Genomic DNA, 144,179 nt, shown 5'->3' on the forward strand with positions numbered 1-144,179 from the left:
TTCAAAGGCAAAAATGGCCTAATACCTAAGTCACAGGTCAAGTAACAAAGTCCGAAGACAAATAGACATTATGGAGAGGAACAGGAATGTAGTCATTACAATCTACCCCCTTAATAAGAACTTTAGAACCTGAAAATGACTTTTCAGAAAACTGCAGGGTATCTGCCGACAAAGAGACTGAGAAGCCCCAGTATCTCTTAAAATTTTGACAGGGGTAGCGGAAGAGAAATCACTAGAAAGTGATATAAAACCATCATGAATAAATGGTTCGAAAATACCCATAATGCTATCTTGAGAAGAATTGACCTTGACATCATTAATTGGGGATAAGAGGGGTTTAACCTCAGAAAATGTGTTGCACACATTATTAGACTCCAACTGAGTTGATGAAGAAATAAAGCCGGTGGGCTTCGATCCGCTTTGACCACTTTGACCTTCACGTTTTCTTTTCAATTTGAAAAATCTGACATTAAATGGCCGTCTTTCTTACAATAATTACAAGAAAGTGTACCGAACTGTTTGTCAGAAGGAGATTGAGACTTGGGATCTGATGATGTGGGAGTGTTACTTGAATTTTGTGAACTGTTGTCATTTGATTTCCTACTCTCCTTTGAAAAAGTCTTGGATGAAAAGGAGGAGTTAAATTTACCTGCATTGTTACGATATGAAAAGGACTGGGATGGTTTGCTGAGAAATGAAGATTTGTGGGTCAATGAATAGTCATCTGCCAAACGTGCAGCAATCTCTAATGTATCTGCCTTTTGTTCATTTATAAACGTCTTGATGTCACTTCCGATGCACCTTTTCAATTCCTCAATCAAAACAAGTTGTCGTTATTTGTCATAATTCTGACTGACCTTTTCAGAAGAACACCAACGATCAAACAGTTGTTCTTTTGTTCGAGCAAATTCAAAATAAGTTTGATCTTTCACCTTCTCACCATCCCTAAAATTTTGACGGTAAGCTTCGGGCACCAACTCATAGCCCTTGAGAATTAATTCCTTCACAGAATCATAATTTGAAGCCTGCTCTACTGACAACTGAATATAAATTTCTCTGGCTTTACCCACCAAAGCACTCTGCAAAAGCATAGACCAGGACTCCTTAGGCCAATTCAGACTCTTAGCAATTTTCTCAAAATGAAGGAAATATTTATCAATATCCTTTTCTTGGAAAGGGGGAACTAACCTGAAATGCTCGGTGATGTCAAAACGGTCTGAAGGGAAGAATTTTCCTGACTTTCCAAGCTTTTTTTCTTTCTCCCTTTGTCTCTCTTCCGTTTGCAATTCTTTTCCGTTCATTTCCAATTCCCATTCTTTCTGTCTCTCTTCCATTTCTAACTGCATTTGTATTTTTTCTTTTTCTTATGCCTGTCTCTCTTTTTCCATTTGTAATTCTTTTTCTTTCACTTGTAATTCTTTTTCTTTCTCTAATGCCAATTTTTAAGCTCGAAATCTGCCTGTATTTCCAATTCCAATTTTCTAGGTTCAAAGGAAAACTCAGGCTCATAATCATGCAAGACGGATTCCTCAAATTTGCCTACACTGACTAAATATTTGACAATATTGAACTGAATTTCCTTCTTGCGCATAGATCTCTTGACTTCTACTTTAAGGAAATCGGCCAGTGCAATAAGGTTGTCTTTTTTGAGGGAATCAAATGCGTCCTGATCAAGGTCCTCCATAAATTCGTCTGGCTTGAATTCCGCCATGATTGAATTTCGCTGAGTTCACAGAATACAGTAGTTATGAAAAAGGCAGGCAAAATATTGTCAAATGGCTCAAAATATTCGTAATCCCGGACGATCCCCCAATTTTGTTACATGCAGAGAAAACGAAAAAAGGGTGAACTCAGCAGTTTCCATTTAAACAAAATTTATTACAAAAATAAAACTAATTACTAAGTCAGGGATAGAGTACAAGCTTTAAAAGTGTACAGACTACTTATCTCAGCTGGGACGGCAAAGCTCCAGTCTCAGAGTGGTAACAGTCTGTTGGATGAATGAACAGTCCTTTGGCTTGCAGGCTTGAAGTTGCACAAAGTCCACAGTATAAATCCAGCATTGGCAGTGAAGGTCTTGAAAAGTCTTGAGAATGACTACTGCTGGAGTTTCCAAACACTTGAAGTAACACACAAGCAAGAGACACAATCCCAAAAGTCTGACTGCGAGCCTGCTGTCCCAGTATTTATACTTATGTGCTTACATAAGCATATAAGAACAATCTAGAACTTTTATTGACATGCTAATTACTGTTCTAAAATTATCTCTCTTACACAGCTAACTAAATTTCCAGAACATTCCAAACATGACTAATTGAATTCAAGGTTGTGAGGTCATTAAGGGTAGTGACCTTGAGAATGTTCTAGACTAATTGAACTCAGGTCATGATGAGTGTGGGGGAAATGACCTACATAACAATTTGATTATTATGATGTTTGGCATGGGTGTTTGTATAGTTGAAATGCCGTCAGAAATATTCAAAATTTGGTGATACATGCCTTGTATTATTTTTAAACAATATTTTTATTCATTTTTATTTTATATTTACTTGACTTTTACTCACTTTTGCTAAAGCTATCGTCTGCGCATGCGCAAAAATGTAGGACAAAATCTTAGTTGAAGATCGAAACGGACGCCATCTTGTTTCTCGGTCCAGTCACATTTTTTACGTTTTAAACGTTTCACTGTGTATTTCAATATGTTTCATAGTTATGAAGTTGACAGTGATGCACTTTTGCGGCTGTCATGTATTTTTAGTACGAAGGGCGCCTTTGATCGACTGAAGAATGATGGCCTCCGTAGGCGATAATTACCAGTACCGGTAGGCATATACAGTTCTATAAAGGAAGCAATCCACTAGCCCGTATATGTCAGGGGCTCACTTAGGGGAGAACCACTTGATTTCTTGGGGATATGGAGGATTTTGAGAGAAAAAAAATTCCACCAGGTGAAATAGAAGAAAAAAATTAAGCCTATAATGGCTTGAGAAAAAAAAATTCTCATAACAGACAGAAGTAAAAAGTAATTGTCACAATGCTCTGTGGGTTTCAAACATGCTCTTGAAATGAGCAAAATTTTGGAAACTTCATCCTCATGTATTCTTTGCTGGCATGCTGCCATAGGTACCGCAAATATTTTGACCACAAGCAAATCTTATGGTTTTTTTTCAGCACTTATGATATAAGCATTCACTACTTTATACCTCAGTGCACTTGATGTTTTCCTTGAAGTTCCCTTTTCTGACCCAAGAAATAATTTTTCAGGATTTCTGTTGCAATATCTCAATGGCGTAGGCAATATCTAGATGGGACTATTTGACTTCTGTAAATTGTGAAAATTTAAAACACAAGACAGGAGTCAATAAACTAGTTTTAAACCAGTATATTATTCTCTCAATATCAATAAAAGAGAAATATTACAGGTTGACAATGGAAAATTGAGGAACAACAAATATAATGGAATACAATGTGTGAGCCTTGTTTCTCTGACCACAAAAGATAACATCTCCCCTGAGAACTTAAAAGAAATTGACTGTTTTAAAGAAGAGCAAGTATAGTACTAATCACAGTTTATTTGCCAAAAAAGGGTCCTATAATTTAAAATTGTAAATATACTAGAATTTCCATTTTTTTCATTTGTTGGAATTTAAAGTGAATATTATATAAAACCATCCTGTGATATATGAAAGACTGGCTTAAATTTGAAAAATTGCACTGCTACTCCATTTGAAAAAATTGATGCAGGTCTGACAGTAGAAATAAAAAATTGCTGTCACTCTGACTTGAGAAAAAATTGCTCCCATACCCACTTCCTCCATACCCCCTCCCCCGAGAAATCAAATAGTTCTCCCTTAATACGCGCATGCGCATATAACAAGTTAGCATTGTTTTGCAAGCTTCAAGGACTTTGAAGAATCAAACTGACGCCATCTTGTTTCTCAGTCTAGAGCGAATTTTGACGTTTTAAAGTTTTTAGCGTGTATTTGATGATGTTTTGTTAATATGAGGTTCACAGTGATGGTACTTTTGTTGCTGTCGTGTATTTTTTGGCACGAAACCCTTCTCGATAGACTGAAGAATGATGGCCTCCGTACTCAGTACTCACCCGGTACCGCGTACCGGCGAATCCATTGCTTTAGCAAGGCAATCCCACCGGCGCCTGTACTAATAGCTGGGTGAGAGCGAGGGAATGCTCTCTCCTTCTTCTTCCATGTCATAACTAGCGTCGTTTTATGTTGATGTACTGTCCTTTTGACAAAGCGAGAACTTTTAGTTTTCTGTTGCTTATTTTAGGTAATTTCGTCAGTTGTGCGTTGATTTTGACATCATTGTTGACTTCGATCGCTAAAAACAGTGTGTGCTTATGTGCTGACCGATTTACTAAGGAGTACGCGCACTTCAGAATCACGGCAAAATCCGACATGGCAATTTGGCGTGATCATCAGATCATACGTGATCCGAGATTGCACTTTAGCATGGTCATGATAACTAATGTTGTTTGTTTCACTGTTGTTACATATATTTCCACTAAAAGACCATAAGAATTTCCTCTTGGCTACTTGAAATCGTGCACTGTCAACATCACTATGCTTGAATGTAGTAGACTCTTACTATGAATTACATCGACTGTCACTGCATATTGCATATGTGTGCAAGGCACTCCGTATCATATCAAAAAAATGTAGTTATTGCGACGTTTGAGCTGCCAGAAGCCAGAATTTACAGTTTACGAGAAAGTTATCTTACATGTAAAACTCAGTTCTACTGTGAACAAAGTGCAAGCTATGTTGTATGGATATTTTGTATCTATCACTGTGTCAGAAATCAGAAGGAAACAACCAGTCAGAGAAACTGTGGTCAGGATGATGCTGTCCAATTTTAATGTTTGTCTCTTGGCACACACCAGATACTCATGACTGTAAAACAACATTTCAATACATTGTATATTCAGTTTTTATATTTGGTTTGGTTTTCACCATATTGTACGTCCTTCCCTGTACTACGTAATTCAAAATTAAATATTGTTTTTGCCTGTAAATATACTTGAGGGGTAAGCTTATTCAGTCTCATACATTAAAGATGCGCTGTTGACCTACAGTGTCAAAACATTTTTTCATTGTATTGTAGATTGGTGTACATTCCAAATACTAAGTACAAGTGTGGTGAGTGTAACAAGCAAATGTTTTTTAGTCAATGGCCCAAATTTATTTTCTATTTGATGGACAGCAAATACACGTGTAATCAATGCCAGCAATCCAGTTTAAGTTATTTGGTTTAGATTAGCCATGGTCCATTATATTACAAAAGTTTTTGGCTAAATTTTCTCCCCTTCTGTATTACATAAGTTCACTGTTTCCTGTTATAGATATTGTTGAGTATTGCGTCCCTTCTCTTATTCTTAATTCATTTTCACACATATACTAAGGCTGTTGATACTTAGATTCCACACTTGAACTTATTCTGGAGCAGTAACTAACCTGAACAAATAACTTTCATAATTATGTCCAAACAATTTGACTTTTTGCAAAATTTCACATTTATGGCTAATAATAAACAGTAAGGAGGTACAAAGGACGTCGGTGCCCCCGGGCCCCATGTTTATAGGGGGTCGGTGGAAATAAGGGGGGTTGACTTTTACAAAACCGCTTTTTGGGGGGGTCAAATTTTACAAAGGTTTGTATTGAGTTATGGAAAAAAATTGACTTTGGAATTTCACCGAATGTTGCTTGTATAACCGATGTTTCGAGACGGCAGAATGATAACCGACCGAAGCTCAGCCAAATGTCTTTCTCTAGCCAGGCCGACAAGTCCCAGACTGGCGTTAACCTCTCTAGAGCAACATGGCATGTAGCCCTGAGTACAGGTCTGTGTGTTCCTGGCGTTATACGGCCTCCACCACAGCCCTGCAATGGTCTGTGGAGATAACTTGGGTCTCTGCAGCGAAATTCAAAATGGGAATCTCCATGGGTAAACAACTTGTTGAGTACGTTATGTTTCAGAAAATGAGCGGTTTTCGACGTTAGGAGAAGTTAATCGCATCTTTTCTGGGATTGGTTAGGAGGTAAAGGTTGGCAGGGAAAGGATTTTGCCCCAATAGAGCAGAATTTTGGGCCAAAAAGACTGTTTCTTCATTGCGGTTAGCTTGCTATATGGAATCATCGCTACCAACAACAAAAATTACAATCTGTACAGAATGCTGCAGCTAGGCTTGTTACTGGTACTAGGAAATTCGATCATATAAATTATGTCCTATACAAGCTTCATTGGTTACCAATAGAGCAAAGAATTAAGTTTAATCTCATTTTCATGACTTTCAAAATTATCTTCAGAAAATGCCCAGACTATCTCCGTCCACTAATAGACGCCCGTGTTTCCAATCGCTCTCTTCGTTCATCGGACAAAGTAGTTTTACTGAGGCGCGACACAAACAAGACAACTAAAAAATATGGCTACTGTGCCTTTTCAGTCGCAGGACCTATTTTATGGAATGGTCTCCCTTTTAATGCTGACATAAACTGTATTATAACACGCCACATGCTCATTCCGTGTTGCGATTGGCCAGAATACGGCACGTGACGAGAAAATAGATACGTCTAGTCCCCACCAGATCGACAAAAGTGACATCAGAGGGTATTCTATTGAAAAGCTATTTCCCTAGGGAAATAGTTCTGACCAAATTTGGAAAGGTGCCCGGTCACGTGACCATAGTGCCGTCTGCAGCTTTGCAACAATGGCGGGTGACGAGAACGTGATGTGTGTCTGGGATGTGACGACACATTCTCTAAAAGAGATTTCCAACATTTTCCAACATTCCAACAGCGTAGGAACTTGAACAGCTCGTCGATGGAAAAGATTAAAGTGCAACTAAGGATTTCGCTAGGTATGCTTAGAATATTGTTGAACGTACAACTGAAACCGCTGTGGAAACATCGCCGTTCATTACCCCTCGTGGCCGTGTGTCACCAGAAACACATCGCTATACCCTCGGCCTACGACCTCCGGGAATAGCGATGTGTTTCAGGTAACACACGGCCCCTCGGGTAATAGACGGGCGCTATAGCCCTCATGACCAGGCAATAGGTGCTTACTATTGATTCTTTTAAGCGTAGTGTTAAGACATACCTTTTTAAGGACAGACGTTTTATTTTTATGCTTATTTTTTCAGAAATATATTTTTAGTCTTGTAAAGGGCACTGAGACGCAGTGTAGTGCGCTTTTAAGATATAAAATAATAATATAATAAAATAAGAATTTTTACAACATTTTATTCGAAATAGCTACAGGGAAGTAGGAAATCCCCCTCCCTGTAGCCCACATATCAATTGCAATGGCAATCGACACATAAATGGCTTGCGCGTAGTGGATTGCGCAAGCAAGCATTGGCAGTAAGTCATAGACTACTAACGTTGATTGCGCAAGTATGGGTGACCTATATATGACTCAGTAGGGGAACGTATTCACGTTCCAAATTGTATTTCATAATCCTTGCGAATAAGTGTAACAATCGCTGCATTACTTACTGCACTTGGAATTACAATATCAACACTTGCCTTGGCTGTGACTAAAGGAGGACCGCTAGCTGGAACTGGTCGCTCTGGTCCGCCCAAAGTATACAAAAAAGCAAAAGAAATTGTAAAGCACTTTGGCTAATGGTTAGAAACCTTGGCCGCAAAAAGTACTGCTGCAATACCTGGTTTAATAGGCTCTCTTGTCAGTTTTCTATTAAAAACAGCTGGATCGGTTGTTTGATTCGTTGGAGAACAGCTATATATATTTTAAACTGGTTTAACATTAGTAATAATAAATAAAATTATGTATTGATATATGGAGGCATGTGTTGGTGAAAAGAATATTGCAAAGTTTCTTTCTAAAAATAAAGACCTCCTTGATTTTTTCTGTCGAATTGGAATGGTGTAAACTCCAGCGGGTAAATCGTCATATCCTTCGAGCAAATCCAGGTGTGAGATTCAAAGATGATAATCTATATCGTAACATATTAGCTTTCATCAAGGAATGTCAAAAGACATCCTTCGGACAACTTCTTTAAGCCTCTAGAATTCATAAATGTCTTTCAGGAGGCTGATGACGACCAGGAAAATCACCACCTCCACAAATATTGGGTTCTTCGACTGATTCGCCACAGAGGTAATCGATTTATATTTCAGTCGGATGTAAATATTTATGTAAAGATGTAATTGATTTTCTTTGATTGTGAATTCTTTTCTTCTCACTGTACAATACACGAAAACAAAATGCCATACGATAGATCACTGTTACCGACTTTCAGCAACCGAATACCGCAGGGAACGAAGGCAGAAAGGACCCATCATGTGGTTGCTAATGTTCCAAGTAAGGCAGATCCAGGTCAGACACTTAACAATGGTGTCCAAAGTTAAAAAGCGGAGTAGTCCTAGTTCCAGACACTTTCGATTTGGTTTTTGATCTCACGGTAGAGGGGCATGAAGATAACCGAGTAGTGCAAAATGTTGCAAAAATATAATCGAGCGCATGGTTTTAAAATTTGAGGAACACACTTCTCGATTTGAAAAAATATAACTTTATTGAATGTTATCGTGTGTTATCGTGATCTCTACAAACCGAAAAAAGAGAGAACAAACATGACGCTTTAGGGAATTCAGAATGAGAATCTGAGAAAATTCAGAAGTGGCGCGGCCAATGCAGATGCCGCTTTCGTGGATGATTATTTACTTTTTGACGTGTATAAAACAAAATATGCTATTCGTCTGACTCATCCCTTCATAACAGGTCATGGCGTTTCATATCAATTGGCCTTAGTAAGTAATATTGAATAAGAATTTATGCTTGCACCCGCCACCCAATTACTTGTCAGTAATCATGTTATTACACCCAATTATAAATTGAAAAACATTCAGATGTAATATGAAACGATCAGGGATGACACCCTCGCGAGAGATACAGCAGGATATTACAACAATGGTAAGAGTTTTTCTACGAACATTTACATTTTTTAGCAAAAATCCCATTCAAAGAATCGACAACGGTTATCAATGAAATATTAATGTACCACGTCGTAGCATGAGAGGTATATTAATACTCTTCACTAAAGATCAGAAACAGTCAGAACTAAATAGTAAAATTTTCTTTAATCCAGCCATTGAATCTGTTTCTGTAACAATTTAGGGCATTTTAAATAAAATAGACGCTCAGAAGATGTTACCATGACAAGTTTGGACAGAAACACGACGGTATTTTGCTGAAGATAAAGATTGGTGTGAAATTGACATGGATGAGGTCGATTATTTGAAAAATAAATTCTGTCTGTTTATTGATCTGCGTAGCTTTAAAGATATTGAATTTCATGGAAATGGTTTAAGAGTAATTAATACAAAAGATGGTATACAACTTGAAATCATAAAAAAACAGATACATCAGTGAAGGGTGTCAACGACGCTCGCAATGATAATATATTTGCCCATGTTTATGTCATAAGTGATGCCCAGGTCTCCGTTGAGAATAGTAGATTAAGGTCTATACTATTTTAGTGGAAATGAAAGTTAACTTCGTAGCGATCTCCCGAGTTCAGAAAAAAAAAATCGTGAAAGCTGTAGAATATCAGACCTCTGTCATGACATCACAGACTGCTAAGCGACAGTTATTGCATAAGGTATTGTGCAAGACACTGCAAACAGTCTTTGCAGACTCCATAGGGAAAATCTTAATACAGAATCTAACGAATTCTGTAGACGAGGAAACTCCTTAGGGAGTTATAAAATTATGTATACTTACTTGTAGTCAGAAGGATGATGTACCATTCTTCGTCTTTTTGTAGCCAGAATTGCTATACTTTCATGTAGCCAGAATAGCTAGAATGTACAGTCTGCTCCGTGGTAGCATGGAAAATGAGGACCAATGGTCTCTGTTGCAATACTTATTCGCGAGGATTATGAAATACCCTTCGAAACATAAATACGTTTCCGTATAAGTCGTATATAGGTCACCCATACTTGCGCAATCCATGTTAGTGGTCTATGACTCACTGCCAATGCTTGCTTGCGCATTCCCCTACGCGCAAGCCATTTGCGTGTCAATGACCCATGCTATGGATGCTGGGGCTACAGGGAGGGGGATCTCCCTCGTAGCTATTTCGAATAAAATGGTGTAAACATTCTTATTTGTCCCAGACAGGAACTATTCTTTACTACTGGCGCACTCTTTGAGGTGATAGAAGATGTAACAAGTCATTTAATTGTGCAAACACAGTGTTCTGTGAAGGACTGTACTGTAAAAATTACATAACAAGAAACGCTCGTTGAAACGCACGACTGATTGCATTGCAAGTATAATGTACATATACTAAACAAAAATTACTATTTTGCGACATTGTCAAATCCCCACCTGTTGGGCGTACCGTAGCAATCAAATTTGCAGCTGCCGGAATACGATGCCCGATCAATTTCCCTGCACTCCCGTCCTCGCGGAAAACACTAATGAGTGCATTTACAAAATAACCAAAGAAAAAAAAACAAGACAAAAACTAAACAAAACGCGGTAAAACCTAGCTTTTATACCCCATACCAGCGGGAACAGAACTATTGGTTCAAACATCATGAAGCCCATTGGCTATACAAAGTCTTTAAAAGTTATGCGTTAAAACAAAGTCTGTTTTCGATGATATTCACATTGTTATGTTATACAACTTTAGAGTCCTATTTGAACATCAGGCTACATGGAAAATACGAAACAAATAAAAACATATTACGAACAGCTATCGACAATTTCACAGTCTTGCAAGACAATTAAGACATATTGCAAGACAATTAAGACATACGGCTGGACACTTGGGCGATACAGGACACCGTTCGGGCCTCCGGCCAATTCATTTTGTCAAATTGATCCGCTACACAGTTGTTATTCATTCATGACCCCGGGAAGCAATGATTGACAGATAAATGTATCAAAGTTATGTAGGTCATTTACCCCACACTCATCATGACCTGAGTTCAATTAGTCTAGAACATTCTCAAGGTCACTGCCCTTATGACCTCACAACCTTGAATTCAATTAGTCATGTTTGGAATGTTCTGGAAAGTTGATTAGTTGTGTAAGGGAGATAATTTTAGAAACAGTAATTAGCATGTCAATAAAAGTTCTAGATTGTTCTTATATGCCTTTATAAAAGGGACGTGCTCAGCTTCCAGTCAGACTTTTGGGATCGTGTCTCTTGTGTGTTACTAAACTCCAGCAGTAGTCATTCTCAAGACTTTTCAAGACCTTCACTGTCAACGCTGGATTTATACTGTGGACTTTGTGCAGTTTCAAGCCTGCAAGCCAAAGGACTGTTCATTCATTCGACTGACTGTTACAACTCTGAGACTGGAGCTTTGCCGTCCCAGCTGAGATAAGTAGTCTGTACACTTTTAAAGCTTGTACTCTGTCCCTGACTTAGCAATTAGTTTGTTTTCGTAATAAATTTTGTTTAAACGGAAACTGCTGAGTTCACCCTTTTGTTCGTTTTCTCTGCACGTAACAAATTGGGGCTCGTCCGGGAGACGAATATTTTGAGCCGTTTGACAACATTTTGCCTACCTTTTCAAAACTACTGTATACTGTGAACTCAGCGAAATTCAATCATGGCGGAATTCAAGCCAGACGAATTTATGGATGACCTTGATCAGGACACATTTAATTCCCTCAGAAAAGACAACCTCATAGCACTGGCCAATTTCCTTAAAGTAGATGTCAAAAGATCTATGCGCAAGCGAGAAATACAGTTCAAGATTGCAAAACATTTAGTTAATTCTGGCCATTTTGAGGAGTCTGCCTTAAAAGATTATGAGCCTGAGTCTTCCTTCGAACTCAAAAATTGGAATTAGAAATACAGGCAGATTTCGAGCTAAAAAAATTGGCATTAGAAAAAGAAAAAGAATTACAAATGAAAGAAAAAGAATTACAAATGGAAAAGGAAAGACAGGCATTAGAAAAGAAAAAATACAAATGCAGTTAGAAATGGAAGAAAGACAGAAAGAGAGGGAATTGGAAATGAAAGAAAAAGAATTGCAAATGGAAGAAAGACAAAGGGAGAAAGAAAGAGAGGAAAAAGAAAAGGAAAGAGAATAGCAGAACACCGACTGCAGTTAGAAATGAGACGTTTAGAGCTTGGAAAGTCAGGAAAATTCTTCCCTTCAGACGATTTTGACATCACTAAGCATTTCAGGTTAGTTCCCCCTTTCCAAGAAAAGGATGTTGATAAATATTTCCTTCATTTTGAGAAAATTGCTCAGAGTCTGAACTGGCCTAAGGAGTCCTGGTCTATGCTTTTGCAGAGTGCTTTGGTGGGTAAAGCCAGAGAATTTACATTCAGTTGTCAGTAGAGCAGGCTTCAAATTATGATTCTGTGAAGGAATTAATTCTCAAGGGCTATGAATTGGTGCCTGAAGCTTACCGTCAGAAATTTAGGGATTGTGAGAAGGCGAAAGATCAAACTTATGTTGAATTTGCTCGAACAAAAGAACAACTGTTTGATCGTTGGTGTTCTTCGGAAAAGGTCAGTCAGAATTATGACAAATTACGACAGCTTGTTTTGATTGAAGAATTTAAGAGGTGCATTCGGAGTGACATCAAGACGTTTATCAATGAACAAAAGGCAGATACATTGGAGGTTGCTGCACGTTTGGCCGATGATTATTCATTGACCCACAAATCTTCATTTCTCAGCAAACCATCCCAGTCCTTTTCATACAGAAACAATGCAGGTAATTTAACTCCTCCTTTTCATCCAAGAATTTCTCAAAGGACAGTAGAAAATCAAATGACAACAGTTCACAAAATTCAAGTAACACTCCCATCATCAGATCCCAAGTCTCAATCTCCTTCTGACAAACAGTTTGGTACACTTTCTTGTAATTATTGTAAGAAAGACGGCCATTTAATGTCAGATTGTTTCAAATTGAAAAGAAAACGTGAAGGTCAAAGTGGTCAAAGTGGATCTAAGCCAACCGGCTTTATTTCTTCATCAACTCAATTAGAGTCTAATAATGTGTGTAACACATTGTCTGAGGTTAAACCCCTCTTATCCCCAATTAATGAGGTCAAGGTCAATTCTTCTCAAGATAGCATTATGGGTATTTTCGAACCATTTATTCATGATGGTTTTATATCACTTTCTAGTGATTTTCTTCCGCTACCCCTGTCAAAATTTTAAGAGATACCGGGGCTTCCCAGTCTCTTTTGTTGGCAGATACCCTGCCGTTTTCTGAAAAGTCATTTTCAGGTTCTAAAGTTCTTATTAAGGGGGTAGATTGCAATGACTTTATTCCTGTTCCTCTCCATAATGTCTATTTGTCTTCGGACTTTGTTTCTGGACCTGTGGCTTTAGGTATTAGGCCTTTTTTGCCTTTTGAAGGGATTCACCTTCTTCTTGGAAACGACCTTGCTGGGACAAGGTCATTACTAATCCACTTGTGACTGATAATCCTAGTTTAGATCAGGATCCAGAGCCAATTGAACAAGAGATACCCGATTTATTTCCTTCGTGTGCATTACTCGAGCCATGTCAAAGAAAACTTCCGAGAATCAAAATACTCTCAAGAATAATGTCACAGATGTTGACTTAAATGACACCTTTCTCAGTCAGGTGTTTGACACGGATCATTCCGTTATCCCTCGTGGATTTGAAACTTCCAGTAAAACTTCTGCTGACCAAAGTCAGACATTTTCTAGATCAAATCTCATTGCAGAACAACACAAAGACCCAGATATTTTGTCTTTGTTTGACAGGGTAGATGATGAAGGTAAAACTTCAGATAGCTCTGTTTCCTATTATACAAAATCTGGTGTTCTCATGCGTAAATGGAGACCTCCAGATGTCTTGGTTGATGACGATTGGGCTATAAAACATCAAATTGTGATTCCAAAGCACTATTGTGCTGAAATATTGCGCCTGGCCCATGAAATGCCCTGGGCTGGTCATTTAGGAGTCTGGAAAACTTATCATAAAATTCTCAGTCACTTTTATTGGCCTAATCTCAGGCAGGATGTAGCACATTTCTGTAAAACTTGTCACACATGTCAAATGGTAGGAAAGCCAAATCAGACCATTCCAAAGGCCCCTTTACAGCCAATTCCTGCATTTCAAGAACCATTTAGTAGGATTCTAATAGACTGTGTTGGGCCCCTACCAAAAACAAGATCAGGAAATGAGTACATGTTGACAATTATGTGTACATCAACTCGGTTCCCCGAAGCCATACCACTGAGAAATATAAAGACAAAGACTATAGTGAGAGCTTTAGTCAAATTTTTCACTTTATTTGGCCTCCCTAAATGTGTCCAGTCCGATCAAGGCTCCAACTTTATGTCTGGTATTTTTCAACAAGTAATGGATCAGCTAGGCATTAAACAGTATAGGTCATCCGCCTATCATCCAGAAAGTCAGGGTGCTCTTGAGCGATTTCATCAAACTTTGAAAAACATGATTAGGACCTACTGTTTTGACACAGAGAAGCAGTGGGATGAAGGAATTCATTTTTTGCTCTTTGCTGTTAGAGAGTCAATTCAGGAGTCTCTTGGTTTTAGCCCATTTGAGCTTGTATTTGGACATACAGTCCGTGGCCCACTTAAGCTCGTTAAAGAGAAATTCCTATCAGACGATGATGATTGTCTGAATATTTTGCAATATGTGTCAGATTTTTGTACGAAACTCTCTAAAGCATGTGAATTAGCCAGAGAAAATCTTGAGTCATCTCAGCAGTCAATGAAAACCAAATATGATAAAAGCACCTCAAAACGGAAGTTTGAACCAGGTCAAAAGGTTCTTGTTCTACTTCCAATTCCTGGCAAACCACTCCATGCTCGTTACTTTGGGCCATACCTAATTGATAAGAAATTGAGTGATTTAAATTACATCATAATAACACCTGACAGGCGAAAACAAAACAGCTATGTCACATAAATATGCTTAAGCCATATTTGGATAGGGATAATCCTACTATAACTCAGCCTGTCAGTGCAGTCAGTTCAAACCATTATGAAGATAGTGATACTGAAACTGACTTGAGTGAAAATACTCTAAACTCAAAGCTGGGCTCGGTCAAGCTTCAGAACTCAGAAATCCTGGAGAAGCTGGAGTCTACAAAGTTGGCACACCTCCAGCCAGAACAACAACAACAGGTGAAAGAACTGCTCCATGAATATAAACACCTGTTTCAAGATGTTCCAACGAGGACAAACGTCATCTATCACGACGTTGATGTTGGGGACAGTAAGCCTGTAAAACAACATCCATACAGACTGAATCCAACAAAAGCGAAATATCTCCAGGAAGAAGTCAAATACCTGCTGGACAATGACTTTATTGAACCCAGTAAAAGTAACTGGAGTTCGCCGTGCATACTTGTTCCCAAATCAGATCACAGTTATCGTATGTGCACGGACTTTAGGAAGGTCAACACTTTAACAAAGACAGACACTTTCCCAATCCCGAGGATTGATGACTGCATCGACCGAGTGGGAAAAGCCAAGTATGTGACGAAATTTGACCTACTGAAGGGATTTTGGCAAGTCCCTCTGACGGATCGTGCTCGTGAAATATCCGCCTTTGTTACACCAGACGGATTGTTCCAGTACAAGGTGATGCCATTCGGAATGAAGAACTCTCCGGCAACGTTCCAACGGATGATCAACGACGTCATATCCGGGCTAGACGGGTGTGCAGCTTACGTTGACGACGTAGTCCTGTATAGTGACACCTGGGAGAACACATCAAGCTCATGCGGAAGTTCTTTGAGAGACTGAGCAAAGCAATGTTGACTGTCAACCTTGCCAAATCTGAGTTTGGTTGGGCTAGGGTAACTTACCTCGGACATACTGTAGGACAGGGTGAGGTAAAACCTGTTGATGCCAAAATCAGTGCCATTTCAAGTTTTCCCATACCAAACTGCAAACGACAACTGATGCGCTTTCTCGGTATGGCTGGTTACTACAGAAAATTCTGTCCAAATTTCTCCACAATTACTGAGCCTTTGACTAACTTACTTAAAAAGAAAGTAAAGTTTGTTTGGTCAGAGCAATGCCAACAGGCATTTGATACACTTAAAGCCATACTGCAAAGTGCCCCAGTGTTGTCTGCACCAGATTTCACTTTGCCATTCAAATTAGCTGTAGATGCTAGTGATACGGCTGCTGGTGCTGTTTTATTGCAAGAGGATAGTCATGGTATAGATCATCTTGTTTGCTATTTTTAACAAATTTTGCAAATTTAGCAAATCTCAGAGAAAACTACTCTACAATTGAAAAAGAGTGTTTATCTTTGATATTAGCTTTACAGCATTTTGAAGTTTATGTTACTTCTTCAAATCAGCCAATAGTGGTTCATATTGATCACAACCCTCTTGTTTTTCTGCAGAAATTCAAAGGCAAAAATCAGAGATTGCTAAGATGGAGTTTAATGTTACAGGAGTTTAATCTTGACATTAGACATATCAAAGGCAGAGACAATTTAATTGCAGACTGTCTCTCTCGTATTTAGAGTTTATTGTTGTTCACTTTCAAGAAATTTTACTTTAGAGTACAACAAAATTTGAGTACTTAAATCCTTTTCAAGATTACGTTTGTAAAAGAAAGATTTTTCTTTGAAAAATTTTCTTTTTTTGAAGAGGGGGTGTGTTATGTAGGTCATTCCCCCCACACTCATCATGACCTGAGTTCAATTAGTCTAGAACATTCTCAAGGTCACTGCCCTTAATGACCTCACAACCTTGAATTCAATTAGTCATGTTTGGAATGTTCTGGAAAGTTGATTAGTTGTGTAAGGGAGATAATTTTAGAACAGTAATTAGCATGTCAATAAAGTTCTAGATTGTTCTTATATGCCTTTATAAAAGGGACGTGCTCAGCTTCCAGTCAGACTTTTGGGATCGTGTCTCTTGTGTGTTACTAAACTCCAGCAGTAGTCATTCTCAAGACTTTTCAAGACCTTCACTGTCAACGCTGGATTTATACTGTGGACTTTGTGCAGTTTCAAGCCTGCAAGCCAAAGGACTGTTCATTCATTCGACTGACTGTTACAACTCTGAGACTGGAGCTTTGCCGTCCCAGCTGAGATAAGTAGTCTGTACACTTTTAAAGCTTGTACTCTGTCCCTGACTTAGCAATTAGTTTTGTTTTCGTAATAAATTTTGTTTAAACGGAAACTGCTGAGTTCACCCTTTGTTCGTTTTCTCTGCACGTACACAGTTAACAAATTTTACCAAATGGAACTTAGCTGCAATCCTGTGATTGGTACGTTTAGATAATAGTTGCCGCGTTCTCGGAATTCAGTCTGTTTTACTCAGAAACGAACCGCTAGTCTCCATAGTTACGATGCAAATTTTGGCCTTGAAGTGATCAGTATTTCAATCCGTGGTTAATGTCGTGTTAAACATTATAACTCAATCGTGTTTTTGCTGTCGCTTTTAACATTGCAACTTTCTGAATAGTGGAATTTCACCTGCAGAATGGACGTCTTTCATGCCTTTATGATTGCGGCTTCTTGGATGGTTCAGTACGCAAGGGGTAATGGTTTGCTTGTAAGTTTCATCAGGAAAAAGCGATAACGGTTTCATTTTGATTTCGACTTTCGAATCTTGAACTTGTGACTTAGGAATTTGTTTTGGTGTACGCGATTGCTGCTACGAGTAGCTGGTTTGCCAATGTTGGTTTCGCGTTCATCACACGTCCTGTAGACGACAGACTGCCAAAGTACATTGCTTGAATTCCACTATTACTTCACCATCAATGCTTCCATCTAACGTTTATCCTTCCATTCACGCTATTATTAGACCGCAAACATTTAGAAAGTTCTGCGTGTATGATATGAAACACGGCAGGAACAAAAAAGAGCGCAAGGAGATGAATGCGAACCGGTACATGTCACAGCCCCTCGTGAAGGGACTGTGTTTATGTTGATGTAATAAGCTAAAATAACATCATTGAAAATGGTATGCTGGACGAGAGAGAGAGAGAGAGAGAGAGAGAGAGAGAGAGAGAGAGATGAACTCAACTGCTCTACCGTATCTTTCTCACGTTGATATATATTCTACAAAGATACGAGAAACAGCCGATCGATTGAAAAAACTGGAACATAAACACTCAAATGAAATAACAGAAAGTCACTTTTAGTGGTTAGTAAATATAGATGTTCACCATCTTTGCTAATTATATATATTTCTGTTGCTCTCTCTCTCTCTCTCTCTCTCTCTCTCTCCAGATTTTCAAGATTGTCAGTATTTCGTGCATGTACGTTGCTCTGTCGGTATTATAATTGCAAATTTCACTTCGAATTTTTCACCTCGTGTGGTTTAAAAATGCTACAAAGGGTTTGTCGAATGCAGAGTACTTAAATGAGGTTGAGCCTCCTCCCGCAAGACATTCTTCAAGCTTGTGTCGTCATGGTTGCACAGAACGACAGCAATGGCGCAAGACGATATGGGAGTCACAGAAAAAAAAAACGTATGACAGTCATGTGGACTTTGTGTTGAAACGTCAGCTTATCTGTGACCGCCACTTGCACCCGCTAAACTGGAGTTGTGGTGGCTGCGCATGCGCTGCATAAAATTGCCTAAATTATTATACCAGTGACTAACCTATCACCTAACAAAAGCGGAAACACATTGTAAAGAACAGCAGAAAATATTACTTAGCAACAATAAGCAGGCTATTGGTAAGATTTATGAAGTCCATTCTAACATGTTTGTACCCGGAAATATAGTCGGGTCTCAGAGTAAATAAAAATAAGGATTGGTAGGTCGGGGAATATAAGTCTTTGATTGTGTTGGCCGAGACCCATACAGTAAGAAATGCAAAAATAAAAACCAAAAACATTTAGAGTCAGCGGGCAGTTTTCTAGGGTAGGTCGAGTTGCCGGAAACACGCGTACGTATTTTTGTTCGGCCTTAAGCTTATGGCTGTGTGTTTTCTCGTTTTCACGACGAATACGGTATACGTTTACACGTAATCATTTTGGACTTGATTTCTCTTTTGTTTCGGTTCATGGCAAAATTTTCATGGCCAGCTTGCATCAATATTGCCAATTGCAGGTTATTCACAGTTAATATGATCACCGAATTCTTCTAAACAGATGTCCATAACACTGTTAAACGAGTTGGAGTGATCCCTGTCGTAAACAAATCGCTCAATGTATTACTTCCTCACTCCCCACCGCCCAAAAAAAATCCCAAAAGCATTTTACTTTTTCGCTGACAGGTTTACACTCTCTGCTAATTGTATTTAAACAATATCCAGCGTGCTCGTTACTAGTTACACGTTCACTTATCCTTCTTTCGTTTTCAACCGGAAAAATGCATGACTAAGTTTCCTGTTGACGACTATTAGAATAAAATATGACTATTCTACCAGTGTTTGTGTCTGTTTGTTTATTTGTTTGTTTTTCGGTTGGTTGGTTGCTTCTAATGTTGACCAATAGACGCGTCGAACTGTTTCACGTCACCATTTATATTTGTAAATTTACGACATTCGAGTGACAAGCTTTACTATAAAAGAACAGAAGACATGGAGCAAGTTGCAAAATCAAACTTTCCGAAATCGGGGAAGCAAGAGCTGGAGATACACAATGGCGTAAGTAGCATTTTTCTTTGAGTGAACGTTTTTATATTGGGGTTGAAATTTTGCATCGTCAGGCCGCGTTATACTGTGAGTAATATAAGACTCTGACGAGAGCGAAGGTCAACCAAAGAAGGACATTGAAAGACCGTGAAGGACAGTACAGAGAGGATGAGAACATAATTTTCAGGGAAGAATTTGAGGAAAGGAAAGCGTTATCTCTCCAGTAAAAGCTGGTGGACAGTGTGATAGAAAAATTGGTTGAAGGTCAGCGTTTCCATGCCCAATAGGGAGTAGGACAATATAATGAGGACAGTATACAGTGGAGAACAGTAGTTTCACTACAGAATTAATAGTACAAGGGGCAACTTTTTCACAACTATTCACAACAGAATATGGCTGGAGTCAATGCTATAAGTGAGTAGAGAATTCTGTAAAGGATAGTAGTGTTAGTATTGGATGGGATGATTGGCAGTATTTTCACAGCAAAATAAGGTGGCGGACAATGATTTCACCGTAGAATAAGATGACGGATAATGTTTCCAGTGCTGGATATGGTGAAAGACACTATTTTCACCAAAGAGTAGGGTGACGGTGATTATCATAAATGCTATACATGAATCGCCATTCTCCTATTGTTTAGAGAGTGCTGATATGAACCCGTATTTTAACAGGTTAAAATACGAATTATATTTTCACTGTAATCGGAACTACCTACAGCTAGGCGTATGCGTGACCTTCGTTGGTATGTTCATATACATAAATCAGCTGAGCGAATAAGACTTATGACACTCCGAATCGTCATTGATAATAATGGTCAAATTTTTATTAAAAATGCACAAACAAACGAACGCATTGAAAATTTGTACATATTCTATTGCGACCTACACCTTTCATTGTTCACGGCCGATCCCATCCCATACGCTGTTTTCAAGTCATCTACGCTGCTGAAGATTACGGTCCCGGTAAACAGTGCATCATAACAGACCCGCTATACGACAAGTTTCCTAATGACAATTTTATATATCTAGGTAGTGAATTATATCGTGTGTAGCCATAAACGAGCTACAAAAATCTGACAAATACTGAAAACACTCGCTACAGAAAAGGTGCACATATTATATTTCTTATTTGTACAGTGAGATTCAAGGTCAATCCGTGCGGTTTTGGATACAATGTAAGAAACTCCAAAGAAAAAAATCAAACTTTCGTTTCCGTTGTTGAAACAAGTTTATATTTATTTACGTAAGCCAGTAACGAAAGTACACGAGCTGCCGATGTAAATACCTTTAAGATTTTACATTCACAGATGTCGTCGAGCTGCTTGCTCTAGTATAGTATGCTCTGAGCTGGTCATGCTCGATCGAGCTTGAAATCGAACGCTGGCGCACGGTCCCTAAATGTGGCTGGCGCGGGTTTTATGGCCCGACTTTTGGCGGGCCTCATAACTTTCGCGCAATGATTAGCTTATGGTTTCAAAACACGAAAAAAAAACTCATTTCACGCACTCAAGCCAATGTTTTCCCGCCATACAAAACTTATACATAGTCGTTCTTCAAATTGTGAAAACCTGTGTCGCCATCGTTCGCTCTAAAAGTGTACCATAAACCCCCCCCCCAAGTGGAATGGCCCAACAGCCCAATAATATCGACAAATGATACGAATGCTATCATTCCTTAGCAACCGGCTTTTTATTAGTACAGCGAGAAGAAGCAAGGTCGATTTCAGTTGATTTCGTCGCTAATTTCGGAACGCCCTTAGGAAAATAGTCACGACCAAAGTATGCATGTATGATAAAGGAATGTGTACGTATTTTAACGAGTTGCGCACCAACGAGACAAAATACGGATACATCACTTGTACTGAATACGATGCGGTATCGATAAAACTTCGAGAATAACCCTAAAGTACTATCATTGAGAAATAGGGCGAAGGACAATGATACTAGCAGAATACGGTCAAGGACAATGTTGTCATAACAGAATAGGGAGTTAATACTGCTCTACATCTTATCCTGCACCGAAGATATTGTCTTTAACCTAAGGGAGCGTTCAGTTATTATGGCTGGGGGCAGGCCGGCAAATTCTTCCCGTGCACCAGTCAACAATTAAGTGCACCTCCCTACTCGTTGCTCCAAAAATCTTATGACACCCCCCTTTAAGATGGCAAAACTTTCATGACGTCCCCAACATTACACAAACATCCCTGGACGGGGGGGGGGGGGTAGAATTCATCAAAAAGTTCTCAGATTCTTTCAAATGACCCCTAACAAACTCAGAAAAAAAGCCAATTAATTTTCTTTCCCAGACACTAAAACTTCTTTTTGACGGGATGCATACTTATGAAAATCGAGTAAACACCCCTATGCTTTTGAAAAATACACGAGCGCCCCCCCCCCCCCATTGCAGGCCCACCCCTGGCTGTAATAACCGAACACTCCCTAATAACGCACAGGGAATACTGTTTCACCACTTATTTAGATTTTCTGTCGTCATTCTCTGTCTTTCACTTTCCTTCTCTGTTCTTCTTTTTTAGTTTTTTGCTCGCGTGGAATTACACTGAGATGTTAGTGTTCTGTTTGGAACGATCTGTCGACAGGCACTCATTGTTTGTCGCTCCATCAGTTTGTCATACTATGCAATATGATGACTGCTTTTGACTAAAGGTACAAGGCAGCTAGGGCACAGGAATTCCGACTCTCAATTTTCTATAATTCTCTTCTGATCTACCACTTGTTGGGATTTATTTTGAAGCTCTGTGTGTAAGAAACCTTCTCGTACAAGCCTACTTCAAATCTCACCGTTCAACTCAGTTGCACTCATCACATGCCATAATTCAAAGATCCACTGAAAATAAAAATGTAACTGAATCTTTCTGTGTGCCTCGTAGAATTTTGTTTTCTGATCAACCACAGACACGTGACGCCTTAACATATATACATCATCAAGGCAAGGCGAAAAAACATCTTAATTAATCGAAATTTCCTTATCTAAATTTACTGCCCAAGTTTCTAACTGAATCGAACATAATAAAACACTGCAACGAGTATGCAGAGGCGTGCAAATTTACAATACTTTACTATTCAATATCGCAGTGTTTGTTTCTCGTTGCCTAGTTACGTACTCATTGAAATATCTTTTATCGTATATCTTATCCGTTCGCAGGTCCTTGATATATCAGTACTTGTTGACTGTAACCATATTTAATCTGATATACTGTCATCCAGGTAAGGTACCATTGGGGCACTAAAACATTTATTTTCCTATAAATTGAGTGTGTAGGTAGTGACTTTGGCATGTCTTTGTAACGATATAGATACATTCATTTTATTGTAACAATTTTCCGCGTATTTTTGCGATTAGTGGACACAGCCATCTCAATAGCATCACGGGGCCAAACGAAAAAGAAATTGTGAATCCGATTACGTGCCTTTCAGAAGTAGAGAATTTAGATATATGTATTGTTTTAATCGTTTAAAAATCTTCGAATGAGAGCATTCCATTCCTTGATGATTGATTTGTTTTATAAAATTCATGCGTGCACAAAACAGTTTATGCTGATGTCATATTTTGATCGCAACGAAAATTATTATAGAAATAACGGACGACTCGCAGACCATTAACGTTTATTTATGGACAAGGGCGAGAGGAAAGCCAAAAATTAACAGCCGAGCCCGTTAATTTCCTCTCGCCCGCGCCCATAAATAAACGTTAATGGTCAGCGCGGAGTCTGTTATTTAAATTATGTTATCAACGAACCCCCCCCCCCAAAAAAAAAACAAAAACAAACAAAAAAAAAAAAAACAAAAAAAAAACAAAAAAAAACGTAAATTTCCCGTGCAAACGACAACGGGGCCCCAGAACCTGTCAGTGAGTAGTGCTCGCGCTGCAAAAATTTTACAAATCCGGAGACTTTTTGAAAAGCGTCTCAACTTGGCCCACATATGCTCCATTTTATTTTGTGGTTGATTATGATCTTTGTACAAATCACAATTTTCGTATATTTCGATATTATTCATATTCACGGGCATGAAAACAAACCATTACTGTGTATTATATTACCATGCCCTGCCCGTCGCATTTTGATTGGTCGAGCTGAACCACGTGACTGACCACAAATACACAGTAATGGTTTGTTTACATGCCCGTGAATATGAATAATAAGATAAACAACTGAAAGCATCGTAACTTTACAGCTCAAACGTAAATCATAATCAATTACAAAATAAAATGGAGCACTTGTAGGTCAAGTTGAGATATTTTTTTCTGAAAACATCTCGATTTGCCAATTTTTACAGCGCGCGTGACAGTGCATCGCGTATTACTCAGTTTCTGGGGCCCAGTTGTCGTTCGCTCCGGAAATTTTCGCAAATTTTGACGGGTTTCTCGGGCTCCCTGATAATATAATGGAAATAACAGACTCCGCTCTGACCATTAACGTTTATTTGTGGGCGCAGGCTCGAGGAAAACCAAATTAACGGGCTCGGCAAGCCTCGCCCGTTAATTTTTGGCTTTCCTCTCGCCCTTGCCCACAAATAAACGTTAATGGTCAGCGCGTCGCCCGTAATTTCTATATTTGTGGGCAGTCACATGGTTCAGCTAGACTAATTAAAAAGCAATGGAAAGGACATGGTAATATAATTAATAAGTCGATAAAATCTAAGTTGTGCGTTCGTAATAAATGTGTTAAGAAAGCAACCAATGAACACGATTCCACGCATGTCGTTCACGGCTCCGTCCTTTTAAAACTAAATTCTAATTAAAAATATAGGAAGGGCCACACACATGGGTCACAAGCAAAGCTGTCAGCAGAAGAACGCGTATGAAGGTTTTTACTTTGATTCGCTTATGTTTTCCCTTGCTCATCGGGCAACTTTGGAAAAATTTTGCATGCGATTTGGAGGGGAGGGTGATAGGCAAGAGGCTCCATGTGAGGAGCACAAACTAGTGGTCGAGTTGTGAGGATTTTCAAATCGATGGAAGAGCTGTTGCAAACAGAGGTCACTGTTCCATTAGAATTGTAATTTTGTTCAAAATACCCGAGGATAATTCACATGCGTGAAACGACTGTGGACATGTTACAATCGGTCAATTGTCTGCCCTACGCACATGCACTGCGAGGAGGTTGGAGAAATACTTGGCACACAAGTACATTCCCCAAACCCCATAAAGTTGTGCCCCGGGGACAGATATTCGGACTCTTAAGATTTTACAATCCTTTCCGATCTACTTGGTAGCCTCATTTTAAAGCTCTTTGATAGAATGTGAACAATTGTCACTGTCTTAGTTCAACACAGGGATTGCGGCCATTTTGAATTTCAAATATCGGTAAATGTTAGGTAATGTGTTTTTCTAGTACCGAACTTTTGCCACGACCCCTGAATTTTATTCTTGATTTTGGCGAAAGAATGGTTTGGGAAAGTTTGTGCAAAAGTTGGAGTCTTTCATTGTCAGACTTTCGAGACACATAAAATTTCATTTGTTATTTTTTTGTCTGTAATTTCTCTATAGTATTCAACCTTGCAACCCATGGTACCTATATCCCCCCAGCACACAAGCCATTGCTCAAATCCCCTTAGCTGCATAAATAGAATATAAGTGTATCAAAATATAATTCTCGGTTGCAACAATTGCCAAGAGTCTGTGTTTTCATGGTAAAACTTAGTCAGGGCAATCATAGGCTTGTTTGAACAAAGTTCCATCCATGAAATTTCAATCGGAAAATGAGCATTTCCCCTTTATTTTTCGAATGATAATTCCCCCGGTTACTTTCACCCGATTTGTGGGATAGCAAACTTTTAGGGTCAAACTCGTCCTGAAGAAGGTAGAGGACCGCGTTTCGTAGCCGGTAGCGGACGATTGACGTCAACCCAGAACACATTGTCACAAAGACTTTGTACTGTGTATTTTGTACCTCAAAACTAGTGACACAGCCATATGCAATATCGGCAAGATTAGAAAAAACATGGACTTGTAAACCTAGTTATGTAATGATCGCATTCACTGAATCAAATCTCATACACACTACGCACATCACTAGCCGAAATAGTCGGCCAAAGGTCTCCCCATCTACACTCTTGGTATTTGGGAAAGCCTCAAGTTGTATGTTGCAAACAGTAGTCGTACGTCGTCCGGTTCTTACAAGGTACCAAGGACCGTAATACTTGTTTAATTGACGACGAACATGCCGGTAGAATTGAAGTTGATGGCTTTATTTACAGCACAGGAAGTCACCAGAGTTACGACTTCAGCTCTTTAATAATCGTCTCCTCTCTGAAAGAATTTCATACTTGACTCAATACAATGCAAGTTGACTTTACTCTAAAGGTAATACACATTGAATTATATTATATTACCATGCCCTGCCCGTCGCATTGTGATTGGTCGAGCTGAACCACGTGACTGACCACAAATACACAGTAATGGTTTGTTTACATGCCCGTGAATATGAATAATAAGATTAACAACCCAAAGTATCGTAACTTTACACCTCAAACGTAAATCATAATCAATCACAAAATAAAATGGAGCACTTGTAGGTCAAGTTGAGATACTTTTTTCTGAAAACATCTCCGGATTTGCCAATTTTTTACAGCGCGCGTGACAGTGCGTCGCGTATTGCTCAGTTTCTGGGGCCCAGTTGTCGTTCGCTCCTGAAATTTTCGGAAATTTTGACGGTTTTCTTAGGTTCGCTGATAATATAATGGAAATAACAGACTCCGCTCTGACCATTAACGTTTATTTGTGGGCGCGGGCTCGAGGAAAGCCAATTAACGGGCTCGGCAAGCCTCACCCCGTTAATTTTTGGCTTTCCTCTCGCCCTTGCCCACAAATAAACGTTAATGGTCAGCGCGTCGCCCGTTATTTCTATAATGACACACCATCTCGTGATACAAATAATTGCTGACGCTTCATGATTTGTTGACTCGGCAAACATATTCATTGTCGGCACTTTTATTACCACCTTGTCACGTTGAAACATCACGCGGCTTTACCTGTACATATGTGCAATCACGTCACTTTCTTAAATTAAAGATGCTGACGTGTGAAATGCCGATGTGGAAGATATTACAGCATAACCAAATTAGTAAATCAACACAAAATTCTGTTCGTGTCACTTGGTACTACGTGGAAAATATACGCGTTATTCATCATTCCAACATTGGATGTAATTTAAACTGACAAACTCTCCTACACTTTTCAGACTGTGACATTAGCATGTAACAATAAATGACGTCGTGAATTTCAGTGAAACTCCCATTGATTTGTTTTTCTTGTGTTATTTCACGTCTGTTGATCATTTTCACTTCAAAAAAGTTTGGGGTCGGCACGTAAAATTAGGGTATGCCTGATAGCTGGAACCACTACTTGATTTTTCCCTTGACCTAATTTAAGGCGGAACTCGATGTCGACTTGATTATGACATATTTCACATGCTACAGTCATCGGCGGTTGCCATGATGCCAAAGCATGCAAACGTGGATTCTCACAGCACTTGTACCCTGGGAGTGTGAGAACACATGCACCAGTGTGGGATCGATTTGCTCTCACATTCCTGGCCACAGTGAGTTCAGGATCGACGATGTGGAAAAAATGGATCACACGTGTTGCTAAGTATGTCTGGGAAGGTTCTGGAAGGAGAATTTTCCGCCACATACTTGATCAAGAATAACCATGATGTCAAGTTTAATTTGGACGCCAATCCGAAATACGTTCTGGAGTCATGTGATTAGCCGGAAATTGCTTGAAGAAAGCATGTTCTGTGTTAGTTGGACTTTGGCCGTCGACGGAATTAACAACCTGCTGTCCTCTGCTCTTCTGTGTTTTTACTTAATTTTGACTCTCTCTACTGTGATAGTTAGCCCAAGGTATCCCGATCACAAGGTTATAGTTCTGGTTAGTTACGGAGACGGCGATAGCTTTATTTGTGTCGAGGGCAGGGAAACATGTACGTGTTTGCTGTGAATACCTCCGCTCCGACAGGTTTGATGTCGAGTTTAGCGGTCCGGGTGGAGAGAGTTGTCACAATGTTTATACACAGGGTGGGACGATTTCTTGGAATAATAGAATTTCACACCCCTAAGAACCTGGGATCAGGTTTCTCACACGGTTTGGGGATATTTTGTCTCACGCGAGCCGTAGGCGAGCGTGAGACAAAATATCCCCAACGAGTATGAGAAGTCTGATCCTGGGTCCTTGGTGTGTGATTCTTTTTATCATATGAGCACAAAATGCTCACACTGGAAACATTGAATGTTTAATTGTATCAGCGACCATCCTATTTCGTGGTCATCCAGTATTCCGCGTCACCAACGCGAATGCCATGGCGAGTTCACCTGCACTGCAACTTCTGCTATGGATTTCCAACAGAATAAGGGAGCGTTCAGTTATTATGGCCGGGGATTAGGGAGCGTTCAGTTATTATGGCCGGGGTGGGCCGGAAAATTCTTCCTGCGCATCAGTCAAAGTAAGTGAACCCCCCTACCCATTGTACCAAAAAATTGATGACCCCTCTTAAGACGACAAAAAATTCATGACTCCCCCCACATTGCTTGAGTAAAGCTGCATACACAAACACCTGGGGCGGGGTATGGAGTAATAGAATCAAAAAAAAATCTTAGATTTTTTCAAATGACCTTCCTTACAAATTCACAAGGTGTTAATGCTCAGATTTCCCCTTCTGACTTGCTATAATTTTGAAATTATCCCTCACAGGGGTTGGACAGAATTACAGGTGGATCGTAATATTTTTGCGCCAGCGCGTGTGTACAAAATTTTGATATTTGGATTTAATTGAAAATCAGCTGTTGATAATGTTGAATCACTATACTTGGTTATTTATGAGAAAACTAAGTGATACTTTTTCAATGCAAACTATAGCTATGCATTTATAGATATTGGATAATTTACAAAAATGTACTTAAATGAAAATAGGGTGGTTAAAACTGGCATATGGACAAAAAATTTGACTTTAGAATTTCACCAAAAATGTTCATCCACTATCCATGGGAGTCAATGATAAAAAATTGTGAATAATATGTTTTCCAATGAAAAACTTGGTATACTTGTGCATATACAGACGTTCAATAATTAACATAATTGTACTTGATTAGAATATGATGGTCAACGGTGCATATTATGTGTACGAGAAATCTGATTATGAAATTTCACTGAAAATGTTCATCCACTATACATGGGAGTCTATGAGGAAAGTATGAATAATTTTTTCCAATACAAAAATAGGTAAACCCGTGTATTTATGTACTCTCGATTATTGATATGAATGTACTTGATGAGATTAGTAGTAACAAATTGATGTGTTTGCCAGAAATTGGATTTTGGAATAATACCAAACTGTAGATTAACTGTACATGGGAGTCTATGAGAAAACTATGAATATTTTTTTCCAATACAAAACTATCAAAATCTGTGTATTTATAGACATTTGATAATTCATTTTAAAGTACTTAGTTAGCCTAGAATGGTTAAAGGTTGATATGTGTGCAAGAAATTGGATTTTGGAATTTCACCGAAATGTTGATTCACTATACATTTGAGTCAATGAGAAAACTAAGAATAATTTTTTTACAATGCTAAACTAAATTAATTTGTGCTTTTATAGGTGTTTTGATAATTGATACAAATGTATTTAATTCAAATAGGGTATTGAAAGTTCAGATGTACACGACAATTATGATATTTGAATTTCACCTAAAAGTATTATTTAACTTTTCATGGTACTAGTAGTCTCAGTACAGGTAACTGTTAAATAATTTCCCTGACAAAACTTGCTATATCTCTAATATGCAAGTAATAGGAATTGTTCATTGCCCTCAGTAAGCTCGATTTACAATAAGACAAGCTTCAGAGTTGCCAAGTCAAGATGTTCATGTGACAGATAATTATACTTTTGTTCAGATTTACAGTTAAATAACTTCAGAGAATGAAATCATGCAGCGAATCATTTTTATCTCCAAGAATATTTCTGAACACTGAAACTGCTTTTTGACGGGACGGGTACGTATGAAAATAAAGTGACCCCCCCTGAGCTGTTTGAAAAATACATGACCCCCTTTGCAGTTTTCAAATTTGAGGTGACCCACCCCCTGTGTTTTGCCGGCCAACCCGGGCCATAATAACTGAACGCTCCCTTAGCTCTGCATGGCAGGGCTGTGTGCAGCTGCAATGATTGTAGCCCTTGGTTGGTGGGGCTTGGGCTTTTGTAGTGCGGCTAGCGCCTTGCCCCATGGAGGGCTACTAAGCAAAACTGATATTTTCACGTAAGGGAGCGTTCAGTTATTATGGCCGGGGAATGGACCGGCAAATTCTCCTGCGCATAAGTCAAAATAAGTGAACCCCCTTACCCATTGCACAAAAAAACTGATGACCCCCCCCCTCTTTTAAGATGACAAAAATTTCACGACCCCCCCCCCCCAACACACACACACACATTGCTTGAGTAAAGTTGCACACACATACACCTCTGGAGGGGGTATATTCTCAAAAACAAGATTCTCAGATTTTTTCAAATGACCCTCCTTACAAACTCACAAGGTGTTAATGTTCAAATTTCCCCTTCTGACTTGCTATAATTTTGAAATTACCCCTCAAAGGGATTGGACAGAAATTACAGGTGGATCGCATATTTTTGCACAAGCGTGTGTGTACAAAATTTTGATATTTGGATTAAATTGATAATCAGCTGTTGATAATGTTGATTCACTATAAATGGTAGTCTATGAGAAAACTGTGTAATACTTTATCAATACAAAACTATATCTATGCATTTATAGATATTTAATAATTGACATAAAAGTACTTGATATGAATAGGTTCGTTACAACTGGTATGTGGACAAAAATTTGACTTTAGAATTTCACCAAAATGTTCATCAACTATACATGGGAGTCTATGATAAAATTGTGAATATTTTTTTCCAATGAAAAACTTGCTATACTTGTGCATATACAGACGTTGAATAATTAATATAATTGTACTTGATTAGAATATGATGGTTAAAGGTGCATATTATGTGTACAAGAAATCTGATTTTGGAATTTCACTGAAAATGTCCATCCACTATACATGGGAGTCTATGAAGAAACTATGAATAATTTTTTTCAAATACAAAAATAGGTAAATATGTGTGTTTATGTACTCTCGATTATTAATATTAATGTATTTGATTAGACTAGGGTGGTTACAAATGGATATGTGTGCAAGAAATTGGATTTTGGAATTCCACCGAAATGTTTATTCACTATACATTGGAGTCTATGAGAAAACTATGAATAATTTTTTTACAATGCTAGACTAAATTAATTTGTGCTTTTATAGGTGTTTGATAATTGATACAAATGTACTTGATTCAAATAGGGTATTTGAAAGTTCAGATGTTGACAACAATTATGATATTGGAATTTCACCTAAAAGTATAATTTCACTTTTCATGTTACTAGTAGTCTACAGGTAACTGTTAAATAATTTCCCTGACAAAACTTGCTATATCTCTAATATGTAAGTAATAGGAATTGTTCATTGCCCTCAGTGAGCTTGATTTACAATAAGACAAGCCTCAGAGTTGCCTAGTCAAGATGTTCATGTGACAGATAATTATACTTTTGTTCAGATTTACAGTTAAATGACTTCAGAGAATGAAATCATCGATTGCAGCGAATCCTTTGAAAACTTATGAAAAGGATACTTATGAAAATAAGCTACCCCCTGAGCTGTTTGAAAAATACATGAACCCCCCCCCCCCCACCTTGCAGTTTTCAAATTTAAGGTGACCCTCCTGGATTTTGCCGGCCAACCCCGACCGTAATAACTGAACGCTCCCTAAAACGCCACTGTTGATCTCCAGTGGACGCTCAAGGGCCGCATTATCAGAGAATCTCGCCTTACCGTGTGCAAAGTTCACAATAATCCTGCTTCCTGATAATGTTAGAATCCTTGTTACCACGTATCGATGGTCAACTGTGCTGTGCTCCTTGCAGCTGAAAAATGACAGTTTAATAACTCGGGCACGCCGCCATCGTTGAACTCTGTACCCAGTTGACCAGTACCACTATATTTTAGGGGTGGCCGACAGGTGTTTGGGGGCTGAGTGAGCGCTAACGAAAACGGTGGCACTAGCAGCAGTAGTTATTGTTACTTTATCTTTTCGGAGGATTGGAAAATGGTCGTAGGACCGTTTGTTTCTTTAACTGCAAGAATACACCTATCGCTGAAAGCCAAGAGGCCAGTGACCATTGAAAAACTTGCCATATCTATTTCTAAAGATGTGAAAGAGATATTCACTCTATGCAAAGTCTGCTGTCTCGTAATGTCTTTGCTGTATAACAGATACTCGGATAACAAGAGAACACCGCGATATTATAAGATATCCTATCGATACTTACTGCTACTAGACTATATGATATAGACGTATAAAGATTGTTTTGTTAGGCCACAGTGGGTGGAGGGACTGCGGTTTGGTCGGATCTGTAAGGCGGTAAAATCTTCGATATAGCCTATATCGGGTATTTACCCGCCATTTAACAAACTCTTGCATCGTCTTGTATCGACGTTAGAGCCAGTCTAAGGCTTGACTAGAACTGTAAAGTGGTGAAATGCATATATTGGTAACTCTTTTTAATTTTGAAGCTTATAGTGGTAGATTTCCCGACTGATGCAACTTTGCTAATAGTTCCGATTCGTAAGGGAGGCTCTAAGAGTAATGTCGACAACTTCTCTCAGAAATGGATTGTTTAGATACTCGTAGTTGTAAATTTTACCAGCCAATGCTAAAGACAGGCATAGGTCAAAGATCATTTGTGTATCGAGCTACTAAAATTTGGAATTCCATTCCCCATCTATCCGTCAATGTGAAGCGTTGTTGTTTAAATCAGAACTACACGGTTATCTTGTCATGAAATATTGTTATGAAGGCTCTGACTTAGCCTAAACTCGTTTCCTATTGTCTTCAACATCTGCTGTTCGCCCATTCCATTTTTTTGGACGATTTGTTTGTGTATTTTTGCTTCCATATTTTTTTATGGACGATTTGTTTGTGTATTTTTGCCTCTTAACTCTGTGATGGAAATTACAATTACTGCATTGTGATCAGATTACCCTCTTACTACTACTACTGTAGACCCGGCGTGCCATGGCACAAAGCAATTTATTCTAGTAATCCCGAAATCGTCGATAAATATTCGCTATTAAAAATTGCGCAAAGTCGCGCCGTCATGGACAAGATTGCCGTTTTGGCACCCCACTTCCGAACCTTGTACAATAACCTTTTTAGGCGAACAGATTTCGATGGGAATACAATGCGTTTTAGCAGTACTCTTTCGACATTCAACTATAGTGGTATCTTGATAATGTAGTTGAACCATGGAGGTAGATGGTTGAACTTAATTATGAAAGTTGAAGCAGTTATGTAGTTTAGCTTAAGCACACGCATCGGACAATGTGCATGAACATAAAGTTCTAACTGTTTTAAATAACCCGTTCCCGTGTAGGATTGAACCAGTAGGTAGTTGAACTTATTTGAGAAAGTTGAGAAGACAGAGCAACTGTCTTTATTCACCAAGTGTTATATATTGTCATGGAAATTACTCTCCCGTTTGTCCTACCCTCCCACCAATCCCATAAGCTAGCCCTACGTGTATGGCAAGAGTGTCCGGCTTTGGCTCAGGAGACGGCTTGCAAGGCAGACACTCTCGCCATACTCGTGTAGGGCTTGCCGTAAAGCATGCTCATTCAATCCCTCACACCTGTCAGCCACCCCTAAAATGTAATGGTACTAGTCGGCTTGGTACAGAGTTCAACGATGGCGGTCTAGTTTGAACTGACTTCGTACCCGAGTTATTGAACTGTCATTTTTCAGCTGCAAGGAGTACAGTTGACCATCGATACGTACAACGATTCTAACATTATCCGGGAGTAGGATTGTGGTGAAAGTTGCACACGGTAAGGCGAGATTCTCTGAAAATGCGGCCCTTGAGCGTCCACTGGAGATCAACAGTGGCGTTTTACGTGAAAATATGAGTTTGGCATTGTAGCCCTCCAAGGGGGAAGGCGCAAACCCCACCAACCAAGGGCTACAATTATTGAAGCTAGGCTGTCTGTTACCGGCGTTATACGGCCTCCCACCCAACGCCGGTAAAACACAGCCCTGCCATGCAGAGCTATAGGCCGGGGATGGGCGGGCAAAATCCGGGGGTTCGCCTTAAATTCAAAACTGCAAAGAGGGGGGGGGGGGGTCATGTGTTTTTCAAACAGCTCAGAGGGGGTTACTTGATGTTCATAAGTATCCATCCCGTCAAAAAGCAGTTTCAGTGTTCAGAAATATTCTAGGAAATAAAAATGATTCGCTGCATGCTTTCATTCTCTGAAGTCATTTATCTGTAAATGTGAATAAAAGTACAATTATCTGTCACATGAACACCTTGAATTGGCAACTCTGAGGCTTGTCTTATTGTACATCGAGTTCACTCGCGTGAGACATTCACAATTGGTCCATTAGATGTTGGATTCTGTTTAAGCCATTCCCCCGTTGACGTCCCTGCGAATAGTACAAACAGCAAAACGTCATACACCAGGTTATAACATATGCATACTGCAAAATTACTACGCACACAAACCACTTTGCCTTAGTACGCATTTCCAAGCAATGAAATAATTGAGATCTTACAGATTTGCTAAAACTACGACAAAAGAGGTTTGGATGCCCACGCCAGTACTGCTGTTCGGTATATCAATGAATTTTTCAAACAACTATTCTGTGACTCGATGAACGTTGGCCCCCCATGTGCTAACTGAAGGATGTGTACAGAAGTATCACTGCTCGCTGATTTGGACCATGCCTACACAATGTAATAGGTTAAATAATAAATGGGTGCCGCACTCGAAAAATGGCGCTCTCAGAGACATTTACAAAATGCAGTTTTTCATGAACATACATATCGTGATCATCCAAGAAACAAAAATGATGCCATTTACACCACACACAATGGCCAACATTTTATTGTCGTAATCTTTATTTTCTGTGTCACATGAATAATTTTTAAAAATGGCGGGATATCTAAGATACTGTTCAAATATTTGAATTTACATGCCACTTTCGACACTAATGACAGTGTTATACACGTTTTCAGTCTCTAATGGGTCTTATTCGAAGAAAATTATTGGAAAAACTGAAAATATTTTGAAAAAAAACGGTTTGTTCAATATTCACAGCTATCGGGGCTTTAAGCGAATAACAAATATCTTAATTTATGAATGATAATTTAAAGCACGCGGGTCGGATTTGGTCTGTCCTCGCCAAGTCATCAAAACGCAAAGACAATAGTCCCTGCAACATCAAACAAACGAAAACTGCCAGACTTGCTATTGATCGCCTGTAAAGTCTATATTCTGGGGCAAAACAAAAAGTCGAACAACCGACTTCGGGTCGAGCAGAAAAGAGTAGAATCCTCCTTGATTCCTTACTGGGATGACAACTCGACGACGAGGCTGGCCTGAAGGCCGCCATGTTGAATAAGAAGCGAGTACAAAGGAATGTGGGATTAGCCGTCACAAAAAATTAATTCTGCCACTATAATTCGAGGTACTAGTAAAATTAATTCTAGACTACATAAAATTAATTCAGGACGTTAAATTTACTGAAAATAGAAAATCATTTCGATATACTGGTAGATTAATTCTAGAGTACACAAAATTAATTCCAGTATATAAAATTGATTCTAACAGATTAAAATAGTTCCAAGAAAATAAAAAATATTCGAGATAAGAATAAAATTAATTCTATGTTACAAACTATTAATTCCAACATGCAAGATTAATTTTAAATATGTTTAATTAATGCAAGGAATATGGAGTATTAATTGACAGCACAATTTAATTCGAGACTAAATAAAATTAATTTTAACACATTAAAATTAATGTTACATAATTTTTACAAGAACAGATCTCTGTATATCCGTCCATCCATCATAACCAATACCATAAACTTATCAGTTGGTAACATGTCGTTGAATCGATTAGATTCAAAGCCAGCGGCCAAGTACATGTCGGCAAAAACGTATATCCTTGTGAGATCTAAAGACAGAAGAGTGTCGTAAATCAGTGTTATGGCAACGTAATTCTTTTAATTGTAATTTTACTTCACAGACGTTGGTGCCGGCTGGTTCACAGTCTTGTCTCCAGCAACTCTCACCTCGGACATGTGCGAGGATGAGGTTGAGATTGACTTTAAACTTGAACTCTGTATGATCAGCGGTGATGAAACAGCCCAAGTGACGAAGGTTACACTGTACTACACCGATAATGAGGATTTTGAGCATAAGACCATAGTGTCTGCTGGAGCTGAAGTGATACTCAGCGAAACAGTATCGCCGGGAGAGAAAACGTTAATTAGAGGAGGGACTCCATTGGCGGGAGATTTGGCAAATTGTGGCTCGTACACACACCTTTGTGCTGTAGTAACGGCTGTGGACGATGCACGCCTTGAAGACGACGATTCCTGCATACGAATAGACGGTGGGACAGAAAGCACAACAAATTGCCGCGGTATGTCATTTTGACTAATTGCGCTCTGGCTTATAATGAATTAGAAAACAAGCTTGCAAATGCCAAACAAATGATTTCGGAAACTGGAGCGATTTAGAAAATTATATAATGCTAAATCACCGTAAGCAAACAGACGGAATGGAACGACGACGACGACGACGGAAACAACAACAATTAGAGCTTTAGATCAGTGATATTAGGGTTTTGAGATATCTAAAAGTATCCTTATGCCTTGTGTGTACATGTTCTAAAAGGAAATAATATACCGAACTGCTGTGTATTGCAAAAGAAGGGGTCTGCAGCTGTTACTTGAAAGTTGCTCTCGGAAAATATCGGAGTAAAATATGCTCTCACGGTGGTTCCTATCTTGCAAAGTATTAGTTGTCAACCGCATCAGGTACGTTTAACAATGCGTTCTTCTTTCGTGCAGATATTGCGCTGGAGAAATTGATATTGACAGATCCCAACCCTGTCATCAGTGGTTTCGAATTGGATAGACCAACTTCGGCGACCTTCGACGTGCAGTATTCAATAGAGGGATTTGTGACACCGTCACGAATACAGCTCTTCTTCAGTGGTGTGAACTATACAGTAAAATCTACCAAAGCTACAGCTCGAGGAGGAAATGCACCGGACGGACAAACCACCTTTGTGTCCTCTGGTAGTTTCAGCGACATCACTGCTTCGGTGACACTAGACGCCGATAATTGCGAGCAATACACAAGATTGTGCGCGGAGATAGAAGTAGAGGATAGCGTACACGCTAACAACATGGTTTGTGCGATTTTCGGAGCGGGTCCGAACGAAGCTGGGGAAAAACCATCTTGTAGTGCAGGTAAGATTGCACCAACAAAACAAACAGGGCCACACCTTTTTGAGTATTGTGAAAAGTATTAAGTGTTCTCTCAAATCGATCGTTTAACAGGAGTAGCCTTTATGTTAACATCACTTTTTTCATATGCTTCAATAATCCCTATATACACATATCTATCTCTCTATCTCTCTATCTATCTATCTATCTATCTATCTATCTATCTATCTATCTATCTATCTATTCATCTAGTCAGCCATTCTCTCTCTATATATATATACTTTTATTCAGGTACACACACATATATATAATATAAATATTAGAGAGAGAGAGAGAGAGAGAGAGAGAGAGAGAGAGAGAGAGAGAGAGAGAGAGAGACTTTGGAAAACAAAAGCCTTTCGTGATCGATTTCTTTGAGGGCGGGCTACATATTCGCATTAAACTCAAATTGTTGCAATAATCTCGTCGGAGCTCGGCAAACTTTTCTAGTACAGAGTGACAGAAGTTGAGCGGCGTTGATTAAAAATTTTGTACACAATATACCTCATTTGGATAAACCCGCTTATATAGCTATTGAAAACAAACAAATGTACTTGATTGTGAAACTGGAATATCCAGAAAAAATTATACAACATCTTTGCTACCGATGGTCACAACCATATTCTGATGAAAAATATAACAGCCTTTGTAGAAAATTTCAGAGAGAGCACGTTTAGATACTGCATTCTTGTACAAAATTGTAAATTCTTATTAAAACATATCTGGTTTACTTGCACAGATTTTTTTATTCCCGTAGCTCTGCGGTCCGATGCTAATGACGGCCAAGTAAAATGTTACTATCATGAAATCAACGAATTCGTTTGTAGCTCCGCTGTCAGCGACGCGGAGCTTATCAAATAGGTTGATTTTCCGTCGTCGTCCGTCGTCGTCCGTCGTCGTCGTCCGTCGTCGTCCGTCGTCGTCCGTCAACAATTGTCTTCTCCGCAAGTCCAATTGCTTTGAAAGTTTTTTATGCAGTTCACTTGGGGTGACCTCACTTAAGTTTGTTCTAATCGTGGTGAAATTTGCATATTTGTATTTTTGGGGCATTTTTTGGTGTTTTTGGTAAAAAAATCTTCTTCTCTGAAACTGCTTGTCCGATTGCTTTGAAATTTGATATGCAGTTTACTTAGGGTGACTTCAGTCAGATTTGTTCAAATCGTGGTGAAATTTGCATATTTGTATTTTTAAGGCAATTGTTGTCATTTTTGGTAAAAAATCTTTAAAAATCTTCTTCTTCAAAAATACCAGTCAGATAGCTTTGATATTTGGTACACATGTCCCTAGGGATGATCTATTTCAGATTTGTTCAAATTGTGCAGAAATATGCAAATTTGCATTTTTAAGGTATTTTTGACCATTTTTGGTCAAAAAAATGTATTTCTCAAAAAGTACTGGTCTGATAGCTTTGAAATTTGGTATACAGGTTTCTATTGATAAAGTAAGTAATATATATTGAATTTATGATTAAATCTGTAATTTTGTATTTTGAGGGCAATTTTTGCCATTTTTGGTCAAAAAATGTGTATTTCCAAAACGATACATTTAATAGCTTTGAAATTTAGTATGTAGGTTTCTATAGATAAACTAAATGATATGTATTAAAGATATGACGAAATCTCCAATTTTGTATTTTTTGGGCAATTTTTGCCATGTTTGGTCGAAAAATGTGTTTCCAAAACTACTCATCTGATAGCTTTGAAATTTTGTATACAGGTTTCTATAGATGAAGTAAATGATATTAATTGAAATTATGATGAAATCTGCAATTTTGAATTTTGGGCGATTATATAATTTTGTATTTTGGGGGCAATTTTTGCCATTTTTGGTCAAAAAAAGTGTATTTCCAAAACTACTCATCTGATAGCTTTGAAATTTGGTATACAGGTTCTAATAGATGAACTAACTGATCTTTATTGAAATAATGAGGAAATCTGCAATTACGTATTTTTGCAATGGGGCAATTTTGCCATTTTTGGTCAAAAAATGTGTTTCTCGAAAAGTACTGGCTGGTCTGATAGCTTTGAAATTCAATGTGCAGGTTCTTACAAATGAGCTAAGTTTGATATTTTGAAATTATGATGATATCTGCAATTTTTATTTTTGGGGGCAATTGTTGTCATTTTTGGTCAGACAATTTTATTCTCGAAAAGCTACTCATCAGACAGCTTTGGTTGACATATTCTTAGGGATAATCCGATGTGATATATTCAAAGTATGATGAAATCTTCAATTGTGTATTTTTGCAGCTATTTTACCCACTTTTTTCTGGCCACTGAATTGACCTGTCAAAAATATTCACTTTCTTCATTAACATGTGTCAAAAATAGTCAATCTCTACATAAACACAGCGGAGCTATATCGGCCGTTAGGTCGCTTGTTTCATTTCAATCTTCGCTGCACTGTAGATACCCAAATGTAACATTTTATGGAGAGAATCCCTAGCACTCAAATAAAAGTTAAGATTTTTCGTTTCTGTTTTCTTGATTGTTTCTGAATTTTCAAAAAAAAGTTTCAGTGAAATTCGAAACCGAGACTGTGGAACAAAATTCCAAAATTGTGGTAAATTCTTAATAATAAGTACAAAACATACAATATCTGTTTACACCACGGACCCTCTGCGTCGTGCACTTCTTTTAGACCTGCTTCTTATCGTATTAATATTTTAAAATATTTTTTTCCACGGAACTAAAACATTCTTAATACTACTTTCAATGAAAAAAATAGATATTTTTGGTAATTTGATTACTTTTAGACTCAATTTACATCAGCTATTGGTTGATTTATACACGGCTAATTTGTTTTTACTTGATTCTTGTCTTAGTTAATATTTTATGTCCATTGTCCATTTTTGTCGTGTTAGATTTTCTTGTTTTTCTTTGTCGTTTTTCTCTTTTCTGTATGAAATGCACTTGTAATATGGGCAATGTGTTGGCTATTAATATAAATAAATAAATAATTATATAAATAAATAAATTAATAAATAAAACTTCGGAATAATCATTAGGAGCTCTGACAACAAATATCTGGAATCCCTTAAAACCATGATGACTACTAGAATAAAGTATCAATGCCTTAGATCGAACATGGCCGTGTTATTTTGATTGTTTGGTGCCAAAAAACAGGTCATTTCGACATTTGTTAACTGGATCTCGATTCCTCACGTAGTTCTGGCCTCAAAAAATGAACAATTCAAACCGCTTTAATTTTTCCGAGGCAAACTTTTAACAATTATCTTTCGAAATCAATAATAAGAACCGAAATTATCCTGAAACTGTAGTAATGGAGAAACAAACTATCAAATGTTATTGATATTTTAAATTCCTATGGCTGTCGTCTCTGTGGTATCTCTAATCGGATAAATAAAATCAGATTTTCACAAAACTAAGGGTGAACACTTTGTTTACGCCTTGAGCTTTACAAAAAAGCCTTCTCAGGTGGTTGAAGATAAAAAATTGTGGTAGACGATAAAAATTGACCTCTAATCAGATAATTCGTTTAAAAACAATTTTATTTGCGTGTCGAGGCCACTGGCCCATATGCAAATGGGGTTATAATTCAAGCTGGGATAAGACAATGATCATCCTTGATCAGTAGATAATTGGTGCAAAACTGAGATAAAGATCATGGTATGTACTGTGGAACCCTCGATGTATCAAGCTGGTACATGAACAAAATAAACAGTACAGGAAATGTGATATTTCTACTGCTGTCAAGACTTAAATAACCAGCCATTTAAATTTTGAGCGAAAAGGCGAAGCTGAAAATCACCGTGCCTTTCCGGTTACATTAGGAATGATTTGACCGTCCCAAGCATTTTATTGATTTATGGTATGCACCTCGAAAGTGAAAGACTTAAACTGTTGCTCATACTTTCCTAAGGGAATCTTTAAATCATTCTCTTTCAAAATTAAAATTAATAATCTGGGTCAACGTGCAAATTTTGACACTAGAAAAACAATCCACCCAAGATTTACCGATACTTGAAATTCAAAATGGCTGTCATCCCTGCCCTAACTCTATTGGGCAAAAATCAATTTTCGATTTTCGGAAAACTAAGGCTATGAAAATGTTACTTACACAAAGAGCGTTAAAATGAACCCCAAAAAGGGGTAGATCAGAATTGTAAAAGTGTGGTAGTCCGAATATCTGATCTCGAGGCGCATTCTACGTTCTTGTCCCTGAGGCTAACAAATAATTTTAAGTGATAAATGATTGTGTCAATAGATTTCGAGGTATTTTCAGCTTTTGCCGTCGAAGTTGTTGCGAGACAAATGAACGTTACAGAAAATGATTGCAACAAAAAAGCGATAACTGCTTTCGACTTGCCTTGATTTGCAATTATCATTAGTTGACATCCTTCGAGCCAACTGAGCCCCATGGCTGTTAATGTAGAAGACCGTTCTGACAGTCGCATTTTTACCATTCTTTTCTAATGTATGGCTTGTGGGGGGTCATTTTAAAGCTCTTGGTGTAAAAAAAATTACAGTCTTTGTTACTCGAAAATCTAAAATTTTACTTTTCTCCTCAGAGTTAAAAAAGGGATGTCGGTAAGTGTTTGGTAATTTGTTCCTCTAGAACCAAAATTATCACGGTAACCCCCGATTTCCATCCTAAATTTTAAAGAGAATCTGTGAAGATTCCTTGAGGAAAGTTTAAGCAAAAGTGTTACCAGAAGAGTCTTAAAATTGTTAATATTCCTCTGTTGCGTTCATTGTACTTTCAATACGCCTTAGATTTATTTTTCGTTTTTATGTATTTCATTTTTCCTTTTAGCTGAAGTTACTAGTATCAGTATGTATACCCCGTCAGCGCCAATGAATGATGGAGCCGCAGTTCTGACCATGAGCGCAATGACTGTTATTCTTGCCTTCTTCATTTGGTTTGGTTTCTGTCAAGAGTAGAATGCATGCCCAACTTGGAGGTAAGATATCCTTTATATCTAGTCATAGAAGCTCTAACTTTTTTTTGCATATTTTGTAGCATTTTCAGTCTGACCATAAAAAAACAGTTCCTTACCAGCAAACTGCACCCTAGACTGTAAAAGTCGTCGTTAGAGGGTGCTCTCTAAGATCCTTCTGCGCCCTCGAACAACTGATCGGTGTTAATCTTACTTCACTCAAAATCACATCAAAATTCTAGAGCTTCGGGGGGAGCATACTTCTTGATATTTCATATAGGAGTGCCCTGCCCAAGTTATTAAACAACTACCCATGTATAAAAAATGTGCCCCATTTAAGGGTTTCGCTTGGCAAATTTCGGGAATTTTCACCTTTATTCTGATTGATTGGAAGGTTTTCCTAAAGCATTGGACATTTGTTTTGTTATTCATAGTTTTTGTAAATCTACCCATCGCGGAAAAGTGACACATTCAGGCGACATATGCCCCATCATCTTTTCTATTGGAGTACCCCACCCAACCTCGGGGTGCAATTCAAGGTTTTCCACCTTGTTTATGTTGTCAAATGGATGGAATGTCGAACTGTATCTGACATCGATATTTAAGAGTGTTGACAAGAATTCCTTTGTCATCTGTAGCATGGCTTCTGCAAACGGTTTCGTTAGCTAGGCCAATACTCAGTATTTCAACACACTGTAGGGAGAAGAGTACAAACATTTATATAGATAGTAGTACAAAAATAGTGAAAGTGTTATAAAAAGTTAAACTTTTTTTATTCATGCAGGATTATGGAACATTATTATATATTCGTGCGCTTTTGCTTGGTTAATTCTCAGCCAAATACGTTGATTGAAAATACAGCAATTTGACTGCTGGTGGTTATGACATTGAGAGTTTTCCAAACGACCGAAACCTTCATTCCCAGCAAATACCACGAGAGAGGCAAATGTACCTTCTTGGAAGGGAAGACGATCATTATGAATAATATTATAGCTTTTCCAATAGCAGTGCATTCTGTGACGTCATTTCCAAGTTTATCAGGGATAATGAATCTCTACATCTACAAATTCCCTGGCATTGCCAAAACTATTAAATAATAGTCGCGCCAGCGGCTTACTGACTACGCATGCGCATATTTATAATATACTATGCGAGTAACCGGAAGTGTACCCTTCTTTCATGGGCGCCGCCATGTTTTTTTTGAGTACTCGTAAATAAACAAATACGAAACAAATTACTATTTTAATATGTAACAGGTCTGACCTGAGAGCGAGCGCAGCGTAGGGTTATTGATGTCATTGATGTTTTCAGGCGATAGCATCCTAATTTCTGTGTTTGATGTATGATGCATATTTTGGACATTGAGGTTGAATTGCTGTCAGTTGTTTTCTAGAATAACATTTATATATTATTATAGCAATTAACTCGGAAATGCCAAGTTCTCAGACGAAAATTACTTAAAACTGGTAAATTACATGATTCCGATCAGTTTATTGTAACAGGGGTGGGAACAGAAGCAGTCTAATGTAAACATGTTCTTGATATTCCCGTCGATAGCTCTCAAGCACACGATTTTTAATTCTCGCGTGAGTTGACCGTTGGTTCTCGCGAGAGTTAGCTTGTTTCAAAATGGCGGCGCCTAGTGATGACTGAACCAGGCTTTCAAAAGTGATCGAAAATAGTCATTTTGAACCAAATTTCACACTTTCTTTGGAATACAGAGATTCTTTTGTCGGAAATACACATTGTCGAGTAGGATTTGTGGTAGATGATATCTTTAATTTCATGCAATCCGTGTAAAAGTATTCAAAATGGCCGCCTCCATGGATTAGTGCCCTCTTTTCAAACTCGTAGGTATGTAGAGATTCCATTCTAATTTTCGTGTACACGTTAGTCTTAATGCTCGCTTCGCGAGCGGCCTTCGGCCGCTCTCGCTGCGCTCGCTATCATTGTAAAAATTGCCAATTTTTGTCCAAAATTTTTACACGTTACAGAAAATCTATACCTGCTCTGCTGCAGGGTTTGACGTTGTGTAGTTACGTGAACTGCTTTCATCAGAGGGAAACTGGGCATAGTTGTCATATAAACGTTTATGAAGTAACAATTAATTACATTTTATCATGAATCAATACAAATAACATTGCCAATCTTAACCTCTGGCGCGACACCAAGGGCTGAGCCCTATATAATATTAGCAATAATATATCCCCTCACGGCCCATAATGGATTCATGCAAGCTTTGACTTTGAACCCGGTCCGGCCAATACTTTATATAAATGTCGTGCAAAGTTTGCCTTCATTTATTGTAGGTCGGTGAGAGGAGTATGTTATTATTTATTCTCAGTGATGCAATCGTCTTTCAAAACAGGTTTCACGATAATGTTTGATCCTATATTTTCCGATATGAAGCGTACATACAGAAACGTCAAAAGTTGTGAAAAAATCGCAGAGTTTCCGTTTAGATTTGGCATTTGGTATTTCACGGCGTCGGTGATTTATGTTGTTTGTGTTTTTCAGGAGTACTAGAGGTGTAACCAGTCATAGAACACGACTGATGCTTGGAGAGTTGGTGGACAGAAATATCGCGTTTGAATGTGCAACTCAACACGAACATATTAAACATGAAACAAGCACCATATACGAAAAAAAATATACTGTGACGTAACTGATCATATATTTGATATTTGGTTTGTAGATGCATTCTTTGTAGAATACATATAGATTTATTCTTGTGTTATGTGCATATTTTGTATCGTTGCCATTTTATTCAAAAATGTATAAAAAAAGTCAATTTCTGAAAAAGCACAACTCTGCATGCTTTCCTTTTCGACAGTTTCGTCCAACATTCTTGGGACACGTGAAATATTGTACTACCATGTCTTGCTATTTTGTCGCATATCTTCTCACAACTTCTCGCGTAGCCATAGGCGAGAACTCTGTTTAATTTACTTAATTTACTATTAGAAAGTTCTTTTTCCCGATTTATTCAATGCAAAACGAAACTACCAGTAGCAAGATTTAATGTCCGATTTTTTTTGTTTCGCAAAATAAAAGAAAAATTCCCTTGAAAACTGTTTGCATCATCCCTTCAAACTGTGCATTGCATTGTATCGATGTATTTGCATGTGTGTGTGTGTGTGTGTGTGTGTGTGTGTGTGTGTGTGTTCCATTAGGCTGCATTCACAAAAAAAAACGGTGGGGGGGGGGGCTGGAGGAATTCAGGGGGATTCGAAAATTTTGGGGGTAGTGGAGGGGGGACTTGAAAATTTTGCTCTACCTGTAGGGGGACTTTTTTAGGGGTCCCTTTTGAGTTTTACATTTTCCAATTCCAAGTTTTTGTAGGTAATTCAATGAAAAATGAATACCATTTTTTATGTCATCAAAATGTTGTAATGTTGGTAATAATTTAACAAAATCTAGAACCATTTTGTCACATTTCATGACTTTTATCTCGAAAAAATCTAAACGTGTGATTTGTCGTAAAAAACAAACTTGAGCCTCGTAACAGGGCAGAAGCTGCAACTGTTAATGATTTCTTCTATGCAATATAACAACTACAGTTTCTTGCTATCTCCCTACAGCATGCTCAAACACACAATATTTAGTTTGTCGACAAAGCCTATATATATATTGTTACGTGCAGAGAAAACGAACAAAAGGGTGAACTCAGCAGTTAACGTTTAAACAAAATTTATTACGAAAAAAAAACTAATTGCTAAGTCAGGGATAGAGTACAAGCTTTAAAAGTGTACAGACTACTTATCTCAGCTGGGACGGCAAAGCTCCAGTCTCAGAGTTGTAACAGTCAGTTGAATGAATGAACAGTCCTTGCAGGCTTGCAGCTGCACAAAGTCCACAGTATAAATCCAGCGTTGACAGTGAAGGTCTTGAAAAGTCTTGAGAATGACTACTGCTGGAGTTTAGTAACACACAAGAGACACGATCCCAAAAGTCTGACTGGAAGCTGTGCACGTCCCTTTTATAAAGGCATATAAGAACAATCTAGAACTTTTATTGACATGCTAATTACTGTTCTAAAATTATCTCCCTTACACAACTAATCAACTTTCCAGAACATTCCAAACATGACTAATTGAATTCAAGGTGTGAGGTCATCAAGGGCAGTGACCTTGAGAATGTTCTAGACTAATTGAACTCAGGTCATGATGAGTGTGGGGGGAATGACCTACATAACACACCCCCTCTTCAAAAAAAGAAAATTTTTCAAAGAAAAATCTTTCTTTTACAAATGTAATCTTGAAAAGGATTTAAGTACTCAAATTTTGTTTTACTCTAAAGTAAAATTTCTTGAAAGTGAACAACAATAAAATTTCTTGAAAGTGAACAACAATAAACTCTAAATACGAGAGAGACAGTCTGCAATTAAATTGTCTCTGCCTTTGATATGTCTAATATCAAGATTAAACTCCTGTAACATTAAACTCCATCTTAGCAATCTCTGATTTTTGCCTTTAAATTTCTGCAGAAAAACAAGAGGGTTGTGATCAATATAAACCACTATTGGCTGATTGAAGAAGTAACATAAACTTCAAAATGCTGTAAAGCTAATATCAAAGATAAACACTCTTTTTCAATTGTAGAGTAGTTTCTCTGGGATTTGTTAAATTTGCAAAATTTGTTAAAAATAGCAAACAGGATGATCTGTCCCATGACTATCCTCTTGCAATTTGGTATTGGAAAACTCGAAATGGCACTGAACTTGGCATAAAGTATGCATGGCAAAGTCCGGTTATTTTTACTGAGTTCGATAAAGTCATTGTTCGGCAAATACTTGGCTTCCTCCTGGAGATATTCCGCTTTCGCAGGATTCAGTCTGTCTGGATGTTGTTCTACAGGCTTACTGTCCCCAACATCAACGTCGTGATAGATGACGTTTGTCCTCGTTGGAACATCTTGAAACAGGTGTTTATATTCGTGGAGCAGTTCTTTCACCTGTTGTTGTTGTTCTGGCTGGAGGTGTGCCAACTTGTGTAGACTCCAGCTTCTCCAGGATTTCTGAGTTCTGAAGCTTGACCGAGCCCAGCTTTGAGTTTAGAGTATTTTCACTCAAGTCAGTTTCAGTATCACTATCTTCATAATGGCCAGAACTGACGGTACTGACAGGCTGAGTTATAGTAGGATTATCCCTATCCAAATATGGCTTAAGCATATTTATGTGACATAGCTGCTTTTGTTTTCGCCTGTCAGGTGTTATTATGATGTAATTTAAATCACTCAATTTCTTATCGATTAGATATGGCCCAAAGTAACGAGCATGGAGTGGTTTGCCAGGAATTGGAAGTAGAACAAGAACTTTTTGACCTGGTTCAAACTTCCGTTTTGAGGTGTTTTTATCGTATTTGGTTTTCATTGACTGCTGAGATGACTCAAGATTTTCTCTGGCTAATTCACATGCTTTAGAGAGTTTTGTACGAAAATCTGACACATATTGCAAAATATTCAGACAATCATCATCGTCTGATAGGAATTTCTCTTTAACGAGCTTAAGTGGGCCACGGACTGTATGTCCAAATACAAGCTCAAATGGGCTAAAACCAAGAGACTCCTGAATTGACTCTCTAACAGCAAAGAGCAAAAAATGAATTCCTTCATCCCACTGTTTCTCTGTGTCAAAACAGTAAGTCCTAATCATGTTTTTCAAAGTTTGATGAAATCGCTCAAGAGCACCCTGACTTTCTGGATGATAGGCGGATGACCTATACTGTTTAATGCCTAGCTGATCCATTACTTGTTGAAAAATACCAGACATAAAGTTGGAGCCTTGATCGGACTGGACACATTTAGGGAGGCCGAATAAAGTGAAAAATTTGACTAAAGCTCTCACTATAGTCTTTGTCTTTATATTTCTCAGTGGTATGGCTTCTGGGAACCGAGTTGATGTACACATAATTGTCAGCATGTACTCATTTCCTGATCTTGTTTTTGGTAGGGGCCCAACACAGTCTATTAGTATCCTACTAAATGGTTCTTGAAATGCAGGAATTGGCTGTAAAGGGGCCTTTGGAATGGTCTGATTTGGCTTTCCTACCATTTGACATGTGTGACAGGTTTTACAGAAATGTGCTACATCCTGCCTGAGATTAGGCCAATAAAAGTGACTGAGAATTTTATGATAAGTTTTCCTTACTCCCAAATGACCAGCCCAGGGGGTTTCATGGGCTAGGCGCAATATTTCAGCACGATAGGGCTTTGGAACAACAATTTGGATGTTTTATAGCCCAATCGTCATCAACCAAAACATCTGGAGGTCTCCATTTACGCATGAGAATACCAGATTTTGTATAATAGGAAACAGAGCTATCTGAAGTTTTACCTTCATCATCTACCCTGTCAAACAAAGACAAAATATCTGGGTCTTTGTGTTGTTCTGCAATGAGATTTGATCTAGAAAATGTCTGACTTTGGTCAGCAGAAGTTTTACTGGAAGTTTCAAATCCACGAGGATAACGGAATGATCCGTGTCAAACACCTGACTGAGAAAGGTGTCATTTAAGTCAACATCTGTGACATTATTTTTGAGAGTATTTTGATTCTCGGAAGTTTTCTTTGACATGGCTCGAGTAATGGCACATGAAGGAAATAAATCGGGTATCTCTTGTTCAATTGGCTCTGGATCCTGATCTAAACTAGGATTATCAGTCACAAGTGGATTAGTAATGACCTTGTCCCCAGCAAGGTCGTTTCCAAGAAGAAGGTGAATCCCTTCAAAAGGCAAAAAAGGCCTAATACCTAAAGCCACAGGTCCAGAAACAAAGTCCGAAGACAAATAGACATTATGGAGAGGAACAGGAATGTAGTCATTACAATCTACCCCCTTAATAAGAACTTTAGAACCTGAAAATGACTTTTCAGAAAACGGCAGGGTATCTGCCAACAAAAGAGACTGGGAAGCCCCGGTATCTCTTAAAATTTTGACAGGGGTAGCGGAAGAGAAATCACTAGAAAGTGATATAAAACCATTATGAATAAATGGCTCGAAAATACCCATAATGCTATCTTGAGAAGAATTGACCTTGACCTCATTAATTGGGGATGAGAGGGGTTTAACCTCAGAAAATGTGTTGCACACATTATTAGACTCTAATTGAGTGTTGATGAAGAAATAAAGCCGGTGGCTTAGATCCACTTTGACCACTTTGACCTTCACGTTTTCTTTTCAATTTGAAACACTCTGACATTAAATGGCCGTCTTTCTTACAATAATTACAAGAAAGTGTACCAAACTGTTTGTCAGAAGGAGATTGAGACTTGGGATCTGATGATGTGGGAGTGTTACTTGAACTCTGTGAACTGTTGTCATTTGATTTTCTACTCTCCTTTGAAAAATTCTTGGATGAAAAGGAGGAGTTAAATTTACCTGCATTGTTTCTGTATGAAAAGGACTGGGATGGTTTGCTGAGAAATGAAGATTTGTGGGTCAATGAATAATCATCGGCCAAACGTGCAGCAACCTCCAATGTATCTGCCTTTTGTTCATTGATAAACGTCTTGATGTCACTCCGAATGCACCTCTTACTTAAATTCTTCAATCAAAACAAGCTGTCGTAATTTGTCATAATTCTGACTGACCTTTTCAGAAGAACACCAGCGATCAAACAGTTGTTCTTTTGTTCGAGCAAATTCAACATAAGTTTGATCCTTCACCTTCTCACAATCCCTAAATTTCTGACGGTAAGCTTCAGGCACCAACTCATAGCCCTTGAGAATTAATTCCTTCACAGAATCATAATTTGAAGCCTGCTCTACTGACAACTGAATGTAAATTTCTCTGGCTTTACCCACCAAAGCACTCTGCAAAAGCATAGACCAGGACTCCTTAGGCCAATTCAGACTCTGAGCAATTTTCTCAAAATGAAGGAAATATTTATCAACATCCTTTTCTTGGAAAGGGGGAACTAACCTGAAATGCTTAGTGATGTCAAACTTGTCTGAAGGGAAGAATTTTCCTGATTGTCCAAGCTCTAAACGTCTCATTTCTAACTGTAGTCGATGTTCTTCCAATTCTCTCTCCTTTTCTCTCTGTCTTTCTTCCATTTGTAATTCTTTGTCTTTCATTTGTAATTCTTTGTCTTTCATTTGTAATTTTTCCTGCCTTTCCCTTTCTTCCATTTGCAATTTTTCCTTTTCTAATTCCAATTTCTTAAGCTCCAAATCTGCCTGTATTTCTAATTCTAATTTTTTGAGTTCGAAGGAAGACTCAGGCTCATAATCTTTTAAGGCAGACTCCTCAAAATGGCCAGAATTAACTAAATGTTTTGCAATCTTGAACTGAATTTCTCGCTTGCGCATAGATCTTTTGACATCTACTTTAAGGAAATTTGCCAGTGCTATGAGGTTGTCTTTTCTGAGGGAATTAAATGTGTCCTGATCAAGGTCATCCATAATTCGTCTGGCTTGAATTCCGCCATGATTGAATTTCGCTGAGTTCACAGTATACAGTAGTTTTGAAAAGGCTGTCAAAATGTTGTCAAACGGCTCAAAATATTCGTCTCCCGGACGAGCCCCCAATTTGTTACGTGCAGAGAAAACGAACAAAAGGGTGAACTCAGCAGTTAACGTTTAAACAAAATTTATTACGAAAAAAAAACTAATTGCTAAGTCAGGGATAGAGTACAAGCTTTAAAAGTGTACAGACTACTTATCTCAGCTGGGACGGCAAAGCTCCAGTCTCAGAGTTGTAACAGTCAGTCGGATGAATGAACAGTCCTTGGCGCAGGCTTGCAGCTGCACAAAGTCCACAGTATAAATCCAGCGTTGACAGTGAAGGTCTTGAAAAGTCTTGAGAATGACTACTGCTGGAGTTATAGTAACACACAAGAGACACGATCCCAAAAGTCTGACTGGAAGCTGTGCACGTCCCTTTTATAAAGGCATATAAGAACAATCTAGAACTTTTATTGACATGCTAATTACTGTTACTTGTTACTTCAAAATTATCTCCCTTACACAACTAATCAACTTTCCAGAACATTCCAAACATGACTAATTGAATTCAAGGTTGTGAGGTCATCAAGGGCAGTGACCTTGAGAATGTTCTAGACTAATTGAACTCAGGTCATGATGAGTGTGTGGGGGAATGACCTACATAACATATATATATATAAATATAAATATGTATTTAGTGATAATTTAATTGAAGTCCAGACTGACAGTCAGTTGTCAGTGATACAAATGCATGGTACACATACATAGGCTGTGATAGCAAGCTGAATACTGGACAATTCAACATGCTGTAGGGAGTAGAACAAGAACGCAGTTGTAAAACTGAACAAAAATATTGCCAAAATTATCAAAGTTAATACAGCTACTGCCTACGGGTAGTTTCACAATCAGATACTACCCTGCTACTGCAGTGTCACTGTCACTGCATACCTGAACAAGTAACAGAGACAGCTCTGACTCTGATGTACATAGTAGTTGAAGAAGAGTTTTGGTCAAATGACACTCATGACAGTGAAACTCACTTGTACATAAGATCAGGCCAGAGATCAACACATGGAAGAAAACAGAGAAGTGTTTGAATTCTGGCATATGAGAACAATCAAATATTTAAGAAAAAAGATGGGGTAACCATGCTTTATTTTCTAAATTGTCACACTCTTATTATGAAATGATACAGAAGTAAAAATTTGAACAGTAAAGACTAAAAGAAAAAATATGTGACCAAATGGAATTATTTATTTTTTAACCAAATTTGCAATTATCGCACCCAAAATTTCAGAAATTAAAACATTTATTTGATGGAATATTTTAACCTTCCGGTATTGTCAATTTTGAGTAGCATCTAATTCATATAGGTCTTGTAGTTTTGAAACAATCTTTTGGTAGGTCACTGTGCAATACCACAATTAGCCAGAATTCACAATTTTCCTACTCTCTCATGATTGCATTTTGTGTGCTCTTCAACAGGAGCAATTGACCTGACCAGAGTTGGATTAACTCATGTTGGCTTTTAGACCAATAAATCTAAAAACACCACTGATGCATTTAAAGAACGTGCCCTAGGAATATGACTATACAAAGTGCTAATACAGGTAGTGTTGAACACCTGTGAGCAGAATTGCAGAACACATGTTTATTTTTTCTGCGCTCACATCATTTACAAATATGCGGGCCTGTGATAGTTGGGGGGGACTTGAAAAATTTTGACCATATAGAGGGGGGCATTTGAAAATTTTTTAGGGTACTTAGGGGGGATCTGACAAAAAAAGATTTCAATCGAGATTCCTCCAGCCCCCCCCCCCTAATCGTTATTTGTGAACGCAGCCTTAGAACTAGTGAGGGCACGTGCATATGTGTGCTCGATTCGAACTCATGCTGACATAAGTACTCGAGAACTCGTGCAGAGTGAGGGCTCTCCACTAAAATATAGCAAAATAGAAACCAATTCGGCTAAAAACAAGAACCTCGCGATTTGGGCGTTAGTGCAAGACACAGGGATTTTAAATTTTAAATTTGACTACTTTACCAGGTAAGTTCGTACTCAATAATGTGATGGCCATCCAAAACACAATACGTTTAATGTTCCGTTGTTAATGTTATAGAACGCGCCTTGTCGGTAGATATTTTGACGCTCAATTTTTCACAATTCTTTTCTGATTTATCTCTTGTGGCGATTTATTTTAAAGCTCTCGGAGTGGGAAAAATTTTCACAATCTTAGATTTTCGAAAATCGAACACTTAATTTTTCTATGTAGGGATAGTGGCCGTTTTGAATTTCAAATACCAGTAAAAGTTACGTAATTTGTTTCTTTTGCTGCGAACTTTTCAGGGTGACACCTTGGTTTTATTTTTGATTTCGTAAGAGAATGATTTGGCTATTTCTTGAGGAAAGTTTGAGCAACATTTTAAGTCTTTCACTTTCGAGGCGCATACTACTTTAACTGTATGAGTAGCTAGGCTTCTAACATAAAGGTTTTGATTGCTGTCGACGTTGACCGAATAAATCAAATAAACCTGTTAATGTTGTTTTTGGTTTGAGAAAATGGTAGAGGGCGTACTTACCATTCATCGCGTACTCGTCACAATATGTGCCATCGTCTGAGAGTAACCTCTCATATTCATCATCGAACGCCCAGGGACAGCTGTTATCACAACCTGCTATATGATAAAGTGCAAAAACAACTCAAAGCGAGTGCAATTATTTTGACTTTTTTCACAATCTTAACCGTTACATTTGATTATTTTCATTGTCTACTTTGTGGATATTTTGAGATAGACACCATCGCATTCTACTTTTTAAAAAAATTCATCGAGCAAGCTTTAAACAATCATCTTACAACTGAATAGTAATAACCAGGGTTCATCATACAAAGTTTAGAAATAGAAAAACAAAATACCTAAAGTTTATCGCTGTCTGAAACTCAATCCCTACGTTAGCTCTATGGACCGAAAAAGATCCGTTTTCGATATTCCAAATGACGCGAAAGTAAAAAGTTTCATGTACAACGCAGGCTCAAGTATGACTAAACACAAACATCATATTAGCAAAGGATTGTAAGTATTTCAAAGTCTGAATTTCAGGTTCCGAGGTGCGTTCTATCTTCAGAGTTTTCATTTCAAATGTTTATAATTGCCAAGGTTGAGATCAACGTCATTAGACGATAAAAACTCTCTTGCAATTATTCAGTTTCGTGCATCAACCTGTATAAATATTACCATATACGCTGGTGACCACTAACCGAAAGATTCATGCTCTATTGTCATAATTGTGTGAGTTAACCCAAAGTGACATTTACCAAAACAAAGGAAAATGGCGTTTTAATATTACATCTGATTCATTAACGCCAGCTAACATAGGAGGTGATGACATGTAGTTTCCGTGTAGTGGGAGGGCAGGCGGGGAAAGGAAGAGCCGACAACGCTTTGTCAACGCTTATGAACGCTTGTTGAAATGCAGTAGTGATTTTTACAATCAAGGGAGTTTCAGTGAAACAGAACATTACGTCTGAATAATTTTTCTATCGCATCGATGCAGATTCAATAATGCACATGATCACGCATAAAGGTAAAAATTCAAAAGTTGGTATTAAAAAGTCAAAGAATATGTATTCTACAAAATAAACCTTGAAGGAAGCCTAGCTTTATTTAGTAGAAAAAGTAACCACGACGAATTATGTCTTGTTTGCTGTTACTGTTATTTTATAGTTCTGTTTGAGAGAGTCGGTGCACACGTTGCACAAAAGTTATTACTGTAAATAGAGACGCTATTAGGTCATCGTGACATTAGCCTTTGCACGGACGAAATTGATGACATGAATTTATGAAGACTGAAGAATTTAAGATAAAATGTTTAAGAACAAAGCAGAACACAGCAAAACAACATTTGCCGCTGTGACAGGCCCTCTACGTACCCTGACACAACCCTGTGGTACAGGTCTGTCAACAAAGATGCCCTATTGCTGTGGCAGGGATGATGTACAGGTCTGTGGCCAGTGCTGTGATGACATTGCTATAGACAGTGCTGTAGACACAGTGATGTGACAGGGCCTGAAATTTCTGCCTGTCCCATCACTGTATTTACAGGACTGTATACAGCAATGTGAATATAAACCTGTAACAGGGTCAATAATTTTTTAATGTGCACAAATTTACGCCCGTATTCATTTCTGTCATCAGAATTAGCTCTATTTTCTCAAAATATACACCCCTGAAATCTGACAAATTTTCAGACCCTATAACAGACCCTGTACATTCAATACTGACACACCACTGTTTGTACACCAGTAAGCTTATTTCAGTCATGTGATCAAGGCACTTGGTAAACTCAGAAATTACATCATTGTATACATTCCTTTAAAACCAGGCCTGATACACACCCGTTTATACACCTCTGATATCTAGGTCCTGTAACAGAGGTTATTTCTGACTGACTGTCACAGGTACTGGTCAGACCCTGTTACAGGCAATGTACTGAAATCTGCCTGTAGTTTTCTTGCTGTGTATGGGAAATTGTGTTGTGCTCAGTGCTGGTGGGTAAACGTGTACCCGGCGTTCAGCCTTCCTAAGATTTATTCGAAAGAGACAATGTTTCCAGTTGTCCGGCCAGTTGTCCATTGATCAACAGTTATGGATACTAGTAGCTTATTAAAACGTTCAGAGCGCAATCAAAAGTGCGAAATATATATTGCGATGCTATAGCGCCTTCGGCAATTGAAGACGAAGGTCGCTTTTCTCTTCACTGACACAATATGCCACTCTTCAATTTTTGACAATTGTGTGTAGGTGTGGTAAAGATAAGCGAGCTTGAGAGCCTGCGAGTTGTCACGTTGCGTTTGACCTAGGGCTGACCCAGCAAGGCTGTCCTCAGGCACACCGGTTCATCGCAGGGTTTAGAAACTGGTCAGCAACAATAGATACGACAGAGCCTGCGGTTACTTATGAATCGCACAAAACATTTTGCTCCAGACCGCCATCCGATCCGGCCAGATTCATGAAAATTTCGATGTCACTGAACAGCGTCTCTGTACTTCGTGTAACTTCTACTATTTCTGGAATGCTTACTTCTCGTCTTGATAAGTGATTACGAGTTTCTTCTCCCTCAAGATCTATGGGTTGTCCGGAGCAAGTGGTTTGTGCGTAACTTACTTTGTGCATGAATTTCACTTTTGCAAACACATTTTTAACAAAACTTATCATTATTTATAGGAAATTTCGCTTTTCTATGCGGTGTCTGATAATCAGAGAGCTGACACTTTTGGATCCTGATGACAGATCACGCATTCTTGCCAGGACTCTTGACGTGATTGTCAAGATCACTCCAGATTTATTAAGAATAGTTCTAACGGGAGATATGCAAAATAGTTCCACAACTGAATACGTATGCAAATTTCTAATATTGCACTTTTATTGGTTAGTAAATATAGATGTTCACTGTCTATGCTAATTATATATTTATGTTGTTTTCTTTCTCAGATTTGAAAGATTGTCAGTATTTCAGTATTTAACAATCATTTTAATGCTACAAAGGGCTCAATTGTCGAATGCACATTACCAAAGCAGGGGAGAGCCCCCTCCCCAAGCACCCCGGGCTCCCTCGCAGGACGTTCTTAAAGCTGGCGTCGTCATGGTTGCAGAGAACGACAGCAATGGCACAAGGTGATTATGGCAGTCACAGAAATAAAACGTATTACAGTCATGTAAAATTGGCGCATGCGTCAGCGTATCAGTGACCGCGCAGCATAAAATTGCCTAAATTATGATACCTTTAACTAACCTTCCACCTAACAAGCACGAAAACACACTGTAGAGAGCTGCAGAAAATATGATTCCTCAACAATAAGCAGGTTATTGGTAAGATTTATGAAGTCCATTTTAACATGTTTGTACCCGGAAATATAGCCGGACACTCAGGGTAAATAACAAATATGTGTATCGGGAAACATACCTCAGAAAATAAGGATCGGTAGGTCGGGGGATATAAGTCTTTCTTTGTGTTGACCGAGGCCAATAAAATAAGAAATGCAAAAAACATTTAGAGTCAGCGGGCAGTTTTTTAGGGTAGGTCGAGTTGCTGGAAACATATTTTTGTTCGGCCTCATGTGTGTATTTTCTCTATTTCGCAGTGAATACGATATACGTTTACACGTAATCATTTTGGACTTGATTTATTTTAGTTTCGGTCAATGGCAAAATTTTCGTTGCTAACTCACATCAATATTGCCAATGGCAGGTCATTCACAATTAATGTGATCACCGAATTCTTCTGAACAGATGTCCATAACACTGTGAAACGATCGTTGGAGTGATCCCTGTGGCAAACAAGTCGCTCAATTTATTATTACTTCCTGATCTCCCCCCCCCCCCCCCTAAAAAAACCAAAGCATATTACTTTATCGCTGACAGGTTTACTCTCCCTGCCAATTACGTGCGTGCTTGTTACCAGTTATCACCGATCAATTTTCCTTCTTTCGTTTTCAACCGGAAATATGCATGACTTAGTTTCCTGTTAACGACCATTAGAATAAAAAGTGGCTATTCTGACAGTGTGGTGTCTGTTTCTTTATTTGTTTGTTTTTCGGTTGGTTGGTTACTTCTTATGTTAACCAATAGACGCGTCTAACTTTTTCACGTCACCATTTATATTTGTATATTAAGACATTCGTCGAGTGACAAGCTTTATGTAAAAGAACTGAAGACGTGGAGCAAGTTTAAAAAAAACAAAATTTCCGAAATTGGGGAACCAAGAGTTCAAGATACATAATGTCGTAAGTAGTATTTTTGTTCGATTAAACGTTGTTGTTGAAATTTTGCATCTTTGCAAGCCGCATTATATTGTGATTAATATAAGTCTCCGAGGAGAACGGAGATCGACCAGAGAAGGACAATGAAGGACAGTACAGAGAGGGTGAGAACAGTATTTTCAGGGCAGAATTTTTTTTTCTAATTTTCATTACTCATCCAACAGGCGAACCCAATTACAGGATGGGGTACCCACTGCCCAACGGAGCAATGAGGAGTAAAGTGCCTTGCTCAAGGGCACAACACCGTGCTGGAGTCTCGAACTCACCATCCTCTGACAGTGAGTTCGGTACCCTTACCACTGCCCCACGGTGCCTCCAATTTGAGTGAAGGAAAGCGTAATCTCGCCACAATAGGCTGATTGACAGTAGACAGAACAAACGGGTTGAACTTCAGCGTTTTCATGCCAAGTAGAGCGTAGGCCAACATAATTAGTACAGAATAAATAAAACATTGATGATTTTTATGCAAAAGTAAAACATATTGGCTATTCATTTTCTTCTCGTACAACCCTAGTCCAAACCTCGCAGTTCAACTCCGTTGCACATATCACATGCCATTATTCAACGTTCCACTGATAATAATACTCCCTTGAACGTTTCTGTATGTGCTCTCAGGAATAGTCTTCTGATCAACAACAATGACGCCTTAATACACGTGCACCGTCAAGGCGAGACGAAGAAAAATTTCCTGATCCCTTGTCTAAATTTACTGCCACAATTACTGACTAAATCGAACATAATAAACCGCTTTAACTGCTATGCACAGACATGCAACTTTACGATACTTTAGCAATAAATCACACCAAACGCTGACATACCAGGAGATTTTGACCAGTTCACGACATATATATGCACGAGTGTTGAGAGTTGTTTATCATGCCAGAAACGGATTTTGCTCAAGCCTAGAGCTCGCTCGTGTGCCAGCTGTGCTAATCGCGAATATACCACGATACTTTTCACTCTACCAATCAGATAGCTGTATTTGCACAATCAATTTACTCAACTGACATGATACAATTTCCATTATATTACCATGCCCTGGCTGTCGCATTTTGATTGGTCGAGCTGAACCACGTGACTGACCACAAATACACAGTAATGGTCTGTTTACATGCTTGAGGAAAGCCAAATTAACGGGCGAGGCTTGTTAATTTTTGGCTTTCTCTCGCCCTTGCCCATAAATAAACGTTAATGGTCAGCGCGTCGTCCGTTATATCTATAATGCCACACAGTTTGCTTCTTCCTCGCTGTCTTGTTACAAATTTATAAACAAGTATTTTTACCGTATGTCTCATCATTTTGCAGGTCCTTGATTTATCAGTACTTGTGGGCTGTTACTACATTCAGTCTGATACACTGTCATCCAGGTAAGGTACCATTCGGGCACTGAAACATGAAATTCTCTATAAACTGCATGTGTAGGTGATGAGTTTGGCATGCCTTAGTAACGATATAGATACATTCATTTTATTGTAACAATTTAATGTCCATTTGCATGATCAGTTAAACTGAGTACGATTTCTGGGTTAAAAAGTTAGGTAACTCCTTCAAAGCTGTGGTTTTGGTTAAGTGTGGCTACAGCAAGGTGTTGGCAATAAAGCTGTATTTTTGAACATGTTTAAACAAAATGCATCTCTGTTGATATACAGTCATGGCAGGATGAAATGAGTAAGTCTAGGAAATTAGACCTGTATGCCACATTTAAAAAAGAATTGATCTTGGAGCCATACTTATGTTGTATAGAAAAATCGGTTTTTAAAAGTCTTATGTAAATTCAGGACTTCCTCACATACTTTGAAAATTGAAATTGGCCGCTGGAACAAGACTCATAGAGGCAATAGAATTTGTAAGATGTGCAAGTTAAACCACGTTGAGAATGAATTCCACTTTTACTTGTATGCCCTCTGTATAATGTATTGCGATCTAAATATATTGCCAAGTATTACTTTAACCCACCTGTTGTATATAAGTTGGGAATCCTGCCGCCTTAAAAAATGTTGAAACTTTGAGGAAATTAAGTCGATATATATTCTATGCAACAAAGCTCAGGGAAGAATCTGTCGGAAACTTGCCAGTATAAATTTATTTCTTTATTGTATATATCTACTTGTTTTGATGGTTTATTTTGTACTGTATACTAGCGATCTGTTTCCATATTGTGTGACATTTTGCATATTTTGGCCGGGGGCCACGAATACTGAAATAAACAATCAATCAGATCAGTTAAGCTGACAGCACAATAGCACAGCCGTCTCAATAACATCCAATCACCGTACAGAGATTGTAGAGAACTTATTGATTTTTTTTTGCAATTTATAGTTTGTACTGATCCTGTCCGAGTTTCGTAAAATACCGGAACATGTACTAACAAGCTACGATCGATGAGTGCAAACAGAATATCTGTTCTAAACATGAGTAAAGGTTAAAGGTTTCCTCAGGCGACGCGACGTAATGTGTACTAGAGGCAAGATGAAGTCTTACATTTTCAGATTTTCGAGACACATAGAATTTCATCCGTTAATTTTTGTCTGTAATGTCTTTATCATATGAAACCTTGCAACCCTTATTACATGCCTCGATGTGAGTGCAAATCAATGCACTGATTTCAATAGGAATATCCAGGGATTTAGCGGGCGTGTGAACGATGTACTGACCGGTTTCCATAGTTACCCGGTCCGATGAAGCCCTTCGACCTTTTCGATGTCAAAGTAGACGCTTAACGCTAGATGAAAAATATCCATGCGCGCAGTGCTATTTTGACTTTCGTTAAAATCTGTTTGATAGTGGTCGATAATGGTAAAATTGTTTGAGAATGCCCTGCATGTAACTAAATGTCATATAGCGTTTAGTGTGATGAGGCATGTAATAAAATCATTATTGCCTGAATACATGGGTTTATGTGCCCTTGCAGCAGGAGACAATTTGCCCTCCTGGCGTCGGGCAAATTGTCACCTGCTCTCGGGCACATAAACCCATGTATTCAGGCAATAATATATAATGATGCCTACATCCCCTAGCACAGAAGCCATTGCTCAAATCCTCTCAGCTGCATACGTTGGATATGAGAAGTGTATTAAAATATAATTCTCGGTTGTAACAATGGCCAAGAGTCAGTGTTTTCATGGTAAAACTTAGTCAGGGCAATCACGAGTTTGTTTGAACAAAGTTCCATCCATGAAATCTCAATCGGAAAATTAGCATTTCCCCTTTACTTTTCAAATAATAATTCCTCAGTTACTTAAACTAGCTTTGTGGGATAGCAACCTTTTAGGTCAATCTCCTCAATCAAGAAAGTAGTGGACCACATTTCGTAGCCGGTAGCGGACGTTTGACGGTGTATTGTGTACCTCAACACAAGCGACTACCATATGCAATATCGGTAACATGAGAAAAACCGTGGACGAGTAAACCTAGTAGGGTATACTAATCTCGGGGAAAACTGATATGACAGTTAAGACCTCTCAGGTGCCCCGGACTTCGAAGGTGTCCCCATACTAAATGTCTAGTAAGATAGGCGGATATACTGTATTCTGACAATATCTAACGTATAATGGACGCTTTGTAGTTACATGGACATTTTCGAATTAATATTAGCTGTTATTTAATACTTCAAGTTGGAAAACATATACAAAATTAGAGCTGGGGACAGATTTAGATTTAGCAATGGCGAGGGCAAGTGTCTATATAAGAACATACCTACTTTATAAAATGACGCATTAATTTAATGTTATATCGACATTTTGAAGTCATAATAACCACTGCTCTTAAACACGTGAATGAATATGAAAAAGACAGGAATAGGGCTCGAGGCAGAATTATGGGGGGTCTACTTTTTCCAAAGTATGTTTTTTCGAAAATATACCTTCCATATAAAGATATGATATTGAAGTCATGCAAAGTTTTGAAGTCATACTAGTTGAAGCTATTTAATTCTTCAAGTTATGTTTAAAAAATACTCAACATTAGATCTCTAAAAGGTTGTTAAGGGGGAACTGGTGTTTTGAAGTACATATCGTAAAATTGAAAGAAAGGTTTGAAGTAATATCGAAGTTTTGAATCATATTGATTTTTTCATTAAAGACTTCAAGTTGGATATAAATGTACAAGAACGGAACAGAATTAACAAAGGCTGCAGGGCTAATGTTTTTCTTCAAGAATATAGCTCAAATGCACAGGGATGATTTTAAATTTATAGTATATACTAATGTTTAGCACTTCAAACAACACAAAATCATACCTTGGAACAGAACTAACAAGGTTAGTAAATTGTGTTTTTCCAAAACATACATTGCTTATAGAGGGAAGCTTGTCAGTTAATAAGTACAACTTCCAACAGAATTATCCGGGGGCACTTTTGAGGTCATAGGGGCACTTTTGGAGTCAAAGATATCATTCATTTCAATATATATTGGACAAAATAGTGGACGTGGACTATAATGCCATTTATAACTGACAGTCGCGCAGTCGTAGACGGGGCGACTCCTCTCTTTTAAAGTCGCTATGAAGCTTTATCCTTTCGATAATTTTATTGGTGGAGAATGCACCATATTTACTGTAAAGTATATTGTTATTCTTAAATGAAGGGATTACTTGCTATAGTGGCAGAGGAAACCTCTGTGTAACGCAGTGTAGTGATACATTTTTTTGCACTTCACCGATTTCGTGAAAGGACTCCATAGCCCTCTAGTAATATATTTGTTTTATTTATTTTTACGGGATAAGCACACTTTGCCGACTAGTCGGCCACCCACCCATCAAGCCCAATAACATAAGCTTATCAGTTGGTAACATGTCGTTGAATCGAGTAGATTCAAAGCCAGTGGCCATGGCCAAGTACGTGTCGCCAAAAACCTGTATCCATGTGAGATCTACATAAAGCAGAGTGACGTAAATCATTGTTATGGCAACATAATTTTTTTCAATTGTCATTTTTCTTCACAGACGTTGGTACTGGCTGGTTCACAGTATTATCACCAGCAAATCTTACCAAGGACATGTGCGAGAATCAGACTGACATCGTCTTCGAACTTGAGCTCTGTATGATCAGCGGTGATGATGAAGCTCAAGTGACGAAAGTAACACTGTACTACACTGATCATGAGAATTTTGAGCAGAAGACCATATCATCTTCTGGAGCTGAAGTGAGACTCAATGACACAGTGGTGCCGGGAGAGAAAACGTTAATTAGAGGGGAAACTCCATTGGAGGGAGATTTGGCAAATTGTGGTTCGTACACACACCTTTGTGCTGTAGTAACAGCTGTGGATGATGCACGCTTTGAAGACGACGATTCCTGCATACGAATTGACGGTGGGACAGAAAGCACTGCAAATTGCCGTGGTACGTCATTTTGACTAAGTGCACTCTAGCTTATAATGAATTAGAAAACAAGCTTGCAAGGGCCAAACCGATAAATTCGGAAACTGGAGCAATTTAAAGAAAATTATACAATGCTAAATCACCATAAGCAAACAGTTGAAATGGGACGACGACGGTATAACAACAGCAACAATGATAACAATAACAATAACTAGAGCTTTAGATCAGCGATATGTTTGGTTTTGAGATATCTACACTTAGTGTCCTTTGTCTGTACATGTTCTAAAAGCCAATACTATACGGAACTGCTATGTATTGCAAAAGAAGGGGTCTACAGTTATTACGTGAAAGTTGCTCGCAGAAAATATCGGAGTAAATTTTGCTCTCACAGTGGTTCCTATCTAGCGAAGTATTAATTGTCAACCGCATCAAGTACCTTTAACAATGTGTCCTTCTTTTGTTCAGATATTGCGCTGGAGAAATTGATATTGAAACGTCCCAACCCTGAAAGAAGTGGTTTCGAATATGGTAGAGCAACCAAGGCGGTCTTCGACGTGCAATTTTCAATTATAGAGGGCTCTGTGAAACCGTCACGAATAGAGCTCTTCTTCAGTGATGTAAACCGTAACATAGAGTCTACGAGAGGTAAAGGTTACGATGGAAATGCACCGGACGGAAAAACTACCCTTGTGTCCTCTGGTAGTTTCAGCGACATCACTACTTCAGTGACACTAGACGCCGATAAGTGCGAGCAATACACAAGATTGTGCGCGGAAATAGAAGTGGAGGATAGTGTACACGCTAACAATGTGGTTTGTGCGATTTTCGGAGCGGGTCCGGACAAAGCCGGGGTAAAACCATCTTGTAGTGCAGGTAAGATTGCATCAACAAACAAACAGGGACACAGCTTTGAGTATTGTGAAAGGTATTAAGTGTTCTCTCCCAAGTCCATCGTTTAACAGGAGTAGCCTTCATGTTAACATAATGTTTTTCATATGCTTCAATAATCCCTACGTACATCTATCAATCTATCATTCCATCTATCTATCTATCTATCTATCTATCTATCTATCTATCTATCTATCTATCAATCCATCTATCTATCTATCTATCTATCTATCTATCTATCTATCTATCTATCTATCTATCTATCTAGTCATCCATTCACGGCATCTCTCTCTCTCTCTCTCTCTCTCTCTCTCTCTCTCTCTCTCTCTCTCTCTCTCTCTCTCTCTCTCTCTCTCTCTCTCTCTCTCTCTCCAGATTGAGAGAGAGAGAGAGAGAGAGAGAGAGAGAGAGAGAAACTTTTATGAAAACAAAAGCCTTTCGTGATTGATTTCTTTGAGGGCAGGCTATATATTCGCATTAATCGCCATTATTGCCATAATCACATTAGACACGGCAAACTTTTCTAGTACAGAGTGAAAGAAGTTGAGCAGTACCGATTGAAAATTTTGTACTTACCAGCACTGTCCTACATTTGGATAAAGCCGGTTATATTGTGATTTAAAACAAAGCTTCAAGACAACCACTAACAGCTCTGACAAAAAAATTCCAGAATCCCTACAAACCGATGACTGTTACAATAAAGCATCAAGGCCTTACATGCTAAGATCGAACATGTCCGTGTTATTTTGATTTTTGGTGCCAAAAACCCAGTTATTTTGACACTTTCAACGTGCCTTGAATTGTCATCTTTGTGTTTTTCATTCTCCCGTTTTAGCTAAAGTTCTGACCATGAGCGCAATGACTATTCTTTCTGCCCTCTTCATTGGTTTTGATTTCTGTCGGGAGTAACTTGAAGGTAAGAGATCTTTTATGCTGTCTAGTTATAGAAGCTCGTACGTTTTTCCATATTTTGTAGCATTTTCAGTCTGACCGTAAAATACAGTTCCTTGCCAGCAAGCTACACCCTAGACTGAAAGATCCGTCGTTAGAGAGTGTTCTCTACGCTTTCCCCTGGAGTGCACGTAGAAAGCGCCCTCGACCAACGGATCCGTCAATCAAACTACACTCGAAGTCACATCGAAATTCCGGGGGGTTACTCTTGATATTTTCATATGGGGATGTGCCACAGCCGTCAGACACGTAGTGTTACTGCGTATGTGACGGCTGTTGTGTTGACTTAATCAATTAATCTGCTTATACGGACAGCTGATTTGCCAGTTGGCAAAGTTTGCGGAGCAATTACAGAGGTGTATACACAAGTTGGAGAGTAGATAAGGACTTGTAGGTAATACACAAATCAGGCAGACGGTATTGAGTCGAAGTCTTTATTTGAAATACTGCAGTCAAAATTAATAAAATTACTTGTAATAATAAAGAAAGCAGTCAGACGGTTTGGAGTTGAAATCTGTATTTGAAATATCACATTAATAAAATCAAATAAAGTAAACCAAAGCACAAAAAATCCATCCCTTCCCATCCCTCCCGCACCCCAAGGGACTTACTGCTTTACTCTGTGATAATAGCAATGATTTACCCCTTCCCGGCCCATAATAGATTCAAGCAAACTTTGACTCTTGTTCTCTGCCCGGCCAAATATTTTATGTCGTGCAAAGTTTGCTTTCATCTATTGTGGGCCGGTGAGGAGAATATTGTTTAATTACTTTCAGTGATGCAATCGTCTTTCAAAGCAGGTATCACGATAATGTTTGATCTTACTTTTTCCGATCGAAGTGTACATAAAGACACGTCAAAATTTGTGAAAGAATTGCAGAGTTTCCGTTTAGATTTGGCATTTGGTATTTCACGATGTCAGTGATTTATCTTGTTTGTGTTTTTCAGGAGTACCAGAGGTGTAACCAGTCATAGAACACGACTGATGCTTGGAGAGTGGGTGGACAGAAATGTCATGTTTTAATGTGTGACTCAAACGCGAACATATTATACACGAGACAAGAACCATATACGAAAAACAATTCAAATATATACTCACAGCTAACTGATCAGATATTTGATATTTGGTTTGTAGATGCATTCTTTGTAAAATATGTGTGGATTTATTTTAGTGTTATATGCATAGTTTGTATCGTTGCCATTTTATCCAAAATTTTATCAACAAGTCAATTTCTGAAAAAGCACTTATCACTCTGCTTAGAATGCTTTCCTTTTAGACAGTTTCGTCCAACATTGTTGGGACACGTGAATTATTTTGTACTATCATGTCTTATTATTTTGCCGTATATCTTCTCTCAACTTCTCACGTTGCCTTAGGCGCGAACTCTGCTTTCTTCACTAAATTTACTATTCAACCTAGGAAGTTCTTTTTCTGATTTATTCAATTCGTACCCAATAATGTGATAGCCATCCAAAACACAATACGTTTAATGTTCCCTTGTTAAGGTTATAGAATGCGCCTCGGGGACAGATATATGGACTCTCAAATTTTCACAATTCTTTTCTGATTTGCCTCTTGTGTCGGTTCATTTTAAAGCTCTTGGAGTGGGAAAAATTTTCACAATCTTAGATTTTCGAAAATAGAACACTTTATTTTTCTCTATTGGGTAAGGGGCCATGATGAATTTCAAATACCGGTAAATGTTACGTAATTTGTTCCTCTTGTTCCAAACTTTTCAGGGTGATTTTGTTTTTGATTTCGTAAGAGAATGATTTTGCTATTTCTTGAGGAAAGTTTGAGCAAAATTTTAAGTATCTCACTTTCGAGACGCATACTACTTGAAATGTATGAGTAGCTAGGCTTCTAACATAAAGGTTTGATTGCCGTCGAGGTTGACCAAATAAATCAAATAAACATGTCAATGTAGTTGTTGTTGTTGTTGGTTTGAGCACAGTCCCTCTAGAGGGACTGTGGTTTGAGAAAATAATAGAGGGCGTACTTACCATTCATAGCGTCACAATGTTGTGCCATCGTCTGTGAGTAACCTCTCACATTCATCATCGAACGCCCAGAGACAGCTGTTATCACAAACTGCTATACGATAAAGTGCAAAATAACTCAAAGCGAGTGCAATTATTTGACTTTTTCACAACCTTATCTGTTACATTTCATTATTTTCATTGTCTACTCCGTGCGTATTTTGAGATAGACTCCATCGCATTCTACCCTAAAAACTTTAATCGAGCAAGCTTTAAGCAATCATCTAACAACTGACTAATAATAACCAGGGTTCATCGTACAAAGTTTAGTGATAGCGAAACAAAAATACCTGAAGTTTATCGCTGTCTGATATTCAATATGGCCGCCATCCCTCCGTTAGCTTTATGGACCTTAAAAGGTTCATTTTCGATATTCCAAATAACGTGAAAGCAAAATGTTTCAGGCTCAAGTATGACTAAACACAAACATCATATTAGCAAAGGATTGTAAGTATTTCATAGTTTGAATATCAGGTCACGAGGTGCGTTCTATCTTCGGAGTTTTCATTTCAAATGTTTATAATTGCCACAGTTGAGATCAACATCATTAAACGATAAAAACTCTCTTGCAATTCTTCAGTTTCATGCATCAACCTGTATGAATAATGCCACATACGCTGGTGACCACCAACCGAAAGATATATGCTCTATTGTCATAATTGTGTGAGTTAACGCTTTGAGTGCTGTAATTTTTCGCCGCCAAATTTTAGTGCAACATTTTACCAACTTTATGAAATTTTTTTGTACTTTTTTAATGATTTTAGATAAAATGGAAATCACATGTCGTTGGCTACAATTTTTTATTAAGATTTTGGTAAAAATATAAAAAATAACTGGGGTATTTTTTATTAAAGGTGACTTAAATTTACTTTGATATTCAAAGAGTTAATGAGTTACGTATAATGTATATTACACATCTCAAGGGGAAATCCGAATTGTTCCTGCAGATACAAAAGGATGAGATATAGCTCTTTATACTTACCATCTCGTTTCTTCTCATTTTGTTTTGTGTCGAGCTATATCGAGCTCCGACTCCAAAATTCTGGAACCCCATCTTCTTATGTAAACTAATGGTTGGGCGCTTTAAATAAAAATTTTTGTTTGCCGTCCGCGTGCTGATTGGTTTTCAGAGAAAATTAAGAAAACAAACACAATGTTAACACCACTACAAATAAAAATATAATTGTTCAAAAGAAACCAAATAAAGCTAACACACTTGAGTTTCTTGTGTGTTTGTTTTTTTCTCTGGCTGGCTGGTAGGTTTTTTCAAAAATCCAAGGACGGCAAACAAAGAATTCCCTTTTAATGGCCTTAATAGAAAAGAAAACGCCAGTAGTAGTGCGGGGGATTCCTTCATGTTTAGATCGAATATGTCCGTTTTGTTTTTTGTGTGTCAGAAAACGGTTATGTTGACACTTATGAACTGGGTTCCTAAGGTAGTTCGCAGCTCGAAATTTTTTCACACGCAAACTTTCAACCATTCTCTTTCCAAATCAAGAATAGAACTGGGGCGGGGGGCACGCTGCAAGCGTTGGTACTAGAGAAACAGATTATGCAATATAAATTCAAAATTGTCACGATCCCTGAGTTATCTTTATAGAGGACAAATAAGTTCCCGATTTTTCACAAAACTAAGACGGCGGACTCCATAAGTTTCAAAATGCCCCCCCCCCCCCCCCCGACACAAGTGGTAGGCCAAAATAATACTGTAAAAGTTTGAGAGTCCGAATATCGATCTGTGTCCCTGGGGAGCATTCTACCTTAAAAATCGACCTCAAATCGGATACTTCAAAGTTAGCTGTTAGGACATCATCTTCCGCGTATAATTGATGTGAAATTATAACGAAGATAATTGCATACACTGTACAACTGTAACACTGTCAGTTGAAGCCATCAGAACTCTTGAGATTTCTGGTACAAGACATAAATAACCATGTCATCTAAATTTTTGAAAGGAATCGGGTTGCCTTAGGGATGACCCGCACACAGTCGATAAAATGGGAGTCCCTAGTGTCATGTTGATTTGTGAAGTTATTCAGTTTTGGTTTGATATTCTCAGGCCTTGTCGCTGAGACAGACAAATAATGTTCAAACGTAATAAAATGAGTGTATTAGTTAATGTCGAATCTTTTGCCTTGAGTGAACGTTATAGAAAAAAAGCCGCGACGTATACTTTCAATTTGCCTTGATTTGAAATAATCATGGACTGGCATCTTTCGATTTATAAACTTAGCTCTGTCCTCAGGCTGAAAGTCTCTTGACGTTCTTTTGTACTCCCAATGTGCCCTTCGATTTACTTTCCTTTTTTTTGTTTGTTTGTTTTTTTGTTGCTGAAGTTACCCCGCCAACTAGCGGAGCTGCAGTTCTGACAATTAGCGCAATGACTGTTGTTTCTGCCTTCTTCACTGGTTTTGGTTTCTGTCGAAAATAAAGTACCAGTCTGCCATGGAGGTAAGAGATTCTTCATGATGTATAGTTACAGGAACTGTAACATTTTTTAGATAATTTGTAACACTTTCAGTCTGACTATAAATACAGTTTCTTGCCAGCAAACTGCACCCCAGATAGTCTGGTTCCCTGACCCATTTCCCCGGTAGAGGGCGTGGGGAAATATACGCCCTCTACCGGGGAAATTGGTCAGGGAACCAGACTACACCCCAGCTAGACTGAAAGATACTTCGCTAGAGGGCGCTCTGTACGCTACCCCTGGAACGTAGAGAGCGCTCTCGAACTGTCCATCTGTCAGTTTCACTACACCCGGAATCACATCGACATTTCAAGTGTTCACCTTGTTTGTGCCGTCAAATGTATGTAATGTCGAAACCTCTTTCCTGGCATTTTAGAGTTGACAAGAGTCATTTGTCATCTGTAGCATTGCACACAGTAAGCGAGCATTGTGTTTGCAAGGCTAATACTCAGTATTTCAACGCGTACACTTTACGCAGAAAAGTTTGGTTCGTAGAACAAAAATGGTGAAAATATTACAAAAAGATACAGCTTTTTTTATTTATGCAGGATTATGAAGCATTGTTATCTATTTGCGCGTTTTGGGCTTTGCTGATTCGTAGAAAAATAACGCAGATTGAAAAATTCAGCCGTTTGAGTGTTTGCGGTTAACGGATCGGGAGCGCCCCCAAACAACCGAATCCTTTATTCTCAGCAAATACCACAGAATGGCAAAATGTACCTGCGTAGAAGGGGTTGACTATCACGAATTATTCTCAGGGATGCAATCGTCTTTCAAACAGGTACCACCATACTTTTGATGGTAGACTTTTTAATGATTTTAAATTGTACTTGTAGAAACGTCAAAATTTGTGCAAAATCGCACAGTGTCCATGTAGACCTCACATTTTGGTATTTCATGGCGTCATTGGTTTATGGTGTTTTTGTTTTCAGGGGTACCAGGTATGTAACCAGTCTTAGAAGACGGCTGATACTTGAAGAGTGGGTTGACAGTAATGCCACGCTGGAATGTGCGACTCAACGCGAACATATTAAACATGAGACAAGAACCATATACGAAAAACAATTCAAATATATACTCACACCTAACTGATCAGATATTTGATATTTAGTTTGTAGATGCATTCTTTGTAGAATATGTGTTGATTTATTTTAGTGTTATATGCATAGTTTGTATCGTTGCCATTTTATTCAAATTTTATCAACATGTGAATTTCTGACAAAATTACTTATCACTCTGCATAGAATGCTTTCTTTTTAGATAGTTTTGTCCAACATTGTTGGGACACGTGAAATTTTGTACTATCATGTTTTGTGATTTAGTCGAATATCTTCTCAGAAACCACCTCTCACGTTGCCGTAGGCTCGAACTCCATTTATGATATATGCAGATGACACCCAATCTTATATCACCTGTGAGGGCGATCGGGTTCTTATCGATGTTATCGAGTCTAGTGTGGAGAATATCCGAGGGTGGATGAGAGAAAATATGTTAGTTCTCAATGACGGGAAGACAGAGATTGTACATTCCTCATCTAAATTCAAATATATCTGCACAATATTTTGCTGTGTCATGATCTACGGATTGGTGATGTCACCATACAGGCTTCGAACACAGTACGTAATCTTGGTGTTACCATGGATACAGTCTGTAGTATGTCGGCCCTTGTTGTTAATATTTGTAGGTCTGCCTACCCATGCGTTATGGAAGATAGGGAAAATTCGTAACACCTTAGATCAGAGCACTACGGAGCCGGAGAAACTTGTTCACGCTTTCATCACGTCTCGTTTAGATTATTGTAACAGTTTGCTTTTTGGCCTGCCTGCTTATGAAATCCAAAAACTTCAAACAATTCAGCTCGTTTAGTTACTGGAACAAGAAAAACCGATCATATCACACCTTGTCTTTATAGATTACATTGGCTTCCAGTTAAGCAAAGGATAGAATTCAAAATTCTTAGCATCACTTTTAAGATTCTTTACGGTCTCACTCCAAAGTATTGAATTGCTACAGTCCGTGACACTCAGCGTACACTTCGCTTCCATTCCAGTGTTGTAAATTTATATCAGCCGGTTGGAAACAGTGTATTACGGTGTTAGGGCTTTCTAATTTGCGCACCTCATTGATGGAATTCTCTGCTATTACATATTCGAACGGGTCAAACAATGGATGTTTTAAAAAGTAAACTGAAAACTCAGCTTTCCACGTCTTTTTGTTCGTAATTTTCGTAGTTTTATGATGATATTTTATAAACTGTTTCTTTTAACTTTGCATTTTTACTGTGAATTTTTAACGATTTTATGTTCGAACCATCCTTTTATTTGTTAGTGTAAAGCGCAGTGAGATTATTTTAATGTAAAGCGCTATAAGAATTAAAGATTAAGATTAAGATTTACGTCACTAAATTTACTATTTCACCAAGATAAGTTTTTTTCCCCGATTTGTTCAATGCAAAACAAAACCAGCAAGATTTAATGTCTGATTTTTTTTGTCTTGAAAAATAAAAAAAAACCTACCTTGAAACTGCTCGCAGCATCAATCGGAACTTCAACTTTTATTTGCACTTAAGGTAGTATGCGCCTCGAAAGTGAAAGACTTTTTTTGCTTAAACTTTCCTGTGCAAAAGTTTGGAACTAGCGAAACACAATGGCCAAACATTTTGCGATTGATATTTGAAATTCCAATTGGCCGTCATTCCTGTGTTAACTCAATGGAGCAAACTTAAATTTTGGATTTTCGAAAAAACTAAGCCTTTGAAAGTCTCTCTCCAAGAGCTTTAAAGGGACAAAGTTTGATACGAGATACTATTTATATTTTTGACATCTTGAAAGATATTGAATGAATGGGTGACCATGCATATATTCGACCCAAGTTTTAGACAAATGAAACCGTGGCGAAAATAAATTAATGGTCATGGCCATTAATTCATTTTCGCTATGGTTTCGTTTATCGTCTCTAAAACCGGGGTCAAATATATGCATGGTCACCCATTCATTCAGTATCTTTCAACATGTCAAAAAATATAAGTAGTATCTCGTATCAAACAAAATTCATGAAAAATGACCAACTTTGTCCCTTTAAAATGAGCCCCCGCTAGTGGTAGATCAGAAAAGAATTGTAGAAATTTGAGAGTCAGACTATCTGTCCCCGAGTCGAGTTCTACCTTAATAAGTGTTTGCATGTGTTTTTGTGAGTGTGTGCTCGATTAGAACTCGTAGCCGAGTGAATGTGTATGTGCTCGATTAGAAGCGGCGCTGTGTGAACTCGATTTATAGACTTAGTGCAGAGTGAGGGCGCTGCTCAAAATAGTAAAATATACCTGAGCTCAGGTAAAAAGAACCACGCCGAGGTAGGCGTTGATTCAAGACAAAGTGATTTTGAACTATAAGTTGGAACACAATAGGGTTATGGCCATCCAAAACAACACAATACTTCTATTTACCTATAGCTGCAACATATACTATGTAGATAAAAATACCATTCGATTATCGAAACGCTGTAACATCATGAATTTTTCTTACTCCAAGAGTTTTAAAATGAGCCGCCAGGAGTGCACATCAGAAAAGCATTGTAAAGAATAAAGAGTCAAATATACATATATCCCTGTGGCAAAGTCTATAACTTGAACAAATTGACGTGATGCAAGTATATGTTTGTAAATTAGTAAGTTGCAAAGGCGCAATTCAAACGACCCCATCTGTGAGGGCGCGAGTGCTTCAGGGTCCCTTGGGCTTTAACATATGAGATAAAGGGTTGGACGTCGACGAGATCTGTTATCAAAGATACAATACATGCACTTCAACACACTTTAGAAATAAGAATAAATTTGTGTTATAGAACAAAAATACTGAAAATATATTATTAAAGTTTCAGTATTGTCCCGTTTTTTTGACGGAAGATGGGTGTTTCAGCCCATAGGCTGCTGAAGTGTTGAAAAAAAAACCCACTGCGCTTTGCAAGTACCTATGGATATTTTAAGTCACAGACATGGCAGACGACGACACAAATATAACAGTTCGATTCCACTTGCAGCCGACAAAAGACAGATGTTGGTACATAACCTTATTCTGTCAATTTTTACCCATTAATTTTTACTCCCAGTCAATGTGTGTATTACCGAAACGTAGGCAGTATTAGGCCAAAATAAATATAAATGTTTCTGGTCCCTTTACATTCAGAAAAAGTGACGCGGCGACGCGGTTTTCTGATGTTTTTTACTACCTTCCTTTCTTATTTTATTCCTAACAATGCTGGTTCGGCAATATTGATGCAACAGACATTGTCTTTTATCACTGGCTACATAGTACTTTCGTTTTCTTTTAAGCATTTTGGACATGTAGACAGGGATATCAAGGATAGCTGTACTGATGAGTATGTAACGCCTCCCCCCCCCCCAAAAAAAAAAAGACATGACGAACGCGTGCGGTGACCAGAAACGATCTTTTTTTGGCCTTAAGGTAGAGCGTGCCTCGGGCACAGATTTTTCGTCTCTCAAACTTTTACAATTCTTTTCTGATATACCTCTTGTGGCGGTTCATTTTAAAGCTCTTGGTGTAAAACAACTTTTCACCGCCTTAGTTTTTCGAAATTGGAAAAATTTTGTTTTTCTCCATAGAGTTTACACAGGGATGATGGCCATTTTGAATTTCTAATATCGGTAAATCTTGAGTTATTTGTTTCTCTAGTACCAAAATTCCCACGGTGACCCCCGATTTTTATTCTTGATTTTGAAAGAGAATGGCTGAAAGATTCCTCATTGAAAGTTTGAAATGGGCAAAAGTTGAAGTTTTCACTTTCGAGGCGCATACTAATACTACTTTGACGATTATTAAAAAGAAAACTTTTTGAATGTCGTCTGCAGTTTGTTGAGAGAGGTTATATAACGGCCGCTGTCCTTGAGCGACTATCATCGCACAGGGATATGGCCATAACTTGTAGGTCACATCACATGTAGATGCGGCGAGTCGATACGTCACTTACGACAATATGCAAATGAGGTGTACTATCTTCGCGTGACCGTGACAACAAACAGGACCATTGCCTCGTGATCTGATGAGGATGCGCAGTGGTTGCGTCAGGATCATGTGTTTTGTGAACAATTGATTTCAGAACAATAGCCAAGATGCTGCAAAATGTCCAAGGCTCTCGCGCCTCTGTATTACTAGTTTTATGCCAAGTGCAACTCTTATGTTGAGGTATTTCACGATAATACCCATTTAGGTGCCTTCTCCTCGCTCAGAAATTACCATTGTTAAAAATCGAAATAAAAATAAACACAGAGTTGTTGTTTGTATAAAAAAACATAGCGAGTTCGCTGTAACAAAAAAACTTGAGCCCACCAATGCGCCAAGTGACATCCGTAATATACATGTAGTAATGTTTGCTTTAAGCTAGATCTGCGCCAGACGTCTCTGGCAAGTGGCAACAATGGACTAAACCCGAAAGACGGAAACGCGTATAGCGTCTTCGTTTTTACGCATGGGTTAATTTTTACCGCCATCACGTTGCCCAGGGCATTGGCAGATCGTCCATGTAGCCGACACGAACACGAAGTGTCTGTTACCGGCTACCGAAAACATGGAAAATGGTAAAGAATGAGCTACAAAATCACTATCAGTTTTAAGTTGCAGGTAGAATAAGTCTGTGCCTTTGTATAAAATACTATAAAAATAGTAGAAAGTGAACAACCAGCTGAAAGTACACAATGTAGGCGAGCTTCAAAATAGAAGACTCACCTCCACGATACAGATAGCTGAGCGGACTAAGGTAAATAAAGATTTCCATCTCATATCGAGAGTAGATGCTTTCCGTCTGTTTTTGTCTGTTTGCTTTTTTATTTTACAAAAATGTGGAGAATTCATCCCATTTTTACCAATGGCTGTGCTCATGCATAAAAACGGATGTGATATGGTATGGAGAGTCAGCACGCCATAAATGCCCACGTATAAATATGTCGGATATTTATCTATGTGTTCGTTTATGTGCATTCGCATTTGTCTTAAAGACACTAACGATGAGCATGTCAAGACCTTTCAGACACTACTGTGCATATACGATCGATGACTTATTCGCGTTGCACTGGCTATTGCATTGTGCCCTGGGCCTTCTCCGTCCCGCGTAAGATGTTTCAAAAAATTTCCTTACACATTCGCTTTTTGGCTGGTTATCGTTGAGGTCAAATCGGTTTAACAGGTCAAAGATTAGCGAAGCTGCTTTGCGAAACAATCGGAGTGAAACCAGCTGTCGACAGGCGATTGAGTCAGAACAGGACATGATAAAGGCGCGGCAAAGGTAAATATTTTATCGGACTGCTGTGGCTGCATCAGGTGATATCAAAGATTACAGTGTGTACCTTCAAACCAGGAGTGACAGTGCTAGAACATAAAACACATGACATACGTTGTTGTTCAGGAACAATAGACAATAAATACCGTGATAGGGTCACACAGTACCAACGCAAACTACTGATTTATGTTTTTGGTTCACTCTTTGTATCAACTCCGTTCTTAAACACGTTATATTGTAATACGGTCACCGGGAGGAGGGCAACTTAAAAATCGGCCCGGGGAATCTTCAAGTTCGATTTCCCCTATTGAAACTTTCAACTATATTCTCTTATCAAATCAACAATAAAAAGCTGGTAGTCACCTCGCAATGTTTGGCTGTAGAAACAAATTAACTAACATTTGCCGATATTTGAAATTCAAAATGGCCGCCATCCCTGTGTTAACTCTATGGGGCAAAATAACATTGTCGGTTTTCGAAAAACAAAGGCGATGTAAATCTCTGTTACTCCGAGAGCTTTTAAATTAGCACCCGCAAGTGGTAGACAAGAAAAGAACTGTAAAACTTTGTGAGTCCGAAATCTGTCCCCGAGGCGCACTGTGTGATAGGTTGGCGTGTACGGTCACTCTATACACTCCACGCTGCGATAGTGCGATGGATGTAAATGTTCGTACAGATCCTGGCGGTCATGTTCTTGACAATTTGCAATGGTTCGATCGCTGTGGCTGAGCTAAATTAATGTAAATTGGCACATTTTCCTGAATGTGTAAACGTCCATGGGTTAATTTTAGCTCGTGTGTGATCTTGAAACTATCCTAATCAAGAGGCGCCCTCCCGGCACTTGCAGCGTTGTGAATAAAAAACTTGTATGGCCTATCTAGCTGTCAAGCACAATATCATTCGAGTAGGCTGTACAAATAGTGTATGCTTCTGCAATTTTATTTTCTGCAGCGTACTTTCCTTTCGTTGACAGAATTAAGGAAGTCGAACACATGATGTGGTAGTGGCTAAATGGTTTTACAATAAAGTTACACATATGTCTCAACAATGGTATCATTAACTAGTAAGAATTAATAACACAAGGTAGGAAAACTATGAATTGTAAGGAAAACGGGAAACGCGACGGTCTCACTTATAATCGACAGGGAAGTGGGTTTGTCAATCAATACAAGGTGCAGGTGCGTTGTGTATTGACTGCAGCTCGAAGTTCAGTTTCAAACATAGATGTGTATGCTGACTCATCGAATTTTCCAGCGTTTTTACTGGTGAGCGACCGTACAGAAGGAATGAAAGTAAAAGAGAAAGAGCTGTGCTATTTCGGCAAACTCAAGCAAGGAGAATAAAAAATGGTTGGTACAAGATCAAAACCATTTCATCAAACTCCGCAATCTCTTATTGTAATGAATATCCTTGCAGTAAACTTAAAAAACGGTGTTTTAGGGCCTAAACCATTACGCTACAGAATGCGCCTCGGGGACAAATTCGGACTCTCAAACTGTAACAATACTTTCGTGTCTACCTCTCGTGGGGGCTCATTTTAAAGCTCTCTGACTAAGGGAAATTTTATCGCGTCAGATTTTTGATCATCGAAACAAAAATTACCTTTCCTCATAGAATTAATAGAGGGGTGGCGGCAATTTTGCATTTCAAATATCGGTAAATGTTGGGTAATGTGTTTCTAACACGATTTGGAACTAATTTGGGATAATTGGATCTTTATATTTTTCAAATTTCTCAAAAGTGTTAGGTGCCCTATAGCTGAATGTTGCAATATTACAAATTATTCATAAAAACAAGTGTGTAACTTAAAAAGAAAAGCAGATAAGATTACATTTGCTGATTAAACAGACATTACTTCACCATCCAATTATCCCAAATTAGTTCCGATCGTGTTTTCTCTAGTACAAAACTTTGCACCGTCATGACCCCTGATTTTTATTCTTGATTTGGTGAGACTGACAGGTTGAAAGTTTCATTATTGAGGAAAGCTTGAGCAAAAGTTTAAGTCTTTCACTTTCGAGGCGCATTCTACCTGAAACCATCCTGCACATGATGTCACGTGGACAAGGTCAAGTATATTAGGCGACAACTGATTTAAATCCGGATAGGATTTCGTTTGTCCACAACATTGCATATCCTACACAACGCACTGCGTTAGCAAGGACCATACTTCAACAAACTTAGAAAAAACAAGGAAGTGTAATGTATAAAATTATTATCAAAAAAGCTGTCGAAAATGGGGAAATTATTACTTCAGAAACAGCGTGTGGCAGTGCTTTCGACACTACAGAGATTATTTCGCAGGTTCAGTAGATGAGGGCGTTACTCATTATAGAAGGGAAAATGTCGCCTGTCACTCATAGTAATTGACAGACAGCGCATCCATTCCAAGAAATTCGTTAACTTTCATGTTTGGCACTTGCATGAAACAGTTGCCTCTTTAAAACAGCAGTTTGGGATAGGGTATTAGCACAAAATATTTCTCAGCATCGCAGAAAACGGAAATTAAGCTCTCGGTGGTAAGGATACTTGTCGTTTGAGTTCGAAGTATACTTCACCTTTGGAGATTCTCTGATACTCACTTTTGTAGCAGCACATTTTCGCCTGACATCATGGAGGTAAAATCTTTTTTTCCTCCATGGTTACATGAACTAGACTTGTCCCTAATCAGCGGGGTTATTTATGTCATAATAAAGTGCACTGAAGAAGTACGGAAGCAGATTGTTTGCGTTGGTGGTTGGATAATCGGTTGGAAAGCTGGTATGACCAGCTTACACCTGAGCAATAGAAAGACCCCTGACAACTGGGGGTAGACTAGAAATATACCTAAATACAAACGGACGCTTTCAGAGTCTTTTGTAAGAGAGTTTACACATTCGTAAGGCTTATAAACAGGAAAAGGCGTTGATTATTTGGTTACGCAATCACACTGCGAAAAAAACAAACAAAACAAGGTGCGTCACGCGTGAAGATGCGTCATTTGCGGCTATATCAGACTCAGTGTTTAGGATGGCTACTTGTTTGTTCCATAGTGTCTGTGTGCTTTTGGTAAAATTTTGCCTTTTTTTTTTGCTTCGCAGTACAATAGAATACCCCGTACCTCTTGTTTTGGAGAAAAAAGTTATCCATAAGCCCCAATCCTCAAACTCTTCGTCAAAGAATAAATGTCTCATCAAAGACTCCCCCTCCCGCACGTGGGTGGAGGGATTGTGGTATCATGGATATTTTGTTCTCCTGTGAGCATGGGCCACGGCGTTCACCCACCATCAACGCAGCAGCCTGCCAGGGTATATCGCTTCTATTGGCAATAAAGTTGGTGAGCCATTAATGCATTGATATTTGTGGTCACAGGGCGATTTCTTCATCACCTGTGTCTTACCAATCATGATACCAGGACGTCTTTTGTCAGTATAGTTCTTCGTAACAGGGAAGTAAATTTTATAAATGGTCACGTGAGGTCATAAAATTGTGCCCGCGGGGAGGCGGGGGGAAATACTTCTAGTTGAAGTTTATGATTCTGTCGAACAAGGTATATTTTAGTAGGCCAAGCCTTGTCCAAATAATGTGATTTTATGAATGATATTATTGAATAAAATCCAGGAATAAACTTATGGAAACTCTGACGATGATGTGGCGAAGAGCCCGATGAGTGACTGGAAACACTCCGTCGCGTCGACTGGCGAGCCAGTATTAGCGCGTCTATTTCTGGTCACGTCCTAACTCAAATTACCTTGAACCGTGGACCTATGAGCATGGAACCATAGATAGTCGTACTGTCTGTAAAGAAAACCCCGGAAGAAAAACCTCCTAGTCATGAAGAGGTTCTTCCTGAGCTGACAATGGGAAAAAGATTTTCAAGTTTAGGCCTAAGCCTACATGATCTTTGATAGGCCCTGTGATACATAGACGAAAGCACTTGGCATATCGAACAATCTGGCCAGGTATGCGTTGCTCAAAATTGCTGACTTAGCACAAAAGTACGCCGAGTAAAATCTCTCCGGCATCTACAATGTTCCATCGCTTGCAACGTTCATGATGTTTAGGCCTATAGCATTGTAGGCCTATAGGGGCCTACAGTGACCTCCTAATATCCGACATCTAAGCGCTTAACCTTGTCCTAGTTTATTACATGGTTAGTTCAGCCATAGACAGAGGTTAGGGGAAGTGTAAGCCTACACCCGGTAAATTACGCAGCACCAGGCAAGGTCCGCTGAAGGTCAGTCAATGAGCATAGCTTCGGACAATGGCATACCACGCTGGCGCGCACTTTCGTTTCTGTCACCAACGCAATGCCAATAGGATTCCCAACACCAAATCCATCTGTAAGGCTTAGCCTAAGCTTACTAATTTACTGTCATTCATCGGGTGAGTCTTTTATTCACAGATGTTGGCCCGTTGTTTGGCCTTGATTTCACCATGGATGCACAAATCTATTTTGAACATCCATGGTTACATGTGGTAGGGCGGGGAGTGCGGGGTAGGGTGGGGAGCAGATCCCGGGGGGGGGGGCATGCATCGGTCACATGATATGACGAATGGTTGCATCAGCCATTCATCGTAAGGCGCGTAAAAATCTGCATAATAATGAAACGCGTCACAGAAATCACATGACGTAGTCACGAGTTTTCACTTCCTGATGTTGATATAAAAGGAAACCGGCATCAATTAACGTCTACTAGCGTCTCTTAGATTTGGCGGTGAAGTCTGTCCACAGTTGAAATTGAAGTACTACTAGATTGTAAGTGGCCATCCCCTTCTTGATATTTACAGGTAGGTGTGAACTTGAAAAAATGTGTTCATTTATGCTCCAGACATTACTGACGCGGCGATTATCCCGGAACCATATGATAAGTTCATCGACCACCGAGATGATCATGAACTCGCCGATTAGACTTGCATCGTTATTGAAAGTTTTGTTATATTTTGTCAGAGTTCGGTTATTTCTCGTCATTCTATTGGACTTGGCGTCAAGATGTATCCTCGCATAGAGATAAATTGACCGGCATCTGTTCTTGTGCAACGACGCAACATTTCTCACCATGGCATTGAAGCTTTGTTTTTGGCGCAACTAATGTACACAAAAGAATATGTGTTTACACGTTCTTATCTAAGCGGGGCTCACCGCACCGAAAAAAAGCAGTATTTTCGAAATCACACCATATGCAGACATATGCTACGCGTGGTATGCCATCAATGTAACACAACAAAACCGTATCAAAATTCGCCGGGCCACGGCACATTGCCTGATACATTACGGGTGCGGACGTGAGTCGGCAATTTAACACCGTTGCCGGCGAGGTCATGTCTCTATGAGTCACTCGCAGTCGCATTCAGGCCAGGATATCTTTTATCCGAATTCCATGACCACGCCACCACAATGTTCTGACATGTCAAGTGTTGGATATTAAAAGGTGTCACATTTGTAGACATGTGCTTATTTTGCCGCGCAGAGATCGAACTATGCAAGAAAAAATGTAAACACCGCGCGGACGATAGGGCTTGATTTCGAGTGCTCTCGGGTGTGTAGCTAGCTGTAAAGATATCAAAATCTGATAAACACTGAACTTATTAAACTTCTCATCGTCTAGTATTCGATTTATACAAACATACGTTACTTCCTGCGACCAAACGCAACATTGAAACAGTTCAAGTTCAGTTGCTTTCGTGGAGGAATTGACCTGTTTACTCGAACTTGAACGATTGAGGCTTACGCAAGCGGCATGTCGTCGTAGACGATACCGAATCGCAAATAACACATTTCAACAACAGAAATAATCTGAGTTTATCTCCGCTCAAGGTGGTTATTAACACAAAACGGCGGATTTCAGATAAAAAACACGAGAAATGGAAGCCCTTGGCTACAAACAAAGGACAATCCGCGATTACCTAAGACGTTGCGCAAACTTACGAGATATGCTTATTTCCCTGTCACGTGATTGGCTTGGCGTGCAAGGTCAGGTTGTCTGGCCTTTGAGGGCTTCTTCAAGTCGTCGCTCCAGCGTCTTCAGATGTGTCGGCGCGGCTACAGGGTGTGTTCGATGATCGTATGGATCGAAAACTTGACAACCCCACCCAACATGATCTATTATTTACGCATTTATTTTATAGCCTAAGAAGTGTAAAGATTGGGCCTCAGCTTTCTTCAAAATCCTTTGTTAATGTTCTCATAATAATACGGTTTGCAGGCCGTGATAGTTGTTTTGATTTTCAGTATTCTCTGTTCTCAATTTAAATCAGGACTTATTTTCTGATGTAATCTGTCCACTGTAGAATGCTAAATGAGCAGGTCAGTTGTTTTATAAATACTTCCGGAATATATGGATAGAATTACTAATATGAGACTCTGATTTCAAACAGTATGCTTCCCCCAGCAGCTGCAGGTCAAGACATCGGCAGCAATGATTTATTGAATGTTTAGTTTTGATCTTGTCATACTGCAGACTTCATGAAGGTAAAAAGTGCAATTTGTAACAGAAATCGAAATCATGTGAGGTCAGAAAAAAATGAACACAGATACAGGCAAATGTGGTCCTTGCTTGGTTCTTATTGAAGTAAAAACTAACATGCCTGCAAAGAGACTTATTTTAAATATGTTATCACAAAAGTGCTGATTTCGTCTCTTTTTTTGATTTGGTCCCAACAAAGATTTTTTGAGAAACGGCCATACCTGTGATATTCTCAGAAAAAATAAGTCAGAGAAGCTTAATTTGTAAATTTTCATTTCCTTTCAGAATTACACAAAGATGTTGAGGTTTCTATCACTCTCTGTCTTGCTTGTTGCCGTGTTTGCGGCTCCCTACTCAGAGAAGCTAACCCCTCAGTGGCACGCTTGGAAGGGTTACCATGGTAAAGAGTACAGTGATGGGGAGGAGCAAGTGAGGAGGTTGATCTGGGAGGAAAACTTGTCGTACATCAGGAATCACAACCTGGAACACAGCATCGGAAAACATTCATACACACTAGAAATGAACAGATTTGGTGACTTGGTGAGTATTTCACTTTGAATCCCCTCATGTGCCTATACATATATATGTCTAAGACAGGCCAAGTTCACGTACATCTTCATTTGATATTACTTCTACAGTATTCTTGCCAAGATGTGTACCCTGTTTTGCAAATTAGCTGCTGTCGTTTCTAATGTCCCCCTCCCTAGCTATGATTGCAACGATATAAACTGGTCAAGCTAAAATAGAAATTTACCATAGTAGCAGCCTTAATAAAAACCCTGCTTTTAGAATAGTTAATTTCAGATATTAACACCATATAATAGGGCATATCATGGTGGACAGATCTAACTGACTACATGTAGCTGCATTTTACAGGGAAGTTTCAGCTGTAGTGTTAGCGTCACACACTCGTCCAATCACACAATCACGTTTTGAGCCGTAAATCCATTGTTTTTATGTCTCAAACATCAACCCTTGAAGCTTGTGACGCTGAAATCCCTTTCTATCACACCATCCACTGAATCAAATTTCAACCGGTGATAGAAATCAACAGAGTTGAAAAAACCATACATGTATAAAGGCACCAATTCATTGACCAGAGATTTTGTCCGACTTCCCAAATTATCAGTTTTTTCTCTCTCTCTCTCCAGCCTTTCTCTTCAGGTAGAAGTGAGATTTTCAGTCAGAATGCATTCATCGATGTTTTTCTCATGAAAATGTCAAGTTCCCCTTTTAAAGTATGCCTTCCTTATGTACAAGGTTGTACAAAGAAAGCTATGGAAAACCCCAGAGGCCAAACTCTGACAAATTAAGCAAAGCTTTTCTATTCAAAGGTACATGGCACAATGCACCTTGAAAGTGAAAGACTTAAACTTTTGCTCAAACTTTCCTAAAGGTAACTTTCATCACTTCCCATGCTTAATCGAGAATAAAATTCAGGGGTCCCTGTGAAACTTTTGACACTAGAGAAACAAATAACCTAATGTTTACGATATTTGAAATTGAAAATATATGCCATCTCTGTGTTAACTCTATGGGGAAAAAATTTTAATTTAAAAAAACTTAAGAGTGTGAAGTTTTCATACACCTAGAGCATTAAAATGCCCCCACCCCCATACTGCCCCCCCCAAAAAAAGGGTTAGATCATAAAAGAAGTGTAAAAACTTGAGAGTCCCAAACATCTTTCCATGAGGCACATTCTATTTGAAAAAGGAAAGAGAGGAACCATTGACTTCTGTTTTTTCATAACGGTTGGTTTTTTGTTCAGATAGGTACCTAGACAGGAGTTGCCCTGTCATGATACAAGGGTTGACTTGGTGTAATCAATGCAATCGAGAACAACACAAATTTTGCTGTGGTATCCGAACATTTGCAAAATCACAAACGCACAATAATTTTCAACTTCAAAGATCTCTTTATATCCCTGGGAATGTTTCACTTCTGTCTTTGGGCGTGTCCTGGAAATATTTGCCTAAAAAAAGACACACTGATTGTTGAAGTCCAGCAGAAGGTTGACTGCTTCTCTCATGATCAACTGACATAAATTTGAGAATGTTTCAAAACTACTTTACTAAAATGTAAATTCAAATTATAAAATGTAGTTAGTTAAATGGAGTTCAAAATGTTTTTGAGCATTTATCCATCATTTGCATAACCCAATTAATATTTTTTCCTTTGGTCTGTCAGAAACTATTAGGACAAAATATGTTTTTGACTTTTTCGATCCTTTTTTGGTTTGATATTACAAAGTAAAATGTGAATAGATCCAGGGAACATTGGTTAGGGTAAGACCCTGACGACAAGTTTGTAGAGAAAATTTGACTGATCTTGACACTTCCCCTGGATCAACTTGCCCACCACTCTAATCAAATGGTGAAAGAAACTCCAGTCACAGAATGTTGTGACCAAACCAGCGTCCCTTTCTAATCAGGTCAACTTGGCAAAATTTACAGCAGTGTAAACAACTGAACAATCGAAGACATCATGTGACTGTAAACAACTGTCATTATCAGATAAATCTTGATGGAAATTCTTTTGGGAGGGTGTTTGTTTATGGCGTGTCCGAACTGTTTTTGTTCGTCAGCCCTTAGTAAAACTTTTTTCTGGGACTAAGAATATCCCTGAGTTAACATGACTTTGTGTTGTGGGTAAGTTATGATGTCAATGAAAGCAAATGCTAAAATCCCTTCATAAAAATCACCCTGCCTCCTTCTAAGTAAATTCTTTTTTAAGAATTTCTAAGTACACACAATTTTGCAGCCACTTACTCTAGCTGACTATAAACTTCACATCACCCACTGCCCGGGAGGACTTAAACGTAACTGGGTTTAAAAGCGGTCCACCCCAGTTTCAAATAAGCAAGTCCACATTTATCATTGATAACAATGTAGCTGGGCCAAACCATGGTGGCCAGAGGTATACCTGTACCAGAAGGATAATACTAAAATGTAAGAAAACCCTCAAAGAAACGGTCCGGGAAAAAAGTTACGTGCGTATTTTGTCTACGTCAGCAGGGTAAGGAAGCAAATGTAATGTGACACAGATATAAACTTGGCAATTATCATATAAATCTGTCATTTCATAATGCATTTCCTAAATTTTCTGAATTTTTTCGTCTGCAGAAACACGAAGAGTTCCGCACAATGATGAATGGTTACAAGATGAGAAATAACGCCACTAAGGCTGTGTCATCGTCCTTTTTCCTGGCACCCAGCAATGTTGTACTTCCCGACACCGTGGACTGGAGAAGCAAAGGTTACGTCACACCAGTCAAAGACCAGGTAAGCAGTTATCCCCACCAATCAGGCACTCAGGGGCTTGACTTATTTTCTTCGTAGCAGAAAATTTGGATGTTTCTGATTTGGAAATACAAAACTGAGTAAGCAAATTTATCATTTAGCATTTAATATGCATACTTAAATTTGATTAGAAATATGTATTCTGATTTTGTAAGCTATGCCCAGGGAGTGTTTTGTTAATAAATTATTCTGCTGAAGCTAATTTCTTCAAAGCCTTCGGATTCAATAGAAATGAAAGACATCAACATGACCTTTGTAAAGCTACATGTATTATCGATGAAAGCAGGACAACAAACACGTTACCTTGAATAGAAACTCGTGACCTGTGGGCAGAAGTGACTAAGAGAACAAAGGGATGTGCCAGCCTTCACATTAAAATGACAACAGTGCGTAATTGTTCCGTGGCAGGTCTTGTATGTGAAAACACAGAGCTCACCCCTGCAGTGTCAAAATGTTTTGTTTGTCCATCCCTGATTCCCTGTTATCAAGTCCATACACACCATGGATAACAATGGGTTTGGGCCAATCCATTGTGTAGAAGGGGTGAAATTTAATCGATAGATATGCATGCATTAATAAAAGAAAAATCCACTGAACTTCAGCCTGTTTGTACATAAGCACTGTATTATTTTGTTTCAAAAATAAACATTTATATCATAATTTATAGTGCCAGTCAAGATAAGGTTAGTCACATTACTTGATAAAGCATCTTTGTATCAATTTCTGGACAAGCTTCTTAATTTATGTGTATCATGAAAAGAATACAAAGTCTATTACATGCGTCAGTTTTAAAAATATCTTGCCTTATCTCGTCATGTGAGCATTCATCAGAAATATGTATATCTAGTATTACGTTCTCAACTAAATTTACTGCATATGGCTTAAAATATACATACAAATTAAAAGGTACCATAAACATCTTTTTAGCAAGAATGTTTATTAGCTAATGTAGCTTGAAAACTCAGATGTTTGCGTTTGTCACCACCAGGTCAAGATGGTTAAAATTAATGAAACACAAGGTATTCCATATGATGTATTTTAACATAATACTGTACATTTGAAGGCTGTTGAAAACATAATACTGTAAAGTTGATTTTTTTTGGAAAAAAGATGCTATAACATACCAAGCCAAGTGGGTGAAAATACGTCATGTTTTGGCGCAATACTGCTTTTTACTGACTTGGCTGATGGGGAAGTGATACAGTTATTACTGTCTGGCAGGAAAAGGGTTATGTAAAATCATTCTTCTATGTTTGTAGCATTCAGTATATTTCGTAGCTTGCTTACGAACTGGTTAATCTGGTGAAAATTCCAGTGTCACTAAACATAGATGCAACTTATTCAAAAGTCGAGTCATACAGATCTCAAGAGCTTTAGTGATATGATGTAACTATTCTTTGTAACAGCTGTATTTCCATTTTTCACACACCTTTCACTTTCGCTTCCGAAGCACCGTATATATTCAGTTTGGGTTTCCCGTCGCAGTTGATGATGTCAGCGTTAGAATGAGGAAACTGCCCTTGTTGTCATTACACAATTGTTAATGCTTTATCAGTAAGGGTATCGAAACCCTTTGAGTGCAATTTCAATATTTGTCGACTGTAAAAAATTAGACCCAGATATTTTTTCTCAAGATTCAGACATTTATTTTTATTTCTTTGTAGATTTTGATCGAAAACTTGAGCAAATGAAGAGTATTGTCAAATCAGTCTAAAATTATTGAAAAAAAAATACAGAAAATTCCAGTAAGATTGGTAAAATGTTGCATGAGAAAGGGTTAAACAGCATGTAATATACTGCAAATATGGTTGACCAACTTCAGATATGCAGCAGAATCTTAGAAGTCAGACTTGAAAAAAATATCTCTGGCTTCTCACCTCTGTGATTATATCATACCGTATTTTATAGCTGATATTTTAGATAGATTGATAACTTGGCAAAGGTTTTAATGTGTTCACACCTATTGTGTACCTCATTAATTTGATCTTTTACTGAACTGGAAATGAGTTATGTGATTTGCATACAATACGGTAAGATATCACATGACAGTCACAAGGTGAAGCAAAATCTATATTTAGTCTTTTGAACTCTGGGTGATTGTGACATTGAAAGTTGTTTCAAAACAGCCAAGCATTTGGTTTATGTTACAAATACTAAGGGAAATGTCACATTCATTTTATTCCAAGTGATTAAAATTTCCCTGGTTGACCACGAAGGCAGGAACTTTTAGGCAGTAGCCGGGAAATGACAAAAATTACTGTAAGGTTGAGAAAATTTCTGACATTCAACTGGAAGTGATGTGTCTCATATGCCAAATTAAAGGTCTACATTGTGCATAAAGTTCTTAACTTTTACATCCAGTGTTCAGAACCTTATTGATTTACACTTGAAGTTTCTTCACATCCAGACTGTTTTTAGGATTATGTTAAGCGTTCACATATTTCCTTGAAGGAAATAAAAATTCTGACTTTTTCTGCAACTTAACTCCTCAAGCAACAGAAATTTGGGGATGTAGTTTCTGAATAACATCATTTTATTTCCTTGTATAATTCTAAAAGCAAATTTAGGAAATCGTAAATTAGTTTACATACATGTAAGATGAAAAAAGTAGATAAAATTGTTTTGTACGCTGTACAAAGCTATTAGCTCACAGAGTGAAGAAATCTGGAAAAACCCAGGCCAGAGACAGTTTCTTTTCCATCTCAACTGTCTATCACTTTCTGTTTGGAAGAGCACAACATTACGTCACCTCAAAAATGAAAGTTTTTAACTCGGGCTGAATTTTTGCAAAACAAAATTTCCAAACTACTTTCATTTTTGATGGAAAAGTTTAGAAACTTTTGAACAGAGAGAAGCATTCATTATTTATCATCAGTCAGTTAGGGAGTCACCAGAAGAAGGATTAGAAATAAAGAACAGTGTTTGATACAGCTTGAAGCTTGAAAAAACAGAGCGGTAGATGCAAGCTCAGTTACAGCTGGAAAAAACACAGGGATTGGTACCAACGCAGGTACAGCTTGAAAAACAGGGTTTGGGTACTGACCCGAGTACTGCTTGAAAAAGCAGAGGAGGGTACAACCTAAAAAAACAGGGGTTTGCAAATTTACATAGCAAATTCATTAATTGCATGTTCTTTTGATGTGAAAAGGAATTTTTTTTGTATGATTATAAATACATAAATTGCTCCAAAAACGGAAGGTAGCCCAGTGTTTCATCCAGAGAGGAGGATGGGGGAATTATCTCTGTTGACATGTTGGCACCCCGCAGTAATTTATCAAAAGGGGACTAGCCCCCATGAAATGGTGCCAGTCACATCTTAAAGATGCAAGTAAAACACACGAACTGGTGAAATCCCCCTAAATTTTCATGTTAAGGGGAAAATCCCCCATTGATGCCATCCTGGATGAAACACTGGTAGCCTAAGGCTTACAATAATTCTAGCTTCAAGAAGTTTGAATGAGCCCCAAGTGGTAATACACGTGTAAGAAAATTATTGAATGAAATCGAGAGCTTAATTAACCCTTTCACCCCCAGTTCCCTGTATGCAGGTCCAACTTTACCATAGAACACAATGGATTTGGGACAAACCATTGTGGTGAAAGGGTTAAATTTCTGTCCCGGAGGCACATTCTATCTCAATTTTGTCGTTCTAAAACTTGTCACAGTCATTTCACTCCCTGCATGACGTGGCAAAATAAATAGCTCCACAAGTATTGTTGTCTGGAGGCATTTGATTGGTGGAATGCTACATGTTTACACAGAGTGTAGTCACGAGACAAGCCATCAATCTCAAGGGCTATAAATTTTCCATTGTCCTCTTCAAGAAAGTAGCACAGGTATTTCTAAATGTGATGTTACCTCATTTACGAGTTTTCAAATGACGATTATTTTCAAAAGAAGTTGATGACATGTTTTCTATCACATACACAGCACTGCACACTGAGTAACCGATTAACTCTTTCAATCATTTGAACTTCTGTTCGTTGCTAAAATTACTCCATAAACATATGGAACAATGTGCAGGAATGCAAAGTTGTGATATGTACAGAAAGTATCTGTTCAATCAGCCAGTGTGCAATATTCAAATTTGTGAATATTTGATGCATAATATTTCACCTTTATTAACGCTGGTATGTCTAAAATAACATCCAAAACTTAAAGGTTAAAGTTGAGCTCGAACTTTCCTCAAGCAAACTTTCAACTATTCTCTTTCAAAATCATGAAATCGGGTGTCCATGCCAAGATTCCCCGGCAAAAACGCTGTAGGTTCGAAATAATTTCCATATGAAAAGATACCTTACTTGAGGTGTGAACTGACTGTCAATCGGTGATTGCTCTACAAATATCACGGGTGATGTCATATTCACAAATATTTAGAGCTTTTGTTCTACTTGATCGGTAGTTTATTTACTCCCTGGGGAGTCATAAGCCTTTAATTCGGTAACGTGGAAACTTTCTGCGTTCATGGGATTAGCCTAGATACATGCTTTGTGCCGGCCAATCCCCTCATGGTCAATATGCAAATTTTGGTAACAGAGTAAATTTGACTTAACATTTTCTGATACCAAAAATTCAAAATGGCTGCCATCCCAGTGAATACTCTATGGAGAATAAATAAATTTTTTGATTTTCAAAAATATACATTTATGATGGTCAAAACTCTGAAGACTTCAAAAATGAACCCACACAACAGATTGACCAGATAAGTAATGTTAAAATTTGAGAGACTGAATATCTGTCCTTTAGGGGCAACCCAGTGCCTTAATATAATTACAGGGGGTTCTACATGTATGTATGGTTATTCACAGACTTGGTGAAATTCAGTTGTTATGGAAAATGTTGTTCATGTGTGACCTCATGTGGATTGAATTTTCAGGGTCAGTGTGGGTCATGCTGGGCCTTCAGCACCACCGGATCCATGGAAGGACAGACCTTCAGGAAGACCGGCAAACTTCCAGACCTCAGCGAGCAAAACCTTGTCGATTGTTCCGGACCAGAAGGAAACGCCGGCTGCAACGGTGGCCTCATGGACCAGGCTTTTGAGTACATCAAACAAAACAACGGAATTGACACCGAGGAGTCATACCCTTATGAAGCTGTGGTAAGTAACAATGATATTTCTTTAGTCCATGTAAGAGATCCAAGATTTTGAGATTCACTTTTTGCTCATAAATGAACCTGCTGCATAGTGCTGTTCGTTATTACAGGTTTGTTATTAACCCTTTGAGTTTGCCAGTACTAAATAAATCTTTAAGAAGGTATGTGAAATTATTTGTATTTGATAGGACGATGACTGCAGATTCAAAGCGTCTGAAGTTGGCGCCACATGCACTGGTTACACTGACGTCGAAAGTGGAAACGAAGATGCTTTGAAACAAGCTGCGGGAACAGTTGGACCAATCTCAGTTGCCATCGACGCCAGCCATCAGTCATTCCAGTTTTACTCACAAGGTAAAATGATATTTTCAAAGAACTGATGGTTGTGACGATGTGCAACCATCTGCCTCCAATTCTGTGTGCAATGTATTTCATGTACAATATCTAGATAGCTGCAACATTCAACTGTACATCATGACTAACACGTTTGAATTTTCATTAGTCGCCAATGTATGTTAGAGTGAGTGATTACATTGGGTCCCATACAACCTTTGAGCACAATTACCACCTCCATTTGATATCATCAATGTTGTACACAAATTTTCGGAAAATGTTTGCAAATTAGATAGGTTTATTTTTAACAACAGATGCATAATACCTATAGTCCAAAAATCAGGGACATTCAAAAAATAAAAGTATTTACCAACTAGATTTTATAAGCTTAAAATGCTTTCAAATCTGTTTACAAGTGTACTAAATGTATATTTGTATGGAAACATTCAGGTGTATATGATGAGCCAGAATGCAGCAGTGAGGAGTTGGACCATGGTGTCCTGGTTGTTGGCTACGGAAATCAAGCTGGCTCAGACTATTGGTTGGTCAAAAACAGGTAAGCTGGCAAAAGTCTTCTTTTCTCACCCAAATCAGGCTGTTTGAATATTCGTTACTATGTGTTTGTGTGTGCTGTGCTGTTCTTGTGTCCAGACTATATGATATTAACCCTTTGAGCACCAAAGTCAATTTTCATCGCCTTTATAAAAATATATACCCCAGTCAATTTTTTGTCAGATTCCTGCCAAAGTTTTGATGAAAAACTTCAGACAATAAGATGTGATGTCAATTTGATCCAAAATTATTCAAAAAAATTGCAGAAAAATTCATAAAAATTGGTAAAATGTTGCAAAAAAATTTTGGAGGGAAAAAATTACAGCACTCAAAGGGTTAACATGCATGCTCTCTCTCCATGCACAGGTATTCAGTGTCCTCCCTAAGGTTTTCTAATAGCATATCGACCAATTTGCATAACAATATGAGTAATTGTTATGTTAATATATATTATTTCTGATAGCATGTTGACTAATCTGCATGACAATATAAAAAATTGCTAGTTAATAAATTCTGTTGTTTTACCAAAATTATAGAGACGTCATGACTATATTTTAATATTAGGAGAACACTAGTATTTCAGAAGTGATGATGATCATACAGTGTTAACTTTTCAATACGTTGATTATCAGCTTAATTTCTAGTTTAATACCAGTAATTTTAAAATGTTTTTGAGCGACGCATGCTATTGTTATAAACATCTAGGACCTTGGTCACTTCTATGCTGCCTGTCTTTTATGAAACTTCCGTTACCAGATGGCAGCTTTGTAAAATGTTTTATTGGTCACAAATTTTTAATGAACTCTGCAAAGTTTTGAATTTCATGTGTGAATTTATTTTGTGCATTATTATGCCATTTTTATGGGAACTTAAATTGTCTCATTTAGAGAACACTAAAAAATTTAGTGCATGGTGAAATATTAGTTCCTAAATTTGCCCAGAGTGCCTGCACTGTAGTTCCTCAAAGTTTGTCAATCTGCTTAGATCATTATGTGTTCTCTTTTCGAAATTGTCAAATGAATTTACATCTATTGGTACGAGAAACTTATTATAGACAAATTTCTGTGTCTTCACGCTCAGACAATTACCAAGCAGAAACATGAATAGTATGGAAAATTCTACTTCAAACCCATGGAAAAATTTTGATTAAAATGTGAAATTTCAATAAATAAACATCACCATTCAATACAGATTGTTGAACAGATGATGTGTGAAATCAAATTTTTGTGGAAAAATAGTTTTGATTTACAAGGTCATGAAATAGTGCATAGTTTCTACAAACGAAAGAAACTGAAGAAAATTGTGAACTCTAATCCAGATAGAGGATACAGAAGTTACTTCCTCATCCAGTGTGGAGCTTTAATTGCATTCCTTTATTGTTGGCCTACTAGCTTGTCAGATTGTACAATTATCGTAGAAAGAAATTTTTGACTCAAACAAGTTCTAATTTTTCCTACATTTTTCATGTTTTTTCCAGTTGGGGTACCACATGGGGAGACCAAGGCTACGTCTACATGTCAAGGAATAAGAACAACCAGTGTGGCATCGCTACATCAGCCAGCTACCCCCTAGTCTAAAGTTTACCAACCCGACTCTCTTTTATACTTGCCATTATTTGGGGCATTCCATTTTATGGCTGGAGAGGTGTTCTTGTACATTTTCAAAGACGAAATCCCTACTCAAGTACCGTGGAGCTATCACTTGTTTTTCTTATAAAGTCAGGTGGAAGGTCAATTTCAAATTAAAATTTGCATATGTAAGTACTTTGCATATGCAAATTTGAGTTGAAATGTTATCTTTGACTTTGGCCAGAGCTTACAGTGTTTAAAGACTAACTGCTGTATGTATGTTCTCTTGAGAGAGTCAGTTGTGAAATATTTAAATTGTAAACAGGGACCTGTAAGTCAAATATTTACAACACAAGTTTCAATGAATGCATTCAACGTATTTAAACACATTTTTTATAAAAAAGTACTCTGAATGTCTTTTACAGCTGTGTTGGGCTGTAAGCCAGTCCTCAAGTCTACCTGTGACTTTTACTTGTCAAGTTTTGTATATTCTAAGATTTTTGGTGTGCCTGTGCTTGACTGATAGATTTGGATTATCAATGTACACTGTGTTTCTGAGATTTTGCGATAGGCTTATTTTCGGAGTGGGTGTATTGGGCAAAGATGGCGGCCGTGGCTATGAGACCAAAATGGCTGCTCTTTTGAAATTGTATATTGGGTCAAAGGTCAAAGTAGCACTTCTTCAAATTAGTATACTCTACTTCCTGTCTCAAATTCACCTTGATGGCTGATGAAGTTTGCGATGTGATGTGAAAAAAAAATTGTGAAATTTAAGAAATACTGGCAATGCGAATCAATGCAGTAATCGAGTCAGAATCTGGAGTGAAAATCTGCTGTCTTACATTTCTGCGCTTTTGCAAATGTTTATTTCATCTTGTAATTTCTGCCTTCATTGCTTTCCTTTTATCCCTGCAGAGTTTTTAATAATAGTGTATCGAGTACTTTGTCGCTTTTTATTTTGCTCCTTTTGACTTTTAAAGAAAATAAAAATAAATTTAAAAATAAATGTGCGACTTTTTTATTTGCCTGAATGAAGCCTGTGGTCGTTTCTGACCAGTTCAACACAATGGTTTAGCCCAACCATATTGTTGTTTTGGTGGCTTTGAACTTCTAGGGAAAGGGGGACAGGGATGATGTATTTATGCCCTGTAAATCAAATTACATCCTGGGCCCTGCTTTGCCAAAAAGAACAGGGCCTTATCGTAATTCAGGCTTGACAGAATAATTCTATATCACTCACAGACTAGGACTTCAAATCTGCCAAAGGAATTAGCTGAATAAACGCAAGCAAGCAAAGGAATTAGCAGAGTTTTATCAATGGATGCTTGGCTTAACCCTCCCATTGCAATGGTATGGCCTAGTTCACGTATTAAAGTAATGTATAATTTGGACCTGAACACAGTGGAACGGGTTGGAAGTGTTCAAAGATAATTTCTGCTACCAGAGAAGTAGGTTGATGCCTGTGGAATTTTGATTGTGCAAGGCATTCACTATTCACTGTATGTGGTTTAGTGTCCCCAACTCCAGATAGTATCCTGTAGTATTGACTTGGTTGAAGTCTGTGAATGTGTTAGTTGGTGGACGCGATGACTTGTGTTCAGTTTTCATTTGAAATGTGTTAGTAGGGTGAATGCGGTACAGGGGAGTTTCACCCAGATCACCGAAAGTGAATCCAGTAGAAACTAACTCACTGCTGCACAGACTCAAAGGTAACTGATTCAATCATGAGGAAAAACTGACCTTCAGGCTGCCAAATTTTAAATCGGCTCGTATGAAATAGACAAGACAAACTGTTGCAAGTGATTTGTCATAATTCAGCTACTTGAACCAAGTCTACCTATAGCACTGTATGGAAACAGGTTCCTAGTCTTAAGTGAAGTAAAATGTGAATATACTTCAAAGAAGCACAATTTTTTTGTTCAAAAACTTTGTGTAGTCCCATAATGTCAATAAGCAATGACTGACTCGGCTCAATGATACCAGCATTTTCCCACTAGCCAAACTGATGCCCAGTTATCATCATTGACTCTGGACCTTGGCAATTGACAATCCCTTTTGCCTTCCTTGCTGAAAGTACGGACATAGCAAGTGCTGTGGAAGATGCATTTCCAAACATCTGAGAGACGAGGGCAGCAAAACTTTCAAGCTGCATGGACTGGTAAAGAGCACCAGCAGCTGTCGACAGTCTACACTGACTCCGAAAAGTTCTGACAAGAGAAATGGGGGTTCCTAGCAGCAGAGAGCCAAACAAAGTGATTCAGTGGACACAACCTTCAAAGGAAAACAAAAGTGGCTAACATTGTGAAAATAGCAAAATGTCCACATGCATGCACTACTACAAGAATTTTTTTCAGAAAAAAACTCAGAAATGGTAGCAAAGGGGCATTTACGACAGTCTACAGTCTAAATTGACTCCAAAAGTTCTGAAAAAAGGGGTTCCTAGACCATTCCAAGTTCAACTCTGCCTGCATCTGGCAACAAGTTTGTGTGAAGTTTCTGTGTTTTTGTGTGAAGTGTACGTTATAGATGTGTTGGTCTCTGCAAGGACGCCCTCTACGGCAGAACAAAGAAAGATTCTGTATTAGAGCTGGCACAATGGCAACTCAGTGCAGCTTTGACAAAAGTCAGTATGTACCACTCAACTATCAAAAGCCTAGACTTGGTTCAAGTCTGTGATTTGTGAATGTTTGAGTGGGGTAAACGCGATGATTTGTGTTCTGTTTTCATGTGAAATGATTGAGTGGGGTGAACGCAATGAGTGGGGTGAACACTGTACAGGGGAGTTTCTCCTAGCAGAAACTAACTCACTACTGCGCAGACTCGAAGGTAACGCAATTAATCGCAAGGAAACCTGGCCTTGGCTGCCGAATTCCAAATAGGTTTGTATGAAATAGGGGAGACACACGAGAAACTATTACAAAAGATTTTTTAGAAATTCACAGACTTGAACCAAGTCTATCAAAAGCCTAACTTTCCATCAAAGATCACACGAGATGGTTGCAAATTCTAGCTCAGGTCCATAATTGGGTCACTTTTGGCTCCATTTTCAAGAAGAGAATACGAACGCTGCAAGGCTACTTAAAACAATGGTATACCAATTATGCCCTGGCAGCAGGTCTATTAACACCAGCAGTTCTGGTCAAAAGTGGGCACCACTATGGATAGACTGAAAGATCTGTCATTTGAGGACGCTCTGTCTACACACACACACCCCACCCCTGGAACTGCTGTTGGGGAGCATAGACAGCGCCCTCAGCAATGGATCTCTCAGTCTACACTATGGATAGACTTGGCCAAAGTTAATGAATAAAAACAATTTGGTGCTTGTGATGTTGTATAAAAATAGCAACTCTGAATGCGACATAGCAGAGTAGTAACAGAATTCCGGGAAAAAACTTTTACTTCTGATCGCATGCACTCCACATATTTGCAAATGCACCACAAGATACATAAGATGCACGCAAAGACAGCACAGTTCTGATCTTATTGCGATCATCTCACTCAAAGTGGTTCACATAAAAAGTATCATCAAAGTATCAGAACCTGTTGAAGTGAATCAAGTCTAGACTTTGGGGCACCAGGGAAAGTTCCAAGGAGAAAGCCATGTATTTACACAGTAATGAAATATACATGTATGTTCATTCAGTAATATGGTTTATTGCAGAATTCAGCCCAGCTTCAGAGCAAGTAAACACAATAGGACAAAGGAACAGGTTACATACAGCTAATCTGAAGGAAAAAAAATGAGAGAATTAATTTCATCCCTTTTGTAAATTTGTTTCTCACATTTCATCATCTGATAAAAAAAAACACCACTGGTATGAGCACACTTGCTGAAGGTGTAACGAACCGTTTGAATTGCTGATAGTACAAAATGTGGTTTAACCCTTTGAGTGCTGTAACTTTGCCCATCAAAATTATAGTGCGACATTTTATATGAATTTTTGTGGCTTTTTATATAATTTTTGACCAAATGGACATAAATTTTGATTGACTTGAATTTTTGATCAAAATTTTTGATAAAATTTGAAGAAAATTGTCCGCATTATAATTTGTAAAGGCAAAAAGAGTGACTTTGGCACTCAAAGGGTAACAAATAGGCAGAGAACACGTACTTTTGCTCATTTGTGGCCTTCATGTAGCACTGATGAGAAATGAAAGTTTACAGAACTTCATCAAAGGGATATGCTGTGTTGAATGTTATCAAGCATGGAAGACATGACAGAAGACAGGCCCTGCGTTCTTTAACCCTTTTCCTGCCAGACAATAATAACTGTATCACTTCCCCATCAGCCAAGTCAGTAAAAAGTGGTATTGAGCCAAAACATGACGTATTTTCACCCACTTGGCTTGGTATGTTATAGCATCTTTTGTCCAAAAAAAAATCAACTTTACAGTATTATGTTTTCAACAGCCTTCAAATGTACAGTTTTATGTTAAAATACATCATATGGAATACATTGTGTTTCATTAATTTTAACCATATTGACCTGGTGGTGAAATAATGACTTGGCAGGAAAAGGGTTAAGTATGGCCTTGTAAAGTGCACTGTATTTTGTTAAAACAATACGATTGGAGCAATCCATGATGCTGGGAGGGGTCAAAGTTCAAAATTTACATTCCACCCCTTCTGTGTAGTCTTGTCCTCCTACTGGCCAATAAGTACACAAGCACTGACCCTACCCCCTTCACTCATGGCTGCAACCATACCGTTGTTGTAAGTTTGTAAAAAACAAGTCACAGCGCTTAAGTATGCAAAAAATATAATCTGGCATATGACTGTGCTGACCTTCAACCTCAACTATTACTATGGTCAAAGTTCATCACAGGATATAATTAAAACATTTCCAAGTATGGACAATCAAAGGATCCAATAAGAATGCATGGTATGTGACTATGCCTAAATATGGGCATTGAAAGATCAAGGTATAAATGATGACACATCCTCTAACAAAATGAAAGTAGGATTTGAATCTGACAATTTTGTAAGCTCACACCATGCACCATTGATGGGATAATTACTCTAGCTTATAAAAAAATTTTCATCTTTTTTATTTTGCATGTCAATTACGACATGTTTATATCCACTATTAAGCTTATAATTATCAACATAGCGTCTATATACGGTGTAAAATGCATTGTTATTGTTTTGATTTGAATTCTAGTCCAGACCAGAATTCACTTGTCAACAATAACAATGCAGTCTTCACATGTACAGGCTGAGTTTACAAGCTGAATACTGTGTATCTCAACATGCTTTGGGGAGTAGAACAAGAAACTGGGGCGTCAGTTAAAACAAACTGTGAAAAAATCATCAAAAGTTAAGATACTTGCCCTTTGACTCTCTATCAAAATTGATTGAAAACACAACTTTCTGATTGCACCAGTACTGGGACTGCATTGCTATTGCAAAATTTACAAATACACACAGCTGTAAATCTGATTTTTTTGAAGCTGATGTTGAAAAAAGTTGATATATTGTGCAATTGGTATTTTTACAATTGGAATTGCCAAGTATCATTATGATAGTCCTTCACCTCACAAACCAGGTTAACCCTTTGAGTGCTGTAATTTTCCCACCAAAATTTTGGTGCAACATTTTACCAATTTTTATGACTTTTTCAGTAATTCTTTTGAAAATTTTGGACCAAATGAATAGCACGTTTCATAGATTCCAGATTTTGGTCAAAATTTAGGGTAATATCTGAAAAGAATGTTTGGACCTGAACAAATTTGTCTGGGTTATATTTTATAGAGGTGACAAAAAAACTGACTTTGGCACATTTTAAAGAGGAACAAAAAAATTTGATTTTGGCACTCAAAGGGTTGAATAGGACACTGGTTTATTTTTGGCAATTTGAATTCAGCATGGGCAGTCATCCAGATACTTTGGGCTGAAAATGAACTACTCATGCATGATAAAATTATTTATAAGTATTGTCTAATGTACATGTACACTTGAAAATCAAAATTTTGAAATCCAAAAAGTTACCATATGCACACTATACATGTGGTATCCTAGTACTTTTGAGTTTTTTAAGAGTATTTGCACAAAAATTGTCAAGCAGACTGAATTTAAGGCAAAAAATCTTCAATAATTTACAAATACACACTTGTAAATGTGATTTCCTTGTAGCTTTAAAGTATTTATACAATTGAAATTACTATTACTGAGTAACTACTACTATTATTATTGAGTAAAATGGTTGAACCCAGTATAATAGTACTTCATTTCACAAACAATTTTATAAATTAAAAACTTTAAATAAATAAACACATTTTGTACAATATCTGGGATTTGAAATGAACTGAATATGATTGTGACCTGCAAGTATGTGTGATTGACTTGAATATTTACAAAATATTGTTCTTGCCAATAACAACTGTGCTGGAAATTTGTAAGTACACATATAATGTTGTAATATTGAAAGACATCGTGATTCGCAGTATGTTTGTACAAAATTTACAGATTACTTCAATGTTGAGTTGTCAAAGCCATGTTTTGTCAGTTCACCCTTTCACCACCATAGTTCAGCCCAATCCCGTTACTGTCTATGGCAAGTTGGAACTTAAAACCCAGAAATGGGGGTGGAAGGGTCAAGCTGTTCATTCCCATTTTCCTGTAAGCAGGCCCCCAATCACATTTGATAACAATGGGTTTGGGCTAAACCATTGTGGAGTAAGGGTGAAATGAAGATGTGATCCCCTTTGATCTAAAGGAGTCTGGCAAGCTTAGAAAGACGGTCATTAATAATTTGTTCAGATTTGTTTGTAGGGCCAATCAGCCCATTCTTAGATGCAGTGACAGTGAACAATATCTTCTGATGTGTTTAGAGTTGCTCTGGCTAAAAATGTTTTCTTTCTACAGACTGTTACCTGGTAAAATTTGAGACTTAAAATTTTATGTCAGCATGGGCAGTCATCAAGATACTATTGGCTGAAAATGTACGATTCAAGATAAAATTATAAAGAAGTATTTTACAGTATACATTAACAAGTACATTCAAAACTTTGGAAAAAAAAATTCACTATGTACTCTTGATTATTAGGGTAGCCAACAAACACACAATCAGGGTTCTCTGAAAGATTTTAGGGGTGGTCCACCCCTCTGTTTTTGGAGCCATGCATTCATATGTTAATAAGTATACAAAAGAATATATTTTCACTACAAAATAATATGTAAATCATGCATTGTTATGTAAATTGGCCACCTCTGAATTGGAGACTGATTTTTGCCGATTATATTTCAACATGGGCATTTGTTCAGATATGTTAGGCTGAAAATGTATGATTCAAGATAAAATTATGAAGAAGTATTTTACAGCATATACTTTTACATGCTGATTCAAAACGTTGAAAGAAAAATATGTACTATGTTATGTAGGTCATTTCCCCCACACTCATCATGACCTGAGTTCAATTAGTCTAGAACATTCCCAAGGTCACTGCCCTTGATGACCTCACAACCTTGAATTCAATTAGTCATGTTTGGAATGTTCTGGAAAGTTGATTAGTTGTGTAAGGGAGATAATTTTAGAACAGTAATTAGCATGTCAATAAAAGTTCTAGATTGTTCTTATATGCCTTTATAAAAGGGACGCGCTCAGCTTTCAGTCAGACTTTTGGGATCGTGTCTCTTGTGTGTTACTAAACTCCAGCAGTAGTCATTCTCAAGACCTTTCAAGACCTTCACTGCCAACGCTGGATTTATACTGTGGACTTTGTGCAGTTTCAAGCCTGCAAGCCAAAGGACTGTTCATTCATCCGACTGACTGTTACAACTCTGAGACTGGAGCTCTGCCGTCCCAGCTGAGATAAGTAGTCTGTACACTTTTAAAGCTTGTACTCTATCCCTGACTTAGCAATTAGTTTTATTTTCGTAATAAATTTTGTTTAAACGTTAACTGCTGAGTTCACCCTTTTGTTCGTTTTCTCTGCACGTAACAAAATTGGGGGCTCGTCCGGGAGACGAATATTTTGAGCCGTTTGCCAACATTTTGACAGCCTTTTCAAAACTACTGTATACTGTGAACTCAGCGAAATTCAATCATGGCGGAATTCAAGCCAGACGAATTTATGGATGACCTTGATCAGGACACATTTAATTCCCTCAGAAAAGACAACCTCATAACACTGGCCAATTTCCTTAAAGTAGAAGTCAAAAGATCTATGCGCAAGCGAGAAATTCAATTCAAGATTGCAAAACATTTAGTTAATTCTGGCCATTTTGAAGAGTCTGCCTTAAAAGATTATGAGCCTGAGTCTTCCTTCGAACTCAAAAAATTAGAATTAGAAATTCAGGCAGATTTGGAGCTTAAAAAATTGGCATTAGAAAAAGAAAAAATACAAATGCAATTACAAATGAAAGAAAAAGAATTGCAAATGGAAGAAAGACAGAAAGAAAAAGAAAGGCAGGAAAGATTAGAAATGGAAGAAAGACAGAAAGAGAGGGAATTGGAAATGAAAGAAAAAGAATTGCAAATGGAAGAAAGACAAAAGGAGAAAGAAAGAGAGGAAAAAGAAAAGGAAAGAGAATTAGCTGAACACCGACTGCAGTTAGAAATGAGACGTTTAGAGCTTGGACAGTCAGGAAAATTCTTCCCTTCAGACAAGTTTGACATCACTAAGCATTCAGGTTAGTTCCCCCTTTCCAGAAAAGGATGTTGATAAATATTTCCTTCATTTTGAGAAAATTGCTCAGAGTCTGGATTGGCCTAAGGAGTCCTGGTCTATGCTTTTGCAGAGTGCTTTGGTGGGTAAAGCCAGAGAAATTTACATTCAGTTGTCAGTAGAGCAGGCTTCAGATTATGATTCTGTGAAGGAATTAATTCTCAAGGGTTGTGAGTTGGTGCCTGAAGCTTACCGTCAGAAATTTAGGGATTGTGAGAAGGTGAAAGATCAAACTTACGTTGAATTTGCTCGAACAAAAGAACAACTGTTTGATCGTTGGTGTTCTTCGGAAAAGGTCAGTCAGAATTATGACAAATTACGACAACTTGTTTTGATTGAGGAATTTAAAAGGTGCATCCGGAGTGACATCAAGACGTTTATCAATGAACAAAAGGCAGATACATTAGAGGTTGCTGCACGTTTGGCCGATGATTATTCATTGACCCACAAATCTTCATTTCTCAGCAAACCATCCCAGTCCTTTTCATACAGAAACAATGCAGGTAAATTTAACTCCTCCTTTTCATCCAAGAATTTCTCAAAGGAGAGTAGGAAATCAAATGACAACAGTTCACAGAGTTAAGTAACACTTCCACATCATCAGATCCCAAGTCTCAATCTCCTTCTGACAAACAGTTTGGTACACTTTCTTGTAATTATTGTAAGAAAGACGGCCATTTAATGTCAGAGTGTTTCAAATTGAAAAGAAAACGTGAAGGTCAAAGTGGTCAAAGTGGATCTAAGCCAACCGGCTTTATTTCTTCATCAACTCAATTAGAGTCTAATAATGTGTGCAACACATTTTCTGAGGTTAAACCCCTCTTATCCCCAATTAATGAGGTCAAGGTCAATTCTTCTCAAGATAGCATTATGGGTATTTTCGAACCATTTATTCATGATGGTTTTATATCACTTTCTAGTGATTTCTCTTCCGCTACCCCTGTCAAAATTTTAAGAGATACCGGGGCTTCCCAGTCTCTTTTGTTGGCAGATACCCTGCCCTTTGTGAAAAATCATTTTCAGGTTCTAAAGTTCTTATTAAGGGGGTAGTGTAATGACTACATTCCTGTTCCTCTCCATAATATCTATTTGTCTTCAGACTTTGTTTCTGGACCTGTGACTTTAGGTATAAGGCCGTTTTTGCCTTTTGAAGGGATTCAACTTCTTGTCGGAAACGACCTTGTTGGGGACAAGGTTATTACTAATCCACTGTGACTGATAATCCTAGTTTAGATTAGGATCCACAGCCAATTGAGGAAGAGAATCCTGTGCTTTTTCCTTCATGTGCTATTACTCGAGCCATGTCAAAGAAAACTTCTGAGAATCAAAATACTCTCAAAAATAATGTCACAGATGTTGACTTAAATGACACCTTTCTCAGTCAGGTGTTTGACACGGATCATTCCGTTATCCCTCGTGGATTTGAAACTTCCAGTAAAACTTCTGCTGACCAAAGTCAGACATTTTCTAGATCAAATCTCATTGCAGAACAACACAAAGACCCAGATATTTGTCTTTGTTTGACAGGGTAGATGATGAAGATAAAACTTCAGATAGCTCTGTTTCCTATTATACAAAATCTGGTATTCTCATGCGTAAATGGAGACCTCCAGATGTCTTGGTTGATGACGACTGGGCTATAAAACATCAAATTGTGGTTCCAAAGCCCTATCGTGCTGAAATATTGCGCCTGGCCCATGAAACGCCCTGGGCTGGTCACTTAGGAGTCAGGAAAACTTATCATAAAATTCTCAGTCACTTTTATTGGCCTAATCTCAGGCAGGATGTAGCACATTTCTGTAAAACTTGTCACACATGTCAAATGGTAGGAAAGCCAAATCAGACCATTCCAAAGGCCCCTTTACAACCAATTCCTGCATTTCAAGAACCATTTAGTAGGATACTAATAGACTGTGTTGGGCCCCTACCAAAAACAAGATCAGGAAATGAGTACATGTTGACAATTATGTGTACATCAACTCGGTTCCCAGAAGCCATACCACTGAGAAATATAAAGACAAAGACTATAGTGAGAGCTTTAGTCAAATTTTTCACTTTATTTGGCCTCCCTAAATGTGTCCAGTCCGATCAAGGCTCCAACTTTATGTCTGGTATTTTTCAACAAGTAATGGATCAGCTAGGCATTAAACAGTATAGGTCATCCGCCTATCATCCAGAAAGTCAGGGTGCTCTTGAGCGATTTCATCAAACTTTGAAAAACATGATTAGGACCTACTGTTTGACACAGAGAAGCAGTGGGATGAAGGAATTCATTTTCTGCTCTTTGCTGTTAGAGAGTCAATTCAAGAGTCTCTTGGTTTTAGCCCATTTGAGCTTGTATTTGGACATACAGTCCGTGGCCCACTTAAGCTCGTTAAAGAGAAATTCCTGTCTGACGATGATGATTGTCTGAATATTTTGCAATATGTGTCAGATTTTCGTACAAAACTCTAAAGCATGTGAATTAGCCAGAGAAAATCTTGAGTCATCTCAGCAGTCAATGAAAACCAGATATGATAAAAGCACCTCAAAACGGAAGTTTGAACCAGGTCAAAAAGTTCTTGTTCTACTTCCAATTCCTGGCAAACCACTCCATGCTCGTTACTTTGGGCCATATCTAATTGATAAGAAATTGAGTGATTTAAATTACATCATAACAACACCTGACAGGCGAAAACAAAAACAGCTATGTCACATAAATATGCTTAAGCCATATTTGGATAGGGATAATCCTACTATAACTCAGCCTGTTCAGTGCAGTCAGTTCAAACCATTATGAAGATAGTGATACTGAAACTGACTTGAGTGAAAATACTCTAAACTCAAAGCTGGGCTCGGTCAAGCTTCAGAACTCAGAAATCCTGGAGAAGCTGGAGTCTACAAAGTTGGCACACCTCCAGCCAGAACAACAACAACAGGTGAAAGAACTGCTCCACGAATATAAACACCTGTTTCAAGATGTTCCAACGAGGACAAACGTCATCTATCACGACGTTGATGTTGGGGACAGTAAGCCTGTAAAACAACATCCATACAGACTGAATCCAACAAAAGCGAAATATCTCCAGGAAGAAGTCAAATACCTGCTGGACAATGACTTTATTGAACCCAGTAAAAGTAACTGGAGTTCGCCGTGCATACTTGTTCCCAAATCAGATCACAGTTATCGTATGTGCACGGACTTTAGGAAGGTCAACACTTTAACAAAGACAGACACTTTCCCAATCCCGAGGATTGATGACTGCATCGACCGAGTGGGAAAAGCCAAGTATGTGACGAAATTTGACCTACTGAAGGGATTTTGGCAAGTCCCTCTGACGGATCGTGCTCGTGAAATATCCGCCTTTGTTACACCAGACGGATTGTTCCAGTACAAGGTGATGCCATTCAGAATGAAGAACTCTCCGGCAACGTTCCAACGGATGATCAACGACGTCATATCCGGGCTAGACGGGTGTGCAGCCTACGTTGACGACGTCATCCTGTATAGTGACACCTGGGAGGAACACATTAAGCTCATGCGGAAGTTCTTCGAGAGACTGAGTAAAGCAATGTTGACTGTCAACCTTGCCAAATCTGAGTTTGGTTGGGCGAGGGGTAACTTACCTCGGACATACTGTAGGACAGGGTGAGGTAAAACCTGTTGATGCCAAAATCAGTGCCATTTCAAGTTTTCCCATACCAAACTGCAAACGACAACTGATGCGCTTTCTCGGTATGGCTGGTTACTACAGAAAATTCTGTCCAAATTTCTCCACAATTACTGAGCCTTTGACTAACTTACTTAAAAGAAAGTAAAGTTTGTTTGGTCAGAGCAATGCCAACAGGCATTTCATACACTTAAAGCCATACTGCAAAGTGCCCCAGTGTTGTCTGCACCAGATTTCACTTTGCCATTCAAATTAGCTGTAGATGCTAGTGATACGGCTGCTGGTGCTGTTTTATTGCAAGAGGATAGTCATGGTATAGATCATCCTGTTTGCTATTTTTCACGCAAATTTAACAAATCCCAGAGAAACTACTCTACAATTGAAAAAGAGTGTTATCTTTGATATTAGCTTACAGCATTTTGAAGTTTATGTTACTTCTTCAAATCAGCCAATAGTGGTTTATATTGATCACAACCCTCTTGTTTTCTGCAGAAATTTAAAGGCAAAAATCAGAGATTGCTAAGATGGAGTTTAATGTTACAGGAGTTTAATCTTGACATTAGACATATCAAAGGCAGAGACAATTTAATTGCAGACTGTCTCTCTCGTATTTAGAGTTTATTGTTGTTCACTTTCAAGAAATTTTACTTTAGAGTAAAACAAAATTTGAGTACTTAAATCCTTTCAAGATTACATTTGTAAAAGAAAGATTTTTCTTTGAAAAATTTTCTTTTTTTGAAGAGGGGGTGTGTTATGTAGGTCATTTCCCCCACACTCATCATGACCTGAGTTCAATTAGTCTAGAACATTCCAAGGTCACTGCCCTTGATGACCTCACAACCTTGAATTCAATTAGTCATGTTTGGAATGTTCTGGAAAGTTGATTAGTTGTGTAAGGGAGATAATTTTAGAACAGTAATTAGCATGTCAATAAAAGTTCTAGATTGTTCTTATATGCCTTTATAAAAGGGACGCGCTCAGCTTTCAGTCAGACTTTTGGGATCGTGTCTCTTGTGTGTTACTAAACTCCAGCAGTAGTCATTCTCAAGACCTTTCAAGACCTTCACTGCCAACGCTGGATTTATACTGTGGACTTTGTGCAGTTTCAAGCCTGCAAGCCAAAGGACTGTTCATTCATCCGACTGACTGTTACAACTCTGAGACTGGAGCTCTGCCGTCCCAGCTGAGATAAGTAGTCTGTACACTTTTAAAGCTTGTACTCTATCCCTGACTTAGCAATTAGTTTTATTTTCGTAATAAATTTTGTTTAAACGTTAACTGCTGAGTTCACCCTTTTGTTCGTTTTCTCTGCACGTAACAACTATATGGTAGAGTATTAGCTGTCACACTCAATACACATGTGGCAACGCTTTTTTAAGGTGAATTAGTACTAATACCATCAAAGTAGCTGAATTTTAAATAAAAAATCTGCACTGTACTGTGATATGGTATCACATAACCAACATGACTTGCCTTAAGAAATCCTGAATAAAATATTTAGTTTGACACAAGCTCCCTGAAAATAAAATATTTTCGATTAGATATTACAGTTTGGAAATTATCCACATGTACCAGATGTCAACTGGTGTTAATCCGTAAATCCACAGAAATCTATCTGAGAAATTAAAAAGCTAGAGAGTACTGTGATCAGACTGATTGTTTAAACTTCCTTTTAAAGTCCAATTTGGCATAACCTTCAAACAATTCCAAAATAAGGAACTGAATTCCCTCACTAGTCGTCCGCATTCAAATATAGACCCCTGCATATCTAAATATATTTGACCGTTTGGTCAGTAAATAAGAAATTGTACAATATAATGAGGATACCACTCTAATGAATATGACTGAAAGCAGCTCATGTTTTACAATTATCACTCTCATAGCAATAGCTCTCATAAAGGCAATAACTACAGACTTTAGGTCAATATATCAATATACTGACCTGAAAATATTGACTGTTACAATATGTCTGCTCTTCACTGTACTGGCAAGTCACTGTGCAAGGTAGCATATCTTTACTGAATTTTAGAGATCACTGTTTCACTGTTTCTAGTCTCATTTACTCAATGCTTTCTTGTGTGACACACCACTCAGCAGAAACATGTCCGCCTGTGTCAATATACCAATACTGACCTGTAAGAACTGACCGTGTCCTATTGGTCTACATACACAAGCAAAAGTGCTCCATAAACAATTTTAAAACCTCACATTTTGTTTAAAATATTATAAGCTCCCATTGGCTGGAATTTTTGATGCATTTTACATTTGTTATGTTTGTAGGACACACTTCCTTGTTCTATGTCTACGGTCCCATGGAATTGACTGATTGGACTTTTCAACACAGACTGTATGTGTGTTATGTCACTTGTCCCTATTCGTACACTGAAAGTGGTGACTCACTGCCCCTATCAAGGACCACAACTTTACGAGGGTTTGTCAGAAGCACAGCTACGCAGCATGGCTTGCTGATGGCATCCGTGTCCGAGTTCACTGTGCTGACATACTTGCCGAATCTATCGAACTTCACCACTCTGTCGTTGTTGCTGTCACATATGTAAATGTTGTCATCCCTGTCTGTTGTAAGCCGCCGGACGTTGTCGAAATGCTCGTCTTCTTCGCCTGTGCCGTGGATGTCAAACAGGAAGTTGCCATCAGGATCAAACACTTGAACGCGATTGTTTTCCGAATCTGACACAATCACCTGCCCTTGACCATTCACTGCTATACCTTTTGGACGGCGAAACTGGCCGAGGCACTTACCATGGCAACCAAAGCACCCTTTGTAGGAATGCCCATCACCACTCCTTTCATAAATGCGGACGCAATTGCCATTGCAGTCAACAACATACACTTTACTCTCCCTAACTGCAATACCATGGGGGTTTCTTAGCTCGTCCTTACCAAATGAAGGCATTAATTCCTTGCCTTCTAGGTCAGTCACGACGACACGACTTTGACCGTCATCTGTAATGAATAATTTATCCCCATCTATGGCGATACCACGCGGACTTACTGACTTGAGGTCGATGCACTTTGCTTCATCATTTTCTATATTCTTTCTCCAGAGTTGTTTGTTCTTCAAGTCAGTCAGTATGACCTCGCTATCACCGCTGACAATTACATCATGGGGTTTGAGTCCCTGAGATCTTCCTTCAGAAACCTTCATTCTTTTGCTTTGCTTCCACGGTTGAAGCACTGCGACTGGTTTGAGTTCAGACGATCCTTTAATGTGACGACCTCGGGATTTCACCGTGAGTGACAGTTCCCCTGACTTGTCTGGGGTATAGGAAACAATACATGTATGACTTTGCTTGTCAATACCATTATCATCGTTGTCGCCACCATTTCCATGGCCAGATCCATGTTTTGGACCACTACTATGAAAACTGTTGTCAACTGTTAATTCTAATTTTTGTTCACATGTGCCATGTTTGACTTCTGCAACTACGTCCTTGCATGCTTTCAAGGTGGCCCCTTCACAATCTCTCAAGTTGACACGCAGATGCAATGTTTCTTTTGCTCGTATTTCACCCGGCAAATCCTGAACAACGACCCATGACTTGTCTGGGTCAGCTGGCTTGCCGATTTCGCCGAGAGGTGGGACATCAAGGTCACTCAAAGGAGAAAATCTTGGACATTTATCAGGTGTAATATTCTGCAGCTCAGAAACCAATGACTGCATACTCTCACACTGTTGTAGTCTTTTCTTGACCTCTTCTAACTTCTGGTGAAACGGTTCACGTTCCTTTTTCAACAACTTTTTCTGCTCTGCACCTGATTTCCGCACTCTTTCAATGACATCTTCAACTTGCCTATCTATCAAATTGTAATCAGTTTTAAGTAGATCTTCTGCTTCTTTGATTGCTCTTTCAACTTCTTGTTTCAAATCTTCACTTTCAGCTGCCATGATTGAGTTCTATCCGAGTCTAGTATTCTGATGTTTATACTGTGAAAAGAAGCACAAACAGTATGTCCGTGAGAGGCACAGAAGCTGTAACTTTTAATATTTTTAACTATTTTTGCTGATGATATCAACTACATTTTCTTGTTCTACTCCCCAAAGCATGTTGAGATATCAATATTCAGCTTGTCAGCTCAGCCTGTACATGTGTAGACTGCATTGTTATTGTTGACAAGTAAATTCTGGTCTGGACTAGAATACAAATGTCAACAATAACAATGCATTTTACATGTATTGACGCTGTCTTCACAAGCAGCACAATGGGTGTTTTCACATGCTTTGTGGACAAGAACAAGATCTTGCAATTGATATGCAGAACAAAAAATAAAAAAATAAAAATACCATAAGTTATACTTGCACTTACACAAACCAGGAAAAACAATTTGTCTTTGTATATTGATAAGAAATTCAAAACTTGCACTGCTGCCAACTGCTTGTCAGCTCAGCCTGTACATGTGTAGACTGCATTGTTATTGTTGACAAGTAAATTCTGGTCTGGACTAGAATACAAATGTCAACAATAACAATGCATTTTACATGTATTGACGCTGTCTTCACAAGCAGCACAATGGGTGTTTTCACATGCTTTGTGGACAAGAACAAGATCTTGCAATTGATATGCAGAACAAAAAATAAAAAAATAAAAATACCATAAGTTATACTTGCACTTACACAAACCAGGAAAAACAATGTGTCTTTGTATATTGATAAGAAATTCAAAACTGGCACTGCTGCCAACTGACATCCATCTGACATTGTCGACTGCAACATGCGAAAATAGTTTATATCCCTTTGTAAAGAGAAAAAAGGCTTCCCATTATTAAAGGACTGAAACATTTACTTGAACCTTGAGCTCAAGTACTTGCATGTACACCGATGTTTAAAAATGCAAGACTTCATGGCTTGCCATGCCCTACCAACGACTATGTAACATAACAAAACGTTTGAAATTTTTTGATTCTGAAAACAGTAAAATTATTGACAATTGAGTTCCTTCACAGTAAATACATGTTTTTTTTTCCTTTTTGGTTATTTTTTGCTAAATAATGCAATGCATTGTGACTCATGCTTGATATTTCAAACCTACTTAGCCAACATTGCAGATAAAGTTTTGTTTCTCAATCCGATAGCTCACCTGTTATATTGTAACTCTTTAGAGAAATTGTCTGGTGTATGCATGGCTGCACATTAAACCTCCACACCCAATTTAGAAAAAAAAATATTGCTATCTACATGTGAGAACCCTATTATAGAGCTAAATTAAAAGTCATACAGTCTAAATTCAAAAATTAAGGGGCTAAAACAAAGGACAAATGCAGTTGAGACCTACATTGTAAAGTCTAAGACAGATCCATTGTGTCACTGACCAGGCCACACTTTGCTAAAAACATTTGAAAAGCTGTAAAATTTTGGTGGAGGAACATGTTTTCACTTCACTTTGATTGATAAAATCATATTCCCCAATGCAGACTTGGAATACAATGAAATAATTTACACCTCCTATTTAAGAAGACGTTACAGAAAAAACTCCAATGGGTGCGTGTGTCTGGGGGTGTACATAATAGGCAAATTGTGGAAATACATCTCATCGTGCCACCTAGCTGCAAAATTGTAGCTCTACGGTGAGGCGGTCGGTGAGTTTTGGTTTTTGCGACCTCGCTCACCAGTAGAGCTACAATGCCGAAGGCCCTGTAGCATACAAAATAAGCGCGCCACACATGGCGCGGCATTTTCATGTAAAATCCCACATATTTACTGCATTTGGTCGTACTGATTTATCACTACTGAAGACTAAATACTATACTACACTAACCTTGTCGTTTATGGGGTTTGGTATTAGCACAGACACGTCGATCGCGTTCCATAAACATTGAGCGTGTTTCTGGGAGCCGCCATTGCCGGAAGTTGGTAATGGCGGCTCCAAGAAATGTTTTTGGACGTATTTGAACAAATACCAAACCCCATACACGACAAGGTTAGTGTAGTATAGTGTTTAATCTTCAGTAGTGATAAATCAGTATGACAAATTGCAATACATCAAAATGCCGTGCCATGTGCAGCGTGCTTATTTTGTATGCTTCAGGGCCTTCGGCATTGTAGCTCTACTACTGGTGAGCGAGGTCGCAAAAACCAAAACTCACCGACCGTCTCACCGTAGAGCTACAATTTTGCAGCTACGTGCCACCAGGATTTTGTGTCACAATCAGAGCACAGAATTACAAGTTTTGGGGTGAGTAAACACAAGCAGCATACAAGCAAACTATTTCAAAAATTTTAGAAATCTGATTATCTGCCCTTGGAGATGACTTGCATCTGAAATGAGCTGTAAAATGAAATACGCAAGCGGTGCTTTGAGTACCGATTGCACTTGGGTCTGGAGTCATCGCCTTTAGTTATCTGAAATGTGTTCTGTCACAAATTCTGTAAGTTAAAATCAGAGTTGAATGCACTTATGAACTCTACATACCGTCATATACAATATGCATCGCTATGCATATATATTATATGACGTTGCTACCTATATAGCCAACAAGGCGATGTGAGGGTCCCTGCTGGTTCCCAGACACTTCGCACCAAAACCACTTCGCACCATACCATCTCGTCCTATACCATTTCGCACCAAAACCACTTCGCACCAAAACAACCTCGTACCAAAACCACTTCGCCCCAAAAGTCATGTCCCCAAACCACTTTGCCCGAAACTTATCGCTAACTGGTAAAGCTGAAAATAACCACCTTTCTGTCATCCTGGGACTGAAATCTTGAAAGTGTACGCATTTCGCGAAATTGACATCGAGCAATTCCGCGCAAGGCACCTGAGTTGTAGCATTTGCGTGTTTCTATTTTCTTATTCTATCGCTTATGGTTTCATGCAACCATGATGCAACAATGGTTTGTGGTAGCCAAAATGTCCTAACACATTAATGCTTCCAAGTTGTAGGTAAAAACAACCTTATTATACGTCGTAACATCGTTGTTTCAGGACGAGTTGACGATACTATACTTTGGTCGAAGTGGTTTTAGTACGATGTGGTACTTGGGGCGAAGTGGGGTTGGGCGAAGTAGTACTTGGGACGAGGTGGTTTTGGTACGAAATGGTTTTGGGACGAAGTTGTGTGGGGCGAACTGGTTTTGGTGCGAAGTGTCTGGACCCCGTCCCTGCTAGGTCCCTGGCTACACGTAACGCGGAAGCAAATAAGTTATAGGCTACACCAGTTTACTCAAAACCTCCACATTTACGTGACAGAAAACTGATCAAAATGCAGATATTTCAATCGAACTCGAAGTACTTACTTGCACTTCTGTCGGGGATATGGGCGGAGATGTCAACATATCAGTGTAAATACTGTCTGAGCACAGGTGCCCTGTTACGTGCGAACAAACTTTATTTCAATCGCAAATGTAATAAAGTTGCATTCTCAGTCTGTGTTTTCGATAAATTTTCCTCCGAAAAATGTTGCAACCGTTCCTTTACAGACTCCTATTTACATAAAATAATGTAATAAAAATTTGATACATAATTGAATTTAACATTGAATTTACTATCTAATATAATTTTGCCCATTTTACCTATTCTTTCTTGAAAGATATTTTTGAATCGGTAGCTATCAATATAAACTATTCTCCCTGTGTTAGTTTGCTTGCTGTTTGATTTCTCCGAGTGCTGCGTACCAACAACGCTTCCCGGAGACCTGTGCTATTCTTGAATACTTGGCAACAGTCCAGTATATGTGTTGTGAATGTAAACCGTTCATTAGAAACCTAGAAGTCATGGCTACATTTAGGCGTAAGATAGTATGCGCTTCGAAAGTAACAGGGTAATTCATGGAAAATTTAAAATCATTGTCTTTCTAAAGTAGGCCTAAACCAAGTAAAAAACGGACTCACGGAAGTCACTGTGAACTTTTTGTTACCCGGCATGGAACTATGGACACAAGTAAGCTTAGGCCTAAATTTACCGATATTTGAAATGCAAAATGGCTTCAATACCTGTGTTAACGCTAAAGGGAAAATTAAACTTTCTATCCTCATTTTAAAATGGCAAGGGTTAAAAGATTTACACTCATAAAAGTGATTAAAATCATGATTAGCAAAATAAAAATGCCTCTTATTTAAAATGTAAGAACTTTATTGCCAGACATAGCATTTAAAAACATAATGTGACGATTTCAGAAAATTTGACCCAGCCAGAGTGGATTACATTCTTTGGAAATTTTAAATTGGGAGGAAAAAGAAGCCAGGAAATTGGGTGATTTGCAACATTTGCATAAATTAACACTTCTGTATCACGCAACTCACGACTGCTTGACAAGCTTGAAGGTGGACCCAACCAATGTTTTAATCTTGGGTTAACAAATTAATTAAAATCGAATATTTGCAAAAGAGTGATTTTTGAGCAAAATACGCTGTGTTGGGTGATAGCGAGGGTAGGCCTAGAGTATTAGGCACACACAGAGAGGTAAGGCCAGTAAGGCTTGTATAATCTATACTGAGGGTAAAGTTAACGCAAAGTGACATTCATTGATCATAACTTCTCGTCGAATATTGCTTGCAATACCCTGTGTTCACTACACAACCGCTAAACGATGAATGTATATTGACTAGATTACGATTGAAGTTCTATTGCTTGCTTAAAAGCAAAATTATGATATTTTTTTCAATTTCTTGGGAGCACAAAGCAACCACCTTGACTTCGCACACGAAATCACACCTAATTAGTGATATTCAAAGATTTAAAACAGTTGACGTTCCGTAAATTTGATATCACTTGACTAGAAAACAAAAAAAATACGCGCATTGTAATTGTTTCAGGTCTATCTGCACGATTGAAAACTAAACGTTGATTAAATGGCAAACATTGTTTGTTATGTGAAAGAAATGAAATCATAAATGAGGGTCACTTTTTCTTCGCCCATTTCAAAAAGTAGATATATACTACCTGTTTGAATCCTCCATCAGGAAGAACTTTTCTATCTCTTCAAATGACAGCGATAAACCACAAAGAGCAACATTACGTTCAACGCTGTTAACTTTAGTATGAATGATAGTACATGCAATATTTTTTGCCGAAAAATACACTTTCTCGTTTCACAAAATTTACTTGATGGTCATGAAACTGATACAACCGTGACCTACACAATGATAACAATCTCCTTCCTTCGAGGTCCGCTATTGGGTACGTAGAGGGAAATATTGATGTCACTTAGTAAGTCACTACAAGGAATTTAACATGCGTGAAGTTCAGTTGTCCAATGTTTACTACACTCATCTGCTAAAAATTCACTATTGTGTTATGCCAAGCGCGAGGTCCGATATATTTAATAGAGGCCAATAATTAATTATGTATACTCCATTCTTTAAGCATTAGATGAATGAATGAGTGTTTACTAGCAATATTATAAACACAAACGGTTGTCAAAAGACAATGAACATGACAAACCAGCCTCCTTTGAACAAACTTTGCGTCTGTCCTGTAAATAGCAATCTCAGTTTGGAGTCCGGCTGCTCTTCCTTGCTTTGTTGATGAGGGCGCCACCACTACAATCATCATCATTTGTTTCTTGCTCTGTCTGCAACATCGGAAGAACTCTCAAGACGTCACCATCTTTGTTTTATTGAATTGCAACAAAATGTAACTTTAATTTTCTGGTATTTTCACTACATTGCCAAAGGTCTGTGCGCTTAAGGTAGTATGTGCCTCGAAAGTGTAAGACTTTAACTTTTGCTCAAATTTTCCTCTAGTCAAGGAATCTTTCAACCGTTCACTTTCAAAATCAAGAATAAAAATTGGAGGTCACCGTGCAAATTTGAGAAATAATTACCACACATTTACCGATATTTGAATTCAAAATGGCCGCCATCCTTGTGTTTACTCTATACAGAAAATTATATTTTTCTATTTTCAAAAAACTAAGACGGTAAAAGTTTTTTCTTGTTCAAAGGCCTTCAGAATGAGCCCCACAAGTGGTAGATCAGACAAGATTTGGAAAAGTTTGAGAGTCAAAATATCTGTCCCCGAGGCGCATTCTTCTTTAATTATGTCGTAATAAAATAAATGCATTAAAAAAAATTGTCTCGATCTAATTTTACGAGAGTGGTGTGATCTAGTACTATAGCTGTGTGATCGCGTGGGGATTGGCGAACACAAACTTTACACATCCATCACACGGGTGCTTGCAGCGTTGCTTTGATAATCGATCAAAGGCCCAGGTTCGAAGTGTGAGGTAGAAGGCCGAGCCTCGACCTATCAGCCCTATGCTGCATCACGTGACCTGGTTAAAACCATATCCGGTACGTAGGGAGAATAAAAACAGTTGATACGAATATGACATAGGGAATGACTGAAAATGTTCATTTAAACACCAAAAACAAACAATCAAACAAAAAACCCCTTAGCGACTTGTGAGCTAGTTCAGTATTTCAGTTGCATATCTCCAGTCTGGATTCGATTCCCCGTTAGTAGACGGACGGAGGGGCCGTGGTTAGTACACTCCAAATCGAAAACTCTTTTATCTGATGTGGATTAGCTGTAAGCCTTCCGTCGTTCAGCATTTGAAACGTCGGACCCGAAGAGGGGTAGCTAGGGATCGATTTTTAAGTCCTTGGCTTTAGGAAGCATTCGTATTTTTTACGGGGGGGGGGGTCGGTGGAATTTGACCGACAAATGAAATGTAAAGGCGACCCCCCCCTCCAAATCAAATTTCTAAAATTTGACACCCCCACCCCAAATTCATCAATCGTAAAAAAATTGTAAAATGTGACCCCTCAACCCCAAAAAATCATCAGATTTGATTAATTAACCCTTCGCACCCTATGGCCCTGGGCTGAAAAATTAGGCCCTCCGAAAGTGTTTGCAAGAAAAAGAGTTACCAACCCCAATTTTCATGCACAAAAAAGCGCCCCTCCCCAGATGTCACAGTCCGTATCAATGATATCGTAATTGAATTCTAATTTCCCATTTGACCTTTGAACTTTCAAAGAATCCTTTTTTGAACTTTACAAATAATCACTGGGTGAAATTCCAATATCATATTGGTTTTTAAGATCTGCTCTTTCAAAATACAATATTCCCGTCATGTACATTTATATCAATTGTCAAACTTTTTTAAATCACAGATTTTAATAGCTAGTTTTGTATTGCAAAAACAAATATTCAAAGTTTCCTCACGTACCACAATGTATAGAGAATCAACATTTTTGGTAAAATTTCAAAATCAAATTTCTTGCACACACATGAACTTGTAATCGCCCTAGTCTGATCAAGTACACTAATATCAATAATCAAGATAACATAAATACAGATTTACCTAGTTTTGTATTGGAAAAAATCATTCATAGTTTCCTTATTAACATGTGTAGTGAATCAACATCTTGGTGAAATTCCGAAATCAAATTTCTTGCACAAACATCCACTTGTAACCACCCTAGTCTAATCAAGTACATTAATGTCAATAATCAAGGGTACATAAATACACAGATTTAGCTAGTTTTGTATTGAAAAAAATTATTCATAGTTTCCTTATAGACAAGATAGTGAATCAACATTTTGGTAAAATGCCAAATTCGAATTTCTTGCTCACACATGCACCGGTAACTACCCAAGTCTGATCAATAGGCCGGTGGAATAATATTCCCAGACACGACAGAGTTTGTAGTTTTTGTAAAAAAAGCTAAGTATCGTTGAAGACAGATTTCACTTTTTACTTGTTTTTCCAACGTATATGGACTTGAGAGCGAAATATTTACCTTACTATTACTTTAACCCTCCTGTTATGTATAAATTCAAGACCCTCCTTTCATCTCAGAATACCGTCACACTAAGGAAGTTGAGTAGATACATTTTTTCGGGACAAAACACGGGGAAGAGATTGCTAGAGATGCCCACGTGGCAAATATTTAAGATTTCTTGTATATGTATGTGTATGCGTTCTTTTGAATCAGAAATTTTGTTAGCTAGCGATCTGTATTGTTTTCTATTGAAGTTTGTACATCTTGGCCGGAGGCCATTAGTACTGAATAAACGAAATTGCACACATAGTGATCAAGTACATTAATTTCAATAATCAAGAGTCTATAAATACACAGATTTAGCTAGTAAGTTTTGTATTTAAACCTTCGTAAAATTTGACCCCTTCCAATCATTTATTGTAAAATTTGACCCCCCCCCCCAAAATGGTTTCGTAAAAGTCACCCCCCCCCTGATTTTCACCGACCCCCCCCCGCCTCCCTGTGAAAAACGAATGCCCCCTAAGTGGTCAAAATTACGAAGTGAATGTTTTCTCGCCATTCAAGATTCGGCCTGTGTTTTCTGAGAATTGGAAGAGCATGCAAACTTTTCCGTCGGATTTCGTCCGTATGTTTACACACGTGAGAACATTCCTTGCAAAAAGAGCTAGGATGAAAATCTTCATGGTCAATGTTTGTTTGTTTTGTCATATTTAGTTTTCAACAACCATGCTTCCGAAGGCTTAATGCTCGCTTGCGCCACCGTGCATCGTAGCTATAGATCTGGTTCTAGGCAGTGATTTTTAAAAATTGAAATCATTCGATTACGCATTATTGTTACTTTAAGGTAGTATGTATCTCGAAAGTAAAAGACTTATACATTTTGCTCAAATTTTCCTTATGGGATCTTTCAACTATTCTCTTTCAAAATCAAGAATAAAAATTCGGAGGTCACCATGCAAATTTTGGTACAAGAGTAACAAATAACCCAAGATTTCGTAGCGAACAACACTTCAATTAGCTGTGGGTCCGTAGCTGTGGTGTTTTCAGCCGGGATTCCTGTCTTTTACGGACTGGTTTTGACTTTTACGACTTTAATCCCGCAAAAGTCAAAACCAGTCCGTAAAAGGCAGGAATTCCGGTTGAAAACACGACAGCCATGGACCCACAGCTACACTTCAATACGCCGCTGCAAATAGGCTATAGTCGTGTACGTTTTTTGGAATTCAACATTTATTTTATACAGATAACTGTAGACGAAACCCGCGCCAAACATTTGTGTTGATATGAGATTGTAGACGGAATCACACACTTGTCGAGTCTCTAAACTTTCTTTTGTAATCGTATGATTTGAAAACCAACTTGTAAAAACTAACTAGGCCTATATATATATATATATATATATATATATATATATATATATATATATATATATATATATATATATATATATATATATTACCAAATTAAACTACATCTTCGATGTTGCTTTATTGTTACAATATACAAAGTGTCTACCTTTGTTAAATCCGTTCATAGCTAGAATTCGTTGCCTTTGAGGCGTTGCAACGTTGCTGGCATCGAGCAAACGGAAAATTCCGTCGCACTTGCCTGCCGTGTTGGTGCATGGTTATTTTAAGCCGTATATATCTGTATGTTTGACACTAACAGCTCAACAAAACGAACAAGAATTCTTTGCATTCTTTCGAAGTCTAGTAGTCAATATAAAGTTCTGGATACGAGCAAGGCACTTACATTCAAAAAGGTCTCATTTGTGTTCGACCAGGTCGCTCAACCAGGTTGTTCAACCTGCCGGTCGCCGCGAAACAAATTTGTCCCACATTCTTAGTTTTGACAAATGTCGTCTGCCGGATCACGGTCCCCCCGACCGGGGACTGCATGGATCAACGTTATCGATATAGGCGTCGACGTACGTATCATCAATGGAGGGAACGGACGTGGTGATGTCTTTAACATGGAGGTGGGGGGAGGTCCTCGCTCGGGTCTATTTGTTAACCACCTGTTAAGTCCCTGTACCCAGTGACTTCATACAGCAACATATATCGCGCAGTTTCACAATTATCATGTATAAAATCAGAAAATGTCATGCTAAAATTGTACTAAATAAATGAATGAATAAATAAATGAAATCGGCTCTGATACTCTGAGTTCGTTGTTTACCGGACTACAATTATAGGTTTCGGAAATACCCGTTATGGCAAAATTCCATAGTGCTATGTTCCTCATAGATGAGCCCTGTAAGGGGCTGCAGTAATTAAAACTCATGCATGGTAAACACAATTGTTGTGTGCAGGAGGGGGAGGGGGGTTCGGGATTGGCTGTATTTCAATTATCGTGCGCAAAATCACACTGCATGCTTTTATGCATCGCAAAATATTGCACTTTATTGTTTGGCGCGTATATATACCAGGCCAGTGCGGCACAGGCGCTACACCAGCATTCTTTTGACACAGATGTGGTTCAGCGTGCGAATAAAATAACCTATCAATCATTTTGGATACACCAGTTTGTTTCAATTCATTTCATAATGTTGATTGCGTCACTGTCGAGTTGGCGCTGAACAAAGATTGAGTTTTGTCTACACTCTCATACACTCAATTAAACACGTAACTCACAATCTATGTTAGGGAAGGTGGTTCACAAGCTTTATTCTGGATTCCTGTGTGGTGTTGAATCCCAGGAAACAGTCCAAAGTCTTACTGAAGAGAAAACTGGCACAGTGGCTCGCACCTCGCACTAAAACCAAGAGATAAACACCCTATTCCTTAGTTGTTTGTCTGGGAAAAGTTCTCTGGAAAAGCGCGAATGACTTACCACGGAAAAACAATGGTGCGAGACCTAAAAGATGCACAGCAAAAGAGTGTAAACTTTGTGTAACTATACGAGGAAAGAGGTCAATATATAAGGTTCAATGTTAACACAATTATTTTCAGAGATTTTAAAGTAATTTGCCACTGAGGGCGAGGTGGGGGCGGGATGGGGTGAGAACTTGGCTGCTAGCGTCGTGCCCTTCCTCGTTTAAGCTTGCAGCCTCGAGTGACACGACCTCGTGCTCTGTCAGAAAGTCATTAGCCACCTTCACCAAAGTAGCCAACCATGCACCTACAAGTGTTTCCTCCAAAACTTCTGATCAATCGCTATTAAAGTAAATTCTCGCCTCTGGTTTACTTCATTTATAGCAACAATCATACAGTTGCCACCACAGGCCCGAAAACGGCTACATCTGCCACTGCCGACAAAATAATATTTTAACGCTTTATTGTGAACCGCTCTAAATATTATATATAACCCAATCACTAAAGCCAAGTGTCTCATCCATGATCACACTGGTTGTAAATTGTGGCTATTGTCCAAAATTGGGTCACTTAAAGCCCCATTTTCAATAATTGATTCTGAACAACGCTGCAAGGCTACTTAAAACTATGGTATATTCCTATCATACCCCGGCAGCAGGTCTATAAACTCCAGCAGTTCAGGTTAAAAGTGGGCACCACAATGGGTAGATTTGGCCCAAGTCTGTGAAACAAAAATAATTTGGTAGCAATGTGGTGGAGTTATCGCTGAATTCCGGGACAAACTTTACTGCCGATCGCGTTCACTCCACACACATGCAAACTCACCAGAAGATCAGATGCAATGACAGCAGAGTTTTGATTGTACTGCGATCATCTAACTCAAAACGGTTTGCAAAATGTGTCATCAATGCATTATAACCTGCTGAAACGACATAATCAACCACTTGAATCAAGTCTAGACTTTCGGGCACCAGAGAAAGTTCAAAAGAGAAGGCTACCATATTTACATATAGCAATGAAATGTACACGTATGTTGCAGTTGAAAGTCAGTCATTCTCATTCTGTAATATGGTTTATTGCAAAAGTCAACTAAGCTTCAGAACAAGTAAACACATTAGCACAAAGAAAGAGGTTACACACCGCAACTCTGATTTAAAAAAATAACAGAATTAATTTCATCCCTTTTGTAAATTTGTTTCTCACATTTCATCATCTGATAGAAAACATTACTGGTATGAGTACACTTGTTTAAAGTGTAGCGAGCTGTTCGAATTGCTGACGGTACAAAATGTGGTTTAACCCTTTAAGTGCTGTAACTTTGCCCATTAAAATTATAGAGCAACATTTTTTATGATTTTTTTTGGATTTTTAATAATTTTGGACCAAATGGACATATATTTTGATTGACTTGAGTTTTTGATCACACTCTTTGATAAAATGTGACAAAACTGTCTGCACAATAATTTGTAAGGGTAAAAAAGTGACTTTGGCACTCAAAGGATTAAGAAGCAGAAAAAGTGCACTTTTACTCATTTGTGACTCTAATGTAGGACTGATAAAAAATAAAATTTTACAAAACTTTGTCAAAATGATATACTTTGTTGAATGTTAAGCATGGAAGACGTAACAGAAGACAGGCCAAGTGTTCTATAGTATGGCTTTGCAAAGTGCACTATGTTAAAAATACAATTGGAACAATCCATGTTGCTGGGAGGGGTTGAAGATTCAAATTTACTAATTACCCTGAGCGTGCATTCCACCCGTTGTGTTCTGCCTCATTGTCCCTCTACTGGCCAATAAGTACAAGCACTGACATTTGCAAGTATGGACAATCAAAGGATCCAAAACGAATGTGTGGTATGCGATTATGCCTTAATATGGGCATTGAAAGATCAAGGAATAAATGACACATCATTTGACAAAATGAAAGTGGGTTTTGAATCAGAAAATTTTGTAAGTTCACACCATGTACCATTGATGGGATAGTACCTCTAGCTTTTAATTTTTTCATTCTCTTTATTTTGCAACATGTTGAAATATCCACTATTAAGCTTATCATGTAAATGCACTGTTATTGTTCGGTCGGAAATTTTAGTCCAGACCAGAATTCACTTATCAACAATAATAATGCAGTCTAATAAATGTGTACAAATCTGAAAACAATGTACATCAAAATACTTTGGGAGTAGATAAACGAATTCAAAAGTTACAAGATACTTGCTCTTTAACTCTATTTCACAATTGACTGATAATGTGACTTTCTGATTGTAAATTCTTCCATAATTGACAAATAAACACCGCTGTAAATGTTATTTCTTTGAAACCTTTGTTGATAAAAGTTAATATCAAGCACAATACGTATTGTTACAGTTGGAATTACTATTAAATTACTTAGCACATTTCTTTAGCACAGCATCGTAGTACTTCATTTCTCAAACCAAGTTAAATTGCAGGCCACTTAATTTTAGGCAATTTGAATTCATTATGGACAGTCGTCCAGATACATGTACTTTTGGCTGAAAATGTACGATTCAAGACAGAATTATGAAGAAGTATTTCTTACAGACATATACATGCAAATTCAGAACTTTGAAAAGAGCCTATGCACTTTAGAGTATAAGCTACCATAAACACAATATCATGTCGGAAAGCTTTTGATTTATTTTAAGAGTATTAACACTAAAATCATCAAGTGGGCTGGATATACAATCAAGCCATAATCTTACACTCCACAATCTATACATACACACAGAGCTCTGTAAATGTGCTTTCTTTAGAGTTTACGTTGAAAAAATTAATATTACAATTAGTATTTATACAATTGCCATTGCTATTAAATTACCGAGTACAATGGCTTTAACACAACATCATAATTCTTCATTTCACAGAACATTTTACAAAATTAAAAACGTTATATAAGTAGACACATTTTGTACAAAGCCTGGAATTTGATTGGACAAAGTTTGATCATTACTTACACAATGTCATAAGTGTGACTGACTCGAATATTTACAAAATATAGTGCTTGCCAAGCTACTGAAAACTTTACTGGAAAATACACATATAATGATATAATATTGAAGGACATTTAATTTACGGCATATTTGTTGGAAATTACAGTTCACTATTAACTTGAGTCGTCAAAGTCATGCTGTTCACTCTAATTTTACTCTGAACAGGTTTGCAATCACAACTGATAAGAATGGTTTTGGGCTAAACCATTGTTGTAATCATGTGACACTCTTTCATCTAAAGCAGTCTTGCTAGGGAGACTGTCATTGATACTATTTACAGATTTATTTGTCAGACCAATCATTCCATTCTAAGCAATGAAAGAATATCTTCCGATGTTTTGAGAGTTGCTCTGGCTAAAACTGTTTGCATTCTATATACTGTTACCGGGTAAAATTGGATACTGAATTTTGGCAATTTTAATTTAGCATAGGCAGTCGTCCAAATACATTTTCCTGAAAATGTACAATTCAAGATAAAATATTGAGGAAATATTTTACAGTGTTTCAAAATAATACAATGCACTCTAGGGTATGAGCCACCATGGGCACAATTAGGGTTCTCCAGAGGGGGATTTGGGGATAGACTACCCCTTAGATTTTGGAACATCTACCGATCTTCATAAATTTAAGAAATAATTTAGCTCAACAGCAAAAGAATATGCAAATTATGCCTTTTTATGTACATTGCCACTCCTCTGTCATTTCCAGCTGTGGAGAACACTGACTTTGAGACCGAAGTTTGGTCATTTCAATTCTGTATTGGAACTCGTCAAGATATTATTGGCTAAAAATGTGCAATTCAAGATAAACATAAGAACAAGTATTTTACAGTGTACATTTACATGCACATTCAAAACTTAAAACAACTATTTTCCCTGGAGTATTAGCTACCATGCACACAATATACACGTAGGAAAGCTTTGGATTTATTTTTAAGAGAAATAGCACTAAAACCATCAAGCCAGCTGACTTTAAAACCAAAAATCTGCTGTGTACTGCTAATATGGCATTACATAACCAAACTGACACGCCTAATGAAATCCTGAATAAAATAGTTTGATACAAGCTTCCAAAACCTAAAATATTTCGGATAAGTCATTATAAGTTTCGAACTATATTTTAGACGTTCTTTGTTATAAATCTGTCAATCCAAAGAAATCAATATTGAGAACTTAAACAGCTACAGAGTACTGTGATCAGACAATATGTAAAAATTTCTTTTCAAACATGATCAAGTTTGACATAATCCTAAAACAATTCTATAATGAGGAACAGAATTCCGTAACCAGTCCGAATGCAAATATTGGTCCTTGGATATCAAAATGTATTTGACCTTTGTTCAACAAATAAGAAATTATACAATAAATGTGCGTACCATCCTAAAGATTTAAAAACAGCTATATTTTACAAAACTTATTTAATAATTATCACTCTACAGTAATATCTGATATATAGTAAACATCTACACACTACGGGTCAATATATCGATATAATGACCAACTAACTTTTACTAGTACAATATATCTGCTCTTTTGAGTGCTGGCAAGTCAATATGCATAGTAGTGGTAGAATATATCTTTAATGGTTTTAGAGACCAGTATGTCAAATCACTTTATTCTTGTGAAATGATTTCTCCTGCGACACACAACTTGGCATAAGTAAGTACATAGGTGTAAATATATATCGATAACATGTAACAAGTCATCGTTGATGGCACAGTCCCCACTTGTTTAATGGGTACTTTGATTACAAGTCCTTGGGGAGGATAGAGTCATGCTCATTAATTGGGTCTGTGATAAAAGATTAGTTGCATGATGGTGAAAACATAAAACCAATGTGGGCTGCCACCCTAATTACAAAAGACCGTAAAATAAGTCAGTTAGTAATTAATCGACAAGATTTTGCCAAACATTTTTGCATTCTATTATAAATCTGACAGATTATCACCTGTACCACATTTCATAAACGATACCACTAAGTGTCAATGAATTGTATAACAGCACTGTGTGATCTACATCTGTACCAAGTTTCATCAGATTTGATCCAGTATTTCTGGACATATCGATCTAATTAGGAAAGTTAATTAAATATGTAAATGAAAATTAATTAATATGACACTGATAAACATCTTTATTCAAAGTTACAGCAATGTGAGCTCAACATCTGTACCATGTTTCATGAAATTTGATGACCCATTCTTGACATACACATGTATCAGCCTCATTTTAAAATTCATTAAATATGCAAATCAGTAATTAATGACATGATATTGACTACATATCTTTGCACACCATATCAATACTGGGATATCAACATCTGTACCAAGTTTCAACAGTTGATGCAGCATTTCAAGACGTATCACATTAATTATGAAAGTTCATCAAATATGCAAATTCGCAATTAATTGACATGATACTACCTAATGACTTATCTAAGTATCACAGGACTGAGGGATCAACATCTGTACAAATTTTCATCAACTTTGAAGCAGTATTTCTGGACATAGCCAACTAATTAGGAAGGTTCATTAAATATGCAAATTGGCAATTAATTCTCATGACACTGATGAAGATCTATTCAATTGATAAACCATGTAAGCTCAATTTTTATGAAGCATTTCTTGACACATCAGCCTAATTACTAAAACTCATTAAATCTGCAAATGAACAGTTAAATGACATGACACTACTACATATCTTTGCATGCCGTCACTACTGAAAGATCAATATCTGTGCTCATCAAATTTAATGCAACATTTGTAGACATATAACATTAATATGAATGTCCATCAAATATGCAAATTAACGAATAAGGTTGAGCTGCATCTTGCCAACACAGTTTTTTTCAAAGCAATATTCCTCATCAAAGATGGCAAGGAAACCCCCTTATACTATATATTTTCAACAAGCAGAGACTCTAAAGTTTAGTATGGTGCCAGTAGTTTACTCGAAGGATGAAATGACTGTATATTTGGGTGAAAAACCTCTATTTTGGTATGAATGATAAAATTAATTGAAGTCAAAACCTTGACGCTATTTTCTGAAATGTAATATTTCACTAGAAAGATGAGTATATGTTAAAAAATACGAATGTTTTCTTTTGCATTATCAATCATCATTCTAAAATGGCAAGGGTTGAAAGACTGACACTTAAAAAGTAATTAAAATCATGATTAACAAAATTAAAATGCCTCTTGTTAAAAATGTAAAAACTTTATTGCCAAACAAAATATTTGTCTTATTATATAGCATTCAAAGAACATAATGTGAAAATTTCAGAAAATTTTACCTAGCCAGAGTGAAGTAAAATTCTTTAGAAAGTTTGAAATTGGGAGGGAAAAGAAGCCAGGAAATCGGATGATTTGCATACATTTGCATAAATTAACACTTCTTTATCGCGCAACTTACGACTGCTTGACAAGCTAAAAGGTGAACCAAACCAATATTTTAATCTTGGGTTAACAAATTAATTAAAATTGAATGAATATTTGTAAAAAGGTCATTTTTGAGCTAAATAGGCTCTGTGTTGGGTGTAACGCCCCCTTAATTGATTTAATTGACTTCAGTTAATATTTTCACACAGTATTACAGTATTGAGAGGTCAACATGCTCACCTAGCTCACTAATTAAGAAAATTCATTGAAAATGCAAATTAGAGCTCAACATCTGTACCAAGTTTCATGAAATTTGATGAAGCATTTCTTGACATATCAGCCTAATTACTAAAATTCATTAAATATGCAAATCAGCAGTAAATTGACATGATACTGCTACATATCTAGGCGCACCATTACGCTACTGAAAGCTTAACATCTGTGCCAAGTCTCATCAAATTTGATGCAGAAATTCTGGCCATAGCCCACTAATTAAGAAAATTCATTGAATATGCAAATTAGCAATAAATTCGCATTACTCTGCTAAGTGCCCTTTGTACTCCATTCCGAGACTTTGTGCTTAAAGATCAGTACCAAGTTTCATCACATTTGTTGCAGTATTTCTAGACATCATCCTAATAACCAAAATCATCAAATTTGAAAAGTGGCACTCAATTGACCTAATACTGACATATGTCATTGTGTGCTCTGTGTGACTACCAACTTTACAAAGTTTTATCAAATTCAGTTCAGTCACTCTAGAAACACTGCTCTTTTTCAAATAGTCATTGTCAACAACACAGTCTCTGCTTCGAAAAATGGCTGTCATACGGTCATATTGGATAGGATCACAAAACGAATCGACATAATATGTACGACTTAGGGTGTAATCCTTGTACCACGTTTGCATGACTTTGCTCAAGACATCTCTGAGAAATTTGCGTGAACGGATGGGGACAGAAGAACGGACCGACGCACGGACATGATCAACCTATACAAATCCCCAAGTCGATTTCCGTGGACATCTAAAAGCATTATAAGCCCCATTATCTGGAATTGTTGATGCATTTCGCATTTGTTCTGTTTGTAAGACACAACACTTTCTTGTCCTACGTGAATTGACCTGACAGGTGTTCAACTTGCCAACACTACAGTGGACGAAAACGACAATTCTCCGCGCTGTGTTAAATTTATCTCCGCACCATGTAAAAATTATCGTTTTCGTCCACGATACAACACAGACTGAATGCATGTTACGTCATTTTCCTCTATTCGTACACGGAGAGTGATTCACTGACCTTATCAAGGACCAGAACTTTCTGTGGGTTTGCTCGAAACACAGCTACGCAGCATGGCTTACTGATGGCATCTGTGTCCGAGTTCACCTGGCCAACATACTTGCCGAATTTGTCGAACTTCACGACTCTGTCGTTGTTGCTGTCACACACGTAAATGTTGTCATCCCTGTCTGTTGCAAGCCGGCGGACATTGTCAAAACGCCCCTCTTCCTCACCTGTGCCGTCGATGTCAAACAGGAATTTGCCATCATGATCAAACACTTGGACGCGATTGTTATCTGAATCGGACACGATAACCTGCTCTTGATTATTCACTGCTATACCTTTTGGACGGCGAAACTGGCCTTGGCACGTACCATGGCAACCAAAGCGCCCTCTATAGGAATGCTGATCATCACTCCGTTCATAAATACGGACACAATTGTCATTGCAGTTGAACAACATACACTTTACTATCCTTAACTGCAATACCACTGGGGTTTTTTAGCTCGTCCCACCAAACGAAGACAACTGCTTGCCTTCTAGGTCAGTCACAACGACACGACTTTGACCATCATCTGTAATGTATAATTTATCCCCGTCTATGGCGATACCACGTGGACTTACTGACTTGAGGTCGATGCACTTTGTTTCACCACTTTCTATATTCTTTTTCCAGAGCTGTTATTGTCCAAGTCTGTCAGTATGACCTCGCTATTACCGCGGACAATTACATCATGGGCTCTGAATCCCTGGGATCTTCCCTTCAGAAACCTTCATTCTTAAGCTTTGCTTCCACGGTTGAAGTACTGTGACTGGTTTGAGTTCAGACGATCCTTTAATGTGGCGACCTCGGGATTTCACCGCGAGTGACAGTTCCCCTGACTTGTCTGGGGTATAGGAAACAATACATGTAGACTTGCTTATCAATACCATTATCATCGTTGTCGCCACCATTACCATTACCAGATCCATTTTTTGGACCACTACAATGAAAACTGTTGTCAACTGTTAATGCTAATTTTTTTTCAGATGTTCCATGTTTGACTTCTGCGACTACATCCTTGCATACTTTCAAAGTGACGCCTTCACAATCTCTCAATTTGACACGCAGATGCAACGTTTCTTTTGCTTTTATTTTATTCGGCAAATCCTTAACAACGACCCATGACTTAGCCGGGTCAGCTGGCTTGCCAATTTCACGGAGAGGCGGGACATAAAGGTCACTCAAAGGAGAAAATCTTGGACATTTATCCTGTGTAATATTCTCCAGCTCAGAGGCCAATGATTGCATATACTCACATTGGTCAAGTCTTTTCTTGACCTCTTCTATCTTCTGGCGAAATGGTTCACATTCCTTTTCAACAACTCTTTCTGCACTGCACCTGATTTCCTCACTTTATCAATTACTTTTTCAACTCGCACATCTATCGAACGGTAATCATTTTCAAGTAGAGCTTTTGCTTTTTCGATTTTTCTTTCAACTTCCTGTTTCCAGTCTTCACTTTCAGCTGCCATGATTGAGTTCTATCCGAGTCTAGTATTCCGGTGATTGTACTGTGAAAAGGAAGCACAAGAACGAACCTACGTTTATGAACAGGCCACATGACCGCTCATACGACCAATTTGCAGTCGCGAAACGCCCCCACGAACTATGTTGACTTTCATTTAGTATTACAAGGTTTCAAATATACCAAATGATTTCTAGACGGGGAATTATCCAGAAATGCTATTATAGAATTAATAGATCAAATTGAGTCATCTCGGAATAACCAATTGAGTGTAGATATTATATATGATATATTTTGTGACAGTATTTTTTCTGAAATGGATGCTACGCTAGAGTACAGGGATGTCCCAGTGTGTTCAAAGAAATTCAAAGTACATAAGCCATTCTGGAATACAGAACTGACTGCCCTCTGGAGGGACATGAGAGAAAAAGAGAAACAATTTATGAGATGTACAGGTACTAAATTACAGAAATCGGTATTTAAACAAAACTTTAGGAATGCCCAACATACATTTGACAAATTTTACAGAAAGCTGAAGAGGTCATACCAAAGACAGGTTATGATGGATATTGAAAATTTAAACACACAGAATCCAACTGAGTTTTGGAGTCACATTAATAAATTGGGTCCTAGAACAAAAAATGATATTCCATGGGAGGTTTACGCAGAAAACAATAGCGTCACAACAGATGTTAATTCAGTTTTAAATAAATGGAAATCTGACTTTGAAGATCTCTATAGCCTTTCTGTCACGGGAGACACTGGATTCGATGAGGACTTTTACCAACATATTTTGAGTTGTAAAAATCAGTTGGAATGGCAGTTAGACAGTAATCATGTTAACCCCCTATTGAATTGTGATATTTCACTTCAAGAGGTAACGAATGTAGTAAATAAGTCAAAACTCAATAAAGTAGTTGGCGTTGACAAACTTCCTTATGAGATTTTCAAAAACCCAACTGCAATTAAATTGCTTTACAAGTTATTTCAACTTTATTTTAATTTTGAAAATACCTAGTATGTGGAGAAAAGCTATAATCAAACCAATACCCAAAAATGCATTGAATGATCCCGAGTTCCTTTAAATTATCGAGGAGTAAGCCTTCTGTCAACTGTGAGTAAATTGTATTCTGGGATTATAAATAATAGACTTGTTCAATATTTTGACGCAGAAAAAATATTTTAGTCGATGAGCAGAATGGTTTTAGGAAAGGTAGGGCCTGTATCGAGCACATTTATGTTATGACAAGTATTATCAGAAATAGAAAAGCGTCAGGTTTGCCCACATTTGCAGCTTTTATAGATATGAAAAAAGCATTTGATTGGGTAAACAGAGATATGTTGTTCTTTAAGTTACTTGAAAATGGTGTTTCAGGCAAATTGTACAAGGCAATTAAGAGTTTCTATGAGAACCCACTTTCTTGTGTAATGTAAATGGTTTGCTTTCCCCTTGGTTTTCAACAGATTTTGGTGTTAGACAGGGAGATGTACTATCTCCTACACTCTTTTCTATTTATCTGAATGATTTTGCTAAAGAGGTAAATAACCTCCATATTGGAGTTCAAGTTGGTGACCGAGAGGTTGCAATTCTGCTGTACGCAGATGATATAGTCATTCTTGCTGAAAATGAAGAAAATCTCCAAAAGGCTGTTGAGTGTCTAGAAAATTGGTGTAAGAAATGGCGTATGGTAGTAAACGAAAACAAAACACAAGTTGTTCATTTTAGAAATAAAAATGTCAGGCTGTCAAATTTTATTTTTTATATGAAGGACGGAATTTAGAAACAGTGTCTCAGTATAAATATCTAGGTCTGGTTTTCAATGAGTTTTTAGACTACGAAGTAACGGCAAAAATCTTATGCAATTCAGCAGGAAGGGCTTTAGGAGCTGTTATTTCTAAAATCCATAGATTTAAGGATTTCCATAACAATACTTTTTCTACCTTGTATAATTCCTGTGTTGTTCCAATTTTGGACTACTGTGCGGGATATGGGGATTTGGTCAGTTTAAAAACTGTGACACAATACAAGATCGAGCATTGAGATATTTCATGGGTGTACATAAATATGCACCAAAGTTGGCTTTAAATGGAGATATGGGTTGGGATAACCCAAGTTTTCGTCGAAAGCTTGATATGTTACGTTTTGGAATAGACTGTTGAAAACACCAGACAACAGAATAACGAAATCAGTTTTTCTGTGGGATTATGCTTTGCAAACAAAAAATTGGTCTAACGATATAAAAAGTGTTCTCTCAGAAATTGGCTTTCAAAATAGATTTGTGAACCGAGAAGTGATAAAATTAGAAGAAGCTCGTGAATTGTTAAGAATTTTTCATGCAAGAAAATGGGAACTAGATGTGCAACAAAAGTCAAAATTAAGGACGTATTGTATTTTTAAAAAGGAATACGGAAAAGAAATGTATTTGGCAGGTTGTATGTCTCGTGCGAAGCGGTCTCTCATGGCCCAGTTTAGGACGGGCATACTCCCACTTAAAATAGAAACTGGGAGATTCAGTAATCTTGCAGTTGAACAGAGGTTATGCGAATTCTGTCCTCTTCATGTTGAAGATGAATTTCATTTTTTGTTTCAATGTACTCTGTATAAAGATTACCGTAAGTCACTTTAGACAAGATATTGACTGATATGCCAGATTTTAATGACTTAAGCAACGATAACAAGTTATGTATACTTATGACAAAATTCTGTAATGATGTAGCAGACTACATTTATAGGGCATTTTCGAGAAGGAAAAGCACACTTACAAATAATGTATCCTTTTTGTCTTCAATGTGATATTCAACGTGTCTTATAAACCCAGTGGGCTGGATGTGGCAATAGAAAACATTTCATTGTAATTTATTTAAATGGTGAATAAGTCCACATAGGACACTTAAATAAATAAAATACAACAACAACAACAACAACAACTGGCATAGTAAAATTGCAATTGTGAAAATTCCGGGTCAAGGGACTGCAACGCGCGGATGTATCATTGTTATGCACTTTAAACCCCAACACGCAGCTCAATCGCACAAATCATCATTGAGCTAAAGCCTGGAAGCTTTAAGTTCCAGGGTGGAAAAATGGAATCAGAAACTCAATATATGTGATCGAAAATTTTAGCTTTTTTCTCCTCAGTCAGTCTGTTCAGATTTAATTTTCTCAGAGCTGCTTTCTCCACATAATCATTGTGAGAGTACGTGACTTTTTAAATTTTGCCATACTTTCACTCCCGATCGGTCGAACATTACTTTTATAATTTATTTCATTCTTTTTCCTGTAATTTCTCTCCACGACTCGTGGCTGTAAAATGCTGGATATTTCCCGACATTTTCCTTCATGAGATCGTGGTTTTCAGCTTTTTTATTTTTCTGTATTACTGTATTTTCTGTCTTTGACCGGTCGCAAGGACGTGATTGTAGTGTTTGATTTTCCTCACATTTTTCTCAAGACTGGACTTGAGATTGTGGCTTTCAGATTTTGACCATTTTCCAGAAATTTTTCTCCAAAACTACACCAAGATGACAACAAACAAACAGCAACTTAGATTCGCGCTCTCTTCCTACCTCCATAGCAGTTTCTAATTATCGGTAGCTCACGACCAGTTGAGTTGTAACAACAGAAAAATATTAATATATGTTTTATGTCTACACGTTGAAAGGAAAAATTAATTGAAATTTCATTTAGTGCCCCGAGACCATGAAAGTGTGTATAATATCAATAATTTCACTGCATTGAGAGTTGACAAATGAGCCGTGTCCGGCAGTCCGCTTTGTCTCTCCTCCCTCACCTATGGGAAACGATTCTTTAAATTATCTCGTATATCTTTCACTCCTTTGTCCTATTATACATTTATGTCAACTAAAAACTAGCACTTTGAATTGGCATTTTCAGATAAACATTCGTTGTTACAAAAGAGTTGTCCGTTTTTTGAAACCAGCATTGCAATGGCTAAACAGGCAGAGCAATTCCGTCATCCAAAGAAAACGAACAAAACGGTGAACTCAACAATTTCCTTTCAAAACGAAAAATAAAACTAATCACTGAGTCAATTATAAAGTACAAACTGTTAAAGTGTACAGAGTAAATCTGGAACATCTAATCATTTAGGAAGGCCAAGTAATGTGAAAAATTTGACTAAATCTCTCACTATAGTCTTTGCCTTTATGTTTCTCAGTGACATGGCTTCTGGGAACCGAGTAGATGAACAATTATCGTCGACATGTACTCATTTCCTGATCTTGTTTTTGGTAGGGGCCCAACACAGTCTATAAGTATCCTACTAAACAGTTCTTGAAATGCAGGAATCGGCTATATAGGGGCCTTTGGAATGGTCCGATTTGGCTTTCCTACCATTTGACATGTGTGACAAGTTTACAGAAATGTGCTACATCCTGCCTGAGATTAGGCCAATCAAAATGACACAGAATTTTATGATCGGTCTTCCTAACTCCCAAATGACCAGCCCAGGGGGTTTCATGGGCCAGGCGTAATATTCCAGCACGATAGGACTTTGGAACCATGCTTTGATGTTCTATAGCCCAATCGTCATCAACCAAGACATCTGGAGGTCTCCATTTACGCATGAGAATACCAGATTTTGTATAATAACAAAGAGGACTATCTGAAGTTTCATTTTCGTCAACAATCCTGTCAAACAAACACAAAATATCTCGGTCTTTGTGTTGTTCTGCAATGAGATTTGATCTAGAAAATGTCTGACCTTGGTCAGCAGAAGTTTTACTGGAAGTTTCAAATCCACTAGGGATAACGGACTGATCCGTATCAAACACCTGACTGAGAAAGGTGTCATTTAAGTCAACGTCTGTGACGTCATTTTTAGAATATTTTGATTCTCAGAAGTTTTCTTTGACATGGCTCAAGTAACAGCACATGCAGGATACAATCAGAAATTCCTGCTCAATTGGCTCTGGATCCTGATCTAAACTAGGTTTATCGGTCACAAGTGGATTTGTAATGACCTTGTCCCCAGCAAGGTCGTTTCCAAGGAGAAAGTGAATCCCTTCAAAAGGCAAAAAAGGCCTAATACCTAAAGTCACAGGTCCAGAAACAAAGTCCGAAGACAAATAGACCGATCATAGAGAGGAGCAGGAATGTAGTCACTACAATCTACCCCCTTAATAAGAACTTTAGAACCTAAAAATGACTTTTCAGAAAACGGCAGGGCATCAGCCAGCAGAAGAGACTGGGACGCCCTGGTATCTCTTAAAATACTGACAGGGTATAGGAAGACAAATCACTAGAAAGTGGTCTTAAACCATCTAGAATGAATGGTTCGAAAATACCCATAATGCTATCCTGAGAAGAATTGACCTTGACCTCGTTAATTGGGGATAAGAGGGGTTTAACCTCAGAAAATGTGTTGCACACATTATTAGACTCTAATTGAGATGATGAAGTAATTAAAGCCGGTGGGCTTAGATCCACTTTGACCTTCACGTTTTCTTTTCAATTTGAAACAATCTGATATTAAATGGCCCTCTTTCTTACAATAACTACAAGAAAGTGTACCAAATTGTTTACCAGAAGGAAATTGAGACTTGGCATCGGATGACGGAGGAACGTTACTTGAATTATGTTAATTGTTGTCATTTGATTTTTTACTCTCCTTTGAGAAATTCTTTGACGAAAAGGAGGAGTTGAAATTCCTTGCACTGTCTCGGTATGAAAAGGACTGGGATGGTTTGCCGACAAATGAAGTTTTATGGGTCAATGAATAGTCATTGGCCAATCAAAATAAACTGTCTCAGCTTTGCATAATCTTGAAAACCTTTTCAGAAGAACACCAATGATCAAACAGTTGTTCGTTTGTTCGAGCAAATTTAACATAAGTTTGGTCTTTCACGTTTTACCGGTCTCTAAATTTCTGACTGTAAGATTCAGGCACCAACTCATAGCCCTTGAGAATTAATTCCTTCACACAATCATTATCTGAAGCCTGCTCTACTGACAACTGAGTGTAAATTTCTCTGGCTTTACCCACCAAAGCACCCTGGAAAAGCATAGATCAGGACTTCCTATGCCAATTCAGACTCTAAACTATTTTCTCAAAATGAAGGAAATATTTGTCAACATCTTTCTCTTGGAGAGAGGACATATCTGAAATGCTTAGTGATATCAAAATTTCTGAAGTGAAGAATTTTCCTGACTGTTCAAGCTCTAAATGTGTCATTTCTACCTGTAGTCGATGTTCTTCTAATTGTCTTTCCCTTTCTTTTTCGCCCCTGTCTTTCTCTCTGCCTGTCTTTCTTACATCTGTAATTCTTTTTTTGTCTTTCTTCCATTTCTAATCTTTTCTGCGTATCTTTCTCTTTGTCTTTCTTCCATTCTTATTTCCTTTTCTAATGCTAATTTCGTAAGTTCTAGATCTGCCTGCATTTCTAATTTTTTTGTAGTTCCATTATGGATTGAAAAACGGATTAAGGCACAAAATCATGCAAGGTGGATTCCTCAAAGTGGCCTAAATTAACTAATTTTTTTTAAACTATTGTACTGTATTTCCCTCTTGCGCATATATCTTTTGACTTTTACTTCAAGGAAATTGCCCAGTGCAATTAGGTTGTCTTTTCTGAGGGAATCAAATGTATCCTAATCAAGGTCCTCCATAAATTTGTCTGGCTTGAATTCTGCCATGCTGAAAATTCGCTGAGTTCACAATATACAGCAGTTTAGTAAAGGCTGGCAAATTGTTGTCAAACGGCTCAAAATGTTCGTCGCCCGAACAAGCCCCCAATTTTGTTACGTGAGAGAAAACAAACAAAACGGTGATCTCAGCAATTTCGTTTTAAAACGAAATTTATAAGAAAAAATAAAAAAATAATCACTAAGTCAATTATAAAGGCTACTTATCACAGCTGGGACGGCTAAAAGCTCCAGAATCGGACGGTGAGACAGACCGATGCAGTCCTTGGCTTACAGGCTTAAGGTTGCACACAAAGTCCACAGATTAAATCCAGCGTTGCTGTGAAGGTCTTGAAATGTCTTGAAATTAATACTGCTTGTGTTTCCAAAGTGTTGAAGTAACACGTCAGAGACACGATCCCAAATGTCTGACAGAAAATCATCCCGCCACAGTATTTATACTTTAATGGTTATATAAGAGAACATAGGAACAATCTAGAACTTCTATTGATATGCTAATTACTGCTCTAAAATATCTCAACGTGTGACTAATTGCATTTTGATCTAGAAAGTTGTAAACATGACTAATTGACTTCAAGGTCATTAAGTACACTGACCTTAAGAATGTTCTAGATTAATTAAATCAGGTCATGAGTGTAGGGGAAATGACCTACAGAACACAATTCTCTTTTGGCGTTTGAAATCCAACATCACTTATTGTTAAGTGATAATAGCTTGCAATGATGATCGGAAGGCTTTACCTGAAATACACCAATTTGGTGTAAGACTTTGTTTTGTCGCCAGGCGATATCGAAAATTTGTTCAACTCCATGTAATAAAAAGTGGCCTCCCTTTGTAACTTGTACAGCTCCTCTATTTTCCTTTTTTACCTCATTTGCATATTTGTGACACTGACATGTTCATTCGAACAAAGTCAATATACACTCCGGGTGCACCTGTTCACCACTGAGATGGTAGGTGCTGCGGTTTTAGAGTTTTTGATGGACATATATCTGCATATACTAACATTCATACATTCATACAGACAGACAGACAGACACCACCGACTGACCATATAACCTCTCTTTCGTATATATATACATATACCAAATGTGAGCTAAACATTTTAGAATCTGATTATCTAGTATGCCCATGGGGTAATTTTATCTCCATAGTTTCCTGACTATGTCGACATTGAATGAAAATCGAAAGCTCATATATTTTTTAGTCATTGCCGTATATGCAAAAGGAGGGATAAATAATTTGTCACCATGGTCACCAGGTCACGTCTGAGAAAAAATCATAGATGATAATCATCGTTTCACCACTAAATGCCAGCATAAAAAAAGAGTCAGAGACTTAAAAGTGAAGCCGTGCAAATAATTTCAACGTTCCATATTTCATAGTCCAATTTCCGAGCTTGCCACCATTCAGATGTGTTTCTGACATGATCATATCAGGTGACTGTGCTCATTAATATGCAGTCAAAATTCTGACTGAAACATTAACCCGTACCTGATCCCATTTTCGGTTAGCAGTGCAGCCAGCGGTAGAAATGGGGCAAGGAACCAAACTAATCCGAAATGTGTTCTCTGTCACGAATTCTGTTAGGTCAAATGAGTTGGTTGCACCTATGAACTCTACATGCTGTCATAAAGGTATATATGCATTGTTGTACATACGTGCCGTTGCTACGTATTGCCAACTGACGCAATCGTGAATTGATGTTGATTTGCCCGTACCATGCAACATGACGTTCAACCTCAAGGCAGGGGGGGGCCTAAGACTATGAGTTGTTAACGACTGTGTCCACAGGTATTTGACTCAATGCAATGCAAGCAAACGGTCACTGATGGTACCGGTTGCATCAGTGATAGTTTGCTGGCATTGAATCGAATGCTCATGGCTGCGCCTGTGGTTAAGACGCACAGCCGCTAGCGACACGCACACACACAGCTACAGTTTGCATAGCAGCAGTACAGTAGCTCGAGGTTTTGCCTTGGTATTTGGGTCGGTTGGGCCGACCAAAATACCAAGGCAAAACCTCGAGCTACTGCAGCTACAGTTTGCACAGAGGGCCACACTGGCCAACAAGGCGAGAGTCTATGCACAGTCGGGCCAGTGAGTCGTCGGTTTTCTAAACTTGCACTCTACGCCTAGGTCTACCATAGACGTGTGTGTGCACGCATAAGAACGTATGCGTATATACACAAGTCTATGGTGCGCAAAACACAGGGCGGAATTTTAGAGAACAGGCGTCTGTGGTCTTTATAGCTGTGGGCCCATAGCTGTGGTGTTTTCAGACGGCAGTCCTGCCTTTTATGGGCTGATTTTGACTTTTACGACTTTTGGGGGTAAAGGTCGCAAGGCTGCGTTCACAAAAACCAGTTAGGTAGTGCTAGAGAATTTCCGGGGATTCGAAAATTTTTGGGGTAGATGAGGGGGACTTGAAAGTTTGCTCTGCCTACAGGGGGGACCTGAAAATATTTTGGTTCTTTTTCTTACGATTCCAAGGTTCCATGGATAATTTCATTAAATTTAATAACATTTCAATATCATCCAATTGTTTTAATGCTACCATTTTGTCACATGTCATTACTTTTTTCTCGAAAAAATCTAAAAATGTATGAAGTTTCGTAAAAAAATAATAACTTGTAGGCCTAGTATTGGGGCAGAAGCTACAACTGTTAATAATGTTTTCAATATTTCTGTGCAGTACATCAAATACATTTTAATGCTGTCTCCCTACAGCACATGATGCTGAAACACACGATATTCAGCCTGTTTACAAAAGCCTGCCAAAGGAATATTGGGTGATATTGAATTAGAGGCCAGACTGAAAGTCATTTGTCAATGATACAAATGCGGGAAAGGGGTTCACAGGCTTTGTCGGGCAAGCTGAATACTGGACAGTTCAACACGCTGTTTGAAGTGGAAAACAAGAATGCAGTTGTATAAACTGAACAAAATTATTGTCAAAATTATCAAAGTTACTACAGCTACTGCCATGCTGCTTCCTACTGGCAGTGCCACTGTTACTGCATACCGGCAGTGACAAGGATAGCTATGACTATGAAGTACTGAGCTGAAGGAGAGCGTTCGGGTCATGTGACGCTCATGACAGTGAAACATACTTCTACACAAGCTCGGGCCAGAGAGCAACACATGGAAGACAAGGAGACTTGAAAGTTATCAGGGATTTTTGAATTGTGGCAGAGGAAAATAACCAAACATTAAAGAAAAAAGATGGGGGTCACCATGCTGGTTTTTTTAATTTTTTCATTCTCATCGTAAAATAACACAAAAGTAAAACTTTGTAGAGTAAAGACTGTAATTCAAATGAAAAAAATGCGTGACTAAATAGAATGTTTTTAATTTTACCAAATTTACCCTTATTACACCAAAATGCCAGGTATTAAAACGTTTAATTTATGGAATACTTTAACCTTCCAATATTGTCATTTTTTTTAAACTTATAAGTAGCATCTAATGTAACCAGGAATTTACAATTTGTATAGTCTCTCATTATATTCATTTTTGTGTGTTCGTCAGCAGGTGCCATGGGTGTGGCCAGATCGAGTTGGATTAACTTAAGTCGGCTTTGACTGGTAAATCAAAAAGGTCAACTGATGTGATTAAAAATGAATCAATTTAAGAATTTGCCTTAGAAAAAATTCTCTACAAACTGCTAATAACAGGTAGTGTTGAACATCTGTGAGCAGAACTACCCGATACATGTTTCGTGCATCCCTATTAAATATGAGTTTATATGATAATCGGGGGACTTGAAAAATTTTGATCATATAGACGGGGGACTTGAAAATTTTGGGTATGAAGGGGGGATCTGAAAAAAATAATATTTTAATAGCGATTCTTCTGCCCCCGCCCCCCCTCAACCGTTATTTGTGAACACAGCATAAACACCACAGCTATCGGTCCACAGTTAGCGTGGTCTATGCTACACGTACACCCAAAAGTCAGACTTTGACCCAGAAGTAAATCTTAGGCTACATAATTCTACGTTGGCATTTGTTACCATCACAGTGACATGATTTTTGTGGCAGCAAACTGATCAAAATGACGACATTTCAATCGAAGTACACTGTACTTACTTGCACTTCTGTCGGAGATATGGGCGGAGTTGTCAACATGTTAAGTGTAAATACTTCAACCGAGTACTAAGCTGAGCACAAGTGCCTTGTTTGCGACAAGTACAGTATTTCCGTGGAGAAGTGGAGAAGATACATTCTCAGTCTGTCTTTTCGATAAATTTTCCTCCTAAAATGTTGCAACAATTTCTTTGCGGACGCCCGTTTACATTTAATAATAAAAAATTGGCACATAACTAAATGTTATGTACAATTTTGCTATTTAATCTCAATTTACCAATTCTCCTTTGAAATATATTTTAGAATTAGTAGCTATCAGTGTAAACTATTCTCCCTGTGTTGGTCTGCTTGCTGTTTAATTTCCGAGTAATGTAACATCGCTTCTCGGAGGCCTTTTCTATTCTGCAATATTTGGCAACAGTTCCGTATTTGTGTTGTGAATATAAACCGTTTATTTGAAACCTAGAGAAGTTGAGTCATGATTACATTTAAGGCAGTATGCGCCTAGAAATTAAAAGGCTAACTGAGGAAAATTTAAAAGTATTGTCTTTCAAAACCAAGAGTAAAAAATGGAAGTCACCGTGCACCTTTTGGTACCATGGAACTATCAGCTTAAATTTACCAATAGTTGAAATTCGAAATGGCAGCAATCCCTGTCTTAACTCCATAGGGAAATTAAGTTATCGATATTCAAAAAACAACAACAACAACAATAACAACAACAACAACAACAACAATAACAACAACAACAATAACAACAACAATAACAACAACAACAACAACAACAACAACAACAAAACTAAAAAATAAGCCATTAACCTGTTAACGTTTTCGGAGCATGTTATACCGGAACAAAACACATATTTACTTTCTCTATTTGGCCTTAGAAATTATCTCTTCGTCTTCCATATTCATTGGTCGATCACGTCCGTATCGGTAAGCGAAGGTGAAGAGTAGATGTGGCCATTCATTTATCCTACCATAGGGTATTGCAAGCACTATTCGTCTTGGATTTATGTAATGTATTAAAGATTTTTATGTTACGAGCCTTACCAGTGTCGTGTGCGCCTATTATTCCCTCGTTATCTCTGTATTGTATTTCAAAGACAGCGATCTATATCTGTTAATTACCCCGTATACAACCGATCACCAACACGTAACACGAGGCAAAAGACTTACTTTCCTTACGAGCTGTAAAAGAGTTATTTGGTAAGGACGATAAGCCCCCCCTACCGTCCCCCCCCCACCATCCCGGTGATCGGAAGACAAAAAATACTAATGAAGGGGATTGGTGAGATCCTGTGAACTGTTTTCTCGGAATACAGAGATAGCAAGGGTAAAGTAAAATGCGCGCGTAGGCGCGCGCGCACACACACATAAACACACACACACATATACACAGAGGTAAGGCTTGTTTAATGAAAGAATATTTAATATATAATATTTATTGATCATAACTTCTAGAAGAATATTGCTTGCAATACCCTGTGGTTATACCATAATAGCCAAACGATGGATTTATATAGCCTAGATTACCAAGTTACCAGTGAAGTTCTCATGCAAGCTCTATGGAGACACTATGATATCTTTTTATTTCTTGGATGCACAAAGCAACCGGTATGACTTCGCAAACGAAATGACACCTATCGTTTCGTGATTTGAATTAATTGCCTTCAATTCAAATGGCAAAATATAAAGATGCAAAATAATTCATGTTTACTCAATTTGATGTACATATTTCAGATATATTGGAGAATTAACACAACAGAAAATACTTTTCAACAATTACAGTCCAATGACTGCTGAAGATTATATTTTTGATTAGCTGCTACACTCATTATTTCAGAAGAGAAAGATAAACCGATGGTAACTCAAGTTAGATAGGCATGACAAACACTTTTTATTCTTGTTTAACAAGTTTTACTCAATGGCCATGAAATACATTGTGACCTACAAATGATAATGAAGATAAAAATCTCCTTCCGTCGAGATCCGCTATTGGACGGCAGGAGACATTGATGTCACTCAGTAAGTCACTAAGAAACAAGTGTATAGTTTATAGTTCAGCTGTTCCGTGTTTATTACACACACATGCTAAAAATTCTGTCGTGTCATGCCAAACGCGCGGTACGATATTTATTAGAGGCCAAAAATCAATTTTGTATGCTCCAATCTTTAGGCCCCATGTGGATGAATGAGTGTTTGCTGGCAATAATATAAACACAAACGGTTGTCAAAGGACAATAAACATGACAAATCAGACTCTTTTGAAGAAACTTTGCATCTGTCCTGTAAATAGCAATCTCAGTTTGGGGGGGGGGGGGGTCGCTGCTCTTCCTTGCTTTGTTGATTTGGGCGCCACCACCACAATCATCATCATTTCTATCTTACTTTGTCTGCAACTTCGAAAGATCTCTCAAAACGTCACCCATCTTTGCTTGTGCAACAAAATGTAACTTTAATTTTATGGTATTTCACTACACTTGCCCAAGGTCTGTGCGATTAAGGTAGTATGCGCCTCGAAAGTGTAAGACTTTAACGTTGCTCAAATTTTCCTCAAGAAATCTTTCAACCGTTCACTTTCAAAATCAAGAATAAAAATCGGAGGTCACCGTGCAAATTTGAGAAATAAAATACTACATATTTACCGATATTTGAATTCAAAATGGCCTCCATTCTTGTGTTATACTCTATACAGAAAATTATATTTTTCTTTTTTCAAAACACTAAGACGTTAAAAGTTTTTCTTAGTGAAAGGGCTTTAAAATGAGCCCCAACAAGTGGTAGATCAGAAATGAATTGCAAAAAGTTTGAGAGTCAAAATTTCTGTCCCCGAGGCGCATTGTACATTAATTATGTCGTAATGAATAAACGCATTTCAGAAAAAAATTGTCTCGATCTAATTTTACGTAACGGGTGTGATCGCGTGGGGATTGGCGAACAGAAACTTTACACCTCCATCGCACGGGTGCTTGCAACTTTGCTTAGATAGTCGATCAAAGGCCCGGGCTAGCGAAGTGTAAGGTAGAAGGCCGAGCGTTGACCTGTGCTCCATCTCGTGACCTGGCAAAAACCATATTCGGAACGCAGCGAAATTGAAAACAGTTAATACGAGTATGACATAGGGGATGACTGAAAATCTTCATTTAAACACCAAAAACAAACAAACAAACAAAAAAAAAACGCTTAGTGACTAGTGAGCTAGACCAGTATTTCACTTACAGTTGCATATCTGCAGTCGGGAGTTATTCGCCTGTTAGTCGACGGTCTCTTTGTGGAGGGGCCATGGTTAGTACAATCCAATCGTAAACTCTCTAATAAGTGGATAAGCTGCGAAGCCTACCGTCGTTTAACATTTGAAAGGTCTGATCCGAAGACGCGTAGCTAGGTGGTCAATTACGAAGTGAATGTTTTCCCGCCATTTAAGATTTGGCCTGCGTTTTCTGAGAATTAGAAGAGCATGCAAACGTTTCCGTCGGATTTTGCCCGTATGTTTACACACGTGAGAACATTTTCTTGCAAAAAAGAGCTAGAATGAAAATCTTCATCATGATATTCTACAGGTCAATATTTTGTTTGTTTTGTCATGTCTTGTTTTCAACAAAATGCTCCCGAAGGCTTAATGCTCGCTTGCGGCACCATGCACCGTAAATATAGATCTGGTTCTAGTCAGTGATTTGCAGAAATTGAAATATTGTTCATTCGATAACGCATTACTTTTACTTTAAGGTAGTTTGCACTTCGAAAGTAAAAGACTTTAACTTTTGCTCAAATTACCCTTAAGGGATCTTTCAACTATTCTCTTTCAAAATCAAGAATAACAATCAGGCGTCACCCGTGCAAAGTTTGGTACTAGAGTAACAAATAACCCAAGATTTACCAGTATTTTGAAATTCAAAATGGCCGCCATCCCTGTGGTAAGTCTATGGAGAAAAATACAATTTTCGAATTTCGAAAAACTAAGCCGGTGAAAAGTTTTCTTGCGCCAAGACTTTCAAAATGACCCCCCAGCCAACAAGTGGTATGTCAGAAAGGAATTGTAAAAGTTTGAGAGTGCGAATATCATGTCCCGAGGCGCGAACGAAACGTGTTGACCGAAGGAAGAACCTAATGGGACCATACGCTGTCTTCACAGAGTTGCGTTAACGGGACTCGCATCTGGCATGCCACAAAAAGCAGTCGCGATATCTTGCATTCATAACCAGATATGAACTGAATGTGCTCACGTGTTGATATCCAGTGAACAGACTAGAAAATTTTAGCATTTACTCAACAGAACAACGTGTGCTAATGTGGAAGGAATGATGTGTTATATGAATGACTTGTACAGATTTTGAGTTTGACAAAATTACAAACTTAGTTATCAAGCATTGAAATTGACTGCTGATGATTCGACACGTATTGACATTTATCAGACACTACTGGACGCATGAAATAATCAAGTATGACATGAATTACTGCATACTTTTTGACTGTTATGATATTCTTTAAATCAATTGTACCTTTGACCTGTCTCAAACGACGACGAGCAAGGAGATGTTACGCAACATTTGCAGACCTACGATTAATCACTAACCAAAACACAAGAACAAAGACAGAGATTATATATTCTGACAGCAGTTCAATTGAGCACATGACCGGAGTGGAAGACAGACTTCTGATAAGACTATACGTGTATACAGTCTACTGCCAGAGTAACTATCTCTGACAAGGATTTATTGTATTATGTTTTGCAATATACCAGTCAATAAACACAATTCATACCAATATAATGGACACCCGTGTGAGGCGGGTAATAAGAACCATCATATATCTGTTATATCATTATATGTACCAGGTTTCATCAACTTTCGCACAGTACTCTCAGGGTTAAATCACTAATTACAAAACTTTATTTAGTATGTAGATGAGCTAATTATTAACTTGACATGCCCAATGCTTCTCAGTACAATTAAATATTTTTCAGATCAATATCTGTAGCAAGTTTCATCAAATGTAATGCTGTTATTTTGGAGTAATATCACTAATTGCAAAGTTC

The 144,179-nt window shown here is 38.1% G+C and overlaps 3 protein-coding genes across 6 annotated transcripts; 2 read left to right on the forward strand and 1 right to left on the reverse strand.

Annotated features, from left to right (window-relative positions):
- The first annotated feature begins 19,504 nt into the window (after positions 1–19,504).
- Positions 19,505–65,341, forward strand: LOC139124469 (uncharacterized). 2 transcript variants are annotated; one of them, XM_070690607.1, is made up of 6 exons: positions 19,505–19,593; positions 22,743–22,804; positions 35,736–36,134; positions 36,565–36,969; positions 41,761–41,908; positions 65,254–65,341. In XM_070690607.1, the coding sequence occupies exons 1-5, from the start codon at positions 19,589–19,591 to the stop codon at positions 41,886–41,888; spliced, it is 999 nt and encodes a 332-aa protein (XP_070546708.1). In that variant the 5' UTR covers positions 19,505–19,588; the 3' UTR covers positions 41,889–41,908; positions 65,254–65,341. The 2 variants fall into 2 exon arrangements, with proteins under 2 accessions (XP_070546708.1, XP_070546709.1); XM_070690608.1 differs by lacking the exons at positions 19,505–19,593; positions 35,736–36,134; positions 36,565–36,969; positions 41,761–41,908; positions 65,254–65,341 and adding exons at positions 57,002–57,111; positions 58,453–58,514; positions 62,089–62,487; positions 62,932–63,339; positions 64,190–64,271 and having other exon boundaries at positions 22,793–22,804.
- Positions 65,342–79,686: 14,345 nt separating this feature from the next.
- On the forward strand, positions 79,687–93,398 carry LOC139124749 (cathepsin L-like peptidase). Of its 2 annotated transcripts, none has more exons than XM_070690859.1 (7): positions 79,687–79,867; positions 81,829–82,083; positions 84,666–84,824; positions 89,719–89,943; positions 90,128–90,293; positions 90,723–90,828; positions 92,302–93,398. In XM_070690859.1, exons 2-7 carry the CDS (start codon positions 81,841–81,843, stop codon positions 92,399–92,401), a joined length of 999 nt encoding a protein of 332 aa, XP_070546960.1. In that variant the 5' UTR covers positions 79,687–79,867; positions 81,829–81,840; the 3' UTR covers positions 92,402–93,398. The 2 variants fall into 2 exon arrangements, with proteins under 2 accessions (XP_070546960.1, XP_070546961.1); XM_070690860.1 differs by having other exon boundaries at positions 79,711–79,835.
- Positions 93,399–103,920: 10,522 nt separating this feature from the next.
- LOC139124840 (tripartite motif-containing protein 2-like) lies at positions 103,921–112,086 on the reverse strand. Of its 2 annotated transcripts, none has more exons than XM_070690948.1 (2): positions 111,968–112,086; positions 103,921–108,658 (listed from the first exon to the last, which is right to left on the reverse strand). In XM_070690948.1, exon 2 carries the CDS (start codon positions 108,617–108,619, stop codon positions 107,084–107,086), a length of 1,536 nt encoding a protein of 511 aa, XP_070547049.1. In that variant the 5' UTR covers positions 108,620–108,658; positions 111,968–112,086; the 3' UTR covers positions 103,921–107,083. The 2 variants fall into 2 exon arrangements, with proteins under 2 accessions (XP_070547049.1, XP_070547050.1); XM_070690949.1 differs by lacking the exon at positions 111,968–112,086 and adding an exon at positions 111,141–111,285 and having other exon boundaries at positions 105,237–108,658.
- Positions 112,087–144,179: the final 32,093 nt, after the last annotated feature.

This window comes from Ptychodera flava (genome assembly GCF_041260155.1).
Source record: "Ptychodera flava strain L36383 chromosome 23 unlocalized genomic scaffold, AS_Pfla_20210202 Scaffold_24__1_contigs__length_23054250_pilon, whole genome shotgun sequence".
NCBI lineage: Eukaryota > Metazoa > Hemichordata > Enteropneusta > Ptychoderidae > Ptychodera > Ptychodera flava.

Coding starts and splice junctions, on each gene's coding strand:
- LOC139124749 (XM_070690859.1), top strand. CDS start 81,841: ATGTTGAGGTTTCTATCACTCTCTGTCTTGCTTGTTGCCGTGTTTGCG. Junction 89,944..90,127: donor CATACCCTTATGAAGCTGTG/GTAAGTAACAAT, acceptor TGTATTTGATAG/GACGATGACTGCAGATTCAA. Junction 90,829..92,301: donor TATTGGTTGGTCAAAAACAG/GTAAGCTGGCAA, acceptor TGTTTTTTCCAG/TTGGGGTACCACATGGGGAG.
- LOC139124840 (XM_070690948.1), bottom strand. CDS start 108,619: ATGGCAGCTGAAAGTGAAGATTTGAAACAAGAAGTTGAAAGAGCAATC.
- LOC139124469 (XM_070690607.1), top strand. Junction 36,135..36,564: donor AAGCACAACAAATTGCCGCG/GTATGTCATTTT, acceptor TCTTTCGTGCAG/ATATTGCGCTGGAGAAATTG. Junction 36,970..41,760: donor AAAACCATCTTGTAGTGCAG/GTAAGATTGCAC, acceptor TTTTCCTTTTAG/CTGAAGTTACTAGTATCAGT.